Source organism: Urocitellus parryii, chromosome 4 (assembly GCF_045843805.1).
Source record: "Urocitellus parryii isolate mUroPar1 chromosome 4, mUroPar1.hap1, whole genome shotgun sequence".
In the NCBI taxonomy this organism is placed as follows: domain Eukaryota; kingdom Metazoa; phylum Chordata; class Mammalia; order Rodentia; family Sciuridae; genus Urocitellus; species Urocitellus parryii.
In genome coordinates, this window is record NC_135534.1 from 72,861,797 (window position 1) to 73,005,975 (window position 144,179).

Sequence of the window (144,179 nt, forward strand, 5' to 3'; positions counted from 1 at the left end):
GGGGCTGATAAAGAAAATGTAGCCAATCAGGTCCATGACACCTGTACTAACAGGATGTGCCTGGGCTTCTTTATCTTCCTTCCAGTATCATAGTTGGGGGCACCAACAATCATGTGACCTCTTATCCAATGAGTGGAGAACAGGAAGCCTGGGTCCACCAACCTCACCATCCTACCTCCCATCAGCTCTTGTAACTAGGGGGGGTGAACATTGACAGTATGTGATTTTTAGTTGTTTCCAGAGAAACGCTTCAGAGTAAATAGTGTTCAGTAGGTGATTTCATAGATTTCACAGAGCACATGGAAGCAGAGCTCCTCTGGTTAGAGTGAGAATATGAGGCCTGTGCTCAGCTTCTTCCTGGTCTCTCGTAATTTTTAGGGATGGGGCATGGGGGCCCTTAGGGAGAGAGAACTGGGAAGAGGATGAGGAGGTCGGGGTTTATAATCAGAAGCCACAATGCTGAGGAGCACTGGGGATTTGATGTTCTTTCAGGGTTTTATGTGCCAGAACAACAGCAGGAGAGAATAGTCAGGAAGGAATAATAACTGGCTGCCTGGATCCTTGTGAACCATGGTGATTATCTCCCAGCCAAAGCTGGGGAACCGATAAGAAACACATCAATTCTTCTTCTGTTTATAATTCATTTAAAGTGCTTTTTTTCTTTTCATTTTTGTGGAAGCCAGTTGATTCAGGTTTCCAAGCTAGGTCTCTAGTCTCCGGGGGATATTTTTCCCCTTATCCATTAACCCTCTCTTGATTTTTCAAAACCAGAGAGGAAAAGGTGCCCAAGCAGATGGTAAGAAAGGTCTGAGTTCATGCAGGACTTTCCTTCAACGGCTATGGAAGCCAGAGCCTGTGTTACTGAAAAAGCCTGTGGCCAAGCATCTTCTGGAAACCCTTCTCCCACCTCATCCCGGCCCGTGGGCAGCTGCTTCCCAGTTGCCGTGGTTGCCAACCCTCCCACTGGAAGGAAGGAAATGAGACCATGGCCATTGTCTCTTGTCAAATATTCAGACTTCAGTAGTCCTGAACATAACAGCCAGACATGGGTTCTTCTATGTAGCATGGAGCAATAAATAGCACATACCTCCTGAGTCGGGGTAGTGCGTAAGCTTATCTAAAGTTTACAGTTGCTTGGTAAGAATAAGTATGACCTTGCTTTTCCAAGCCATTGAAATAAAACGTTTAAAAATTAGTACTGTTGGAATAGGATGCAAATTTAACACATCACCGTTTCATGTTTTTGACTGCTGAAATCTTCCTCAGAAGTTGCAGGAGGAGAAGACTAAACTTATTCAAATTAATGATTTCTCTTTTCTGGTTTCACTGTATCTTTTGTGTACCTTGGAGTAAATGCTCAGATCTTTGATCCACCCAGGAAGGGTGAAGGGCAATGAGGATAGGTTTCCATGGGCTTGTGGCAAAGCTGAGGAGCCTGTATTCCACTTACAGAGGAGCCAGCGGGGAAGGAGAACCTTCACATTTCATCAGGAAGTTACTTATTATATTCTCATGTCTGACCTCTGAACTGGAATCTGCGGATCCCATCGGATCTCTTGCAGATATCATGCCAAATATAGTGCTGTTAAAATTCATGTCACTTGTAATTTGCCCACTTTGCAACACTGCTACACCTACGTGGCCCATTACCTCAATCCCAGCTCTGCTAATCCACCCACCTCCTCAGCACATCTAAGCCCCATCACCAAGTGAAGCAGGAATTTAATGATTCCCTGTATCCTTTGCAGGCTACTAGCAGTGTTGTCGTACATTATCTAGACCCCTTTTCAGCCACTCCTTCTCTGTGCCACTCTGGCCTCTGATTAGACTCAGCGCTACCTCCAAGCATACAACTTCTAGAAGCCTGCAACACCCCCGGACACAGACCACTAGCTCCAATGCTCTTGATTCCCTCATACATATGCCTGGGGGCATGCATGCAAGTTCAGCCCTCTCAGGTAGTTGCTGCTTTATTTCCAAACTCCTTGTGCCTCAAGCCCAGGTGGGGTGAAGTTTCTTCTGGCCTAACATGGTGTCAAACATTCTCACCTTTTCCCTAGATCTCTCAGCTTTTAATCACATCATACAACTACTATTCATTCATTACCTTCTCTTGGTTATTGTCATCTACTGACCTCTAACCTTTATTTCATGAAATCATATCTCACTTTTCCTCATTTAATTATGATTCAATAACTTTAATGAGACATGATTTTAATGACCAGATAGGCATCCCTCTCTCTATGGTGGCTCCTGTATTCCTTGACCTCTTCTCCACCCATGTTTCTGCCCCCACCCCAACCCGGTTACTCATTCCATGGTCATATGTTACAACTTAATGTTACCAAGAATTGACATTTCAGCCTAATATCAATCTTAAACATCCCAGTTTCTGATCACCACTACCTCTTACCGTTTTTAGTATCCCAATTTCGACAAATTTAACCCCACAGAGAACTACAATCTTAGATCCTGTTCCTATTCACTATCCTTCACTATCAGCACTGCTGTATCGTCCTACCATCCCCTCTCAGCTTAGAATCTATAATCTACCATTATAATTCCTCACTTACATGCATCTTCAACCATCTTTTCCCTTTTTCACCTCGTTCTCTTTTTTTAAAATCTCCTCTTCTTGAAATCCACCTCTTCACTTCTACACTTCTCCTGGGCTGCACCTGAGCTACTGAACCTGGCTATGGATTGGTACACAAGATGTCTGAGTTCATAACTTCTACCTTTGAGAAGGCCCTTGGAGCTGCTCAGGACTCACCTCCCTGATCCGGACTCACTTTCCCCCTTTCTTAGATGAATATTCCATTCACTTTCATCTCCTTCAATCTCTATCAACTCTTCCATGATTGCCTCCTATTTCACTGAGGAGACAGAAGGTCATATAGAATTTCTGGAAGCTGCACGGCAGTTTGCACTCAGGCCTGTGTCTGTGCCCACATCTCTACTTTCCCCCCCAGTTATTATGAATAGACTGTCTTTACTCCTACCGAAGGCTGGTTTGTCTGCTTGTCCACTGGATTCCTTCCCCTTTCCCTTAGTGGGGGAATCACTCCATAAACTCTCTTCTCCCTCCTTTGTTTTCAAAGCAGGTACAACATTGTGCATTCCCACCAGAGTATATGAAAGTTTTAATTTTCCCAGTTCTTACTATTTGTTCTTGTTGATCATAATCATCCTAGCATGTGTAAAGTGACATCTCTTTATGATTTCTGTATTTCCCTAATGACAAATGATACTGAACATCTTTTCATATGCTCTCAGCTATCCCCCCTTCTCTCTCTCTCATTTGTATTTTGTAGAAAACTGTTCAAGTAGTTTCCCCATTTTCTTTCTTTTCAGTTTTTTTTATTCTCTTCCAACATTTTGTAGCAACAAACAGATAGAAGAAAGTCACCCCATAACTTTACTATCCCAATAACATAGTAAATGGATTTTTTTGGTTTCCAAGTATCTTCTCTATACACATACTTTAAAAAAAAATACTCTTTAAAAATATATATTTATTTATTTTTATGTGGTGCTGAGGATCAAACCCAGGGCCTCACGTGTGCAACTCAAGTGCTCTACCACTGAGCTACAGCCCCAGCTCCTAAAAAATCTTATTTTAAAAAATTGTGATAAACTATATAACATAAAACTTACCCAGTACATAGTATCTACCACGTATAAACTTCTGTTGAATAAATGAGTAATGAGTGGATGAACGAACAAATGAATAAATAATGAAGTAGGAGTCCCCTCACTTCAGACTGACTACGCCCAGAGGCCACCCCCATCTCCAGACCAGCTCCCTGTACTTTTCTGAGTGAAGGCTGAAGCTGACTTCTTTCAATAGTGCCGAGTTGGCAGAGAGGAATTGCTAGCCTTGTTTCCCCGGCTCAGTTGGCTGTGCTCCGAGCTCCATGGCTGGCCTTGGGCTGGGGGAGAAAGGGAAGGGCAGCCGTAGATCACAGCTTCTGTGAAGTGAGCAACACTTGCTTCCGCAAAAAAAAAAAAAAAAAAAAAAAAAATCTTCTTTATTCACCTTCACCACATCCCAGGAGATCTCCGGACTAGCCAGCTTTGTCCTCAGACTCTTTCTGCTCAATCTCAGGAAGCTGGGAGCCCACTCTCTTTCCTCTGGTGTGTGGTCTGAGTCTCAATTCTGTCTGGCAGACAGTATGGAGGACCCAGGTCAGTGGGGTCATCAGAATGCTAAGAGGAAATCTGATTGATGAGCAAGTGTCAGCAGGAATGAATGGGAGCCTTAATTAATGACTTCTGCCCTGTTTTCAAAGAAAGGTTCCCTTACACCCAGTTCTCTCTTTTCTCTGGAAAAAAAAAAATTGGGGTGGGGTGAGGAACTAAGGAAAAAAAGGAGGAAAAAACACCCCTATAATCCAAACTTGTCTAAACGACATAAAGGAGACTTCAAAGACAGACATTCTGGTCAGTTTTTTTATGCGCGAGACTGGTTCAGTGATTCTCTCCTCTCTTTGTTTCCACGGACAGCTAGGCTCCATTCCAAAGCTAAAAAATAAAAGGCCACATTGTTCTGAGGGGAGCTAGCTTTTACAAGAAATTTCTTCCTCACCACTGGGGCAAATTAACTGCCTCAGCCCTGGGTACTCCGGGAGCACTTCTTCCAGAGCTGGTTCCACTGTCCTACTTTCCACTCCTCTTTGCTCACTCCTACCAGAAGTGCATGCATAATCCACATAGTGCGCTCAGCAGGTTTAGACCCACTGACCTGATGCAGGTCATTGTAAAAGTGTGGGAACAGAGGTCTGTTCCAGGTATGTGTAACAACGGGGAGGTGGTAAGACAGAAAAAGGCTATGGAAGGATTCCTACATTAGTAGAGTCTACAATGAGGCTCACATTTAGTAATTCTGTTGGTAACTCAGCTTTGAACATCTGCCATGTGTCTAGGTGGTATGGCAGAATAAAGAGAGAAGGTTCAAATCGCAGTTCAACAAGTCACCCCAATTCTCTGCTCTTTGAATCCTCACTGTAAAGAGGAGATCATACCTATTTCCAAGGCTTGCTGAGGAATTCATGGAATTAGTTAGCATAAGAAAAATTCTTATGCAGCACCTAGTACAAAGAAGGCAATCAGTAAATGATAATTTAGAAAAGGGCTAACACTGGCCTAGTAGCTTCAAATTGTTGCAGATCCTACTACAGCAATCCTATCAACTTTATGAGTTGCTGCTGAAACCCTCATGAGATATCCCTCTGGCAATCCTGTAAAGCAGGTGGTACATTCACCTTCAGTTTAAAGATGAGAAAGCAATGAGTACTGTTGCTCAATTGATTTAACTGAGTATGTTTGAGTTAAAATACAGGAATTCAGTTTGCCGAGTTTTGCAAAAATGCCTGAAACCAATAAGTCAAATAATTTTCCAAAACCAAATCAAGTCCATTAAAACTTGAATTTCTTTTTACAATTATTTTTTTAAATCTATTTTATTATTTTTCCACTAGAAAACACATGCTCATAGTAAGACATTTTAAGGACATAAATAGTTACAATGGAAAAGAATTATCCCTCTGCTCTCCCCTATAAAGGTAACTACAAGTTTCCCAGGTGTTTTACACAAGAATATTGTAAAATATATCTTTATCCAGATAGATAGACCCATTTATTTTACCACTTCCTTTTTCACATTTTACCATTACAAAAAATGCTTTATTAAATATTCTGGCATATAGATCACCTTATAGTTTGTGGAATAAATTTCAAAGTGTGAAATTTTAAGCAGAAAAGATATGTACATTTTCACTTATTTTAAAATTATTTCCAAATCATTCTCTAGTTAATAATCCCAACCACGCTTTATTAAAGTGTTTAATTTCCCTCATTCTCACCAATGCAATGTGTTGTCAAACATTTTCATTTTTCTAATATGATAGGTAAAAAAATCATATCTTATTATTAAGGTGAAGTTCATCAATTTTTTTATACTTAAGAACAGCATGTATTTCCTTTCCTATAAATTGTATTTCCTTATTGTTGATATTTTTCTTAGTGAATTATAGGCCTTTTTTACACTTATGTGTCAGGCACTGCTCCATATATGTTATATAACATAAGTAGTTATATAAACTACTTATTTTTAACCTTCATAATAACACCATGAGGGATGCTCTCGTATCCCCATTTTCTTAGCAAGGAATGGTGGCTTCTTTGTCCAATGTCACAGTCACAAAGTGGCAGACCTTGCATTTGAACACAGGCAGTGTGGCTTCAGAACCCAAGCATTAGCTAACCATTACATAATAACCTTCCTAGCCTTGTACCTCTCTTCTTTATCTCATATTCTCCTGTTCTATGTGGACTGGATGAAGGAAGGAACAAATTAATATTTGACCCTGTGAGGAGAATAAAAGGGAGAGAACAGGGCCACTTAGAATGAGAAAGATGTCTCCCTTTTGTGCTCAAGCAAGGAGAACAGAAGTTGGGGAAATTGATTTAGAGGGGATCAAAGTGTTATCATCTCTCCAAATCAGTGAATTCTTAGGCCCTAAGTAATTTACATGTGTCTTTGAGCTCCTTGGGGAATGCTTATCTAACCATCATTACAGTAATCACAGAAGAAAGGGAACACCAAAGAAATTCAAACAGCAAAATCTGGAGAGGGGAACACTATTTGAAAAAAAAAATCCATATTTTTTTAACAAATACTTACTTTAAAAAGAAAAAAGAGGTACTGGTATATTTATTAAATTAAACTATACTTGAAAGACTTTGCAAACAAATCAATGTAAAGAACTTGTTTGAATTCTGACTCAAACTAATTTCTAAAATTTAGAAGATGATTAGAGAAATGTGGATAAAAATGTTGTATTTGATAATGTTGAGAAGTTATGTTTGATTGTTTAAATATAATAACATTGTAGTGTGTTTTAAAAAAAATAATCCTTATCCTTAGATATTGGTTCTGAAATAATCATAGATGAAACAATATAATATCAGGAATTTTCTTACAAATAATCTAATTTGGGGTAAGGAAACTAGATAAAGATTATGTCAAATAATATTGATAATAATTAAAGCAGGGTGATGGATCCTTTGGGATTTATAATACTATTCTACTTTTTGCATATGTTTGGATTTTTTTCACAGTAAAGTATTTTTACATGGAAAAATTAACCCAAAGTTCCACCTCATACCATACAAAATAGTAATTGAATCTGTATGCAATATGTTACCAAACATATTTGTACTTTCCAAATTGACAGGTAAAATTATCTTATTATGGGTGAAGTTCATCAATTTTATATATTTTAAGAACAGCTAAAACTATGAAAGCTAAAATTATGAAAGTCCTAGAAGAAAGCATGCAAGAGTACTCTATGCCCTTGGTGCAGGCAAAAGTTATTAGTTAAGATACAAAAGGCACTACTTATAAAAGAAAAAAATGATAAATCAACTTTATGATAACTTGAACCATCTGCCTTTTATAAAACACCATTAAGAAAGTAAAAGGGAAAAGTGCATGCTGAGTAAAAATATTTGCAACATTTATACCTGATAATGGATTTCTATTCAGAATACATAAGGAAGTTCTACAAATCAATAACATAAAGATAAAAGTAAACAAAAAGAAAAGAAAATGCAGAAAAAGTCTTAAATAGGCACTTAATAAAGAAAGGTTGTCCAAAGCATATGAAAAGATGATAAATATCATTAGTCATCAGAAAAAACTACAAAATAAGACTCAAATGAAATACCAATTTTACACCTGCTAGAATGACTAAATTAAAAAGGTTGACTATGTAAAGTAAGCAAGGAGATAGAGGAATTAGAATTCTCACACATTGCTGGTGAAATTCTATAATGTTAAAACCATTTTGAAAATTAGTCTGGCAACATATTATAAAGATAAACCTGTCTACCAAGCAATTCCATTCCTTGATATGTGCCTAAAAGACACAAATAAAAATATTCATGGAATTTTTATATAGTGATATTCATAGGAGGCTTATTCATAAAAGCCCAAATTTGAAATAACCCAAGTGTCTATTTATAGAAGACTAGATGAAGACAAAATTGGTTTGTGTTTATACAATGAAATAAACCTATACAACAATATAAAGATATGAACTACTAACATATAGAAAAACATGGATGGATATAAAAACTGTTACATTGAGAAAAACAACTAGAAACAAAGGTGTATTCTGTATAATTCCATTTATGTGAAGGTCAATAATAGGCTAAATAAATTTGTTGTAGTATAAGTGAATATAGTAGATTACCATTGGAGGTGGTTTGGAATCAACTGGAAAGAGACATGAGGAAATCTTCTGCGGTTATAAAAATCTTCCAATCCTTTTATGAGTGGTAGTCAATGAGCTTATTGCAACATAATAAATTAACCAATTGATCAACTTGAGATTTATGCATTTCACTGAATGCAATTTGTGCATAAATAGAGCAATATTTTTGAAATATAAGAAATAAAAGCACAGACATCAATTACTGATGATATGATAGAGTAGGTACTTTTAAAAACATGTAGATGCTGGATAAACAGTAACTATGTTTAAATGTAATTCTGTATAGAGTAAAAGCACAGAGAGGACTGAATTGCTGTTATAAGTGGCAGGAATTTACAGTATGGAAGGTGAAAACTGGAGGATTAGAAGAGTTTGAGGAGAAACTAGATGCAGGGAAACATGGCAGAAAGGTGGAAAATATTTCTAGCAAAAAAATCCCTGAAGCAAAAAGTGGTTAGCAGTGTTTAGATCAATGATAGCTGTAAATTATTGCATGTACTAACTATTCTGAGCTATGACCCCTTTTGCAATGCCAAATCTTTATTGAAAATGTGATAGATACAACTTTTCTTAATGATGATTTGAGAAAAAAAATTATGAAAAAAAACATGCTGGGGATGACCTAGGGATCATCTGGGCAAGAAAGAATAACAGTCATCAGATCCATGTAATAACAGGGAAATAGGAAAATAATGCCTCATTCCCATCAATACATACACAAGTATTCTCTGAGTGCTAAAAATGTGTATTGCTTTCAGTAGCCATTCATATTTTATAACTCTGAGAAATTAACTGTTCAAATTTGATAAAGTAACCCACACCAAAATATGTCCCATTAAACAGAGAAATATTGATAGCATTTCCATTATAATCAAGAACCAAAAAAGTTGACTGCTATAACTCAGTATTGTTTGGAAGATTCTGGGTTGCCACAAGGAGACAAAATTTGTATAATGCTGAAAAGGGGAGATAATTTATCATATTTATAACTGATACAGTCTTAGAAAACCTAAGTGACTTTTTAAAATGTATTATTAGTAGCTGCTAAGATAGTGGAATACAAGATATTATTCGTTCATCAAATATTTAATGAGTGCCTCCCATGTTCTGGGAATTGTTTTAGATGTTAAAGATAGAGACACAGCCAAACAATATATCCCTTCCTTCATAGAGCTTTCAATCTGCTAGTGCTGGGAAACAAACGGAAAATAAAATCAATAAGTAAAATATATCTATTATTAGCTGATAAAACTTGGAAGAAAAAAATAGAGAAAGGTAAATCAGAGAAAGCTGTGAGATATATTTGAAGACAGACCTACAGAATCTTGATAGATTGGATGGTGAATGGGATTGAAGGAATTCAAGGATGATCCCCAGGCTGTAGCCTGGCCCACTGAAAATCATTTACTGATATAGAGAAGATACTTAATGGAGTAGATTTGGAGAAACAGATCCAGAAGTCCAGTCTGGAGATCCCAAGCTTGTCTATTAGATATCCAACTAGAGACAAAAGAGTTGATAGGTGTGTCCAATATTCGAGGAAGAGGTTGAGGCTGGAAATACAAATTAGGGAGTCATCAGTACATAAATGATATTAAGACCAGGAGATTAATGAGTAATACAGGAAGTAAGGACTGAAAAGAGTAGTAGGAAGATCAAGTCCTGGCACACACCAGGGTTAAGAGGCAAGATGATCTAGAAACTCCCAGTGAAGAAGAGGGAAGCATATTCACCAAAATCATTAGCTTCGCTCCTATGACAATAATCCATTCAGAAGGGAAATAGGAGAACATTCCCACTTCCATCAATTAAATACCTGAGAATAAATTTAAGAGAAAATGTATAAATTCTACATTTAAAAAAACAATAAAATCTCATGACAAAATATAAGACCAAAATATAAGACAAGTAAAGAAATTTACCAAACTTCCTAACAGGAAACTTTCATTCACAATATAATGATTTCAATTTTTTCCAATATAATTTCAACTAAAATTCTAATAAATTTTTATTCTCCAGATATTGGAGATAAACAATTAAAAATCTACCCCCCAAATTGTTCATAAGTATGAATAGCATACTTTTCTCCTTTCCTTCCCTTCCCTCACAATTTGATGGAGTTAAAGCAGTGTCTGCCATGGGAGAGGGGAATAATGGAGACACACAGTGGGTATTGGGGGCCCTGCAGGGGGAGGAGGTATCTGCAGAGCAGTCAGACCAGCATGGAAAATGCAAGCCCCTGCAGGATTAGGAGGTCATCGACATGTGCAAGCAGCCTGATGTGAGGTATCGGAGTCAGTAAGGGAGAGGAGGACATCTCTGCAGAGGAAAGGCCCCACTTGGGGTATAGATGGGTAGAATCCAAGCAGAACAATGGCTTCCCACAAGAGGCATGGGCCCAGAACTGAGTGTCAGAGCTTAAACAGGATGAGAAAGGTGTCTGGCTGCACAGGAAGTCTGCTTGCTACAGAGGACTGAAGACTGAGGAAAGTGAGGATGAATCCAGCAAGCTGGGCCAGGCTCTTGAAGCCTGATGAGAGTGATAAGGACATCCATGTGGTGTGGGGAGCAGGTTAACCCTGCAAGAACTGTCAGAGCCCAGCAGGGTGAAATGAGGCTCTGTTGGTAGAGGGTCTGAACATCTGTGCTGCCTAAAAATGGATATATTCAAATCCTAACCCCAGGTCATGGCATCAGGAGGTGGGGTCTTGGGGAGATGATTAGGTCCTGAAGATGGAGCTCTTATGACTGGGATTAGAGTCAATGCATAATTGGCAATGTGTTATAAAGTGCTTCTATTTACTGGTAAGACAAAGACAAACTTTGTAAAAAAAAAAATGGAAAAAAGTTATGAACTGAAGAGGAATACAGGTGGCCAATAGAAATGAAAATCTTTTTCAACCTCATTAGTGGTCAACAAAATACAAATTAAGGCAACAATTGTATACTAACAGTTTGGAGAAATTACAAAGAGCAATAAAATCCTGGGCTGGTAAGGAGGTAAAAGCATGGGCCTTTTACATGGAATGTGTGTGGGTGAATTGCTATGACCTTTTGAAAATAACACTATGGTATCTAAAACATGCCAAGGTAATGCACCACAAGAGATCCTAATGATCAGGGATTTTACTTTTAACAAGAAAAAAAAAATATTTTAAAGATTACAATGTCAAGTTCAGTTAAAATACAAGCCATAGAGACACAATGTTTGGCAGTCTTTCTCCACAAGTGTCCTCTGAGAAAATTAAACCCTACAGAAAACAGTTCAAATGTCTTTTTAAGTTTTCCCAGCCAATGTTCTTAGCTAGTACCATTTCTAGATTCAATGGAGAGACGTTTATCCATTACACTTAATGGATAATTTATACCATTGGTGCATAATTCCTTCACAGAGTACACAAGGGCTTGAATGGAGAGCCTGAGGAAGAAGAAAGGGTCAAGAAGAAATCATGTGTTCCTGGCTTGGGACTTGAAGAGTCAGTTCTGTTTACTGACATGACAAACATACATATTCCCCTTCTTAGTAGAAAGTTCTGTCTTCCCCCCACAACAAAGAATTATTCTGCCAAGTATTGATAATTCTAAGGTTGAGAAATCCTGCTCCAGGAGAGTTTGCACACTGAAGCAAAGTAATTCTTTCAAATACAAATCTGAACTTTCTTGCTTAAAGAAAAAAAAAAAGTCCCAATGGTTGAGTCTTCATGAATACATTCCTAATTATTCACTCAATATGTATGGACCACCTGTCCTGTGGCAGTGCTGAGTTGGGGTGTGATATTGCAGAGATACCTCTACTCACTACACAGATCTTGACAATGCAGAAGTGATTGTGAAACACCGTCCTCCTATCCTCTCTAGGGCCGATTCAGTAAGCTGAAAATAAAGTAGGAGTGTAGGGGGATGAAAAACTGGAACTTAGTTTTAGGACATGCTGCTGGGACATCTAGGTAGATTGGGCAGAAAAGATAAGAAAAAGATCTCACATGATTAAACCCTAAAACATACACCTCCATTTTCCCCAATCTTAGTTGAGGGCAGTGAAGTCTAATTTCCACACCTCATCAAAGATAAGTATTTGACATTGCTTCGTGGATATTAGTTTATTGGGGGAGACCTCAAAATCACTTTCCAGTCAGGCCCAAAGAGGAACAAGGCAGTGGTTCTTTGATACAAGCTGGTCACACTCCAGAACTTGGATCTGCTGCCTTTACCAAGGCCTTGGCCATCCTTAGGAGCCTCTCCCTAGGGCCAGGCAGTGGCTGTGCTAAGAGCTGAAAGCCAGAGCTTTGGTGAGGTCTGGCTCAGAGGGCCCATGCAGGTGCCTCCGCATTCACTCAGCAGCTTGGGGACTTGGTTGCTCCTCTCTGCTCCCACCAACGCCCGCTGGTTGCAGCCGGAATTAATAACATAAGCAGCAGGAGGCCTCACATCAGAATGGGGGCTGTCTGGATAATTATCCAGGGGTCTAGGACCAGTCAGTAAATTACTCCGTGACCTGGGAATTCAGCAGGTTACCACCATCACTCAGGCCTGCTCACTTTATTGCTCTCCCCTCCTGCTGCACTGATATTTATCTGTCTAGTTTACATTCAGAGCATTGATTTCATGCCTTTTTGTTTTCCATCTAAGAGGTGAGAAGTAGCCCCTATGGGGAAACTGGTTCTCAGGTCAGTGGGATGGCTATAGTGACACAGGGAAGGGAAATACTGGAGTTTTTGTTTCATGCAATCATTGAGTGTGCCCAGGCATGTCAGCACCTGCTCTCTGGGGGTGCTCCAAAATGTATTTCAGTCATTTTTGTAAGAGTTGTGACACTTCTGGTAAATTGCTTCACATGCTGGGGAAAGAAAAGGCAAAGAAAAAACTTTCACAATGCATCTCCTATATTTTTGCTATCCCAAATGAGAGTAGCATATCCAAGCTAATTTCCCCAAATGCAGGATGGTCTTTCCTTTGGGGTATTTGTAGGAACAGTTCCCTTTACCTAATCTTTGCCTTCCCCTTTACCACATTCTCATCTTTTAGGTCTTCCTTAGATGTCACTCTCCTCAGGAAGCTTTTCTTAACCTATCCATAATAGAATTGGACCCTCATCCTTCCCTGGGCTGCCATAATATCCTATTCCATAGGATATTACTAACATGATATACATGACTAACCCAGTTTGTTGCAGTTGCCTGTTTTCTTTTCTGCCCTATCCATATTGTGAGCCTGGTGAGAACAAGAACTAGCCCTTATCCTTACCAGGCTCCATTTCAAGTAGCCAGTGAAAAGTAATAAATAGGCATTGAAAGATATCTCCAAACTCTACCGTCCAGTCAAACCTGATTCCCAGCTTTAGCCCAGCCAAGACATCCACTTTCAACAAAGAGAGGGTCTTGTGAGCTCCCAGTCAGGAACCCATAGCTTCTTTGCCATTCCTTGGAATTGCCAACTGCATCTCTCCCTCTTTTCATCTCATTTCTCTAAATGTATCTGAACATAATCCTGTATTTCTCTTGTAACGTTCTCTTCGACTCCATAATTTGTCTGAAAAGCACAAGTATTCCTGGTTTGACAGGTTAAACTACATTATAATCTTGATTAAGACACTTACATGCATTCAGCCTGGATTTCCTCTTGGAAATAATGAGTTCATCATCTCTGAAGGGTCTTCAATCTTCCAGTGTGTCTCCAATCTATATATAAAGGCATCAACAGTTCCCACTTTGCTGCAAAATCTTTTTTGACAAACAGGATAGAAACAAAGTAATTAATTAAAAGAAATAACTTGCCTCCTTGTTTTTCCACAAAGGTGTAGTACAGGAGATCCTAATATGGCCCCTTCTTACTCTCCAATGCACCCAACTCCACACTAACTGAAAACTGCTTGTAGTTTCTCTCTGCACAAAAACTTTCTGGGCAATGTGCTTTGACCTGTGCTGTCCCCTATGCTTGGAATGCCCTTTCTCTTCTACATACTGGGCACATTTTCAATTCTGGGATGGAACCCACCTATGATCTCCTTCTCCAGGAAGTCTTTCTTAACTTGGGATGTAACAGTACAACAAGTTTAGACTATGAAACAGCTAGAACTGTTCTAGCTCACCACTTACTACCTGTGACACTGTGGGAAAGTGACTGCTTTGATCTGACTGAGTGTCAGCCTCATCCATGAAATGGGATGATACTTATTTCTACTTTTCAGGGCTGTGGGGGTTGAATAAGGTAACTCAAATAAAACATGCAGCTCAGTGCTTGGAAAACAATAAATACTACAAAGGGGTTAGCTGCCATTACTATGCTCCCATCTTATAATTAATCACTTGCAATGTACTTTTCTCAGACTGCATTTTACATATCTGCAACCCTATGAGATTGCAACTTCCCTGAAGGTCATAAGTGGTGAGCAAATGCTTTCTTGAGTTAAATTATACATCTAGAAGAGTATTCTTAAAAGAATAAGAATTTAAATTTTTAAATAAAGTAAAATTTTAAAAAGTAAGTTATGTGATAATATTGCAGTTTGGCTGTGACACTTTCATGTTCATGCTCCCATTTTACTTTGATTTTCACAATGAACTTATATGGAGGTTTTATTATCTCTGGTTCATGAAATGAGAGAACAGATACTAGAGGAAAATAATTTTGTCCCCAAATCACAGAGCAGGTTGCAGGACTCAAATTGTTTCTCTTTTCTCCCCTCTTAGGCTTCCCTTGCCACTCACTCACCCCACCCCCACGCACACATACACAAAAGAGGAGCTTAACTACTCTTATAACTCAGAGGTAAGATTTTAAATAATATTCACAAGTTCCTGTCACCCAGCATCACCAGAAACAGACCCCTTCTCCAAAATGGCATTCCCAATAGTGACCACAGTCCTTGCAGCTCAGGATGCCCTGTAGAAAGCATGCCTTGTGGTGTACATCTTGCTGTCCGTGTTCAGAGGAGATGTTGCTTTCTGTCGGTGCTTTGGACTCCTCCAGGCTTTTCCTGTGCTTTTGTGCAGCTGAGAAGGTGAAGCATAAGGCTATCAAAAGCTGTGAACAGTCCCTACCTCTAGGGACAGGCATTTACTAGAAGAAAGAAGGACCAACGGCTTCCCAGAGCATTGTTCAGCCACATTAGAGAAAGGATTAAGCAGATACATTCAGCTATTCTAACAGATTTTCTTTAAGCCTTGAATACGCCTCTCACACTCACTCAGATAATCACATTAGTTTTGTCATTAAAAGATCCCTTTTATAGAAAGTACCTAAACCGCTTAAACCACCCAGAGAGGTTGCATACATTATCAAACACCAAGACAAACAAAGGGGATTTTCAGTCCCACATCTCAGTTCTCCTTATTCATCAAAAAAAGTGGGAGGGGGGGCGTCGGAGAATCAAGGTAGAAATGATCTTGCAAATGGTGAAAGAGTGGACAGCAGCTCTTACTTCCTTCCCTTGGCAGTCCCACTTCAATCAGAACTGAAGACTGGAAAACTCCTTCAGCACTGAGGCCAGCAAAAAACAGGGGCTAAGACAGAGATGAAGACAGCAGGGCAAGGAGCAGGTAGAAATAGATGTGCTTGCCTCTCTGCCATAGGAAATCGCATTTGAAAATCAAAGAAGAGTAGAAAAGCACTGGTTTTGCCACTTAGTAGATCTATCTGGGCAACTTAGGGAGACCCTGTCTTAAGATATAATAAATAGGGCTAAGGATATACACTATGCACTGTAAACCAGTAATAAAGTCACCTGCTTTAAGGAATGCAGTTCTACTTTTTTTATTATTTTTTTTTTATTTTTTTTCGGTCTCCATTTCTGTTGCCACAAAATTCATTTGCGTTTTTAGGTCTAAGCCAGTGGTTCTCAATTGGTGACAATTGAGATCTTTGGCCATGGTTAGGGCTGGCAGGGAGTCACTTTGTTTCTCTTGCCTTCAGCTCTTCCTTTATAAGATTGGAGATAATATCTATCTTTCCTCCCATCCATGAGGGACAGGCGGTAGAGTTCTGAGGAGTCTAAAGCATGATCTAAGCATTAAAGGGGAGGTTTGCTTTGGTTCTTTAAAGTCCCCCATAGTGATAGGAGGTGTCTGTTTTGTTTTTCACAATGTGGTTGGTGCCTAACTACTGGTCCATAATGGATGTTTAATCATTTTTCTCAATGAAGAATGCATTCACTGCCTTTCTCCCCAGTCCCCAATCACCTGCAAACTCTCATCCCTCAAGTCCCAGTTTGGACATTACTTCCCCTTTAAAGCCTTCCTCTGACCTTCAGGATGAATTCTTCTGTGTTCCATGGCATCCTGAATGCAATACACATTCTGAGCACAATGTATTCAATAATCTGACATTGTGACAGTCTCTTCCCATTACCCATGAGAATACTGGGCTTTACCATTTAACTCTTCCTTCTTAGCACTCTACCTGCACAGGGTTGTTGTTAAATTAATGTTTGAATTAACAAATCAGAAGTAAACAAACAATCCAAAGTCTTGACATTCTTTGGACCAGAGAAAAGGAAGTAACTTAAGAATCAGTCTCAAAAATAAAGGTTGTTGAATTTCAGAGAAGATATTTACATCAAACATTATTATGCTGTTTGGAGGGTAAAGTATAAGGCTAAGTACTTAATAAATCAAATCAACAAGTCTATTTTCATTTTTCGTCTCCTTTGCAGGGTAAAACTTGAGGAAATTTCTTAAATTATATGGAGATTTAGATTAGACTTGATTAACAGGGTAAAACTTGAGGAAATTTCTTAAATTATATGGAGATTTAGATTAGACTTGATTAACATTAACACTGTTGCCATCTGGGACCAGATAATTCTGTTATGGAGGGCTGTCTTTTGCATTGTAGGATGATTAGCAGAATCTCTGGTCTATTTCAGGAAAGAGCAGAATATTCCCAAACAAGTTGTTTTGATAATCAAATGGGACTTCATCATTTGGGGAACAAGATTATCACCAATTGAGAACCACTGGCTTAGACCTAAAAAGCAAGTGAATTTTGTGGCAGCAAAAATGGAGACCCCCCAAAAAAATAGAACTGCATTCCTTAAAGCAGGTGACTATATTACTGGTTTACAGTGTACAGTGTACATCCCCAGCCCTATTTACTATATTTTAAGACAGGGTCTTCTTAAATTGCCCAGATTCCCTCCAACTTGTGATCCTTCTGAGTACATGGGGTAACAACGTGTGCATGACTATACCTTCCATTCTGAAGGCTGGCAGATTGGCCAAATGAATTGACATTAAAGTACCATATTGAATGTCTTTCATCAGCTTTCAGGAGGGTCTGTGAAATAGGAAAAATATGACAACCTTTGATAATCAGAGAAGAAAGTCATTTGTCAAATCATCTGGATTCTCCCATGTCAATAAGCTTATCTAGGCTTATCCTTAGAAAAGATATTAGTGCCTTTGCACTTTATATCACACCATAAACAGTTTCATTTAAAACTTAATGAGTTGGACTTAATAATTGAATGATACAAACTTTCCTTTTGCTATGAACCTCTCCATTTCAGGATTGCAAAACAAGAAAAATTATTAAACCACTCCCCCAAAGCCACAGATAAACTTTGGTGATAAATGCTGACATCTGTGTGGTCAAAGGATGTGGTTCCTTGTCTCGATTCTTTCTGCACATAACTGAGAGTCCCCTAGTTTACCTGTGAACCAAATAGAATGATGAAATATCCAGATGTCTGACCTCATTTTATTAAAACTACTTCATTTGTATTTTTTTGTTTTAATTAGTTATACATGACAGTAAAATGCACTTATATACTTTGATGTATTATACATAGTTGGGATATAATTTCTCATTTTTCTTAGTATACATATTGTAGAATCACATTGGTCATGCAGTCACATACAGTAATGCAAAAAAAAATAATAATAATATTACCTTAGATTAGGTAGAGGAAAGTGAAAGGAGGAGAAGGCAGGGGATATGGGGATAAGAAAAATAGTAGAATAAGACTACTGCATTTTTATTATAAAATGTCACTTTTCCTCCTTTCCCTTGATTATCTACTAAGGCATTTAAACTTGTCCAGAAACATTTATCCAGCAAAATTTTGTCTAAGAATATACTTTCATATACTATAAAATCTATAGTAAACCAGATCAGCAAGATATCTACCTATAGTACATTTCATTTGTTCATTATAGAATAATGTTTGTATATTAGTATTAGGGCTTTCATCTATACTGAGGGATTGTATAGGATGAGTGCAATGTAATTAGCAATATATGTAAGGAAATTGAGGACTTCATTACATCACACTTTCTTCTTTCTGAGGCTCTTCCAGGGAGTTCCTGCCTGGGCTTCTCCAGATCAGTTGATCTGTTTTTATCTTATATATAGTGTGAATCATTTGACTGACTTGGGCTTTTGTTTCCTTTTTGTTTTTATTTTCGTTTTTGTTTGGTTTGGTACTGGAAATTTAATCCAGAGGTGCTTAACTACCCCCAGTCCTTTTTATTTTGTATTTTGAGACAGGGTCTAGCTAAGTTGCTTAGGACCTCATTAAATTTGCTAAGACTGGCCTTGAACTTGTGATTCTCCAGCCTCAGCCTCCCTAGTTACTAGGATAACAGGTGTGTACTAGGATAACTGACTGACTGACTGATTGCTTTCCTTGGTTTCCTGCTAGAAAACTCAGATTTGAATTTTCTTAGCCTTCAACTTAGAAAATATGAAGAATTTCAAGGCTGTGTTTCCCAATAGGTATTTGTCAGACCACTAGTTTCTCAAATATAGCATTAAAAAAAGAAAGAAATCCAGATCAAATAAACTTGGGTTATGTCACATTTTGTTGATTCACAGTACAAAATTAAAGATTTGGAAGATTCTGTAGTAATCTGTTTAAATTTGTTTCAATATATTCAAACATTTCTACTAAGAAACTCTGTGTGTTTGTGTGTGTGTGTGTGTGTGTGTGTGTGTGAGAGAGAGAGAGAGAGAGAGAGAGAGAGAGAGAGAGAGAGAGAGACCTACTAACATCTGTCCTAATAGCATTCTGTGGAAAATATTTGATAAGTCTTGCCATGAAGATCGTATTCTAGATACCTTTTGCATCTCTATCCCTTTTAATTCTCTTCTGTTTCTTGTGTCATGTTCAAAGTATATCTTTGAGTTACCTGAAACCCTTTCAAAACCAGATATGACAAAAGTAAATAAATGAATAATAAACAAACATTGAGCTGTATGATCTTGAGTAAGTAACATTCAAATTCCAGGCCTTGTTTCTTGCTTAAGGCATCAGCCATGTTAAACACATAGAGCTAAAACATCTCAAGACTGCTTTCCAACCAGCTCTTTGAACCAGCTCTTCCTCTGTTCTGTTCCTTTAGGACAGAGCTTCATGAGCGGCTGACACTATTTCTGGTCAGTGTTCTTTTTCCACATAACATCAACCTTCTTTGACCAAGTTAACAGAGTGGGAAAGGGAGTCAGAGATGCCCACAGGTGAAGTGAGGGTTAACCAGGGAAGTCCAAGTTCCAGAGGTCATGAGGATGAGGCAATCCCCTTTCAAAATCCAGGGAGGCCAAGGACAAAGGTCATTTAAACACATCAGAACTGTGAAAGCTGCTTGGCTATAGAAAGAAATTAATAGAAAGCTTGGTCTTTCTATCCTGGAATTTGTTCATTAAACATAAATTTATGGAGGGTTTACTGAGACCTGGCTGCCAGGACCTATGCCAGATGCTGATGAGCAGAAGGAATAAGACATGGTCTTTGCCCTCTGAGAAGTTGGTTTGCCTAAAAAGAGGGCAAATGATAAAATATTATCAGTTAGAGTATATATATACTATATTAAGGTGATCAGGTACTGTTGAAGGTACTGGAATGGTGTCCACATTCTAGCTAACACTAGGTGTGAACCTGGTTCCGTGAGAGCATAAAGAATGACTTCCTTTGGAAAGCCAGGAAAGACTTCACGGGGATGTATCCAGGTGGATGTGGGTTTTACAAGGTGCACAGAACTTGTCTGTAAGAAACACACACACACACACACACACACACACACACACCACTGGAGAATGGTGCTAAGAAAGTAATTTTAGATAAAACAGCAGTATTTTAGACTGATAAGAAGTTTTGTACAGCTGAAGTACAGGGGTTTTGGAAAGTGAAGAGTGACAGAAGGTAAGCAAAAGCTGTACTAGATCTCTAATGGCCTAAAAGCCAGAATGATCCTTTTAAATGAAAATCTGTTCTTCCACTCCCCTGATGAAGACCTATTAGTGGTTTACCATTCCTTGCAAAGATTCTTTATCATGATCTACTTGAATGAGGATTTCCCCTTGCTCATGCTTCTAGACTCACCTCATATCATTTTCTCTGTGGTTGTCTGCTGTCCCATTGTAGTGGCCTTACCACTCTTTTGAATATGCCAAACTCAGAGCTTTTGCTCATGCCATTTTCTCCACTCTTCTCCCTACTATAGCTTCTGTTCATCTTTTATATCATAGCTATAATGTAGCATCTCAAAAAAAGCAGTTATTCCCTTAGACTAATTCAATCTCTGTTAAGTGTCCTAACCCAACAGACCCTAGTTTCATAGTACTATTCTTTATATGATGTATCAGTACATTATATCATGATGTATCACATTGTATTATATCATATTATAGTATAACACAGTATAATGCATTGTGTCACTGTGTATGGTGGTATGACAGTGTATACATTGTACTGGTGTTACATTGTATTGCTTTGTATCACAGTATATCCAATATTACAATATGTCTCATTGTATTGCAGTATATCACTGTCACAGTACATCATATCCTATTTCAATGTCTCACATTGTATTGTGATATATCATGTTGTACTACATTGTATTGCATTTCATGTCTTTCTCTCACTGGAATGTAAAATTCAAAATGTATTTCCTTTGTTGCCATTGCATTTTCCAGGTTCTAGAACAAAGCCTTATGCTTAGAAGAGGATCTGTTAAGTACAAGTAGGAAAAGTTGCATTCTTGATTACCATGTTGGACAGTCACAATGCATATTTACAGATTACAAACAAAACCACTATTGAAATTGGTTTAATCTCACTATTTTCCAAACATACTCACCTACTGCATAAGTCATTGGCATTTTGTTGGACACCTGTGTTCCAAGAAATATCATGACAGATACCATGTGATATGTTTTCCTCCTCCATCCTAAGAAGTACATGTCTGTAACCATGTTTCATGGCCCTGCCCTGCCCTAACCACCTGAGCACTCTGGACTTATAAAGCAATGGGGAATAAGGAATGACTTCCTTTAGGAAAGACAGGAAAGACTTGGAAGTCATCATGGTCCTTGTGTGAGTAGAGAAGAGGAAGTTGGTTTACAGAAAAAAAAAAATAGAGCAATCACATGCAATAATGCCTTGGGCAGGGCTTCCATACTCTGAAAGATCAGGAAAGACAACTTGAGTAAGAAGAACTGAAGAGGCATGCTTTGTCTAAAGAAATTCAAATTCAGAATTCTTTGAGCTAGTGGTTCTCAAACTGTGTTCTGCCAGCCTCATATAGGAACTTGTTAGAAATGCAACTCTTCAAGATCTACCCCAAGAGATAGAAACTCTGGGGTTGACTCAGCAATCAGTGTCTTTACAGCCCTTTGGATAGTTACACACTTCACACTGCTGGCCAAGCTGTAAACATCTGAGAAACAAATGTAACACACAGGCTGACAACTGGTGACCTTTGTTGAAAGCCAGAGAAACAATATAACAGTCTTAACTCACTAGTCTGGGTTGCATTCCCTCATACTGCCTAGTAATCTAAGACCTAGAACAATTCTTGCATGGTCTCAATAAATTTCCCTTTTTGGTTAAGGTAGTTTGGTGAGATTTTTGTTGCTTGAACCCAAAGATTAAGCCACACAAAACAAAACAAATTAATAAACAAAAAATCTGGAGTTAAGTCCTGGTTTTGCTAAAAAATGAGCTGTGAGTCTTTAGATAAGCCTTTTCCTTCTGAGTCACAATCCTATCACCTACAAAATAATGGGGTTGGACTGGATAGCTGAGGCACCTTCACCTCTAATACGCTGACCAAGCCATTGACACCTCGGGATAATCTCTTGGCTATGCAGATCCCTTGAGTAAGTTCCATAAATTTAATTAGTTCTACTCATTGACTCCAGGGAATTAAAGTAGTTAACATAGAAAATTTAAAAAGAACTCTAGTTCTGTATGTCTTTCTTTCCCTGTCTGTTCAAAGCACATTCTATTAATTAAAAGAGGTTTCAAATGAGATGAGATTATTCTTCCTCCTCCTCCTCTCCCCCCCACACCCCTCCTGAGACATGGTCTTGCTATATTGCCCAGGCTGGCCTTAAATTCCTAGGCTCAAGCTTATTGAGCTTATTGCCAGGTATTCACTACCATGCCTGGCAATAACCTTTTAATAAGGCTTATTTGATGTTCCAATTCTTTTGCAACTTAAAATTAAATTTTAGCACATTACAATTAGTCTAACTTCAGTTAAGGCTGTTGTTCACATAAATCAAATGTATATAGTAATAGAACCAAATTCTATTTGCTAAAAAATATTATATATAATTCAATTCATTTGAACAACTAATCTTAAATGAAATGGCAAAGCATTTTAAAGATTCTAAACAAGTAAAAGGTTTCAATAAAAGCAGCCTAAAAGTCCTTGAGTAAATAGTAAGATCATCCTCTATTAAGACCCTAAATTCTACATTATATAACTTCTTAATGGACAAAAAATTAAAAACTAGTATTGTTTTCACCTTTAGATTCCCACCCCAGTAGTCTGTTTTCTGATGCTGAAATGAAAACAGTGACCAAATTCTTTGATGAATAACTCATTACAATGAGAACTGACAGCTTCCAAAACAAGACAAAGATTTTCTGTATCTCTCAGATGCCAGAAAAAGCAAAGGAAATATTTCAGTCTAATACCCAAGAATGAACTCTACATTTGCACCTTAAATAATAACTGCTTTTGAAATGATCACACTTAAGTATGGTTTTTAAAAAGCAAAAATAAAAAATAATAATTTAAAAAATATCTTCAAGGCAGAGAAAAGGGGAAAAATACTATTGAGAGGAAGAAAAAAAAAGGAAGAAATTTTTCAACAAAGTAGAAACTGTTAGTCTCTCTGTGTCCCTGAAAGGTTTTGATCCAACCCTATTTGTTATCCTAGCAAAGCTCTTCTGAAGAAAGGTCTCAGTGTAAGAACTGCTTGAAAGAAGCCAACCCCTTGGAAGTAGGAACGGCTTGGCCATTTATTAATGTCAAATATGCTGCCTGCATGAATTAGTCAGCTTGTCATTTGGAAGCCATACAGAAAAGTCCTCATGCACCTGCCTCTCAGTGTCCCAACACTTCTGGCTTTAATGACAGCAGTAACAACCACCAGAAAAAAAAAATTTTTTTAAAGCTGAACATAACTACATTCTTCTTTCTGAATAGTTGATTTGTCTATTTTTTAAGGCTTTTCACTAAAGTATCATCAGTAACCCAATACAGAGATTGTTCAGATTTAAAGTAAAAGGCAAAACAGTCATTTTCCTAAACTGGCATGATTTAGCCAAATTACCACAAAACTGACATTAGAAACAAAGAGAAATAGAGCTGGAAAAGGCCAGATTTTCTTATTGGCAGTACCACAGTGGCAAATATCCCAGAACTTAGGAAAGCTGCCAAGTAGAAGAGAGAAAATTAAAGGACTTTCCCAAAACAGCCAAGCCCAGGGCACGCTATATTCCCAACAGCTGGAGTGAGCTTCAGAAGCAACACACAGGTATAAGGTCCAGCCTTATTCTTTATTTACAGCACATTTTAAAGTCATTAAATCAAGTACAAAAGGAATGACCCCATTTCCTGGATTAGCATCAGACATTCTTCCTACCAGCTGCACTTACGTCATTTTTATCTATCTTCTGCTTTTCCTTTTGGTGAGTAGGAATGGGGACTTGCATATGACAAAAGAGATTTCAATCTCAGAACTCAGAATTCAAATGCCTACTTGCAGGGAAACAAAGGAAGTGACTCTCTTTTGAAAGGCAGTGAGAAACTCTGCTTGAGTTATGAGGGCCACTGATGGTGTGGGAGGCATCATGATGAGATTTCTTCCTGTAGGTGATGCATGCAGGTTGACTACCCGGGCTACAACATTGTTGGGATGGCAACACCTCCATCACCCTCTCTTCTATCTCAACCTGGGCACCAACCAAATCTAATGACAAATGAGGGGAAGTTATTACACATAGAAAACCAAAGTGAATGGGAATATGGGTGTATTGAACATAAAAGAAGAAACTATAAATGATCAAAAGTTGCTCAGGACTGCCTTCTAACATTGTCATGGAAATCTTTGATCCATCGCTTCATGTGTTCAATTTCCAGAGCACGTGCTAATAGCACAGATGTAGGATCCAAGGCATTGTTGGCTCTAAGATCTAAATGATGGGCCCCCTCCTTGATGGTGACTGCAACCAGGGTGTCTGTGATGTCTTTGGTTACTCCACCTCCTGACCAGGGGTCCAGATCACCATTGCTGTGAATAAGGGAAAGAAAAAATGAGGCTGTTAGCTACACTTAAATAAAATAGGAGAAATATATTATATGCATAACACCAAAAATTATAAACCTTTAACTTGGGGGATTTGATGTGAGGATCTAATTGTCTTACAGAAAGGTGATTCCTACTGAAGTTTTCTAATATTTCTTAAAAAAAAAAAAAAGAACCAAAGAAGACTATATTTGGTGCTTCCATGAATCAACCTAGATTATACTAGGACTTGGAATTTAGAAGACTGAATTCCAATCCCAGCTCCATTATTCAAAAGTTTTGTGACTCTAGTTACCGGACTCAGTTTTCTTATCTGTAAAATCGAGAAAACAAGATCTACCTCATAATTTTATAAATATTAAACAGGATGGTGTATTTGGACGTCTTCATAAGCACAAGGATCAGGCACATATGAGTTCCTCGATTAAAGCTTTCTTTTCTCCTAGGATCAAACTACCAAAATGAAAAAACAATAAAATCTCCATAGTTAAAAATGTAAGTTATCTCAGCTCAAAGAAAAAGAAAGTTGTAAAAGAATTTTTTTGTTGTTGTTGTTGTTGTTGTTGTTCAGTACAGTACTTTGGGAAATAAGCTGGTAGAACTGAAAAAAAGTCCCAGAATCTGGAATCAGAATATCTGGTCATTATTTAAAGATCTTCATTTTGGATTAACTTTAAAGTTCAGAAAATGCTACTAGGTTATTAGTCTCACTCACAAAACACACTTCAAAATGATATGAACAGGATGTCATTGCAACAGATTGTATAGTTTAGCTGAATTTTTAAAAGAAAAGAACAACCATAGATGACATCCCTAATAATATTTTTGCATAGCTTTGTTGAGATTTAATTCATATACCATAGAATTCATCCATTCAAAAATGTAAAGTTCAAAGCTTTAGTATAGTCAGAGTTATGCAACTATCACCACTATTAATTTCAGAACACTATTAATTTCAGAACACCTCAAAAAAGAAACTCATACACATTAGCAGTCACTCCCCATTCCCCCAACCATATCTTCTCTTAGCCACTGGCAACCACTAAACTACTTTCTGTTTCTATATATTACCTTCTATTTCATCTAAATGAATTGTATAACAGGTAGTCTTTTTAACTTTTTTCTTTTGCTTGGTCTAATATATTCCAATTTCATCCATGTTGTAGCACAGATCAGTATATAATTTCTTTTTATTGCCAAATAATATTTTATTGTACAACTGATAAATGGATCATAAAATACTATATTTTATGATCCATTTACTAGTTGATACATAATTGGATTATTTCCATTTTGGGGCTATTAAGAATATCACTCCTACAGACATTCTCAAAGACAAGTTTTTGTGTGGACACAGTTTCATTTCTCTTGGGTATAGACCTAGAAATGGAATTTCTGGAACATATGGTAATTTAAGCAATTATGTATATGTGTGATCCTGGGGATCAAACCCAGGACCTTGTGCATGCATTTCCTCAATGAGCAAGTGCTCTACCACTGAGCTACAGCCCCAGCCCTCTTTTGATGAACTGCCAGACTGCTTTCCCAAAGTGGCTGTTCTATTTTACATTCCCACTAGTTACATAAGAGGCTTTTAATTTCTCTATATATTCATCAATACTTAATATTATCTATCTCTTTTTATTATAGCCATGTTATTGGGTATGACACATTATCTCATTGTGAGTTTGTTTTGATGCTTGGGATTGAATCCAGGGGCCCATGCATGCTAAGCACATGCTCTACCACTGATCTACACCCTCAGCCTTCATTGTGGTTTTAATTTGCATTTGCCAAAAAGCTGATGGCATTGAACACCTTTTCATGTGCTAATAGGCCATTTGTATGTATTATTGGGGAAAATGTCTATTTAGATCTTTGCCTGTTTTTTAACTGGGTTATCCATCTTTTTATTTTTGTGTGTTTTAGGAGTTCATTTGATATTCTGGATATAAGTCCTTTATCAAATAAATATATGATTTGCAAACATTTTCTCTCGTCGTTAACATTTACAGCAAGGTTTTTTATCTTGATGAAATCCAATTTATCTTTTTTCTTTTGTTTGTGTTTGGCTATTTGTTTAAGAACTACTGTTTAGTTCATGATCATGAAAATTTATTTCCAAGTTTTCCTCTAAGGATCTTGCAATTTTACCTCTTGTATTTTGGTTCTTGATCTATTTTGAGTGACTTTTAAAATATGATATAAAAAAGGATCCAACCTCATTCTTTTGCCTGTGGATGCCCAGTTTTCCCAGGATTATTTGTTGATAAAAGTAATAATAAGTTATTCTTTCCTCAATGAGTTATCTTGGCACTCACATTGAAAACCAATTGACAATACATGTAAGAGTTGACTTCTGAACTCTGAATTCTCTTTCATTGATCTATACATCTATCCTTATGCCAGTATCACACTATATTGATTAATGTCACTTTGTAATAAGTTTGAAATCAGTAAGTTTAAGTTCTTCAAATTATTCTTCCTTTTCAAGATTGTTTTGCATATTATGGGTGTTGCATTTCTATATGAACGTTAAAGGCAGCTTCTCAATTTCTATTAAAAATGCTAGCTGTACAAATTAGAATAAATTTAAAAAATGCTAGCTGGGATTTTGATAGTGATTGCACTGTATCTGTAGGTCAATTAATTTGAGGGGTACTGTCATCTATAGCGAATGCTTACAATTTTATTTTGCCTTGGGATCCATTTTAAATACAAGTTGGACTTTGTTGTATAAGAAGCAGGGCTGTCATCTTTGATGTCAATTTCCAGTTCTCTATACACCCCCAAATCCCAGTTCCCCAGTGTGGTTGATCCAGATATCTCTATAGAACTGCTCCCTGAAAATCACTTCCCCATGGGACAGCGAGATATAGCCTGCTTGATTGCCTGTTGGCCCTCCACACCCTGTGTGGATTGTTAAGGCATGACACAATGACTACCTCTCAGTCACCCTGTGACCTCCTAGAATTCATCCTGTTAGCTTTAAACTTGCCAATTAAAATTCCCCATGGGAAACCTGTTTGGATAATGCCCTGGATCCAATAAAGATATTAGCCCACAAGTCCCTTTTCTCTCTCCCTGCCTAAACTCTCTGACTTCCATGTGTGTGGCTTCTAGATGTTCCACACAAACCCCAGTTTTTATAAGTACAGAAGCTCTTAAACTTTCACTCTGTGGGCTGAATTACTGAAACTGTGCCCAAAATACAACCCCTTATGGAGAGGCCACCCCAATGGGACCCATGTAGGTGGCTCCCTTGTGGGTACTCCCTTGTCCAACCTCTGGTGTCTGCTAGGGTCATTAGCTACCAGGTAAGCTGATACAAAAACTATAAAAGTTTCATTCAAAACAGTATTACTTTTTTTAATGCATGAACAGGAAATGTCTTTGCATTTAAAGGAAGATATTTTTAATGTCTTTGAATTTTGTAGGTTTTAGTGCACATCTTATACTTCTTTTGTTAAATTATTCCTGCATATTTCATTCCTGATACTATTTTAAGTAAAATTGTTTCTTAGTATTACTAACTCTATACATGCATAAATTGGTTTGGATTTTACAGAGTTTTTCACATTTGATCATTATAACAAACCTACAAGTAGGTTTAATAACAACCTTTTCATAGATGAGAAAACGAATGCCCCGAGAGGTTAAAAGCCTTGTCCAAATCATTCAGCTTGTTAAATTAGAGACTCAAAATTCAGATCTTATAACCCTAGTCCATTGCTCAGTTTTATACTATGCTACATTTCATAGACATATGATTGATTCTGGAAGTAGCACCCATCCTCTTAACTTGTATGGTCAGAGCAAAAAGAACTTGAGCTTTGGGGTCACACCACCTAGGTTCCACTTACCTAATTTCATGGAAACTCAGATTCCTTAGGATAAAACTACACTAAAATACCTAGATCTAAGTACCCAGTCCATGGCAAGTTCCTTTTTCATGGCACCTCTTGGCATACCTTCACATATCACTTGAGATCACCTAAACAACATTTTGTGTATGTGTTTTGATATCTGTTTAATACATGCTCTTCTTTTCTTGTATTATTTACAAAGCCTGAAATTTTAAAAAATTTGTCATGGCCACATTATCAAATGTATTAAATTATTCCCGTAATGTACATAATCATTAAAAAAAAACTCTTAGAAAAAGAAACACTTTTATACTGTTGATGGGACTATAAATTAATATAACCACTATGGAAATCAATATGGAGGCTCCTCAAAAGACGAGGCATAGGACCACCCTAAAAACCAGCTGTACCAACTCCTCTGCATTTATCCTACAGAATTAAAGTCATCAAACTACAGTGATATATATATACCCATGTTTAGGTATAGAAGCACAATTCATAATAGCAGAACTGTGGAACCACCCTCAGTGTTCATCAACAAATGAATGGATAAAGAAAATGTGGTATATATACACAATGGAGTTTTATTCAGCCATAAACAAAAATAAAATTATGTCATTTGCAGGAAAATGGATGGAACCAGAAACCATTATGTTAAGTGAAATAAGCCAAATCAGAAGGTCAAGGTTCACACATTTTCTCTCAGATGTGGAAGCCAGAGAGCAAAAAAGAAAAGAAAGGTGGTGCAGGGAGGGACAGGGAATCTCATGAAAATCAAAGGAAGATCAGTAGAGGAAAGGGACCAAGGGCTAGGAGGTGAGGAGGGATGGGGAAATTGCTGGGGGTGATATTGGTCAAATTTTTTTTTTAATATTTATTTTTTAGTTTTCGGTGAACACAACATCTTTGTTTGTACATGGTGCTGAGGATCGAACCCGGGCCGCACGCATGCCAGGTAAGAGCGCTACTGCTTGAGCCACATCCCCAGCCCCAATATTGGCCAAATTTTATTGTTATATTGTGTGCAAGTATGAATATAATGCACCAATAAAAAATGTCGAATGCCTCCACCCCCAGGACAAAACTCTTGGCTATAAGTACAACCTATACACAAATGACAACTGCTATAGCATAGATCTTAAAAGTCCCTCAAAGGCCTATGTGTTAGGTTCCCAGCTTGACACTATTGGGAGGTGGAGGAAACCTAAAAGGTAGGGTACAGTGAGGCTTTAGGCCTCAGGGTGTGTCCTCAGAGGGGATTATGGAATCTGGCCACTTCCTCTTTCATTTCACTTCTCAGCCACCATTCAATGAGCAGCTTGCTCAGCCATATGCTCCTGTTATGATATACTGTCTTGCTACAGGCCCCAAAACAATGGGACCAACTGAACATGGACTAAGGTTTCCAAAACTATGAGTCAAAATAAATCTTCCTTTTTTTCAGTTGACTATCTCAGTTATTTTGTTATAATAATGGAAAGCTGATTGACACAATTACCAAATACTATCTCTACCCAAGACCATTCCTGTACACTTCAGAAACCAAAATTGCCAACTTGACACTTTTACTTGGAAGTCTAAGCAGAATCTCATATATACCAAGTCCAAAAGTGAGCTCCTGATGCTCCCCAACTCTCAACTATCTTCCTAATCTGTTAGTGGCAACTCTATCCTTTTAGTTGCTCAGTTCAAACCATTCATTTAATCTAATCTTTAACTACCAATCTGTCAATAAATCCTGTCAGCTACATCTTCAAATATATATACCACCTCCACTGTCACCATCCTGATCCCAGTCACTAATTATCTCTAGCCTGAATTACTTAAAGAGCCTTTTAACTGGCCTTCCTGCTTCCACTTAGGTCCCCCTACAATCTAATATCAATAATACAGCAAACTTGAAACTATAAATCAGAATCAGATTGTGTGACTCCTCTGCTCAAAAGAGTCAGTCCATGCTTTCCTATCTCATTCAGCATAAAAAACAAAGTTCATACTAGAACTTGCAAGTCTCTATGTGATCTGGGTCCTCTTGTTCCTCTGATTTCATCTACTATTCATCTACTCCCTCCCTCACTGACTTCACTTCAGCCACCCTGACCTCCTTACTCCCCCTGAAGGAGAATATGCAGGGACGCTCACCTCTCAAGGGTTCTGCTAATTCTCCTACCCCAAAAATCTCATGGCTAGCTCCTGCACTTCCTCCAGATTGTTTTTGCAAAAGCCATCCCTTGGTGAGGTCTTCCTAGTAACTCTCATATAAATTTCAACACTTTTTACCTCTTTCTGACATTTTATTGCTCTTCCCTGACTTATTTTTCTCCTTAGCACTTACATCCTTCTAGCATGTTTATAGATGCTACCTTGTTTCTTTATCTGCAAAACTACAACTCTACAAGGTCAGGGGGTTCAGTCTGTTTTGTTTATTACTATATTGTCAATTCCTAGGATTGGCCCACAGTAGGAGCCAAGCAAATATTTATTGAATGAACAAGAAAAGAATTTAAATGTCTAATTACTTGTGGCCTACATATAGTGTTATAAATACATGTGTGTAAGTTCATGAGCATATAAGTCTCTTCAGTACTTTCTAAGTTAGCAGATCAAAGGTTTATATCCTGCCTGGCTTTGGATAAGTTACCTCACTTCTGTGAACCTCAATTCCCATACGCATAGAGAAAAGAAAAATTTTTAAAGAAACATAGTGCCCCTCTCTTACAGAATCATCATGAGGCCCAAATTAAACAATATATGTGGAAATAAGGTATAAGCTATAAAATGCTATGCAAATAAAGAATAATATAATTATTATCATATTATATAGCATGAAAAGTGTTAACACCCCCAGAAATAAATGAATCATGAAAGTTATATGTATTTCTCATAAAAATTTAGTAAAAATAGTCAGAATACTAAATCAACCTTTTCTAAGTAAATATGCAAATTAAATAAGCAAATAAGCATTTTAGGTACATTAAGAATATGTGTTTGAAATACAATTTTAAAATCCTTATTCCATTATCACATACTCCTCTTTTTAAAATAACAATAATTGTAACTTAGTAGTACCAATTTTGAAAAAAAAAATACTCCCAAAATACCCTTTTTTGTTCTATTAAAAACAAAAGGGAAACCCCTATGCAAAATAGAAGTCATAGTTTTCAACTATCAGATAAATATTTAAAATAAACTAAACAGAGGTTGAATTCTCTTAAATGAGCAAATAGCCTTCATCATTATTCCAATTGACAGGCCCAACCCAGATAGGAAACACTCCATTATTTGCAAAACAAAAAAGCCATGCCAACAGCTGCATAATAGGCAAACTGCATTTGATTTAAAAGGTCATCTGAAACAGCCTAGTGGCTTAGCAACAGTGTTTGGAGTTGCTGAGAGACCTAAGATGCACATGGACTTGAATTTCTTGGTTCTAGACATGTGAAAACTAAACTAATCATTGGGAAATCTACCAAAAAGAAAAAAAAATGGCTTTGGCTTTCAAGAGAGAATCTAGATGTCCCAGGAAAATTCCCAAAAAGTGGTCTCATTTGATCACTGGCAACAATGCCTGAGAAATGAAGCTAAACTTAACCAGCTTCTCAAGGACTCCCATCTTAAATAAATAACTGAGAATGAGCATTGATAAACAACCTACCAATTTTGAAGGAAAAAATAAATCCTAACAAAACCACTGTGCAATTTCAAAAATGCTGAAATGAGACTGTTAACGGGCACTATTTATTAAGGCCTCATTCATCTAACAAATGTTTGTTAAGAGCCTAGTATGTGTTGGGCACTCACTGGGCATGAGTTCACCAGAGAACATAACAGACAAAAGCTCTGCCTTCATGGTATTTACTTCTATGACAATCCATTTATTCCTTAAATGACGCTATTAGGTAGACTTTATTATTTCTAAATTATATAAATTGGCAATTTGCCCAAGGCCATGAAGCTAATTCAGGAAAGAAACAGGAAGACACTAAGGTCTACCTGACTTTAAAGCCTCGATCGGCAAATCTCCAATCCAATAATTACAGATTGAACTTTCCAATCAAAATAGTAGTCATACTTGGATTTGTCTGAGGCAAGTTGAGAAGAGACATCTGAATACAAAGATAACTTTCCATATGGTTCCTTGGACATTTTCTTACTCAAAGTACACAGCACACAGACACCTGAGACTGATCTTTTACTTAAGAGAATGTACTTTCTTCAGAATAACAGGAAAAAAAATTAATTTTTTAATCTTATTATAATTATAATGCACCACTAAAAATATGGGGGAAATATCTTTAAATTTTTACATTGTATTTTTCATATCTAGCAACTGGTAGTAAACAATTTCTTTGAAAAAGCAGACTTGCTACTGCAGAAAGATAAGCTAGCATCTTCACCCAGCCTGACTTTAAACTTTTACACACTTCCAAAGACTTCCCACATTGTGCTATTGCATTCCTTGTTCAGTTTGTACCAACACACATTTACTGGCCATCCCATGTATGCTAGTCAGGTGGAAGGTGCCAAAAGCACAGAGATGATTAAGATGAAGTTCCTGCCTCTGAGAAGTTCACAATCTCCTGGGACAGATAGCTACACACGCAGATAATCTCCACACCAAATGGTAGGAGGTATTCACAGGTCCTAAAGGAGCTGTGGGGTGATGGAAACCTACTCTTCTTGGAGAGGCTGAAAATATTTCTTGGAGAAGGCCTGAATCTTAAGAAAAAGGTTGGGGCGGGGAATAAAAAGAACAAAGACAAATATATTGTTTTCTATGGCTAAAAGATAAAGTGCAAGAAAGAAATTGTACTTCCATTTATTCATTTGTTCAACAAATGTTTTGAGTATACATATTTGCCAGGTCTGAGCCAAGTGCTTTGCTGAGCTAACTCATTAAAGCATTCCAACAATACTATGAGTGATATTACAATTCTCATTTTACAGAAGATGAAAGTATAGCTCAAAGAACATCACTGTTTTTAAGACAGCTCATTCTACCTTTGTCCAATCCTCTTAGAAAAAAGTCCATTCTTACACTGTGCTTTAACTTCCACCTACTGATCTCTGTTCTATTCCCAAGACTTTTCTCACAAAATTAGACCTTTCCTCCAGTGAAGATTATGATAACAATCATGTTGATAATTTGACAAACTAAGAAAAAGCACTATAAAAGGCAAACGGATAAGTAAAGTACTTATCTGAAATGGTTGAATCAATATAAAAGGAGATTGAATTAGATTAAAAGACCCTACTTAACTTGAACTTTAGCTTTACTGTAGGGTCAGAGAAAGGCAGCATGAACTCAAAAGTTCAGAATGTTAGAAAAATCCAAATAAATGCTCCATGGAGACAAGTTCCTAAAGAAAAACAACAAATAGCAAAGTACTTCCTCCTCTAATAGAACAAAGATAAGTGCTGTGGTCTGTACCCTCAAGTTCATGTTGAAACTTGAATACCTTATTACTGTGAAGTAATAAGAAGTGGGGCCTTTAGACAGTGACTAACTTAAGAGGGCTCCACTTAATGAAAGGATTAGTGCCTTGTGAAAGTGCTAGAAGAAACTAGCTTAGCCCTTCTTTGCTCTTTGACCTTCTGCTAAATAAGGATGCCAACTTCAAGGTGCCATCCTTGAAGCAAGACCATGCTCTCCCAGCCACAGACCCTGCCAGCACCTGATCCCACCTACACAACTATGACAAGTACAAATTACCCAGTCTCAGGTTTTTGTGATAATAGCACTAACAGATCCAGAGCTTACATATAAACCTTTTTCATTTTCTCAGTCCTTAAAGTTTTCCTGACTTCAAACACCATTGAATTGACACAGTTTCCTTACACACCCTCAATAGATTTCTTTGCTCAACTGTCACTTCGTGCATGATCTGAAAAGTATACTTTGGAAGAATCCTATTGAGGATCTAAGGAAATTAAACAAAGAAAATCTTACTTTTCCAAAGGTGTCTCACCTTCTATTTGGAAAAAAGTATGTGCCAGGTTTGAAAATAGTATGAGTCCATAATAGTGTATGCAAAAGTATTTTCATCATATTTTCAAAAATCAATGCCATGGACTATAAAGAATGGGAGAACTGGAGCTTAGAAGACATGTTCTAGTCCCAGCTCTATCAATAACTGGGATCAATATAGAGATCTATGAATTTCAGTTAGCCTCTTCATTTTACTTTGGGCAAATTTCTTGGAATAATAATCAAATTAATATTTACAGAGATATGTCATCCTGGACCTATATTTATAAAGAAAGTCATAATCTATAATGTGATATGATTATAAATCAATAAAATGGATTTTTGCCTGTTAAAAAAAAAAAAGAAAATAGTATGAGTCCAGTAAGTCAGAGGGTTTTTGCAAAGTGGGCAATACGACCAGCCTATACTCAGACAGTCAACCTCCAGGCAAAACAATCCTCACTCCAAAAGCTATTGGACATATACAAAAGGCCAAATTTGACTTTTGTTTAAGCGAACATGTGAAAGAATGACATTGACAATTTAAACAATGTTTCTGGTTAATAGGTACCTACTTGTATCTATCCTATTTCCATATACATAATAAATATGTATATATATACATATTTATATATGTATATATATTTATATGCATATATATTTGTATATAATGTATATATGCATATATGTATATAATGTATATGTGTACATAATATATGTGTATGTATAAATATGTATATAAATATAATAATAATAAATTAGGGAAATTTTTTATTAACTGATTGCCATTAGCTGACAACATAATGTTTATGCCAAAACACGAAAAATTTAAATCTCAGACACCCACAGAATCAATACTATTAACTATAACATGAACTAATATTATGTATGTCACTTCTTAAAGGAGTCATGTGATGCGGAGCAAATATGGCTTTTTTAGTTAGACAGGTCAAGGTAGAAAGGTCAAGGTCTAGTTAGACAGGTCAAGGTCTAATTAGACAGGTCAAGGAATTTGTGTTTATCACCTCCCTGGCTGAACTTTGGTAAAGTGATTGAATGTGGGACCTTCAGTTTCCTCTTCAGTAAAATAAATGAGGGGGAACTATAACAACTACTCCATAGGGCAGCTGTGAGAATTTATCTAAAGTGCCTCATACAATACTTGAAACAGAACAGAGTTTTGAGTTAAAAGATTTGAGTAAAATACTGAATTTTTTTCCTTATCAGCAATAATAGTAACAAAAATAACATAAACTGAGAATAATAGACAATGCTTCATTTGGGCTATAGAGTTTTTCCCCCGAGTGTTTTGATTTTGCTGCTGTTGTGCACATTAATAATACAAAACTATCTCTTCTCAGCCTCCTCTGTCTTTCAAGGAGTAGAAGAACCTGATGGTTATTGCTGTTATATTCTGTATTGTTTTACTGTCCAGCATTTTCTGTTCTATTTTCTCAGCTAGCCTCTAAGTGTCTTAACCAACTAAATTTCCTCTCTGAATTATCAAAGCTCACCTGAAAATGATGTTCGAGTGTGATTTGATGTTTTTCCCTCCATACATGGTAATGATCCAGGAGGGCCTTGGTCTCACACCCCATTGTTTAAAACATTCATCAGAATATTTCTTCAAGTTCCATTGGTGAGGTTCAAACATGTCATCAATACCAGTGGTACAAAAGGGCATGACCATTTCTGTGCAAGCCTAAAGGCAAACCAGGAGAGGATCCAAAGAGAAAATGAGGGGGAAAAAAAGATAAAATTAATTTCCCAAGGTCATTCAACTAGAAAGAAGCAAAACCAGGAAATGAGCTCAAGCAATCAGCTTCAGGGCTAATGCTCTTTATTTTTATATCAAAGATATCAAAGATAGCTCCAACCCTCCGATCACAGATTCCTAGTTGCTGTTTCTGAAATATTAAGGCATTTTTCCTGGCCTGAATAATTATAATATACATTCAGTGATAACTGGGCAGTACTTATGAACAACCTCTTACTATTCTGGTAAGGCTTGGCTGAGAAGCCACAGGGGTTACAACTATGTGCTCCTTCTTTGCAAACTGCCTTTTTCATATCTATTGTTATATTTAACCTTCATGACAGCTCTGGAAAGAAAACATTATTATCACTATTGGTCTTCATATGAAGAGAAAGGGATGGAGAGTCAGAGTCAAATTAGACTCCCCCTTTTTTATGCATCCATGAAATGCTTGCTCTATAGGATGTATTGAGATCTATGACAATATTAATTTAGATTACCTGTCTTTCTCACAAGGCTATATTTGATGGTGAGATTATGTGTTATTTAATTTATCTTTATATCTTTGCAGACTAGGCAGTGCCTGACACATGGTAAGCACTCACTATGTATTTGGTAATGATTAAGTACATGAATGAATGCATAAATGAGTGAATAAGGAAACTGGTCTCACAGTGTAAAGTAACAGAGTCCAGATTTGGATTCAGGTTGGGTGAAAAAATCTTGTATAGTCTCTATTACAGTACTACTATATCAATGAAAGGTAAATCTGCTTGGGGATATCACATAAACTTACCTGATAGCTCCAACCCAGGGATCCCAAATTCTTAGTTGCTGTTTCTGAAATATTTAGGCATTTTGCCTGGCCTGAATAATTATAATATACATTCAGAGCTTGGAAAATATTCTGTATCAACATTGAATCCGGTACACTAGGATTTATCAAATACTGGCACACCACCTGTCATTATAGATAAATAATAAAGAAGAGTCAGAATATGAATATAAAAATACAGTTTGTTTTGTTTTGCTTTTGTTTTTTGATACCAGGGATTGAACCCAGGGGTGCTTAACCATTGAACCACATTCTCACCCCTTTTTATTTTTTATTTAGAGACAGGGTCTCACTAAGTTGCTTAGGGCCTCACCAAGTTGCTGAGGCTGGCTTTAAATTGTGATCCTCCTGCCTCAGCCTGCTGAGCCACTGAGATTGCAATGTACCACCATGCCCAGCTAAAACTACAGTTTGATAATACAAAGAAGAAATAAATATTGATTTGATTATAAAGTATTCTCAAATAACAAACCATATTGCTTGAAAATTTCTATCTCTTGAGTATAATCCCTTCAAAAATAATTAACCTTTTAAAATTTCCCATGGGGAGTGATACTGACCAAATTACATTGTTATAACTTATGCATGTACAAATATGTAATAATAAATCCCACTATTATGAATAATTATAGTAAACCAATAAAATATGGAAAAATAAGCTTTTCCAAGACTACAGAAATAAAACAGTTATTTGTACAGTATGCAAAGTCTTCTGCACCTGCCTCTAGTTTCAACTTTGCAGCCTTTGCTCCAGCCTAATAAAACCATTCTCCCCTCCTCTTTGTCCTTGCTCATCCTGAAACCCTCTTCCCCTCTCACTCCACTAATGCCTGGTCAGCTCATGTTTTACAATACTCAGCTCAAATACCACTGCCTTTTTGAGGCCATCCTTACCTCTGTTTCCAAGTCAAGAAGAAATCAACTATTCCCTTCTTAGTGCCTCCACTACCCCCTATACTTATTTCTATCAGAGCCTCTGTAATGCTCAACTTCCCTCGTTTAGTTCCAGAATATCTCCCTCAGCACTTAGAAAGGTCTCTGTTATCTAAATATTTGCTGAAGAAGTGAGTATATTTTTACATAAATGCAAAATTCATAATTTTTTCATGGAAAAACTATACTAAGCTCCAACATTCATGTTATGATAAGAAGCATATTCTGCAACTCCCCAACTCCCAAATGTTCCTGTCACTGGTCTGTGTCTGAAATTCTAGCTCTATAAATACAGGCAATTCTCAGGAGTGTGGAGACTAACTAGAAAAGGCCTGGGAAGCTTTCTGGGGTACAGAAACATTTTGTATATTCATAGGGGTCTGGGTTACACAACAAATGGTACACATAACTTATGCATTTCACTGTATGTAGATTTTATTTCCCCCCCAAAAAAGAAAAATTATAAACAAATATTGAATTCTAGTTAATGATATTAAAGCTTAATTATTTAGGGGGAAGATATCGTTAGCTTACTTGGAAATGCATTAAAAATAAGATGGAAAAAGAGATAGATGGATAGGTAAATATTTATATGTGATAAATAAAATATAGCAAAAAATTATTCATAGAATTTAGGTGATACATGTATGGGTGTTCACTGTTCAATTAGTTCCTTTTTTCTGGATGTTAGAAATGTTTCATAATAAACTGTTAGGGAAAAATTACAAGCAATAGAATCATGGCTAAAAAATAACGATAATAGTCACCGATTATTAAGCCCTGAGCTTACAACCATTACATCATTTAATCCTCAGAAAGACCTATCAGATGGATGATTGTCCAGTATTATAAGAAGAAACTGATTCTTAGGTTCAATCACTTTTTTTTTAAGAGAGAAAGAGAGAGAGAGAGAGAGAGAGAGAGAGAGAGAGAGAGAATTTTTTAGATATTTCTTTTTTTTAAATGTTTTTTATTGGTTGTTCACAACATTACAAAGCTCTTGACATATCATATTTCATACATTAGAATCAAGTGGGTTATGAACTCCCATTTTTACCCCAAATACAGATTGCAGAATCACATCGGTTACACATCCACATTTTTACATAATGCCATATTAGTGACTGTTGTATTCTGCTACCTTTCCTATCCTCTACTATCCTCCCTCCCCTCCCCTCCCATCTTCTCTCTCTACCCCATCTACTGTAATTCATTTCCCTCCATGTTTATTATCCCATTCCCCTCACAACCTCTTATATGTAATTTTGAATAACAATGAGGGTCTCCCTCCATTTCCATGCAATTTCCCTTTTTTCACCCTTTCCCTCTTTCAGTGGACACAACATCTTTATTTTATTTTTGGGGGGTGCTGAGGATCCAACCCAGCACCACTCGCATGCCAGGTGAGGGCGTTACCGCTTGAGCCACATCCCCAGCCCCAGGTTCAATCACTTTAATAAAGGCTACCAAAGTAGTAAATGGTAGGAAATAGATATTTCCCAGGTGTCTCTGCTTATGAAATCCATATCTTATCTTTTAGCTTAGAAAGTCAACCTTTGTAAACTGGGGGCGGTGGCACACTGCCGCAACCCGGCTGGGCACAGAATCACAAGCCACTCAAGCAGGAACAAAGCTTTATTTTTAAAAAGGCCGCCAGTGCCCCGTGTGTGCCCGGCTAGGAAGCTGGTCCACACATGTGTGTGCGTCTACAGGAACCGGCCCCCTCCCACCTCCCCCGGAATTCCCGCCTACTATCCTTCCCCAACCAATGGGAACTCTCTGGGAGTCCCGTAACATGAGTCCGTAGCAGGCCAAGGTGAACAGCAGGAGTCCAATTTCCATATGAATGTAAATCTTAACATAATCATATCATCTCAATGGCTAGCTGGCAGTCACCTTAACCAAAGGTGCCATGTATCATAATACTTTTGCTGTGGCTCCTAGCAGCACACCTCTTTAATTCCAGCACCTCAGGAGGCTGAGGCAGGAGGATGCAAGTTCAAAGCCAGCCTCAGCAATAGTGAGGTGCTAAGCAACTCAGTGAGACCCTTTCTCCAAATAAAATACAAAATAAGGCTAGGGATGTGGCTCAGTGGTTGAGTGCCCCTGAGTTCAATGCCCATTACCCCCCATCCCTCAAAAGTTGATCTTTGTAAAATTGCAAACAGCCCAATGGCAAAGAAAATACACATAAAGTTTGCATTTTGTAATCAAAACTTTAACATGAATTCAGTGATCTGGTCTTTTCCAATTTCATATGGAAAAAATATAATACATAGGCAGTTTCTGGCAAAAAGGAAACAAGTCCAGAGAAGGAAACAGAGAGAGAGGAGTCCATCTCACAGACAAATTGAGAGAGCAGCAGGAGCAAGGTCTGGGCTGGGTACATATCCCCAGTCAGAGAAGGAGGGCATAGAGAAAGGAAGTAGAAATAACAAGCCACAAGCAAACCCAGCCCCTCATCACAATTCTGTTTAGGACCAGCTCCCAGCAACACTCTCATTAAAAAAAAAAAAAAACTTAAAAAGACCGAGAAAATGAGTTGTAAGGAAAACATGATGCCTCTCCTCAAATGTATTCTACACAATCACATTCTATGAATTGTTAACTGGTACTTTGTGGGGAAAAAAACTTCTTAGTCAAATAATTTTAAGGAATATTGTATTAGCAAATGTGAACAGCTTTCCTGAATGCAGGATTCAGAGCATTTAATATGTTCAACTGCAATATGAATTTCCAAAATGAGGACAGTATGCATCAATAAGTTTTCGGAAATGCCAAGTGTGAGAAAAGCCAGGAAATAAGATGCCCAAACAAAGGATATACTTTTTAAGAGTAACCATGACGTCAAAAGCATAAGGTACACCAGTATGCAGGATGCACATGAAGAAACAGAATTGAGCTAAACTGAGAGCTTCATAAACCTAGAGTAATAAGGAAATGCCAGTTGAAGAATACTTAAAGTCAAAACAGTGTTTTCCTATGTTGACAGCTCTTAATTTTTTTTTGTGGCAAGATGATCATTATTATCCAAAGTACATGTATGAAGACAAGAATTGGTGCGAATATACTAAGTATACAACCAGAGATATGAAAAATTGTGCTCTATATATGTAATAAGATTTGTAATGCATTCCACTGTTAGATATAAATTTTAAAAAATTATCCAACATTTGTATGGCAATTGTCAGAAAATGATCATAAATATGGCAATATATCTCAGTATTCAAGACAGAAATACTCAAGACGATATAGATATTAAAGAACCAAACACAGCTATTGCCAATAGTTGATCAGTATTCCTTCCTGTATCTTGATACCAGCAGCAGACTGCTTTTTCAAAATGCAGCACAATACTACAGAGGAGCTACGTGGAATGGGGAGAAGATCATTATGTTCAAGCACATCGTGGTAGATAAGAAGGGTGATGGTGCAAGTTGGACAGAGGGGGAAAAGGTACTGGTGTACAAGAACTGGACTAAAACTCTGCAAAGACCAGGAGCAAATGAGTGTGACTCACATGCTGGCATTAGAGTCCTACTTAGAGCTAGAACACTGGGCCTCTGTTGGGCAAAGAAAAGGAGTCCCCATGAATAGCCATATTTGCAAAGAACAGTTACTGTCACTCCTTAAAAGACACAAGCGTGGCTGGAGACCAGTACCAGCTGACAATACTTGTGTTTTGTCAGCCCCAGAACATCATGGTCAGAAACTTGGCCTCTGCTGATAGAAATTCTATGCCCAGATTCAGGGCAATCCTGGGCCCACTTTCCTCTGTGAAGTCAGAGGACAACTGAGTCCAGTTCTGGGCACTACACCTTAAGGAGGACACCAACCAAACATGAGAAAATCCAGAGGGGAACGGGTGAGATGGGGAATTGAGGAATAGCTGAAGCAGCCCTAAAATTGGTCATTTGAATCATTCCCAACCTTTTATTAATACAAATAAAGCTTAAAAAATATACCTATGACTAAATTTATTTTTAGTTTTCTTGAGACAAATTCTTAAAGGAATTACTCATTCAAAAAACATTTTTAAGGCCTTAGGTATATTCCATCAAACTGCCCTATAGAGAGGAAGTACCACTTTATAATCTACTGGCATATTATTTACAAGGTCTGAAAATATCACTGAACTTTTTTTTTTTAATATTTGTGGAAACTTTATTTTAGGTGGTTCTAAAGCTCCTTTCTAATGCAAAGATCCTGTGAGTCTGATCATTCTATAGCATAAAAACACAATATCTACATATCTATTCACTTCCATAACAATTTTGGTAGTGAAGTAAATGAAGTTTCAAAGAGTACCAAAGTAATACCGATAAGCATATTCCTATGCTTATTCAAAGACTATGATAGTTAAAAAACAGAGATTCACATACTTTTTTCAGATTTGTAGGATGCATATAACATGTAAATATTAAGTTGAACCATATAAAATTGCCACATTTATAGGTGAAACATAGTCAAATACTGGCAAGTTTGGTACAATCTTGAATAAACTTCAGCTTAATCCTGACAATTTACATATATTACCCACTTAATAAGGGCAAGCCCTTATTGTTTGCTGAAGGACTACAATCTAATCAGGTTAGACAACCACCTCTGTCCACACACTTAACACCCATCTGTAGCTCCTGTATTATACTATATATTTTGTGTTTCTTGTGAATAATCTCAAAGCCATAAATGTACTAAAACAGGGCCTGGTAAAGCTGGGGTTGCTGGTATAACTACTTAAGTTCCTTAAGGCGAGGCACTTTCCGACAATGACCTAGGAAGCAACAGATAATGACCACCCGCATTTCACAGAGGAAAAAACAAGCTCACAGAGGTTTGGCTCCAAATACACAATTGAGAAACTATGAGTATACAGGTTCTGAACTCAGACTGTAGCAATGAACTACTTGCATAATAATACTCTGTTCCTGATATTATATAACTAATTATTAACTAGCATCAATTTAGTGCTTACTACACAACAGATCCTATGAAATACAACAACCCACATAAGTATGGCGATTGTAATTATCCCAATTTGCAAGTGATGAAACTAAAGCTCAGAGAGGTTATAAAAGTTGTTTAAAGCTACACAGGAAGGAAGTACCAGAGTTGAGATTCAAACACAGACTTACTCTGGAGCTTCCACTTGTAATTAACCACACATACTCACCTTTGAATGTTACACTGTAAGAGAAATCATAACACAGTGCCTAAATATATAGTATCATGTATCTATCTATCTATCTATCTATCTATATATATATATATATAGTATCATGATACTATATAGTATCATGATACTATAGTATCATGGTGACTTTTTTGTAACATTTTTTTTTAATTCTTGGATTTTCTTTATATGTTTCTATGATTATTAGTTTTTTTTTTAATTTATTTTTTTTTTATTGTTGGTCGTTCAAAACATTACATAGTTCTTAATACATCATATTTCACAGTTTGATTCAAGTGGGTTATGAACTCCCAATTTTACCCCGTATACAGATTGCTGTATCACATCAGTTACCCTTCCATTGATTGACAAATTGCCTTTCTAGTGTCTGATGTATTCTGCTGTCTGTCCTATTCTCTACTTGATTATTAGTTTTAAGTAAAACCTTAGGAGGGGTTTTGTGGCAATATAAAATTACAGAATTTTAAAAATATGCAAGAGTAAAAAGGAACTGCAAAATAGCAGAGCAATATGAAGCTCAAGAACCAACACTTGAAATAGACTTAATTCACTTTCTATTTCCTCGTGTAAAAGTGTGCATTTGTGGAAACACTTAAAAAAATTTAAAGGTCCACTTTCCTAATTCTAGCTTTAAGTACAGAAATAGTATAAGAAATAGAACATTCATGCAACATTGGAACCAAGCTGTTCAGATATGCACCCAAATATTTAGGTTCTGCCCTTTGACCCCCCTCATATACCAGAGAAAGGAAAGATAATGATTTGTTTAAAAGCTCTAAGTGTCCCTACCTATGAGAATAGCATTTGAATAAAAGAAAGAAAAGGGAGGCAAAGAATTTTTTTAAGAGGAAGGAAAGAAGATAGGTTTAAAAAAAAAAAAAAGACCAATCTCCTCTCAGAGAGCATGGTCCATCCACATTATAAAAAGGATTAAGCAGATACATTCAGCTTTTCTAACAGATTTTCTTTCTCTAAGGCTTCAATACCCCTCTCACACTCACTCGGATAATCACATTAGTTTTGTCATTAAAAGCTCCCTTTTCACAGAATGCACCTAAACCGCTTAAACCACCCAGAGAGGTCGCATACATTATCAAACACCAAGACAAACGGAAGAGGTTTTCCATCTTATGTCTTATTATTTCACTCTATCCTTTTGCATGCTCAGGAGTCTAATTAGTTACCAGGTAAAAAATGATTCCAAAATTAACAAACTATACAGTATCCTTTAAAACTGCTCTTTAAAAGACCTAATAGTCTTTATGTGGACAGAACAGTCAAATGACAGAGGGGTTTTCTATTTCCCTTTTCTCTTCTTCCTTGTGTTCCACTGGCCAAGTCTGTGATTATCTCTGCATGAATGTTGCAGCTTCTGTTAACAGTAAACAAAAGTAAATGGAGCCTGAGCCTGCAGAGCCCAAAGACAAATTAAAAAGAATGATCCTTGAATTGACACGGAAAATGGCCTTTAGTTGCTGCCCATGGATCCTTCAGAACTGTACAAGGTTTAGCCTGAATTGGAAATCACCTGCTTTTCTCCATAACCCAATTGCTGCATATTATCTCACCATCCTAAGCCTGAGTCACAGACTCAGAGAAGGACCGCTGTTTGTCAGCCCTTTAAAAAGGAGGAAGTGTATCAGAGGGAGGAGGAGTTCTGGCTAAATGGAACTATCCAAGTGAAAGAGCGGTCCCCAACTGGGTAGTGTTCAGGGATTAGTGGGTTGGGAGAACAGAGAGGGTCAAGAAAGGAGAAATAGAATGGGCAGTGAAAAAAAGAAAGTGATCTGAAGCTAAAAATTTGGGAGGAAGAAAATTTCTGAAAATCAGACGGGTAAGTAACTATAGGAGGAAAAAGAAATAGAGGCAATGCAAGTTTCTCAAGGAAAAGGCAACAGATTATTTTTGATGGGTTATAGGCAGGAAATGAAATCATAAATGTATTTATTGTAAGCAATCAAGAATTCCATAATACCAGGTTGGGGGCATAACTGGGTGGTATAGTGCTGGGTTCCACTCTCCAAAATCATGCATAAAAGAAGCTAAGGTTATTATGGGGGAAGGACATAAAGTTATCTTGCAAAAAAAAAAAAAAAAGCTCCTATAATGTATATAAACAAAAAGATAAAAGGACTGCACTAAATAGCAATAATAATAAAAGACAACAAAACCCTACTGGTTTCAAGTAATTATTAAGAATAGTGAAGGAAAAAAATATTTATCTACATCGAAGACTCAACAGGAAAATGTCTGAAGGAACATTAAAGAAGTGGAGAAAACACCATGTTAGACTGCTCACCATCCCAAATCATGATGAACAACTAATACTAAAGCTCTATTCCTCTGGCTCTTTTCAGATTAAGGGTCAGCAAATTACAACCTCCAGGCCAAATGCAGCCCAACTGCCTGTTTTTTAAAAAATATTATTGGCCATCCTTCTTCATTTATGGATTACCTATGGCTACTTTCATGCTATACCTGCAGAGTTGAGTAACTGTGACAGAAATCACGTGGCCCACAAAGCCTAAGTATAACCCTTTATGGGTAGAGTTTGCCTATCCCTGTTCTATCAATAAGGGAATTCCCTGTTGTTTTTATCATCTGACAATTCTTTTGTTCTCCAAGAAAGGGTTAAGATGCAAATGTATACTCTCTTTGTATACTGATAGAGTTAAATTTGATGTTTGAATCCAGATTTTATTAACATGTAAGAGATCTCTTTCTCATAAGTTTTTACTGAATTTAATTAAATGCACACAGGTGCAAAACACTTTGTTCATGAAAAAAGAAAAAAAAATAACTAATTGCAGATGAATTTGTTTCATTTTAGTTGCAAAGTTTTAAGCAAGGTGTATGTTTACTGCTTCAAAGGCACAGTAAATTACAAGTGTTTTTGAAACCTGGCTCTCATATTACCAATTCCATTTTTATTTCCAGCACCAATTCTAGCTGTAGAGTCAATTATATTCTCAAAACTTAACTATCAAGTTGGCCAGCCTTTATTTTTAAAACTAAAAGGAAAAGTTCCTAACAAACAATATGCTTAAAAAAGAGCATACACAATAAATAATTTGACATGAAAAAAAATTTAAAAATCTAAAAGAACCTAAAATTGGTGTAATGTGTCTTTATACTTCTCAAAGTATTTTCACATCCAATATTTTATTTGGTCCTAAGCACAACTATTGTCATCCTTTTTTATAGAGGTAGACATGGAGACTCAGGGAGGAAGAACACCTTGGCCAAGATCACGCAGCTGGAAAGCATCAGTTTCTGGCCAGACCTTCATGAACTTCAGGGACCCAAGTCAGTGTTTTTTCCATTCTGCCATCCTGCATGGGAATCACCCTTCACACATGTGTTGCACTTAGGAAACTTCAGCAGCTGACTGAATCATAATACTTTGATAACAACTGCAATTTATTAAGCATCATTAGATAGATCCAGGCATTATACATACACCACAAAAATCAAATATATTATATATTCAAAGGGCATTAGACATGGCACATAGTAAATATTCAAATGACTGCAACTATTGTTCTTATTTCTACTTCATACAGCTTTACAATTGATGTATTTTGCCCCTGTTTTTCATGGGAAAACTGAAATTATGCAACATGTCCAAAGTCACATAATCAAAAAGTGGCTGAACCCAGGATTCCCACCCAGATTTGAGTAACTCCACAGAGCCCTAGATGTCACTGGGATTTCCTCTGATGATGAAAGTCAGAAAATGTATGTGAAAATTAAAGTATATCATTAAAAAAATGAGAGGAAATTTTCCTGTTACCTTGATAGGCCAAGCAGGCAAAGGCTGCAAAAAGTTAGATGCATAAGGGTAGTTCACCATTGCCAGATTCACCCAAGTTTCCATAATCCATTCTTTCAAATTTGGGATGTCCTCGAATGTCAATGGGCTACATAAGTGAAGGGTTTGAGCAAGCCATTGTAGACCACTGCCTGAGAATAGAATCACAATGCTGGAGTCTAAAAAGTACGAGGCAACACAAGTCTTTACAGATCATTCATTCTTCGCTTAGTATTACAGAAAACTCAATTTTCTATACCAATTTTCCAGAATTTTTTCAACATTTAGTAAAATACTTGTAAAGCTACTAGATAGATATTCCCATGATAGACAAGCTGCCTATCTTTATGCAGATTACTAGAATTAGTGGTCTGAATTATTTCCCCCTTTTAAGATACTATTGAAACAAATAAATAGAAATATTATCCAGGATGGATAATGTATAAATTACAACTAATAAAACAAATCGATACATATGACAAATATACTATTGAACAAAGACAGCAGGCAAAAAAATATATAATATACAATTGCAATTATTTAAAGTTCAAGAACAAGCAAAATTAATCTATGGTTCAAGGAGTGAGGATATAATTAGCTGGGTAGGGATGGAGATAATGATTGAGAAAGGCACCAGGGAATTTCTGAGATGCTGATAATGTTCTTGATCTGGATGTAGTTATTTATACCAGGTACTCAGTTTGTGAAATTCATCAAGCTATGCATTTTGATTGTGTAGTTTTATGTACATATATTTTACTTTAATAATCGTTTGCTTAAAATTGGAAGAATCATTAAACATAGTGGTGCATGCATATAGCCCCCAGTACCTGGGAGGCTAAGGCAGGATGATCATTTAAGCCCATGAGTTTGAGACCAGCCTGGTAACATAGTGAGATCCTGTCTCAAAAAAAAAGAAAGAAAAGAAGTAGGAGGAAGAGGAAGAGAAGGAGGAAGGGGAAAAGGGGAAAGGGAAGAGGAGGAGGAAGAAGAGGAAGAAAAAGAAGAGAGAGAAAGGCAAAGGAAGGAAGAAAGAAGGGAAGTATTGATTTAACCAAAATCTCAAATCCATTCACTTGAATAAAACTTACCTGTACTTGAGAGTCTGTTAATGGCATCCCAGGACCTGAGGATAGTCACTGAACAATTTGAACCACTTTTCTTAAAATCTGTAGTTACAATCTTCATAAACATATCACAAGGAACAAAGTCCTCAAACTGCCAGATAGGGGCAGAAGCTGCAAGGGCTCTAAATGGTAAGGGAAACAAGGGAGGAGAAAAAAAAATATGAACTCACTTAACTCAAGTTTTAAAATTAAAATTGAGACTGAACAAAATCGATGAGGAAAAATAACACAGTTTTAAAGACACAGAACTAGAAATCTCAGTAATAGAATGGGGCATGTTTTACACAAAACAGATCTCTAAGTTTGCCTTGACAATTACTAAGAAGTTCTCATGCCAACATAAATGCACTTACCCAACTACTATGTGAGGATATTTCATCCTGAACCAGGCTGCAAGCATACCACCATAAGAGCCCCCTATTGCAATGACAGGCTGATCTTCAGCTCCTGGGATTGTTCTTTTCAAATGTTTGATTAACTCAACAAAATCAGCTAGAGCTTGTTCTGATGTCAGAAAATTCAAGTGTCTGCCATCCTAAAGAAAAATAATAAAGAACATGGGTATAATGTGCATGTAATGGCAGTTTAGGTATTACCCAGATCCAGAAAAAAAAAAAAAAAAAGAGGCAGAGAAGCTTTTCTCCAAATACAATTTCTAGTCAATTGAGCTAAAATGCCCAGTCAAAGCAATAGCTGTGCTGATTTAAACAACTCATGAAATATGTTTTTAAGTTTGTGGAAGAACATAACGTACTTTGCATTTAGTTATAATTTCTATTAAATGCTAGTGACTGTTGAGGTATAGAAATAACAACAACAAACTGTAAGTAACATTTAAGAGCAAATGTGATGAAATATAAAATTAAGCCTAATAGACAATTGCTATAACTTGTATTTCTAATATTGACATATTAAAAATGTCCACAATGTAGGAAATAAAAAAATAAATCCTGTGGACAAATGAGGTGAAGATCACCAATAAAAACAAAACTCATTCTTCCTCATCAGAAAGATTATATATTATGAGTAAACTAGGCTGCTTATCATAAACAACTGCAAAATTAAAAGAGAAATATATTTTCAGGCACCAGAAATATAAGACATCAATCCTAGAGAGGAGGGAATCTCATAAAGTACATCCCATGATTGTCTATATCTCTGCATAGAGACAATTTCCCTCTGCAGTATAGGAAGTTGAGGCACAAATGGAGTCTGGCTGAACTGAGGAGCCTAACAGGATGTTTTAAAACATCAATAATTCCTGACATCCCTTACTTTAAAAGCTGAAGCCTAATCTCACTCCTTTGAACATGGGCTGGACTTAGCTTCTTGGTTTTAATGAATAAAATGTGGCAGAAGTGATAATACATGACTACCAAGGATATATTAAAAAAAAAAAGCATGGTAGCTTCTACCTTGCTCCCGTGGTTGGCCAACTTTGAGGGCAGTTAGCTGCAATGTCATGAATCTACTCAAGTAGGCCCTTCGGGAAGCCTAGAAGGAGAGGAAGCAATCTCCAGAGCCAGTTTATCACTCATGTGATAACCTCTGTACTAGTGGAAAGAGTCTCCCATGTCTGGTTAAGCCTTTATCTGACTCAAGCAGTAGCTCACCTCTTGGCTTGAAATAGAACCACCCAGATAAACCACTCCCAATTCCTTACCTAAAACTGTGAGATAATAAAGGCTTATTGCTGTTTTAAGCCTTAACATAGCTAAGATAACAAACATAGCTATACAGCCTATCCAGCTATCTTGTTTGATCTTTTTGCATGTGTCTCACCACTCTGTTGACTCCTTCTATTATTCGACACACTACTTAGCTACAGAGCTCCCAACTCTCCTCTTTCTATAGATGCCACCTACTCCTTTAGCCTTCCCCCTCATCCAAGATGTATGCTTTCTGACTTCTTACCTCCTATCTGTCACTATTCTTTACTTCCAGTTTTTATGGCACTATGTATAGTATAGTTCAATGCAATTCTTTTCCAATCCTTGAATAATATGTGTAACATCCATCATTCTACTGACAAATTCTGTGAGCACAGAAAGGGAAAGAAGCATATGAAAAAAAGAGCCCTTGGCTCCATTTTGTTGACAGAGCATCAATTATAGTGACCTTGGCAAGGGAATTATGTTTCTATCTGCAACAAGCTGACTGCTTCCCAGTGATATCAGGACCTGTCAACTTTTCTAATCAATTATGTGTGAAAAACACTAAGTTAAAGAATAGATGAGGGCTCAGACAGTGGTTCAATGGTAGAGTGTTTGCCTAGCATGTGTGAGGTACTGGGTTTAATTCTCAGCACCACATATAAATAAATGAATAAAATAAAGGTCCATCAACATAAAAAATATATTAAAAAAAAAAGAATAGATGGGGCTGCAGTTGTGGCTCAGTGATAGAGTGCTTGCCTACCACGTGTAGGCACTGGGTTTGATCCTTGGCACCACATAAAAATAAATAAACAAAATAAAGGTATGTCCATCTACAACCAAAAATTTTTTTTAAAAAATAGAGCATCCCATACAGCCCAACAACTATCTTTCTATTTATAACACAAAAACATTTTACTTATTTTTATTTATTTTATTTATGATACAAAATAATAAAACCTAAGGATAAAAATTAAAAATTCCTTTCAAAACAGACAGCCTAAATACTATTGACCCCAAGTTCTTCTACCTGAAATCTCCTCAAAATCATGATATACGTATACCGATGGTATGCAAAATGATCTTAGGTAGTGCATAGTGTTTTTAATGTAAGATTGATTATCTTATTGTAACTTGGAAAAAATAACTAGTACATAAAGCCCTTGATTAAGATAATGCTAACATAAAGACTGAGTTCCTTAAAGAAAAATATTAAGAAAATGATATAATTTTTTAAATATATTAATTAATATATTAAGAAAATTAATATAAGCAGAATCACAAAGGTAGAACATAGTGACTCAATTGAGAAAAAAATCATCCAGGTTGATTAGGTGCAGAGCCTTTGGTCAAGACCAGAGTCTTTTGTACAAAGAGGAAGGGCTGAAGGGAATCCCAGGGACAGTTAGTCTCACTGAATCATACAGCTTATTTTTTCTTATTTTATTGACTATCTTGTATTTAAAACACCTTATTAGACAAATGCTTATGTGCTCATTATATGTTTCCAGAGACAGGATTGATAATTAAAGCATATAATTTATAAAGCAGAATTGTTGACCTACACTTTTGAAATAATGAAAAGTCCCCTGCACTGTCTCTGCAGCCATAGAGTAAGATTGAGCTGATTGAAGCTGGCCTGGCACACTGAATTAAACTGGTTAACATCAGAAAGATAATAATATGACTTTAAAAGCCTCAATCCCAGAGCTGGGATTGTAGCACAGTGGTAGAGAACTTGCCTAGCATGTGTGAGGCACTGGGTTCTCAGCACCACATGTAAATAAATAAACTAAAGGTCCAGCAACAACTAAAAAAATTTTTTTTTAAAAAAAGCCACAGTCCATTCAAATCGTACTGAAAAAGAAAAGATTAAGCACAAATTCTTAAGATTTCAGGTAGCTCAAGTCAAAACCACCTTATTATTATATTAACATATAATGAGCACATAAGTAGGACTTGTAAGTAAAAAATGTTCCCAACTTTAAACTTCAAAGCAAAACATATATTTACCTGGAATGAGTTGTTGCCAAAGGGCAGGGACTCTCCATAATATCGATGTTCAGCAAACACTAACATAGCTTTCAGTTCCTCAGCCACATCCCACATGAACCCCTAAGAAAAGTTTACAAATCACAAGATAAAATCAGGACTCACTGAAACTTTTACAAACCCTATGAAATAGATGTTAAACCAGACCAGAAGGAGCTCTCTAAAAAGTTTCATAATTTATGTTTCTTCTACAGATAAATGACATAATTGCTGTTTCACTATTGAATGCTGTGTTAGAGTGAAACAATTAAAACCAACCCCAGGTTGCTCACCTACTAGTCATTCCAACTTTCCTTATCCTGAACCTCTCATCCTAGAATCAATACTAGGTCTCAAATAATCTTCAAATTGCAGTAGGCACCATATATTCTGGGAAAGAACTCATGGTATCAAAGTCAGACACTAATCACAGTCATTTATACCATATAAGAGAAAATAGGACAAATAAGCATACTAATCCCCTAGGGAGTATTATATTAATTTGATTTATTGGAAAATAAATAATAGATAACAATAGCTGATATTAACTGAGTAAGTTTATATTTCAGGCCCTGTTCTAAACATTTCCTATGTATTCACTTAATTATCAAAACGAACAAGAAACAGACACTTTGATTTTACAGACAATACAGAGATACAAGACTAGAAATAAGCCTTGATATTGACACAGCTAGTAAGTGTCAGAAACCAGATTCAAATATAGGCTGCCTGGCTGCAGAACATCATAATTAGGTGCTGTTAGACATCCTGCCTCAGCGTCTATGGCTACACATTTATCCCTCACTGCCTTTTTCACTAGCCTCAGTGGTAGCCTTAGAATCCTTTTCAACAAAGCATTCCAGGCAGGCATAGATGGACTCCATTAAACATGATTAAAATGAATTGTCATCCCTAATGCACAGTGTTACTTTTTAATGAGTTGCCACTCATTAAGAACTAAGAACTTTGTCTTTGGTTGTTTTGATCAATAAGCAAACAATTAAAAGAGCTGCATGTATGTGAGGATGGAGAACTTAATGAAACACCTGGGATGGTGTCAGTAGCCCCTCCATTCTCTTTGAAGGACCCACTCATTCCATGCCTCATGTCTACAGATCCTGCCCACATACAACTTGTGCATACTCCCCCCTGCCTGTCCCAACCTGTCAATACTCTCCTTCCACACTGCTGGGCTAGGCCTAGATCTCTATTACTGTGCTGCAAGATTTGCTTATGTGAGTCTTACCCTCAAGACTGTGTCTTAAGAGTAAGAACCGGAGATGGGGTTATGGCTCAGTGGTAGCATGTGTAAGGTACTGGGTTCGATCCCCGGCACCACATAAAAAATAAAATAAAGGTATTTTAAAAAAAAAGAGTAAGAACCATCTATCAGAATACCCAGATTTCTGTGGAGTTGACCTTGGGCTTCAAGAGGAAACAATTTACTTGAACTGATTCACAATGTAATAAGCATTTCTCTGCATCTGCATCAGAGGTATATTTTTCAAATGAGGTGCATATACTTTATTAACATTATGTGCCTACAAATTTTATCTTATTTAGTCTTCATAATTCTATGCCCTAGATATTTTTATTGTACCCATTTAATAGATGAAAAAACTGAAGCACAAAATAAGAAACTTTTCCAAAATAAAATAGTAAAGTGACAAAATCAGAATTCAAATCTTGTCAATTTGGTTGAAGGTTTCACTCTCTATCACTAAACTACACTGCCTATTGAAAAAGGAACATCTAAAAGTGAGGAAGATGTCTGGGACTAGAAAATTTAGGGTATGCCCTTCCAAGAGCTGCCTCTAGTCAGTTCTCCAGAACTGTTCTTAGCACTTCTGAGGATAGGAATCCCCAAGCAAACCTCAGGTTCTGCTCCAGTTTCTAACAAGCAGTAGAGTCTGGTGGAGGAAGCAATAGCTACCTGCCTACAATACAGGAGAACAGGAGCTAGGAAAATCTGAATGAAAGTTGCCCTGTGGCCTTGGCACAAAAAGGGCAGTCACAGATAAGAAAAAGAGACAAGGCAGCAGCCACTGTTCCACAGAATCTGATGGAAAGGAAGTCCTGCTCTCATTGATCATTCGTCTGAAAAAAAAAAAAAAAGTCATTCCAGGATCTCATTTCTCAGGGAATTATTTCATTTTCGACTAACATATTTAGATTCTTATTCCTAAGGAAACAGTCATCAATGAGGAATGCAGTAACAGTATAATTGGTTCTATATCTTTACTTTAAATTCAATGCAATTTATTTCAATGAACATTTACTGGGATCTTCTGAGTACTAGGAACCATGCCAAATACTGGAATTGGAGATGATAACGATTATTACACTACTTTGTAATAAAAAAAAAAGTATTTCATTGTTTTCATTTGTAATTCTTTAAAACTAAACATGAAGCCTTCTTGGATATCTATAGTTATTCTTTTGTGAACTGCCTGTCCATGTATTTTTGCTATTTTTCCATTATGTTATTGTTTAAAAGAACTTTACAATTAGGTAGTCCTTGGTCATCTATACTGCAAAACAATTTTTTGTAGTTTATCATAATAAAAGGCAAATTGTTTGAGCAGAGGAATTTTACAAATCTGCACATACCGTGTTATTACAAAACCAAACAATGTCCCCTTCGTTACCAGTGTAGAAAAGTATCGATCCACCATCTTTATCCCAGTGTTTGTCAGCTAGCAGGTACCGCTGTTTAAAAGTTTTCATGTTATTGAATCCAAAATGATCAACCTATGATAAAAACAAAGCAGACCAAGACATATTTCAAAGGAAAGTAATTAAATGATATCGATATAACAGTAATTAATTTTCCATTTAAATAAAACTAGACTACAAAAATAATAAAACCTTAAACTTACTTGGTTTATTATTAATGGTAATATTGATGTTGCTATTTTGAGATTCTTTTCTCAAAACAAAACAATATTTATTATTGGTGGTCATGATTTTCAGTGTAAAGGAAAAGATAAAATTATAAAATCAAGTAGTTACTTTAAAAAAAAAATAACGTTGAGCTGGAGCTGGAGCTCAGTAGTAAAACACTTGCATGCACAAGGTCCTGAGTTCAGTCCCCAGCACCACAAAATAATAATATTAAAATTGAAATAGAAACATAAGCCCACTATTTTTCTTTTACTGAATTTTTAATTGACAAAACATATTTATAGTGTACAACATGATGCTTTGAAATATGTGTACATTGTAGAATGGCTAGACTGAGATAATTAACATAAGAATTATGTTACATACTTATTTTCTGTGGTGAGAATACTTAAAATCTACTCTCTGAACATTTTCAAGCATACAATATATATACCATTATTTTTCAAAATACACATATTCCTTACTATTTGAATTTTCATTATCCAAACTTTCAATATCAAAATTCAAGCACTACATAGACCATTGAAAAGGTCTATAAACACTATCACTCTAGTATTAATAGACATTCCAAGTGCCAGGACTTTGGTGTCTAATACCATTCTAAGTAAAAGGAACTAGAGCTTATTAGTACTGTGACTGATTGACATCTGCAAAAAGAATTTACAAGATAAGCCTACACATCTTGCTGGGCAAATAAACAAAGAAGTGCACAAAAATTAATAGAGTTACATTAACAGACATAGGAGTTAATTATAAGAGACTATCACTGGATAACATTTTAATAAATTGAACATAAAACAAACTGAACATTTAAAAAAGTTGATTGAAACATTCAATTCAAGAAAATCCATTAGTAGTGCATACCAATATTAAAAAAAGAATCAAGGAAAAAGTTCATTTGCCACCATTTAAAATAAAGTGTTCAGTAAATCAATCCTTTACTTTTAAGTAGGGAATTAATAAAGAAAATATTCAACATTTAATCTTCCTTTGTAAAATAATTATATTTTAGGGTACCAAAAAGTCCCAGTTGGTGGAGAAGAGCTGTTTAATCAAATTTCACTTAGTGTAGAAGGAATGACAAAATTAGAAAAAATGACACTTCTGCAAATTTACTGATTCAGGTAAGAATTATCAATTGGTGTTAAAAGCATTAGGAGAATGGGTAATAGGAAAATGAATATTCATACAGTGTCAAAGTAATACCACCTTGTTACGAGGGGAAAATGTAACTTTACAAGGACCGGGCTGTCAACCTTAATCTGGAAATGGATGTTAGCAGCACTAATGTTGGGCAGGCAAGAGTTAAGTAACTCCTCATGTACACAACAGGAAACACATATCAACCATGATATACATTCTTGCCAAAAATATTCAGTTTGTTTTTTAATCTAAACTTGGGATCTAATGACCAGGTTCCAGGAAATGTAGAGGGTTGAAGAGTTAAAATCTGAAATCTGACAAATCCCAAAGTGGAACATTTTACAGGACAATGGCAAGGCAATATGGAAAAGAAACAGTTTTAGATTAAATGAATTTTAAGGAGCATAATAACCAAATGCAATGCACTATCCTTGATTGGATACTAATTTGAACAAATAAGATATAAATTATAATATAAAGAAAATTGTGTTGATTTGTATATGTACAACGTATTAGACCATTCTAAAGACTTTTTAGGAGTGATCATATTATTTTGGTTACATAAGAAAATGTTTTTATTTTTTACAGTTGTACACTGATAGATTTAAAGGTAGAATGTCAAACTCTGTTTACTGGAAAATATTTCAACATAAAAAAGTAAAGTGAACTTAAAGGAATTAAAGTTTATTCCAAAAGAGGAAAAAAAAAACATACAGGATACTGAGACTTTATAGGACACATAATACAAAATGTGTTGAAAAGATAAAATAATTATAAACTTAAGTTGAACTTCAGATATATTTTGTGAAATTTTTCTTACCTTTTGAGATTTTTATTAACTGGCTATTTTACATCTAATTATCAAATCCTATAACATGCTAAGACTGGTGGTGCAGCTATTTGAATTTATGGAATTTCCCTGAGCCACTGAGCCTTAGCATCTTGGAGGCTGGGCCGCAGTAAGAATGCAAGCCCTTGTCTGGAGCTCCTGAAGGCTGCTGTTGCAGCACTGCTCCAGCCTCCCTGGAGCAAGGACTGGTTCTGACCTACACTAGACCCTGCAAGACATCTCTAGATCATTCTAAAACAGATGAGGCTCCCTGCACACACACACACACACACACACACACACACACACACACACACACCACATATCACAGGTCCCAAAATATAAATATCTCAAATCTACACCAAACTCTGCTTACTTACTGATCTCTATGATCTGATCACCATACATTGTCCTAAGGTACAAGTTATTCTAATCTCAAGATGCCTACTTCTTAAGATCTAAAATCAATAAATGGGATGGTATCAAACTAAAAAGCTGCTTCACAGCAAAGGAAACAATCAAGAACATGAAGACAGAGCATTTAATATGGAAGAAAATCTTTGCCACCTGCACCTTAGATAGTGCATTAATGTACATTAATCTCCAGGATATATAAAAAAAACTTAACACCAAATAAATAAATAAATAACCGAATCAATAAATAAGCAAAGGAATTCAACAGACACTTCACAGAGGAAATATGAATGATCAACAAATATATGAAAAAATGTTCAACATTTCTAGCAATTAGAGAAATGTAAATTAAAACTACATTGAGATTTCATCCTACTCCAGTCAGAATGGCAATTATCGAGAACACAAGTACAATAAATATTGTCGAGGATATGGGGGGAAGGTACACTCATATATTGCTGGTGGGATTGCAAATTGGTGCAATCGGTTTAGAAAGCAGAATGGAGATTCCTCAGAAAACTTAGAATGGAACCACCAATTAACCCAGTCATCCCATTCATGAGCATATACATGAAGGACTTAAAATCAGCATACTATAGTGACACAGCCACATAAAAATCTTCATAGCAGCTCAATTCACAATAGCTAAAATACATAACCAAGCTAGGTGCCATTCAAAAGATGAATGGAATGGATAAAGAAAATGTAGTATATATACACAATGGAAATATTACTCAGCCACAAAGAAGAATGGCATTTGCCAGTAAATGGATGGAATTGGAGACTATCATGCTAAATGAAATAAGCCAATCCCCAAAAAACAAAGGCCAAATGTTCTCTCTGATATGCAGATGCAAACACACAATAAGGAGTTGGGGAAGAATAGAAGTTCATTGGATTAGACAAAAGGGAATGAAGGGAAGAGAGAAAAAATGGGAATAGGAAGGACAGAATGAATAGGACTTTCCTATGTTCATATATGAATATACAATCAGTGTAACTCCACATCATGTATGGCCACAAGAATGGGAAGTTATACTCCATCTATGTATAATATGTCATAAGATACTCTGCTGTCATATATATCTAAAAAATAACAAATAAAAAATTTTTGAAAGATGATTACTTCTCAGGAAAATAAGCAATTCATATAGACTAGGTATATAACAATGATGCCCATGTCCTATATATCCCCCCATTACATCCTTTAATTTACTTAATCACTCATTCAACCAGCATGTATTAACCTTCTTTCTGGGACAAGGGCTGGGATAAAAAATGAGACAAACAGGTTGAACCATAATCCCTGCATTTCACTTAAACTGATTCAACTACACCCTCTCAAAAATAAAAGAGAACAAAAGAACCAGTGAAGGGAAAGGCATACAAGTGATTCCACAGGTTTCCACTAAAGTAGTGTAGTGGTTCTCACCTGAAGTCCTAGGGCAGGCAGCATCTGAATCACCTGGGAACTTGCTAGAACTGCAATGTCTATGGCTGAATCTCAGACCTACTGAATCTGAAACTGTGAGGGTAGAACCCAGTGAGCTGTGCTTTAACAAGCTCTGCAAATGTTTCTGATAATACAGGTGAAATTTTGAAAATCACCACATTAGAATAAGCACCAAAATAAGACATGAATTTGCTATCCTTTTCCTGGATCTAGATTCTAGTTATCAGAATAACTGTAATGCTGTAAGCATTTCGCTGTGCTGAATGAGTCTCTGGTGCTTAAAGATTTCAATTACCCCTCCACATACCTCCAATACAAGCTACCGCATCATATGAACCTCAACAACAACAAAACACACACACACACACACACAATCTATTTCAATAAGGAGGAAAAGATGGGCTATGTTAGATGTAAAGAAAAGAGGTATGTACAAGGCTGTCTAACAAGAGGCCTTCCCTTGGGATAGCCAAAAGTAATTTTACCATAGTGACTTTCAACCCTAGCCTCCTCATAAAATGAGATATTGTTATAACCTTTAAAACCAGCCTACAAAGAATAACATTTGAATAATCCAGTCTGAAGATTTAGAATTTGAAAATGTGGTATGTGTTTGTATATGTCATGTTTAATATAAATAGTAGAATGTTCCTGCCAGAGAAAAAGCTTCCACCTACAAGTATAGGGACCACAGGAACTTCAGAACCAGAGTAAGCCAAGTTCCTTTGTATGACCTTAACTAAGGCACTCCTGCTCCTAGGAATCAGTTTTAATCTTTAAGACTGGGAAAAAGAGGGAGGAATCTTCTTATGGTAGAAAGAAAGCAAGTTTTGGCTAACAGACCCAACCCCGAATCAGCTATATGGCCAGGCAAGCCACTTAACCCTCCAAGCCCTGATGTCCTCCTAGATAAAATAAAGATAATAACCTAATTGAAAGAATTGCTGTGATAGAGAAAATGTACCTAAAATACCAAGTATAATTCTTGACATATAATAATTTCTCAATAAATGTTAGTTCTCCTTTCCAATGCATTTGCACACTAATCCTAGACAGTAAAAGGTAGTGATATTCTCTAGGGAATTACAGATGGTATTCTTAGAATGTCAAAATCTCCTATTTTCTGAATGTTTCACCTAAATATTAAACAACTGGATATATACAGTGAAATATCCTTTACACAACATGAATTTATGGAATTTTCTTGGCTCCCTCCCACCTTCGGGGCTGCTAACTTCCAGCTATATTAACTCTAGTTTTCAATACCTAATGGTCAGGCACACAAGGGGCAGTGTGCCCTCTGCTGTTCAGAACTGAGACCCACATAACACTTCCAGTTCTTTGGCTCCTGAATAGAGACTGTATAAATCACAACAGGACAGAGTTTTAGAAACTGTTTGGTCTGTATTGCTCAACTGAGGAAACTGGGCTCAAAGCGATCATGACTTGCCAAGGTCAAAGCAGAGCAGGAATTTTAAATTACTTTTGTAATTTTATTTATTGAAATAATCAAAATATATAATAGAGCTACAAAAGCAATATAAACATGACCTCAGAAAGGAAGTACACCTCTAGTTATGCACAGCAGTTTTTTCTAGAATATGGTCTAAGAAATTTTAAATTTTAAAAGATGCTTCCCTCATTCACCATATGTAGGAGAAATGGATCTGTGAAATTGGGTAGGCAAGAAGAAAAAAAGAGAACATTTCTTAAATAAAAATGTAGCATGGCAAAAATAATTTGGATTTTTAAACTGCAAAAGAATAAAGATCACACCCAGAAAAACTATCAGCCTATCAGCCAGTCTGGGTGACAATTTGGGGGTAGTGAGGGTAAGAGAGAATAACACAGAATACCCAGTACATGCTGGCACTGCTTGATGCAGATTACTTGGCCAGCCCATCACTGAGGGGCATTTTCATAACATCAGTGTTAAAATAAGGATGCTGACACTCAGAGAGGTCAGATAATTTGTTTAAAGTAACAACTAATAATAACATGCTCTTCACATCAACCCAATTCTGCTTCTGACAAAACTCAAATCTGAAGCCAGGCACAATGATGCATGCCTGTAATCCCAGCTCTTGGAGACTGAGGCAGAAAGATCACAAGTGCAAGGCCAACCTGGGCACTTAATGAGACCCTGATTCAAAACAAAATAAGAAGGACTGAGGATGTAGCTCAGTGGTAGAGCTTCCCTGGGTTCAATCCCAGTATGGTGAAAAAGAGAAAAAAAAAAAAAAAAAAAAAACACTGCTCTTCACTACAACATGCTATTGCAGATCAAGCTGACAACCAACTTCAGCCTTCAGCAGGAGACATGAGAATCTTTCTCCTAAGTTTGCAATATGATGGTCACAACCATCAGCCACTTACTAACAGTTACACTACAAAATAACATGGCATACTGGTGTTTTCACTGACCTGGCTCAATAATCACTACTATACTACTATTTTTAACTTATTTAATTAGACCACTGATAAAAACCAAACCACACTGAGATAGTGCATGCCTGTAATCCCAGTGGCTTGATAGGCTGAGGCAGGAGGATCACAAGTTCAAGGCCAGCCTCAGCAATTTAGTGAGGCTCTAAGCAACTTAGTGAGACCCTGTCTTAAATAGAAAATAAAGGGGCTAGAGATATGAACCTCAGTGGTTAAGCACCCCTGGGGTTCAATACCTGGTACAAAAAAATACCCTCACTTTACAGTTGGTTATTTAGGCACCCAGATAAATAATAATAGAATAATAATTAGCTAAGAGAAATTTTACTATATATATGAAAAGTATACTCAAAAGATATGGAGGACAAAAACCTGCAACCATCATCCTGAGATGTTGAAATGAAAAAAGAACATCTCCACACCCATTTGATGTGTGTTTCCAAATATAGAGCAATAACGTTTCTGGACAAGTTCCATCTCCCCTGAAGGTGGGAACACGTTAGTGTTGGAAGGATACAAGTTCTCAAAGAAGGAATCAAAACCTAGAAGGATAAAGAGGTTGGACAGGCTTTAGGGTCATACATGGAGAATGGTGGGAGTGGAGAAGTGGATCTTGCTAAGTTCTCCCTTACACAAAGACAGCATCCCAGCTAAAACAAGATCAGAGAGAAAAACCATATCTTATGAGTCAAATCCTTGGCTGCATGGGTGACCCCCTGTTATTTTCACTTTATTATATCAAAAACCTGCCCAAATGTTTTACCTTTATTCATCTGTACAATGTGGATACAGGAAGTTTTGGAGACTAAACTTGAATTACAGAGGAAACTGTATCCCTTGATGATAATCTGGTGGTGGCAAGGATAGTGATTACAAGTCCCTCTAAGAGGAAGATGAGTCCAAAAAACAGGAATTGTCCTTCCCTTTTCTTCATTGCCAGCCCTACAAGTTTAATTCTTGTTTGTTTGTTTTGGTGCTAGAGATTGAACTCAAGGCCTCATGAATACTAAGCACATGCTCTACCACTGAGCTACACCCCCAGCCCTATTTTCTACTTTAAAAGTAAGGCAGAAGTTTCCTCAGAAATGCTCTTCCAATGAAACCGTTTTTCTATGTGATGAGACAATATTCTTGTATTTCTGTGGGAGACCAACCTTACACGTGACTGAGTCACACTCCCCGGCTGGGTGCTGAGGCACTCAGTCACAGAAATATGGCAGAGCTTTCCCCACCCTTCTTGGGTTCGAGGGTCGGTGTCTGTGCATGGGTGTGTCTTGCTACAGCCCCATGGGTGAAACTATGCTCACCTGTTTCTTTGTAATATAACCCCTTGCCCTGTTTAGGATAGAATCTTCCATTCAAATGAGGTCAGAGGAGCCGTCACAGTGACCCCAAAGAAAAAGGTATTTGTGTCTCTTGTGTAGTTATTTTGCACAGCCCAGTCAGCCCAGTTTTACTGGAGTGACCCCTGAGCTTTTTAGTCTTGAGAACAAAAACCCGACATATTTCCTTTCTCCTATACTATATTCTAGTAACATGCCCAAATCTTAAAAAGGAGACAAATAGAAATAAAATACTTGTTGAGAATGGAAATGCCAAAAGTGGGGGGGGGGGGTTTGAGGGAGAGTCCACCATGGAAAAATTTAGCAATCCAGCCTCCTATACTTATAAATGGATAAAAGCCAAGATGACAATAGTTACCACAATGCCCTTGTACATGACAGATATGTCATAAATGATTATTGAAAGAATAAAGTTCTAAAACAATGGTATGAGGTCCCTTTTTTAATGTTAAAATTTCATAGGCATGTTATATTTTAGAAGCTTGTGCTTGATAAAATATGAGAAGCCATTATAAATTCTACAGTGGTATAAATAGCATCTAATTACATTTGTAAAACAGTATCTACTTGGTAGGAAAATGGATTCAAACATCATCTTCAATAACTGTAGTGCTCAGTAACTTTAATCAGTTACTGTGAGACCCAGATGGGGAATTACTTCTAAATTTCCAAAATGCTATGAGATCAAAATACCCTCTGTTCTACTGCTAAAATCAGAGATTCCCTTGGAAATGCCTAAAATATTCCAGTAAGGTAAGAAATAACAAGTTTCATCAAACAACAGGTAAGAGTTTCATCAGAAGATTCTGACATCATCTGGTGGCTGAACACTCTTCAAGAACACCATGTGGTCAATAACAGCCCATAGTTCAGGAAGCTTTGCAGCACTAGAATTACCTGACCACAGCTTACCATAAGCTCTGGCCTTGAAGTTCTGCTGAGATGATAAAATACATCAATTTTAGGAAATATGATGCCATCAGAGGGCGCTCTTGTATAAATAAGTAGTGAAGTGGGTGGGCCCGTTAAGTTTTAAATTAGATCTTAAGTTTTAAATTAGATCGAAAAATTTAGGACAGCATGGAAATGTAGATGACAGAGTCAAACTCTTGAATAAAAGAAAGGAACGCAGAAATGCCAGTTATATTAAGCATTTCCTAAATATACATTCCCATCACTGAAATATGGCAGTCATTTCCCTTCTTTTTAAATTAAGGGTTCAAGATGTATGTAAAAGTTAGAAGTCAGAACAATGGTTACCAGTGCAGCAGGGAAGTGACTCTAAAGAGAAGGAGAGGATTCGGGAGTTAGGATGGAACATTTCCCTATATTACAATAAAATAGTTGATAAAGAGATTTATAGACATTCAAAATTTCAATTAAGAGACTTTTATAACATACATGTTTACATTTCTATTTAACTATACAATCACACATAAATTATATTGTACTGAAACATGCCAGTATTATTTTTTTATTTAAAAATATTTATTCAGCACTCATTAAATGGTAGGCAACTTAGTAAGAAACAGTTCCATCAAGTTCTGAACAAAAATCACACAAGGGTGCAGGAGGTATATGGTTTAGCAGGGAAAGAGATGGGAGATAAAATTATTCATCAGGCTGCCAACAGACTTAAATGAAATTTTTTCTGTAAAAAGAAACCTAACTGAAACTGAAATTGTTTCTCTAAACCAATAGTGAATGCAACAGGATGACCAGAAACAGACTTAACAAGGAAAGGACTTCTGTCCGTCTGTCCACTGCTAAGTCATCAGTGACTAGAACAATGCCAGAAATATAGAAGACTAATGAACAAGTAGAGAATGAATGCATGCATGCATTCTGGCTGTGCAACTGACAAAGAGACCCAACACAACTTCAGAACCCACCATGAGCTGAAACAATGAAAACAGAGAGCAAAGTTCCCAGGATCAAGTTTGTGCAGGTTGGTTTATTCTGTGGGTCTGTTACTGGCTTTGGAAGAGTTGCAGAACAGTAATTGGATGTGCCTTTTGCAAACTAGTAGATCACATGCCTTAAGGAAAAACCAAACCTAAAATCTAAGGCCAACCCGTAATTGTCAGTGTTCCCAGACTGCTGAAGAAGTAGGAACTGCATGCTCTGTGCTGCAGGTAGAAACAGGGAAATGAATAAATATCTACAAATAATACAGACAGAATGCCAGCTTGTGGGCAGGGAAGAGGACCAATCCAAACTTTAGTAAAGTATGTGACCCAAAAATATACTTGACCTTGTGACAGGATTAAAGTCAAAGATTTTAAGGCTGGAAATTATTTAAATTCTAGCTTTCAGTCACAGCAGAGTAATTTTACCTGAAAAACAGTGTCCTTTAACATATTCATCATATCGTAATGGTTCATTAGCAGCTTAATAGTGCTTAGTGAACCCAAATATGCTGTAAAATATTGATTTGACCTATATATTTTATATTCTCCTATTTTATTAAATATGAATGATTCTATGATCAATTGCTCTGAATGTTATTTTTTAAATTTTTTTAGGTGTAGTTGGACATAATACCTTTATTTTATTTTTTTTATGTGGTGCTGAGGATCGAACTCAATGCCTCGCACGTGCTAGGTGAGTGCTCTACTGCTGAGCCACAACCCCAACCCTTGAATGTTTCTATACATGCAAAATATTCTCCATATACCACATCTTCTGAGAGATGAAGGCTGGCACGTGTCAGAATGAAAAAAGATAAAGACACCTCCATACACACCCCAAAGCCCACACCAGATTTCTCATATACAGGAGCTCAGACCTGTGACACATGTAACTTTCAATACAAACTTGCATACATATTTTCCTTCTCCTGCAGAGAGCTGTGATAACTTCCCCAAACTTCTCCTTTCCATCTGAGCAATCCCATCTAATACTATGTTTCCTATTTAAAACTATTTCTAAGATCCTCATAACCTTGTATATGCCCTGGTTCAATCCCCTCTTACAGATGGTGTGTTCAGAATTGAGAACAATATATAACATATGGTCTAATGAAATGTCTTGTTCACTATTTACCAGGGAAAAAAAGGTAGTAAATATGTTTATAGACAAAGTTCCACAACAGCAATTCCTTTATATTGAGTCAGGGAAGGTGGAATGGGTTGAAGAACATTCTCCCCAAAATTTGTATCTTTCATGGACTGCCAAATAGAACCTTATTTAGAAATAGAGTTACTACAGACATAATTAGTTAAGATGAGGTCATGCTAGAGTAGGGCCCTTAATCCAATATAACTAGTGTTCTTATAAAAAAAAAATAAAAGAGACATAAAGACAAGCACAGAAAGGAAAATGTCATATGAAGACACAATGTGCAAAAGGAAGATGTTCGTGTAACAATGGAAGGAAAGGTTGGAGTCATGTGATACAAGTCAAGAAATGCCAAGAACTACCAGTGGCCACCAGAAGCTTCAAGAGAAACACGAAACAGATTCTCCCTCCAAGTTCCCAAGAAGGAAACAATCCTGCTGACACCTTGATTTTGGGCTTGTGGCCCCCAAACTGAAAGAATAAATTTGTGGTTTTAAATGACATAGCTTGTAGTTCTTTGTTACAGAGCCCTAAGAAACTAATAAAGAAGTTATCTCCACGGAGGTGGCATTGGAGCTAAAGCCTGAAGGAGCCAGCCAAGGAAAGAAGTCTAAAATAAAGAAACTGAAAACATAAAAGCCCATGCCAAGCATGGTGGTGCATATCTGTAATCCCAGAGACTTGGGAGGCTGAAGCAGGAGGATGGCAAGTTTGAAGCCAGCCTCAGCAACTTAGCAAGATTCTGACTCAAAATAAAAAGAGCTGAGGATACAGTTCAGTGGTAGAGTGCCCCCATGTTCAATCCCCATTACTGAAGGAATAAAGAAAGGGAAGAAGGGCAGGGCAGGGAAGGGAAGGGGAGGAGAGGGGAGGAAGGGGTTGGAAAAGGATGGACCCAGATTCTAGAAAGGGTTTGACAGAAATGAGACCAAAGTGTCTAGAACGTGATAAACAAAAAGACTGACATGGAATGAGGTTGAGAGCTAAGCAGTATATAATAGGGAATTTGAATTTAATCTTAATGGCAATGGGAATGAGTTTTAAGACTTATTCTGATCAGTTTCAAGAAGATACCTTTGGCAATTTCTGTGGAAGATGACTTGTAGGAATTTTAAAAAGAGAAAGAAAGGAAAAAAAGGAAAAGAAAGGGAGAAGAAAAATGCGATATTATAGAAAGGCCTAGGAGGAAGATGATTATAAGAATAATAAGCCAGCTGGGTGCAATGGTGCATGCCTGTAATCCCAGTAGCTCAGGAAGCTGAGGCAGGAGTCTCACAAGTTCAAAGCCAGTCTCAGCAACTTAGGCCCTAAGCAACTTAGCAAGATATTGTCACTAAATAAAAATATAAAAAAGGGATAGGGATGTGGCTTGGTGGTAAAGTATCTCTGGGTTTAATCCCAGGTACCAAAAAAGAAGCAACAGCAGCCAGATTTCAAACAAAGGCTTCTTCAATTTCTATATAGAAAGCAATGTTTATTATCCAAAATCAAAATACACCCAATAAATAACACAATGAAAAAGGACCCAGTGTATGACATCACCAGTATTCATTTAACAGCAATCAACAGAAGGATGTCTTTTGAGCAGTGGCAGCCAACACTATGGCCCATTCATAAGTGATCATACAAGGCCCTGACTGCGGGCATTCTAAACAGACAAGGCCAAGGCCTTCAGGTGTTGAGAGCCACAGCCAAAGGGGCCCTAGCAAACTTCCAGCTGCCAGCAACCAGCTGCCGGCTGATGATTGGCTCACAGCGGCCCCAGCAACATCTAGCTGATTGGCTCCTCTGCGGTGATGTTCATTGGGCTGTTTCCCTGCCCTTCAGACTTCCAGCTGCCATTCAGGCCTGCAGTTCCAAGGCCTTCAGGCTCCCCCTAACATTTCACATAAGTTTTGTTTTTGTTTGGTTTTGGCAGTACTGGTGATTGAAACCAGGGGTGCTCTATCACTGAGCTACATCCCCCAACCCTTTTTACTTTCTGTTTTGAGACAGGTTCTTGCTAAATTTCCTAGGCTGGCTTCAAATTTGCAATTCCCTTCTCTCAGCCTCTAGAGTAGCTGGGATTACAGGCATGCTTCCTGGTATCCAGCTTGATAGAAGTTAATAAAGTATATTCTTCTTTCATCCTTCTCCAAAACTGTTTAAAGAAATTGATAGAAAGAGATAACCTAATTGTTCTCAAACTTTTTGGTCCCTGTTCTATTCTGGTGAGACAAAAGACAGGGGTCACAATCTTCACCTGATTACTCTGATGAATTAATAAACTACTTTAAAAAAGAGAGAGTAGCATATCTGTTTTAGTCAGCTCTTTCACCACTGTGACCAAGAGACATGACAAGAACAATTTTAGAGGAGAGGAAGTTCATTTGGGGCTCACAGTTTTAGAGGTCTCAGTCCATAGATAATCAACTCCATTGTTCTATGCCTGAGGTACAGAACATCATGGCAGATGGGTGTGGTGGAGGAAAACTATTCAGGACATGGCACCAGGAAGCAGAAAGAGACTTCTGCACTCAGCAAAGATAAAATATAAGTTTCCAAGACATACCCACAATGACCCACTTCCTCCAGCCACAACCAACCTGCCTACAGTTACCACCCAGTTAATCTCTATCACAGGATTAATATACTGATCAGGTTAAGACTTTCATAAACCAATCATTTCATCTCTAAACTTTCTTGCATTGTCTCACATGTGAGCTTCTGGGGGATACTTCACATCTAAACCATATCAACATCCAAGCATAATACTAAATCATAATGCTAAACACAAATCAGCCTCCTCCAGAGAGGACCTTCTGTAAGTCACACCACAAAAACCACTGAAACAGAAAACCTACAATGTTCTCTTTTTAGAGACTACTTTAAAATGAATGGTTTTTATTATGTTGAAAAATACATGATTTTAAAAAATGAAAAAGTAAACTTTACAAAATCCACACATGAATAGCATCCACAAAAGGAAGCAACTGAAGAAAGTAATGCCTAAGCTTTTTCCTCCTGGGAAACTCCAGCATGAAATTTTCAATTCTGATTTCACTATATAAAATGGCCTCTAGGGATTTTTTATCATCATCTTAAAAACACAAACTACTCATTGTTTTGAGCACTGTAAAAAAGATAAAGGAAGGGAAAAGGATATCCTCAGCTGAAACCAAAAAGCTCAGAACAATAACAGCAAGTTCAAACGAGACCAAGTTGCTTCCTTTGATTACTTTCAGGTACTGTTGCCTCTGCATTGCTGTAACTCACCAGAGCTAATGGGATGTGCAAAGAAATGAGTCAGTGGTTACATGCACTCAATGAAGAGTATTCTTGAGTACCCACCATGGCTGCAATGCTAGAGATATGGCAGTGAGCAAGCCCTCACAGTGCATACAGTCCAGTGACGGAACACAAGGAATGGACAACAAAGAAACAAACACACAAATACTTAGGAACTACAATTGGGTACATTTTATCTTGATAAAAAAAATAATAGAGGCAGACCTAATTTTAACAGGGTGGTAAGAGAAGGGACTTTAGAAAAAGCAATAGTTATTTACGTTTTTAATCCTTCCAGCTCTCTCTCAGTGTAAAAAGCCCCCAGGAAGATTCTATTCAATGTCACTTCCTACTGAAGCATCCCTTCCTTTTTTGTGCCCCCAAGGTAATCTGAGCTTTTCAAAAGTAGCCTTGCACTGTAGTTATTTACATATGCATGTCTTGTATCTGCTACACTGTCACAAGATTCAAGACAGAAAGAGCCCTGTAAAAAATAAATTAGATTCTACAGATGACACCATGTGCATTATTCCTGCCTGCCCCTGGGATTAGTGTAGGGACTACACTAGGGCCTATGCATATTACCTCATTTATTCTTCACAAGAACTCTCTGAAGGGGAGAGGCTGTGTTTTTGCTCACCATGCCATACGGCCTCCCCCTTTCTTGTTCATCTCTGTACCCCACAACACAAAACACCATGTACCCAGACCTTGCTCCAAAACCAGTGACTATTGATCTTCACTGAGGAAAAATGATATATCTGTGTGATACCAGAAGACCAAGCAACCTCGGCTGGATGTGAGCTACACAGGCTAAGTCTGCTCCAGGATCCCGAGGCCACCAGAGAGACACTGTCACTTCAGGATGTATAAACAGATCCTGAAATTATCAAGTTAAAATTCAACTCAACTTTGAAAGGGCAGAAGAGCAGTACACACTCTGACTAAAACTGGTCTTCCTCAGCAAGGACAGGGCCCTTTCCTCCTCCCAGCATGTCCCAAGTGCCTATTCTGTGTGCCCGGCTATGTTGGAAAAAAAGGATTAAAGGCACATTCTTTTTTTTTTTCCCCAAGACACTTTGTTATTCTTAGATATACATGTAGAATATATTTTGACATATTTATACAAACATGGAGTGTATCTTATTCTAATTGGTATCCCTGTCTTGTGGTTGTACATGATGTGGAGGCTCACTGTGACATATTCACATATGTACATAGGAAAGTTGTGTCAAATTCATCCCACTGTCTTTCCTAATTCTATCCTCCCTCCCTTCCCTTCATTCCGCTTTGTCTAAAGCACGTTTTTAGTCTCAAGGAAACCATGGTCTTGTGGAGGAGACAAGTAAGCAAAGAAATTCCTCTGTACAAGGAATACACATTATGAATGAAAGAACAAGGTATTTGTTAGGGCAGCATTTATTAGGAGATATGACCCAAGCATCTGGTGGTACCGGAGGCTGTAATGCCTATCCTAGGATCCAACCCATGTCCTCCCAATTTTATCTTCTATAACTCGCCCCTCTCCCACTTTGTATTCCAGAAATCCTCTGCAATAATGTGCTTTCTCAAGTCTCCAGCCTTCCTTTCATGAATTTCCTCCAACCTGGAATGCCTCTTCACTCATCCTCCTGCATCATCCTCCAGAAGTTTGCTCAAGTGTTGACCCCTCTAGAAAAACTTCCTAAACACCCCAAGCCCACAGTAGATTGCTCCTTCTCTCATCCCATCACAGCTCCCGTCACATAGTCATCACACTGTGTTACCATTGGTTTTAAAATTGGCTCAGTATACTGGAAAAAGCCCAGCTTTGTAGCCTGAAAGTCCTATGTCAAAATGCTAATTGTGCCATTTTTCCTACTAGATCACTTCCAGAAGCTTTCTCACATCCCTCAACTGCACACCCTTAATTCAGAAACCAGTGAGGAGCAGTGGGAGGTTAGAAAAGACAAACTGACACATAAAGAAAGCCAAGACCACCTTTATTATATAAGTTTTAACATAAGAAGGATTTTTTGTAAGAAAGTTTCTTCAAAGCATGCAGGCTGAAGAACAAAGATCTGGGCAGCCCAATTATAATCATCAATTTGCACTCATGATTCTTTACCCCCAGCAGCTGTTGTCTGAACTCAGGGTTCAGACTGATAGTCCAGTGGCATGCACAGAACCTCCTTTGAGCAGGGCGTCACCATAGCAACTGGGCAGTCTCAATTCAGGCCTTTGCCCAAAGGAGTTCCCAGTGCAGGCGCCTCCTGTCACCTGACAGTCAGAGACCATGATTCAAATCACCACTCCTGACACTCAACCTCAATCTCCTCATCTACAAAAGGGGTTATGAATGCCTTCCTTACCAGGTTGCAAAGATTCAAGTTAGTATATGTACAAGTCCCCATCTTAGAAAAGGTTTAAAATTTGTTGAATTATAAACAATAACCTAATGATTGATAGCAACCAAAAATTTTATATTTTGGTATTAATAAAACACACACACAAAAGTATATTACAATCATGTTTATTTTCACATTTGGCATGTGATCCTGGAGAATCTAAAAAGCACTTTGATGATACATTTTCCCCAGGTACAATTTTGGCCTCATTAAGACAATAAAAATAATGTAACATAATCTTTAACGACAGGAGAAAAGCATTGCCACAAAGAATATAACCAAGCCAAACATGGTGGTACACTCCTGTAATCCCAGCCAAATCCTAGCAATTTGGGGGACTGAGGCAAGAGGATTGAAAGTCTAATGTAACTTGGCATCCTGAGTACTTAGAAAGATCCTGAACAACTTAGTGGGACTCTGTCTCAAAATTAAAAATTAAGGGTCAGGGATGTAGCTCAATGGTAAAACACCCCTGGGTTCAAACCCCAGTACCAAAAAAATAAAAATACAACCAAGAAAATATTCACCACAAAGGCTTATTTCACTAAAATAAATAAATAAATAAATAAACGGACAACAAAACAGCACATTCTGAGGCATAATGACTCAGGGACAATACTTAAAGTTTGCTGCCATTACTTCCTACAGGACATTCCCTTTCTTTAAAGCTAATTCTACCAGCCAACAATGAGACAATAATTATAATCACTTGCAACTGGTGGTGTTTTCATTCCATAAGGCTCAGACATCAGTTTCCATATTTTTTTTTAAAGAGAGAGTGAGAGAGGAGAGAGAGAGAGAGAGAGAGAGAGAGAGAGAGAGAGAGAGAGAATTTTTTTAACATTTATTTTTTTAGTTTTCAGCGGACACAACATCTTTGTTTGTATGTGGTGCTGAGGATCGAACCCGGGCCGCACGCATGCCAGGCGAGAGTGCTACCGCTTGAGCCACATCCCCAGCCATCAGTTTCCATATTTAAAGTGGTTCTTCTAGTCATCCATAAAATAGATGAGTATTAAACAAGAGGTAAACCTTCCTGTGGCATCCTGCTTTGCTCTTAGAAACACAGCTGGGCACAGTGGTGCACACCTGTAATCTCAGTGACAGGGGGCTGAAACAGGAGGATTGCAAATTCAAGGCCAGCCTCAGAAACTTAGCATTTTCGCTGTACCTTCTCAAAATAAACAATAAAAAGGGCTGGAGAGGTGGCTCAGTTGTAGACCATGCCTGGGTTCAATTCCTAGTACTTGGGAAGGAGGAGACAAATCAGAAAACTTTAACAAGCCCTGCAATTGTATAAGCACATAAAAACTAGAAGGGAAAACAAAATGGTGAAGAGATAAAAAAAAAAGCCTAAAGGAAACTACAGAGGAAGAAATCAATATGTATTACACCCATCTGCCCTTTCGAGTAGGGGGACCTTTCATGGAATGATTTAATAATCAAAGGAAAATCTGTGAACTACTAGGATACACTCAGGTTCTTTCTCCCCATACAAAATCATCTTCTACAATAGGAAGTCATCTTCACCATGCCATTTTCTCTCCTCTGAACTCTTGCTATGAACTTCTTTGCAATACTATATACTCATCCTATAGTAAATACTTACTTCCAGGCCTGACCTTTCCATTACGAGAAAAACACTCATTTTGTAAGGCCTATATAATCTAGATTGGTGTTTCATAAAATGAAGATTGTGATCCAAAGTGAGTCATAATATTTTTTACAAAATTGCACACTACTAAGCAATCAAGTTATAGAATGTGAAATTATTCCTACCCCCCCCCAAATCTAAGTAGCCTGAACCCCCTGTGATTGTAAATAATTCTACTTGAAGAACTACTACCTGTGAAATCACATTTCAAGATGTCATGTCATTACAGTTGAAGCACTCTTACAGAGTAAAGCATCATTGACAACTAAATGAATGCTACAGACAGTAAATACTGGGAAAGCTAGCAGAAGGACAGTTCATAACAGGCTGGAGCGGTTGGAGGTTTCCCTGAAGACTGGGTTTTAAGAACAGTCCAGTAAAGCTGGATTGGAAAAGAGAAGAGAAAAAAACTACAATTCCAGCTGGCCTAGACAGAAGCTAAAAGAACAGAGAGTGAAGAGGCTATGGTAACAACGTAGCCCCTAGCAGAAGGCTTTTGCATTATTGTGAATTAGTTCCAGAGGTCTGGAGCTCTGAAGAGAACTGAGCAGTAGGCCAGGTATGTGTGCATGCAAATGTTGGGGGGGGGGGTTGGGGGGTGCTGGAGGGGTTGTGCATAAGACTCAAGGTACTCAGGTAGTTACTTGCCAACTGATAGGAAAGTATTTCAGTGTTTTTTTTTATTTATGTTTTTTATTTACAAATGGTACATTTTTGTGATCAACTTTTTTAGGTTACAAAGTATTTTGTTTTTGTAATAATATTTGAGTATTTAAGAACTGGTTGGGCATTAACTTTGGTTCTCCCAGGTAGTGAGTGCCTTAAGAATGGAATGCTACTTATACTGCTTTAACATCCTTCCTATAAGTAACTCAAATAAAATAAAGGTTCATTAACAACTAAAAAATATTTTTTTCAAAAAGTCTTTTGCTATATGACCAACTTCTAACTAGGCAGTGTCAGTGCCATGTTGGTAGAACTAGGCAAAATATGATAAAACCAAGTGTCAGTGCTTTCAGAAGAGGGAGTATTCACTTCAGCTTGAGCTACTTATTCATTCAAACAGCTGTGAGGGTCTATGTTCACAATGTTGGATATGGTCCCGGCACTCACTGTGCTCAGTCTCATGGTAACTTCAACCCACATACAAAACATTTCAATTCAAGGTAGGATCCCAGAAGAATCTTTAAAGTACAGTGAGAGGCACAATGCAGAGAGCAGTCAATACCCAACCACCTGGGGAGGCAGGGAGCAAAGCAGTTCCACAGTTTCAAAGAGGTGATACCAGACCTGAGCAGCAGCTGGGCACTGTAATGCAAACCTATATCCCAGCTACTTCACACCTGCAATCCCAGCACCTCGGAAGGCTAAGAGAGAAAGATCACTAGTTTGAGGCCAGCTTGGGCAACAGACTTGAGACCCTGTGTCAAAAATAAAACAGGGCTGGAGGTGTAGTTCAGTAGTAGAGTGCTTTTCTAGCATGCATGGAGGTTGTGGGTTTTATCCCCAGAATAAAAGAGAGGGGGGAAAAAAAGACCTGAGCCGTGAAGAATGAACACGAATTTTCTAGGCAGAGAAACAAGGACAAACCATTTCAAGCAGAGAAATACCACCATTATATAAGCCACACCCCCAGAATAGTGTATACCTAACAATGAGCTAACCAATGAGTAATGCCTGGCACACAGTATTAATAATGAATATAAACTTTAGAGTTTTTTCGTCTCTGATTATGATTTTAAAGGTTGATCTTAGGGTTAGGTCATAGGAAAGTTGTGCCAAATGTCTTACCATGTGCCTAAGTTCCATTGCAGGGTTACAAAAAGCAGGACCAGACTAGAAACTAGAAACTGAAAACACGGCCTGCTTGATTTGAGTTATTTGACCCACAAGCATATATATATGACTAAACCCTGACTCATGATTCTCCATAGCCTGTCACAATCAACAAAACAGTGTAGTGTTTCAGGCCATTTTCAAATTAGAAACTATGGCTCTTTAATATTCATTTAAAACTACCTATTTTCTTGCCCCTACCCCTATCCCTGGGAGAAAAAAAAAAGAAAAATATTTTACAGAAGAGGTTTAAACTTAGTTTTCCTTAAGGTTCAGCCCTGGCATGACTTTCAATCAAAAATGGGTTAAACTGGAAGGTGTTCATTTCTTAAATAGATCATCCCAATAGATTGTTTTCATATCACCAAAAATAAAAAATAAAGGTTGATCTTAAAATCCATTTGCATTACCTATACCTATACTAGCTAAGCAAGAAATGGGCAGTCAAGACTTCTTCGGAGGCAGGGGTCAGTCTATGTGGAACTTAAAAATGAAGCACGTGGAATCTTTGACATCAGCTAGAGTTGCCTGCATTTGTGAGACATGTGGAAGCAAATGATGATGCTTGGTGCTGCGGCAGGCCTTCCAGATCCGTAGACCAGCACAATCCAAGTTTGTTGCCCCTGCAATCATGGAGAGGAGCCAGTAGGCATGAATGCCCTTCCCTTTTAAAGGGTGCTTGTTTTTTAGAAATTAGACCACACAAAAAGGCAAACAAAAGCGCATTTTAGTCTCTACTGGCTGCACTGGTCATTGTCATTTAAAGCCAATTGTTCAAGAGAAAGGAAGTGTTCAGCGCCAAGGAAAAGAGAGTCATCACCACTGCTCTTCAATATTGTTGCATGAGCTGCTCCCTCAAAGGAAGAGGCCATCAGTGCTAAGGAAGTGGCAGAGGTTTCCGACAGTTTTAAAGGACAGTGTCTGCAGCATGACCCATGGTTCAAATTGCATAAAAATAAAAATTCACTAACAAAAAAGAATGAGTACTTCCTTACTTTCCTATCAGATGAATCAGAGCCATTGTTTGGTTTGTAGTTCCTTGTTTAAATTAGGTTATTAAATCACAATGATGCTAGCCAAACATAACTACCATAGTCATATGCTACCAGGAAAAGTTTCCAAACATGCCAGTTGTTTGAGCATTAAACATACACACACACACACACACACACACACACACACACACAGCACCAATGGTAGTTTTTAAAACTTAATAGTGCCTTTAATTTTTTTTTTAATTTTTGAAAAAAAAAAAAAACCTTTTCTCCATTATAAGACCACAAATGTTCTGTGACCTAATGGGAACAGAAACAAAATGGAACACAGAACTGAGTCTGAGTGCCAACTCTGCCATTTATTAACCATTTGAACTTCATGTCTCTTCATTACTCATGTCTCTGGGCTTGTTTTCTCATGTGTTACATGAAAATATTCTACCTATCTGTAATGATCATTAAATTGAATAATATTCATGTCCAAATGCCCAGCAAGGGTCTTCAAGAAGTAGAAGTTAGATGGATTACTCATATATTTTGTAAAAGTATCATTACCATACACTTCCAAAGTCTAAAACCACAACAAACACATGCACAAACATACACAACAATATACATTATCTGTGTCTAATATTGCCTCTTAATAGTGAGACATTTTGATATAAAACTTTAGCAATTTGATCACATCTAAAATGTGACTTGCAAAGTAAATTGTTTAAAAGCAATTGTAGCTATCTTGAAACTGACTGTCATCACCAAGGCAGTGTCTTTGTGGCAGTGAAATCTTCTTACATATCAAATATGATATGGCCTGGCATGGGATATGTTTTTTCTTCTGATTTTCTATTACCAGTCATCAATGCCGTGACAGCTCTAGTATACTTTAGTACACATTCATCACTGTATATAATTAATGGATCTCTCAGTAATGACACAAACTGCAGAAATAAAATATGAGTGCTTTTCCAAATAATTTGTGATACACCTTTAACACTTCATATGCTGGAGATTCAAATCCACATCTCAAGGAACTATTTCCTCTTAGGTGGCAGAAAAACATAATTATAACCATGGTCCAAATAATCAGACATCTCATAAAGGTAGTTAAGGAGACAAGTTAAATTTTCAGTATAACATCCTTTTAATTCTAATATTTCATTAAAGAGAAAAATAGTACAATTATTCTAAAAATCATGTTTAATGATGAGATCCAATATCCAGACTACTAAAAAACACAAAATATCTATCTACAGTTAATTGAACTTGACTCCCTAAGCTTTTGGCTAGTAGACTTCCAAAAGCAGAATGCAAGAGGGGACATGTAAGGATCTCTCTAAGCAGAGTGAAAAATGAAAACATGGCAAAGAATACTTCACACAGCACAGATTAAGTACACCTACATGAACTTATATTAACTTATTTGAAACTTTTTTTTTACAGAAACTATTAAGAAAGAAAACTTAAAATGGAAGATTCATTAATGGAATTAAGGTAAGCTACCTTGAGCACCAAACTTAAGAAGATAAAATCCTATAAGAGTGACTTTACTTCTACCTTACCAATTTGGTCTCTTTATTATTCTCTTGCATAGTATCTTTTTGTGATCATCATTGGAAATCTCCTAACACTTTTTACTCTGCAAGTGTACAGAGCTACTCAAAATACTTCAGTCAGGTTTATCTTAGAAGGTTTCATAGTCACCTGCTGCTACTCACATAGTTTCCATTAATTTAATTTTTTTCTTTCTGTAACACAAAGTCAAACCAGAAAAAAAAATTTATATTATCGAAACCTCCATTATGATTTCCTTTCTTTCTATCTTCCTTCCTTCTATCCAAAATTATCCAATGTGTTAGTCAGTTATTTGTCATTGTGACCAAAAGAGAAGGTAAAGTTTATTTCTGCTCATGGTTTCAGAGCTCTTAGCCTATGGTCAGCCAACTCCATTACTCTGGACCCAAGGTGATGGCAGAACATCATGGTGGAAGGGCATGGCTGAGGAAAGCTGCTGTATGGTAGTCAGGAAATAGAGAGAACAAGTTACCAGGGACAAAATATAAACCCCCAAAGCACACCCCCAGTGGCCTACTTTCTCCAGTCACACTCTACCTGCCTACAGTTATCACTCAGTGTGGTAGTTCTTTCAAATTATTAATCTATCAAATCACTGATTAGGTTATGGCTCTCATAATTGAATCATGAACTTTTCAGGGACAGCTCATATCCACACCATAACATTCTGTCCCTGGTCCCCATCTCATAATGCAGAATACATTTAATCCATTTCCAAGAGTCCCCAGAGTTTTGGTTCCAGCATTGCCCAAAAATCCAAGTCCAAAGACTCCTCTGAGATTCAAAGCAAATTCCTGCCCTGTAAAAATAAAAAAATGACATATGTACAATATATAGCATCCCAGAGTAAATATTCCAAATCTAAAGGGGAGGAATAAGGACATAGAAAGAAGGGATGGAACTAAGATGAAACTGAAATCCAACTGGGCAAACAAGTCCTATAGTTTCATATCCAGCATCTGGGGCACATGGTGGGGAGGCTGACTGCCTCTCTGGCCTTTCTGGTTGCTGCCCACATGGCCTCTCTCTTAAGCTGGCTCTGTTCACAGCCTGCAGCTTTCTTCAGCAGACTGTCCACCTTGCTGGCATCTCTTAATCCTGGGGTGTCCATTCCAATTTTGGCTTCATCTTCATAGCTTCATGCATCATCCTCTCATGGGCTTCCCCTGTAACACTTTGCCTGGCCTTCTAGGCATTCCTTTGAAATCTTGGTGGAAGCCTCAATTATCCCTTAACTTCAGCATCCTGCATTCTTGGAGAACCAGCACCATGTGGATATTACAAAGTTGGCTACCAGCTTGAGCAGCAGCTAGGTCCCAGTGGGCCATTGCTGCAGTGACCTCTGAGTTTCTGAGCAGCTGGGCAATAGTGAAATGAATCCTAGAGAAACAACTTCCTAGGCTCCCCTGTACAAGCACTGTGACTCCATGGTCTCTTCTCAAAGGAGTTTTCACTTTTTCACACCCCTGAGCCTGCAATGGGTGTGGTCTTGCTAATTCCTGAGATGCCCTCAAGGAATCTGCCTTATTGTTCTTGTGCAAAGTACTTAGCTTCTCTTTGGTAGCAGTAATCTCTTCAAAGCAATCACACTTTCCTTGGCCCAAATTTTACATGTACTTTTCTGGCCAAACTTCAAGCTTTTAAACTTCCACTATGCTTTCTGCTCCTGGTTATCAGAGCAAATTTGGCTAAAAGCCACCAGGAACATCCATCTGAATAGTGTGCTGACTTGAATTTTCCTCCATCTGAACAATCTGCCCATCACCTTTAAATTCAGCCTCATAGAAAGTCTCAGGATATGGGGGGCATGTAGACAAATTCTTTACCAAAATGAAATAAGAATGACCTCACATCCAATCCCACTCCCCCTGAAACCTCATGAGCACAGTCTTTTACTGTTCACAACCTTGTCAGCATTCTAGTCTTCTGAGCACCCACAAGAATTGCCCATAAAGCTCTGCTATAACATTCTGATTTCTTCAGCCTGCATCTCCAAACTTTAGTTCTAAACTCCTCTTGCAAACCAGCTCCAAAGGATACAGAACCACATGATCAGGTTAGTCACAGAAATGACCCCACTACCAATTTCTGTACTAGTTACAATTTCTGTGTGTCACAGTGACCAAAATAACTGACAAAAACAACTTAAAGGAGGGAAAGTTTATTTTGGCTCATCATTTTGGAGGTCTCAGCCCATAGTCGACTGACTATCGCTCTAGGGCCAAGGCAATAGCAGAACATCATGATGGAGGGATGTGGCATATGAAAGCTGATCACTGCATGATAGTCAGGAAGCCGAGATATAGAGACATCAGGGATAAAGTATAAACTCTGCAAACATATCCCCATACTTCCTCCAGCCATACCTTCTTGCCTACATATATCACTCAATATGGTAGTTCTTGCAAATTATTGCTCTATCATCACATGGAATAACACATTGATTAGGTTATAGCTCTCATAAGCTAATCATGAGCTTTTGGAGGACACCTCATATCCAAACCATAATGCCCAATGGTGTTAAAGGAAAATTAAAATTCGTCTTATTTTTCGACTTTATTACTGTATAATTAAGATTATTGATTTAAGTCAGCCATGTACTATATGAATCACATGTAAGGTATAAGTTACAAAACGTCTGTCCATTTGAGAAATACAGTCAGCCCAGTCTGGAGCAGTGGCACACACCTATAATCCCAGCAACTCATGAGGCTGAAGCAGGAGCACCTCAAATTCAAAGCCTGCTTCAACAACATAGCAAAACTCTCAGCCACTTTGTGAGACCCTCTTTTTAAATAAAAAGTAAAAAGAACTGGACACTCACTGGAAAAGTGCCCCAAGTTCAATGCACAGTACAAAAGAAAAAAAGGAAAAAAAAAAGAAAAGAAAGAAATACAACCAGTCTAGAGACAACATAATACAGTGGTTCTAATGCCAACAGAGCTGGGTTAAATCCCAACTCTACCATTTATCAGCTATATGATTATGCAAAAATTACCTCACCTTTGAAACCTTTATTCCTCCATAAAATATAAGTACTACCTCCCTGCAGGATGAGAGATAAATATATTAAGAACAATTATGAAATGTCTGCATTAAGATAAATGCAAAACCACCACACCCTGATTAATACTGTTCTGCTCCATGCCATTTCAACATCAAGTTATATGGAAGCTACAGAAGAGGTGTACCCACACAATATGTGTGTAAATGGAAACATTTCAATACTGTCATCCACTGGCCTCATCCTCTCTGACCCTTGACCCAGTTTCACTCTTCTCTTTTCCGTTCCTCCAATATGAATTTCTCTTTCCTAGCATAGGATCTTGTATATGATAGAGATTGCTATCACCTCACTTCTCCTAGCTCTAGTTCATCCTTCAGTGTCTGCTTTAACATCATTACTGGGACAGTTCGGAATCACCACAGAGTCAAAGGGCTGAGCCCTGGAGTAATGGCCATTAGTCTACAGTCATTATCCTAAACCTCAGTCAGCCTGGATTCTAGGAACAGTAGTTTCACAGACAGATCAACCCATGATGAGAGCACCCCATCCTCTTAAGTGTGAGCAATTGTCCCATGAGGACATCTCCCACAAGCAGGAGCAATCATTTCATGGGAACCAGATTGCACCTCAAGTATAAGGAATTCACCAGAGCTACCAAAACATGACAATGGTCAAGGAGACTCTATCCCACCCCAGAAACCTGATAAAAGGCTTGTCCCTCCTTTGTTTAGGGAACAACCAGATATAGCCCCGCTTGCACCACAAAAGCTCTCTTTCACTTTTTCTCCTTTCTTCTCTCTCTCTCTCTCTCTCTCTCTCTCTCTCTCTCCCTCTCTCCTCTCTCCTAAGTGCCATCTGCCTCTCCTTGAGGTAACCTCCACCAAGCAAACCTTTTTCTGAATTGGAACTCTGGCATGGTTTTATTTTTATGGTCACTATATCAGAAGTCCTGTTTCTAGAACCATTACCACCTAGAGGATTCTCTAATATTCCAGCCTGAAGACCCCATGTGGGTCCTTTAACATCCTGTACTTCATTAAAGCACATGTTATACTTCTAATTATTTGTCATTGTCTTCTTTCCCACTAATCTATAAAGTTGAGGAGATCCTGCTTTGCTTTCAACTTATCCTCAACTATTAACAATATATGGCACATCAGAAGAACTCAATGTTTGTGAAATGGATGTATGATTGTGCTGTTTTACAATATAATGATTAGATTCTATAGATACTATAATTCACTGCATCTGAAGGAGCCCAAGGAATTTGCCTCAAAATATGGCACCTTGGTACGCTGATTATTTGAAACTAGAGGCCCTTAAAGAGGCTTTACTCTGACATTTCCTTAACTGTTAAGACCAGATTCTCCAAAGAAAATACAATTGCCTTCCATCCCCACCTTGAATTCTCATTATCTATCACAGAAGACACGTGAGGAATGTAAACAGTTCTGGACAGACTTTTTTTTTTTATTGTTGGTCGTTCAAAACATTACATAGTTCTTAATATATCATATGTCACAGTTTGATTCAAGTGGGTTATGAACTCCCAATTTTACCCCGTATACAGATTATAGGGAAAGGGAGTGAGTAGGGAAATCGCATGGAAATGGAAGGTGATCCTCAGGGTTATACAAAATTACATATAAGAGGAAAGGAGGGGTAAGAGAAGAATAATACAAGTGGACAGACTTTGTCACAAGATACTGTCTGCCCCTTGGGCTCACTCCAATTCCAAAGATAATCATTTTACAAGCAAATTTCTCTCTCCTGGTCAATTGATTCCCCTAATAACCATTTAGGACCCCTCCAAATTTCCTACATTACTTCTTCCCTTTTCCCAAAGGAGGAAGGATATGTTAGATTCTGAAAGTTATTGAATTATTAGGAAATCACACTCATGATTCTACCCTGTGCATATTGATAAATTTGTGTCTCTTTTCTGGGTTCATTCCAGGGGACTTTCGGAGGGCAAAGGGAAAGTTTTCTTTTTGCCCCCACAGGTTTTGTAACCCAACTGCAAGTCACAGAAAGTTCCTAAAGAAAACCTGTTTTTTCTTAACCCATGTGTGCCATCCACACAATATGAGCTGCAATAAAGATAACACCCTGGGCTTGACAGAGTTGCACAGTTGCTTATTTTCAGCTGCAGCACTGCAAGGCAACTTGAACTGACATATATTCAAGGAGAAGTAAATATTTACAAATTTTTTTCTGGTGCTGGGGATTGAATCCAGTGCCTCCTGCATGCTAAGCGTGAACTCTACCACTGTGCTACACTCCCTGCCTGACGCAGGCTTTAAGGAGACACTTTTTCTCCATTTCTTCATTCTTCACTCTTTCCCCAACCCTCACCTATAGACAAAACAAAGGAAAAGCAGGGACTGCATCATTCCCTTCCATAACACTTATCTGTAAATATGATGGGAGAAGGGTCAGCACCAACTTCCATGCACAGCTTCCAGACCTCCAAAACAAGAGTATGAAAACCAATAGGTCTTTTTGTCTCACATTCTACCTTGCTGTCTAAAAGGGTGTGAAATAGTTGGGTTATAAGTTTCCATACTATCCCACCACCACCCCACATACATACACCTTCTTTAGAAAAGTGAACAAGAGGGAGGAAAAAAATATAGATTCATCAAATTTGTAAAGTAATATTTATCTAAAACAATGTACAGTCTGCTGTGGAAAAGTATGGATGTTTACAAGGCAAGCTTCTGAAAAACCAGCCTCTATCTCAGAGCAAAGCCTGACCAAGAAAGGGACATGACCTTTGTCCTTGGAAAAACCCACAGAGCACTCCTAAGCACATTCCCACCCTGCTAAGTTGTTTATCTACAAATAACAGGAGAGATCTGCTGCTCCAGGTGTCCCTGACTCAGTCAGGCTAGGTGGAGATCCATATCAACCCCCTAGCAGCCACCAATCAGCATGAGACAAGGAAATACCTGGGATGCCAGATGACCCTCCCAGTAGTTTATGGTGGTTGATAACATTGGGAAACCATGTAGTTCAGCATGTATACCCCTCTTGGCTCAAACCAATCAGTTCAAACCAATACCCCTTTTGTTCTGACCAATCACCCCTACCCAGTTTGTTCCTGCCAGTGAATGTGCTAATCATGTTTTAGAGTTATTTGATTTTCCCGTGGTCTGTGATGATTTGCTACCATGTATGTGAAGTCCCTGCCCTCTCCAAAAAATGTATAAAAATGCTGCAAACCCTCGGCTCAGGGCCTCTCAGCGTCACCAGTTGCTGTGTGTGCACGCGGAGGACAGAGCTAGCTCGCAATAAACACCTCTTTGCTGCTTACATCGATCTTGGGTCTCTGGTGGTCTTTGGGGGTCCTGAATTCGAGCATAACACTTCCTTCTTTAAAAGGGGATTTATAGAAGGGTACAAAAAATGATAACACAGACTACAATAAGACACAGCCATAAGAAGTATAAAGAGAGATGTGACCACTCACACACTCTCCAGGAGATTAGGAAACTGGTCTTTGGAGGTGGCAGAGAGCAGGATGAGGCTTAAGAGATGGTTGAGACTGATAAAAAAGGAAGGGCCAATAGAGAAACATTCCAGACAATGAGAACAATGTGGGATAAGGATAAAGACAGGAAAGAAATAAGCATATGTGGAGAATAGATTAGCAAAAGGGGATGGTAGGTTGTGGGCATGAAGTGAAAAGCCTTAAATGCTATAGTATTTTGTTTTTAATAAAGCAAACAATAAGAAATTGTTACAGAGTCTAAGCAGGAGAGTATCAGAATGAAGGAGAGGTGATTAATGTGACAGCTGTGGTGCCAACAGCAGAGGGGAGAACTGGAGGAAGCTGGGAGGACAGGATGAATTGGTATACTCTTCCCCTAGTGGGGGTGTAGAGAGCAACAGAGGTGAAGGGCCCAGGAGTAAAAATAGGATAGAATCAGTCTAACTTAGGAGAGGTAAAAGAGCCAAAAATAACTGCCATCTCAAGCTTTGGGGACTTTGTCTTCCTGCTTCCTCTCAGGTTCAAAATCCCTTCCTCAGAGAAACCTTTACATATAGACATTTCCATCCTCTGTCCCCACATTCATACAGATTATCCTGCTTATTTCTTTCAAGGCAACCATTATAATTTGTAATCTTACTTATTTAATGTTCATTTGCTTACTAACTTTTTATTTCCCAGCCCTGTGGGAAACCATGGAAGTAAATGTATGAGCTTCTTTCCACTACAAGAAAGCAGAAGGGACTAAACGAAACAGATAGGAGGGGCTAGAGAGTTAGAGAAATACATGCTCTGGTCCTACTTGGGGAACTTTGGTTTTTCATCCCTCTCTTTCACATAGACATAAAATCCTCTTGGAAACCTTTCCTTTCTTCTCTATCCTTCTCTTCTCTTATATTCAGTAAAACCTTAGGTTGAAATGAGGTAGAAAAGAACATTGCTCTTTCTCTCCCCCTCCACTCAAATGAGTTCTTCATCCCGTCCAAGCTGTGTATACAAGACAAAGTGTAAGATGCTGTGAAGAAAAGAGATCAAAGCAGTTGCAGCTGAGCAGTGAAGGAGAACTGGAAGAGCCCTTCAACCCAGAGACATGATGCTAGTGGGGCCGAGTCCCAAGGCCTGAGCTCGAATGCCATCCCATATGGCCTATGTCAGCCAGAAGAGATCAACTGCTTTTTTTCTCTTCAATAACACTTTTGGTTTAATGGATCATGAAATGACACAGGTTCATGATAAATAATTTGAAAAAAAAAAAAAAGAAAAATAAAGAGTAGAAAATAAAACATCACCCTTTCACCGCTGTTAATATTTTACTTTACATTCTTCCTCTTTTTCTCTGGGCAGCTATAAACATACTTGTAAACGTACCTGACTCTCTCCAGGAGGGGTTGATCTTTCCCAAATACTTCCTAATACTGGGCATGGAGGTGGGGTAGGTATTCTTGGTTTGGAATTCTCCCTCCCTTCTCCCTAATTCCTTCCTTGCCTTAAAATATCACTATCAGGGCTTGGGGTGTAGCTCAGTGATAAGAGTGTGTGCTAACATGTGCAAGGCCCTGGATTAAATGCCCAATGACAAAACAAAACAAAACAAAACAAAACAAAAAACTGCCATCAAAGTAGACCACCTAACACCTCTCTTGCTATAATCATTAAGTGATGTACTAACCCCGGTTTACTTAAAATTTTTTTCTTAACAATTTTTGCTTCTTACTCAATTATCACTTCAATATAAATCTTTTCAAAATCCTTGGTGATTTCATTATTCTGGTCCTTTGGTTCCTGTTTTTCCTTTCCTTCAATAAGCTCATCCTCCATCTACCTTACCTAGTCATTAACCCATAGTCAAACTCTAGATTTTGGCATTCCACTTACTTACTCCCACCATACTCCCAATGTCAAGAACTCCACGTCCTCTATCTTTCTAGTTCAGTCCCTCTATTATGATTCCCCAAATCCTTCAACATTTTCTGTGACTCATAATCCACCCTTTCACTATTCCTTCTCTCCTCACATCCTCACTTTCTTCTCATTTCACTTACATCCCTTGGCCAATGAGTACAATCAATCACTCCCTTACAATGTCCCTTACTCACTAGGTCTCTCTTTCACTTTGTTGTACTCATTTGGTTAAAGGGAAGTCAACCTTTTCAAAGTTGAAAAGAACTCTCCACCAATTCTACAGTCATATCCAAGAAACCAAATGCAGTCAGAGAACATACAGCCATGCTAATTGGACTTCAAAACTGTTCTGTACCCAAATTCTTTTTTCCCTAGTCCATTTACTTTCCCTCTTTATTAGAGGAGCATTTATGTTCTTTCTCCTGCTCACTCTTGCCTAATGATTTTCCATTTTATTTCACTGAAAAAACAGACACATTCTGAAAAACAGTGCCCAAACTCCAACCACACTCCTTCTTACCTTCATCTGTGCCTGTATAAAGTACTTTTTCCCAGCATTACTATAGTCAAATTACTCATTCTTGTTTTTTCACTAGATCCTCTTGCCTATGCAAGGATATTTCACTAGCAATTCTATTTCTTTTTTGCACCATTACTTTATCATTCTCTGGGGACCGTTTCCTTTTTAGCATACATTCTTTCTCCCATCTTTACAATGAGACCCCACTTCTCATATCTCTATATCACTTTTACAGCAAAATTCCTCAAAAGATTACCTACCCTCACAGCCTCAACTCAGCTCAACCCATTCTCCCTTGCATCTACTTCAATTAGGTTTATCATCACCCTCAACTCTATATGGCTAAATCTAGTCTCCACCTTGAAATGCCCTCTTGCAGGGCATCACAGACTCCTGGTTTTCCTCCTCCGACTATTCCTTCTCAATCCCTTTAATTGGTCATTTCCCTGACTTCTAAATACCACAATGTTGAGAAGGCCATCTTTAAAAGAAAAGAACATTTTACCAACGTTTTTGACCTCTTCCAGACTTGTGGTTTTACAGACCATCTGCAAACCGACAGCTTCAAATGTTTATTTCCTGCTCCACCTTTCTTCTGAACTCCTGACTCAGATATATCTGGAGGCAAGTTCCTCATCTCCTACCTTTCCCAAACTAACTCTCTTTTAGCCTTCCGAATCTTAGTAAATGACAACTCCATCCTTCCAGCTACTCAGGACAAAAACATTGAAGTCATCTTCACCTCCTCATCTCACAGCACAGATCCAACTCATCAACTATATCTCTCAGCATTATCTTCAATAGTATCCAGAACTCACACTTCCATTGCTACTACATAATCTAAGCTACCATCGCATCATGGTCTCTAATCTGAATTTTTGCAATAGACTAGTCTTCCCATATCTATCCTACTATGTCTATTCTCAACACAAAAATCAGAGAATGTCTATTAAAACATTGGTCAGATGCCACTCTTCTGCCCCAGAAGCTCCAAAGGCTTTTCATCTCATTCTAAATAAAGGCTAAATTCCTAACAATAGCCCATATGTCTCACCACAATCTGGCCCCTTTATCTCTTCTCTGCCCTCTTCCCTTTCTATTCCCTCCTTGGACATTGCCTACCAGCTGCACTGGCCTAATAGTTGCTCCTGCTAGGCACATACTTCTTACCTCAGGGTTTTTTGTACTTGATTTTCTCTGTGCCTCATGCCTAGAATAGTGTCTAGCACACTAGGCCCTCAATTAAAATACATTTTTTCTTTTTTTTAAGTGAACCTGGCTTGTTAATGCACACCTGTAATCCCAGCTATCAAAGAGGCTAGGATTAGAGGATTCCAAATTCAAGGCTAGGATAGTAGAAGATAGGAAAGGCAGCAGAATACAACATACACTAGTATGACAGTATGTAAAAAAGTGGATGTGTAACCGATGTGAATCTGCAATATGTATTCGGGGTAAAAATGGGAGTTCATAATTCGTTTGAATCAAATGTATGAAATATGATATGTCAAGAGCTTTATAATGTTTTGAACAACTAATAAAAATAAATAAATAATTAAAAAAAAAATTCAAGGCCAGCCTGAGACCTGTCTCAAAATAAAATGAAAAGGGCAGGGCCTACAACTCATTGATAGAGTACTTGCCTAGCATGCACAAGACCCTGGTTTCAATTCCCTGTTCCACAATACAGGAAAACCAACTAAGTGAATTTGGAGAGATTTGCTATGGTTTGGATGCAGTTTGTCCCCCAAAGGGAAGCTTGGTTCTCCTCAGAGGTAGAAACTTTAAGAAGTAGAGCCTAGTGGGAAGCAATTCGGTTATCTGGGGATATTGCCCTCAGAAGGGATTAAGTCATGGAGTGAGCTTTCATGACAGTGGCTGTTATAGAAGAAAAAGACTGGCCCCTCCATGCTCTCTGCTTCCTGTTTTACCAAGTGATCTCTCCCTCTCACACATGCTCCTGCAGTGATGTGATTTAGCCAGAGGTGACCTTGCCAGAGCCAGCATCATGCTGCTTGGACTTTCATCCTTCACTGCTGTGAGATAAATAAACCTTTTCTCTTTATCAAATACTTAACCTCAGGTATTCTGTTTTAGCAACCAAAAATGGAATAATAATACAACATTATACATTCAGATTTCTATTTTTTTTCATTTATCATTAATGAATGAAAAATTTCCTCCATTGTCAAACATACCTAAAGACAATAATTTTTAATTATCAATAATATCTCATTTAATAGATAAACCATTAATTATTTAAATTTTGGATTGAAAAAACAGGAGATTTTACAAATAGTATTTTTGGACATTTCCTCCTTTTGACCTTTCTGAAGTTCAGTTGTTTCACTTCTAAAAATTAGGATATCTACCTTACAAGGTTGTTGTAAAGACAATGTGGAAAGAGAAACAGAGAAATGAGTTTTGTTACTACTTCTTAAAACAGGAGGCATTGTGATGTCAATGAAAAATCATGGATCTCACAAGCAACAGATTAAAATGTGACTCACAATACTGTCCTTTAAAAGCCTCATGAACCTCAATTAAATGATCTATTAATCATTTATTTCAAAATATTATAATAATTACAAACAGATATTTAAAAGAGTTTAGTAAAATACTTGGCCAAGAGTAAATAATCAATAAATGTTCATTCATTCATTGTTAGTAAAACAAAAATATCTGAGAATTTTTTTAACACTCTACCATTGAGTTACACCCCCAGCCCTTATTATTTTTATTATTTTGAGATAGGGTCTCACTAAGTTGCCCAAACTGGCCTTGAATTTAAAACTGTCCCGCCTTAGCCTCCCATGTAACTGGAATTACAGGCATGTGATACCATGCCTGGCTTAACTAGGATTTTTTCTACTACAACTTTTTTTTTTTTTTAAAGACATGTCTTGCAATGTAGACCAAGATGATCTCAAATACATGGGCTCAAGTTATTCTCCCATCTCAGCCTCCTGAGTGCTGGGATTACAGGCTCATGCCACCATGCCCAGTTTAGTAACTAGGATTTTTAAACTTGTGAATAAAAATGAAAAAAGATTTTCATATTCTCCAATCACATACATATTTTTAAATACATAATAAAAAATACCAATGAAGAAAGTTCTTTTCAAACAATTTCCCATCATTTAACAAAGCACACTTAAAATTTTTATATAAATCTCTAAATCAATTTTTTCATTATAAAAAGGCAAATCAATTATTTTTAATTATTGAATGAATAATATATATAATATACATACATATATATGACAATGACAAGTTTAATAAGAAAAATAGATTTGCCTCACTTCAGGAATATTTTTTGAAGTAATCTGAGTTGTAGCCATATGAATACTAAGAAATAACAAAAGTTTCAGTGTTTTTCCATGTTTTTCAGAGATAAATTTGAGTATTGAAATGGTCAACAAGTATAATTTAAGGTCCTTCTGAACGTAATCATCTCTATGTTCCCAGGATTGAGCCCAGTGCCTGAATTATAAAGGTATTAGATAAGTACAGAGGTAGAAGGTGAGTAGGTGGTTAAGTGACTTGAGTATAGCAGTTATCATAGTCAGGAGTGCTGTCTTTCCTTCTAGGCACTCAAAGTCAATACTTTTTGTCTCCCACCTTGTACTTAAGTGCATTTAACAGTGCTGACCAAGGAATTTTGAAAGTAAATGATATATGTCATTTACAGGTTGGAGCATTTACCTTAGACCTACCCTGTTCTTTATCTACTGCTTCGGTTATCATGAAAGCATACATTGAGATGAGGCTTCCATCAACTACTCAATCTCTGAGTGAATGAATAAAGTCCCTTGATCACTCCACTGAAAATATAGGAAAACTCATATTTTTCTTGGATTAAGTCACTAAAATTTTGGAGTTTTGTATAGCAGCATAACTATCCTATCCTGACCAGTAAAACAAACAAGGTCATGACATTCATTTTACAAGTAGAAACTCTTCCACTTATATTCAGAAAAAACAAAATGGATAAGCAATATAGCTTGAGGATTTAATTTCTCTGTTACATCCTTCCCTAGTCTATAAAGTGTGATAATAATAGCATCTACTTCATAGGACAGTTATAGAGATTAGATAAGCAAATGTCAATCAAGTTTGTAGCATGGGACCTAGGGCATATAAAGTTCCCATATGGTACCATAAGTAGTAGCAAGCAGATCATCATTACTAGTGTATTACACACCTATGTAATGCATGTTTCATTACTATTACTCTATTTTAATCTATGGTCACTTTTTAAAATTAAGAATTTCCTTGTAATGATCTACCCCTGGATACACTGAGCACACCTGTAATCCCAGCAATTTGGGAGGCTAAGGTAAGAGGATTGTTAAGTTCAAAGCCAGCAACAGCAATTTATCGAGGCCTTACCTCAAAATAAAAACTAAAAAGGGCTGAGAATGTGGTTCAGTAGTTATGCACCCCTGGTTCAATCCCTGATACAAAAAAAAAAAAAAAAGAACTACTATACTTACTATTATGTATAATTATAATGCACATTTAAAAATTATAAAACAAAGAACTACCATGTAAGGCACTAGAATGAAGACAAATCGGAAATACCATTAAGGTTTTAGAATCATAGGATTCTCCTTCGTTTCTCCATACACCCATAACCAAATAAACTTTAAAATCACAGAAAATACTCTTGTCATAAATATTATACCAGTAATAGAGGTGACTAATTTTTAATTTACAAACACTTTATATGACATGGGTCTGTATCTTTACTGAGATGAAAAAACTGTTTAGGTTCAATTCACCAAGGGTAATTAGTGTTAGGGCAAAATCCAGAATTGTGCCATATCCCCACTACTCCTGTGCAGTACCTATAGGAGGCACTCGGTGAACAGAAATATAGGTGAATCAGAAATCATCAGATCCAATCCTCCTATCTTACAAATCAGTACAATAAAATCTAAAGAGATAAATAACTTGCCCAAGATCATGACATGAATTAGTGGCAAAATACTAGAACCAAAACTGAAAATGTTTTAAGCATCTAAATCTTCAAAAGTACAAAGTCCCAGCAAAATGCTAACAGGAAAATATAACAAGATTGTGAAAAACCTAATCTTTACTGAAATTATACTTTAGCACTAGCTGCAACATTAAAAACTCAGCTATCAGGAAGATGGTATCAGATATACTATTGTTGTCAAGAAGAGAAGAATATGGGCTGGGGATGTGGCTCAAGCGGTAGTGCGCTCGCCTGGCAGGCTTTCGGCCCGGGTTCGATCCTCAGCACCACATACAAACAAAGATGTTGTGTCCGCCAAGAACTAAAAAAAAAATAAATATTAAAAAGTTCTCTCTCTTTCTCTCTCTCTCTCTCTCTCTCTCTCTCTCTCTCACTGTCACTCTCTCTTAAAAAAAAAAAAAGAATGTTCCAAAATCCTAAAAGGATATTCATTACCATATTTTCCCTCCACACTTTACCAGAACTCAAAATAGCATAAAAATAAGAGAGATAGTTTATTTTTTTATATATTTAGTTTATATTTATACATAAGATCTTTCCTCTCTCACTATTCATATATACTTAACTTTTTCTTTTTCTTTTTTTTTTATTGATTGTTCCAAGCATTACAGAGCTCTTGATAAATCATCTTTCATACATTTGACTCCATTGAGTTTTGAACTCCCATTTCTACCCCAAATACAGATAGCAGAATCACATCTGTTACATACTCACATTTTTACATAATGGCATATTAGTGACTGTTGTAATCTGCTACCTTTCCTATCCCCTACTATCCCCTCTCCCCTCCCCTCCCACCTTCCCTCTCTGCCTCCTCTGCTGTTGTTCAATTCTCTCCCTTTTTTCCCCCTCCCCCTTGCCCATCATAACCTCTTATACTTTTGTGTATCATTGAAGGTCTCCTACCATTTGCATATCCTTTCCCTTCTCTCTCCCTTTCTCTCCCCCTATTTGTCTTTGTTTACTGTTAGTCTTTTCCTCATGCTCTTCCTTCCTGTTCTGTTCTTAGTTGCTTATGCTAAGTGAAGCTAGCCAAGCCCTAAAAAAAAAATGCCAAATGTCCTCTTTTATATAAAAGAGAGATAGTTTAATATGTTTCTTTTGATGTCAAAGTTGATATGATGGAAAACTATTTCAAACAAGGAAAAATGCTAATTCCTGTGCCATGAGTCTATTAAATTATCTCCCATTGATAAAGTCACATATGTAGTATTTATGTTAAAAGAATAGTTCTCACAGATTCTCATTTTCCACAATATTATATTTATATTAATATATCATTTCTATTTAGCTATAAGAAATGATTTAAATATTTTGAGTGAAGAGGGATTAAAGCATTAAGAAACTGCAAGATAAAAAAACATTTTACTGTTTACTAAGTGATATGCACTGTGCTAAATAAGTACTTTAAACATACTACCTCATTTTACAACATATCCATGAGATAGTAGTGTAATTATGCACCTTTTGCTGATTATGAAAATATGGGCTGCCTCAGAGAAACATGTCAAGTTCACTGAGAAAATGGCAAAACAGGATTCATTCTCAAACCTATTTGTCTCTAAAGGCAGTAGTCTTAACTACTGTCATATTCAATCTCTATCAGTTCCCCACCTTCCATAATTTAGATCAAGATCAATCCATCATATTTAAGAAGTGCTTTACATGATCTCTAAGGCCCCTTCCAAAAATGATTTTGTATCACCAAACACAGAAATCAGTTCAGAATTCACCCAATATTTGGGATAACTCCAGGCTTCAGAGAAAGGTTGTCAGTAGAAGCCAAAATTAGAGGATGATACAGTTTGGATCTACAATGTCCCCTAAAGGCCTGTGTGCTAAAGAATTGGTCTCTAGCTGATGGTACTATTGGAAAGTGATGGGAACTTTAGAAGAGGGGACTAGCTGGAGGAAAAAGGTTACTGGGTGGATAACCTTGAAGGGTATATTGGTACCTGGGTCCTACCCATCCTTCTCTGTTTCTTGGCTACCATGAGGTGAGCACTTTGCTCCACCATATACTCCCCACCATTTTTGCCTTGCCACAGGCCCCAAATCAATGGAGCCTGCCAACCATGAACTAAAACCTCTGAAACCACGAGCCAAAATTAATCTTTCCTCCTCTAAGTTATTCAACTCAGATATTCTGTCACAGTGACAGAGAGTTGACTAACACAAAAAGAGAAAAAAGAGAGATAATGAGGATAAGGAAAAAGATCAGTATTGATATATCTTTCCAAGGGACCCAATACATTTTACTAGGCATTGGGGCCACTGTGGTAAAGTTGAAAAGCAGAACCTAGACCAGGAACTGAAAGCAAAACCACGAGGGATGTACATAAATCAAGAGTTTAGCCCAGTGATATGATCTTCTCACCAACAATTAAGAAATGAGTTTAGAAGACTGTACAAGAGTTAGCGGCCATGAGTCTAATGCTGGGCCAAAACAGAATTCTAACAGGGACCATGATCACTAATTAAATAGGAATGGTCGGGAACCACTGGTTGACCTCCAGTTTCAAGAAGAGGCATTTCACCATGGTCCTGCTTTTGGATTAGTCTAAAATGTATAAAACTATGAAGAGTTCCTTAAATTCTTATGTTCCCAGAATTATACATGTGCTTTTCATGTTTTACCACATTTAACTCTGACAACAACTTTGGTAGATATGATGGTTAAGTTTTATATGTCAACTTGGCCATGCCACAGTGCCCAGATATTGGATCAAAGGTTTATTCTGGATGTTTCTGTGAAGGTATTTTTATGGGTGAGACTAACATTCAAATTAGTCAAGCTGATTACCCTCCCCAACTAGAATAGTTTTCATTTAATCAGTTAAAGGCCTAATGGTAAAAGAAAGACATTTCCTCAGCAAGAAGGAATTTTGGCTTTTGCCAACAGGCTACCTACCATCTATGGGTTCAAACTAAAACTCTTCCCTGGGTCACCAGCCTGCCAACTTACCAGACTGCCTAGCAGATTTTGGATTTACTATGCCTCCACAATTGCTTTAGCCAATTCCTTAGTATAAATCTCTCAAGATCAGCATCTCTTTCTCTGACTCTCTCTCTCTCTCTATCTCTCTCTCTCTCTCACTCTCTCTCTCTCTCTCTCACACACACACACACACACACATAATTATAAGAAACCAAAATTAATACAGTAAATTTTGTTCCCTATTTTGCTACTGAGGAAAAAGACTGACAGGATCCATTCCACATTACATAGTGAAATGACCTCAGAACTCATATTATAGCCTGAGAGGTTTGGATGGGAGAGGAAATCAATAGTGGTAAAAACTGTAATGACAAGTCAAGAATCCCAGAGTCCTTCATGACAATGGCATTACACACATACCCAGAGCCATCATGTACCTAAGTGATACGGGCATGTCATTCCTCTGATCTCCTGATTCAGTTATTTCAGGTAAAAGAAATTAAATATTCCTACTCAATCAACATTTGAAGACTTTGGAAAAGAAGGAAAAATAATTAGCAAAAAAATGGAAGAGTAAGATGTAAAAATAAAAATTGTTCGTGGTTATACATTTGTTTATGCTCTCTTTAGTCAGTCATTCACTCCCTTAATTATTACTGTTAACTTTTTTTATTTGTTTTAATTAGTTACACATGACAGTATACTATGTTAACTTAAAAATTATTTTGTGCTTTATAAATACCTGTACTTTTTTTTTAAACAAAAGTTTATTCTCCCCCCTCCCCAGTACTAGGGATTAAACTCAAGGGTGCTCTACCACTGACCTACATCCCCAGCTCTTTTTTATTTTTTATTTTTAGACAGGGTCTAAGTTGCCCAGGTTGCCCTCAAATTTGTGCCTCCTGCCTCAGCCTCCTGAGTCCCTGGGATTACAGGCATGTACCACCACTTCCAGCATAAAAGCTTACTCTTAAATGTACACAAAACTCCAAGAAAACAACTCATTTTAGCCATAGGTGGCAAAAGATATTATAGCAAAGAATCCATATATCTAGGAATGGATTCAAGTGTCATCATTATCTTGCTAGATTTATTAAGTCCACCTGTGGCCAGATCCCCCACCCCCACCCCAACTTTCAATGGTTTTATCTCCTCGAATTTCTTCATTTCCTCTTTTTATTTCTGCTTGAAAGCCTCCTCATCCATCTCCTTGGTCTGCAGCTTGGGCTGTTTAAGGGACTCTTCTTGGCACCTTTGTTACTAAACATGGCATCTCTGCCCCTTCCCCAAACACTCCTCCTAAACCAGAAACAGAAAAAGCTTACACTTTTGATAGGCTCTTGTAGGTCCTGAAGAGTGCTATCTAGCAGGAAGGACATGTATAAAATAATAAGTGTGCAGGATTAAAATAAGATGATCTAAACTGGCCTAAAGAAGTCATGGTTTGACAGAAAAGATAACATTTCCTCTGGGATAGAAGGATAAGTTTAACTAATGGAAAAGAAGTGTGGAATTCCAGACAGAATTTCTAAATAGTAAAATTCATTGGAGCCTGTGTTCTATGTTACTGAAAGAGTAAATGTGTTTGCAAGTAGAAGCAGGAGACTATGGCAGGACAGAAAGCTGGAAAGGCCAGAAAGGTTATGTGGTGAGAAACAATGGAATCCATGCCAAGGAATTTGGCCTTTATCCTGCAAGCATTCAAAGATATGAAGGATTTCTAAGGAGGAGAGAAACAAAGTTATTGGCTAAGCCTTTTTACAGAGACCATTCCATAAAACCACATCCTTTATGTGTATATAAGGACTTCTGGGACTAGCATGGTCACCTAGATGAGATAATTATAGATAAAGGAAACATTATAAAGTTTGAAAAAGTTAAACCCTAAATGAAAATTGAGGCTTATATGTTTATTATTAAAAGATATAAAAGTATATGTGCTCTACTAAAAAAAATTGAAGTTGAATTTACACAGTCCCATATAAAAATCTATGATCCTGAAATTGACAACTATTATACGTGCAATTATGCAATAAATATGTATGGAATTTTTTTCTCAAAAATAAAAAGCTCAATTGGAGTTGATATAAGGATACTTATTATTATGGTAATAAATACATGTGTGGGATCTTTGTCCTAATGTATAAACTAAATATAAACTAGTGAGCAAAGGTTGGCTGGGTAAAGAGCCCTGTGCTGGGATCTAACTAGTGAGTGACATGGCCAGGTGCTTGAAATGTGGGGGGATTAGCCAATTGAAGATGAATGAAGATTATCATGAGTGATAATGTTAATGAAACACATAAAACAGAGAGCTCCAGATAAAAAGAGGTCAGGGGAGGCCACCCTGGAGAACCTAACATGGCTTCCACTTCATGTCCTGAAATGACAAGCTTTACCCAACTAGTTTCCCTCTAAGCTAGTTCCCCCAAGGAGCCCTTAACTTTCCTCAGTAAAGTATTAGACACAGTGGTCCTTGTCAATTTGCAAATGAGGAAGCTACGTCAGAGAGAGTTAAAGGCGTTTCCAAAGAAAAACACTCTTGTTTCCTGGTATCTCTGCTAAAAGTAAAACACTTTCTCTTCCTAAATCCAAATTCAATTTTCTGTGTTAAAAAATTTTTGCTTATAAATTATTCTACAAATTCATGCCATTCCTTTATTTTAAATTCCTATGCAATTCAGATGGGTCAGTAACCATACATTTATTAAGTGCCTGCTTCAGACTAGCTACTCTGCTAGGGATATGTCATCTGCTCCCATTTAACCATTACCATAACCCCAGAAAATCAAGAAAATAAGTTCAGCAACAAACTGTAACCCGCCCAAGATCACAGAGCTACCAGGGTAGAATCCTGGTCTGACTCCTAATGCCAAGATCAGACCCTTGCACTCCTTCTAATCCCTATCTTTAGGCTCCTAGAAATGTAGAATCATTAGAATTCCCTGTTATTTCACATAGGATGTACTTTTCCATTTAGACTTGTGGGGTAATACCAAATGCCATAAGCCAACCATAAAAGCACTCATAAATCCTGTCTTAGAACTGTAAACTCAAGTCACAGATCAGATTCAGTGACCCCAACACCCACCTCAAATCCTGCCATATGCCTATAACTTCTTTTACAGGCACAAGCCATGTGTTCAGTCTGATAGGGAACAGGGACAGCCAAAAACTCTTAATGAAAGGCCCACAAAATCATCTTTGAGATGATCCTGAAATGACAAGCTATCATTTTAGATTGCATTAATATTCTATATTATCTAATAGGTACAGACATTAGAACTTGTATTTAGGGACTGCCTTGGGGCAAAAGATGACAGTCACCAAAGACTAAGGACCAGGGTTGGCATTCAATAATTTGAATTTAGAAGTCAAAGGAGTTTAGATTGAGGAACTCTCTAAGAGCTAGGGGAATTTAAGTGACTGCTGTGGCCAATTATAGAGAGACTGAATGAAAAGGATGGTGCACTTGGACTTCAGACTGTGAGAGAATAAGTTTCCGTTGTTTCAAAGACAGAAAAATAAGGATGCCAGGAATGGTATTAAATTATTGGTAGTGGGAGGAGAATTTTTAAATTGGGGGACTTGAGGCCATCCTCTGGAATGTGTAAACCAAAGACTGGACAGTCCTAGGTATCAGGGAGTCTGAAGTTCAGAGTGAGCTCCAATGCCCGGACTCCACAGGACCGAGGTCCCAGCGGTTGGGACTCGGGAACTCGAAGCTTCCCCGCCCCCTCCCACCCCCTTACCTTCTGTTGGAAATAAAAAACTGAGTAATTCTTGGCTACAGAGGACCGGGATGCGGGGTTGGTTGGCAAGTGCAGGCTGCTGAGGGTCCTTAGTACCCGCCGGGGGTCTATACAGGTCCCGGGTGCCAAGAAAACCAGGAGCGAGAGCAGGAGGGCTGGGTAACCCATGGCTCAGGTTGGCGGCAGCAGCGCGGGTGTGAAGGCGAGAGGGACACGGGCAGCCGCGCTTAGCCTAAGCCCGGCCCCAGCCCTCAGCTCCGCCCGCTGCAGACCGGCTCCTCCCCCGGGAAACCTAAAGCCTGCCAGCTTCTCAGCCTCGCCACCACTTGTCCCCGAGGGCGCCGCCTCCACCCCACTTCCCTCTCGTGCCATCCTCTCCTTGGAGCCTACCTTCACTGAGGTCACACCACCAGTCGGCCCTTATCAGGCCAGGGTCTGTACCCCATCCCAATCTGCAGTGCCCCCCAAGCCCACCTCTTCTCCAGGTCACGCTGTAACCTCTGCCTTTATTGTCACCGCCAAACCCTGCCCCGGCCACCTTAGTCCCAATGCAACACTCCCTGTCCTCCTCCGCAAATCCCACTAATGTTAAAGATAGCTACCATAACAACTTAGGGACGGCTCACTGCATGCCAGTATATCACTAGACATGATGGCACGCATCTAACTCAACCACCACAGCAATTCCTTGTCTAGTGTACGACTCTTATTCCCACTCATAGATGAAGAAACTGGGTCACTCAGGTAGTAGGAAGTAAAGCACTGCTTCGGACCGCTCAGTCCTCCAAAGACTGCGCTCTTAGCATCTCACCTTCATTATGCCCGCCTAACGGGACCCTCTGTTCTAGGGTCTCCCCAAACCTCCGTATTGTCCGCAACCCCATGCCTTAGCGAGCCAGGTTTCGGTCCCTCCTTGTTGGTTACGCCCCCTTTCTTCTCTCAGCTCCAAGAAACCCACTCCAGGCTGCGCCTCCCGCCGCTGTCGCCTCCCTTCCTCCGTCTGAGGTCCTGCTACGCTTCCGAACAGCGCCCCCTCCTGTCTTCCCGGCAGCGCCAACCCCATCCAGTCCGCTTCAATTCCCTCTTCCTCACCGGGCCAGACCCCAGTCCTAGGGCTCTCCCACCCACTCCCTCCCCTTTCCGGAGTCCCTACGACAAGCTAGTTCAGTCTCCCCGGAAGCTAATTTTGCAGGCTGTACTACTACTTCACCAGTCGGGGTAGAGCATTCTTCAAACCTTGTCTCTACCCCAGTTTGACAAAAAATGGTCGCTTCCAAATGCCCCCAGGATTTCGCGGTTAATCGTGACCCTCGGCGGAGCCTTTTCTGATTGGCTCTGAGGAACCACTGCTCAAACGTCACTTCCGGCGGAAGGGAACGCGGGAGATTCGAGTAGAAGGTGTTTGGCGAGTTGCTGGGTCTATCTGGACTGCGGCCTTTCGGCGTCGCCCTGGCTGTCTCCCAGTCTTGACTTAGGTGAGGAGCTAGAAAAGAGGTTCTTGGGGAAGCACTCCGAGGTCTCCCGAGACTCTTAGAGTCATCGTCGATGAGACCCGGAGGCATTCTTTGTTGTTTGTTTTTCTGGAGTCCTGTCTGTAAAGCGAAGCTTTGACAGTACAAGAGTAAAAGGGTCAGTGACTTTAGACCGTGCCGTTGGGATCACTATGTGAACGTTTGTTGAGAACACTGGGCTGTCGAACTAGACACAGGGTGAGCTCAAACTGGAGATAACCGAGACAAAGTCTAGGCTTTTTAGGAGTTTTCTAGATTTCTTCCTTATCTCTCACATCCAGCCAATAATAACAGCTTCACGAATATCTCAAATCTCTGTACTTTTCTCCACATTCACTGGTATTTGGGTTGACCCCTATGCTATGTAGTTGTAACAGTAATCTCCCAAGTATTTCTTTTGCGTTCAGTCTTGGTACCTTTTAATCCAGTCTCCACATTGCCAGACCTTAATACCCGCCAGAGGGCTACAGAGATCCCGCGTGCCAGGAAAGCCAGGAGCAGGAGAGCTGCAAGTTTGACCATTTAAAACCTTTCTGCCGCTCCTATTTGCCTGCAGTTTTAAATCCAAACTCCTTAAGTATCAAACTCTTTGATGTTTTTGTGTTCCTTAACATAGATTACAAGCCCCTTCTTGTCTTATCCTTGTCTCCCTCTCCAGCCCCAGAGATTTTCCAACTCTGGCTCTAGGCACCAGCCATACAAAATGCTTTTATTTATTTATTTTCACTGTTGTTGGATATCAAGCCCAAGGCTTCATCCAGCCTAGGCAAGTGCTATCACTGAGCTACTCCCTAATCCTGGAGTGTCATATGTTCATCAGAGGCACAGGCCTCCCTCTTATTTCCAAACCTAAACCCATCCCCAACTGGCATGTTCTTACTCATTCCTTATTTCTCAGTTTGCAAGGCCTTTTTTTTTTTTTTTTTTTAAGGCAGGCAGGCTTTCCTAACTCTGCAAAACTGGATCACAGAGTGCCCAGTCATTATTTTCTCATGCTGAAGATAGTTTTATCTATCTCCCTCTGTGCCAAGAACTGCTAGATATTGGGTTACAATGGTGAACAGGATGGATTCCTTCCCAATTAAATATATCTTTTATCCATGGATTTAAGAAAGGAAATAACAGGGGAACTATGGGTTTTAAAATGGTCTGGGAAGTCCTTTCTAAGGAGTTGATATTTCGGTGGAGACCTTAAAGATGAGAATTATCTAGCCTTGAAAGAGAGGAAGATTACAAATGAAATGAATAAGATACACAACATACCTGTGGCAAAAAAAAAAAAAAAACCTTGATATTTTTGTGTTCAGGAACCTAAGAAAAGATCTGTGTTGCTGGAACTTATTCAGGAAGGACTCTTGAATAAGATGAGTCTGGAAGATTGGGTAGAAAGCAGATAATGCAGTTAGATGACTAATGCAGCATCATAAGCAGGAGATGATGGTGGTTTGGATTAAGGTGGTGGCAGAATACATGGTGGAAGTGAATGATGATTTCTAATATGGAAATAGACTCTAAGACTACTGATGGTTTGATTTGGCACATGAGGAAAAGAATGAAAGATTACTCCTAGCTATCTGGCCTTACTGGCTTGTTAGAAAGTACTACCATTTACTGAGATTGAGAAAATTTCATGGAAAGAGGTTTGAGAAGAAAATTAAAAATTCAGTTGTTACCTATTAAACTTTGAGATGTCTGTGAGATATCCAAACACAGTTGGCTCTCAGGTAAGCAGTTGCAGTATGGAAGTCCGAAATTTGCATATATTGTTTTTACCTTTGTATCATTTCATTGATAGTTATCCATTGAGCAAATAGATTTTAAATTCCTTGAACAAAAGAGCTTGTGTTTTCTGTCTCCAACTCTGTCCCCTCTCCATCCCTGTTATAAAAGTTATAAATGGTGGAATGAATGGACACACTATGTTGTACTTCTTAAGATTTTCCTGGTTAGTGTTTTTAAAAATATTTTACCTTTCACTGGAGGTTTTGTTTCTTTTTGTGTATTTTATTGTTGATCTCCTGTCTTCCCTTTCTAGAATCTTCATGTTAATGTCCATAAAATATTTCTTAGAGAATTGTTATGACTTCTTTTAAAAATTAAAACATAGTATATGCCCTTGAAAAAGATCATTAGATAGTGTCAAGAAAAATATTCTAAGTAGCCACCCTTCCCATAATGAGGCATCTTGACTTGTAAAAGGGGAAATCTGAGAGGAAGAAGGTGACAAAGGTTTTCTTGCAAAGCATGAACAGTTTCTGATTTATTATGTTTTTTGGTTTGTTTTGTTTTTTAGTACTATGGATCAAACCTAGGGCATCAGGCACTCTAGGCAAATGATCTACACTAAGCCACACCCCTTTCCAGCTATTTGGGGAGAAATGAAGGGAAGAAAAATTAGTCTTTGTGTCATTAGAACTGGGAACTAGTTTTCTAAAGGGATAACTTTATCTTTGGGGCAGCCTTAAAACAAATAGTTAAGTGTGATGCTTGAGCACACAGTACAGTGAACTAGAAAGACTGCTGCTGCATTAATTGTCAGAGTTGTGAATTCCAGACCTGATTCCACCTGCATCCCGATCTTTAATCAGCTACTTAAATTCTCTGATTAGATCAAATAATGAGATAAAAGCACTGTGCACACTGTAAAGCTGTTTGTCTCTTGTCCTAGACTATAACTAACTAGCAACTAGGAAAGCTGTCTGTTTGTCCCTCACTAATGCTATTAACAGTTGGCATTTACCAGCTGCACAACAAATAACTGATAAGTAAATATATTGAGCTTACTAAATTGGACAATGGTTTGCTGACTGTGATGGAGCTGAGAGAAATGTACTACTATATCATTCTTCCCAATAAAATTGAGAAAAAAAGATAAATTATAGGATATACCACATATGAAATTGTTCCCAAGTCTATCATAATGTTTTCTTAACTTTAATACTTTCATTCTGTCACTTTGTTCAGTTATCTATCAAATATGCATTCACCATACTGCAAGTCAGACAGTAAAGATAGAAACTAAGTGACAAATAACATGATGGAAATAAGAAAATAACTAACAGTTAACTCCCTAAACAGTATTGTATTACTGTCCACCATACAATGAATGGGAAGTCTTTGCCATTGCTGTGGTTTGCCAGATGAAACACAAATAGTAAAAATAATGAATTGACCTTTTTCACTTTAGTCAAATTTTGCCAATAATTTATGGGTTTTTATGGACATACTTATTTCATCCACTAGAGGACAATAAATGCTTAAATAAAGACAATTTAACCAACTTTTCTTTAAAAAAATGTAACAGTTGGTGCTTATATAATGAATTTAGAAGTTAATCCCAAAATTTCATGTTTATTTAAGTTTTGCATATATTGGCAAATCGTCTGCCTAATTATATAGTAAACTTTTTAGGACAGAGATTGTTATTTCTAATTGTTTAACTCCACAGCCCTTAACACTGTGTCTTAATAAGTTTAATCCATTTCCTGAAGTTTGGATTTGATAGCAATTGTATAAGAATATTGTCTGGTAAATATCCACATAGGGGTGGCACAATATAAAACTCTGTTGTAAAGCTCTAAAGAAAATATTCTATTGTCACAATATGGCCACAATTTTTTAAAAAAATTAGAAGTGACAGTAAATTTAAATAATAATTGAAAGAAATACTAAGGTACAATAATGTAAAACTATTGTGTATATATCACATACAAATAGGGTATCTAATATATATGATTTTTAATAATTTCTTATAATTTAATATGTATATAGGATTTTTTATAATAATTTTATAATTTGGAAAAATTTTATTTTATATTTAAATGGTATATGTCACTGAGGAATAGGAAAGCTGAGAATTAAAAGAATGTTAATAGCTAAAATTCATTGACAATTTTTGAACTTGGTATTGGATATCTAAAAAGATGATCCTTATGGTTCTGGAAAAGAACATATGGAACAGATCAATTTACTGTGATGTAGTGAGTGATATATATATATATATATATAATCTGTTAATCTAGGAAAGCTTCCTGAAGAAGAAAACCACTGAGAAGAATCTCAAAAAGTAGCATGAAACAGGAAAATGAAAGACCATTTTAGGTTTAAGGCAGAGGGAAGAGTAAAAAACACAAAGGCACAGAAATAGGAAACATCCCATTGGGGCAAGAGGCAAGGAACGCAACTCAGACTATTTTTTTGTATAATCTACTAGCACATAAATATCAAGGAAGAAAATCAAGAAAAAAGGCATTAGGGAGATTAGATACCTGACTTTAACTTTCAGATTAGTGGGAGGTAGAACAAAAGTAAGTAAATGCATATGTACAATAATTATAGAACATGATTGGTACTTTGAAGGATAATATATCAGGCTGGGATTGTAGCTCAGTGGTAGAGTGCTTGCCTCACACAAGTGAGGCCCTGGGTTCTATCCTCAGCACCACATAAAATAAATAAATAAAAATAAAGATATTGTATCCATCTACAACTTTAAAAAAAATTGTTTTTTTAAAGGGAGGATGGAAACTAAGGGAGGCAGTGGGCAGTGCCTACTTGATATAAGGTAGGGCTCCAGAGGCAATCACATTAAAGTTGAAGCAAAGGAGCTAGCTATGCTAAGTCCTATGGAAGAACATTCTAGACAGAGAACAATAAGCACAAAAGCTCGAGAAGTCAAATTGTTTTGTATATATGAGGAACAGAAAGCAGGTCAGCATGGCTTGAAATGCAGTGATCAAGGAGGAGAGTGATACAAAGTGAGCTCAGGGAGTTGGGCAAGGGCTAGACAATCTGACTGTTGTAAGGATTTGAAGCTTCATTCTAAATAGCAAGATTTTAAGCAGCATTTTCAGGATAAACATTTGCCCTATTTTATTTCCCTTAGCCCACTGGTGGATGCCATCTGGACCATCTGGACCTGGATTTTGGAGGACATAAGAAAGGAAGATGCCATTTCCATCATTTGTTGCACTGTCAAGGAGTCAGGTTTTAAAAATAATGCATTTTTTGTGTGACCTTTTTTCTTCCATTCCCTTATATCGATACCACACACACTACTTTATTCTTAAAGAGATTGTCATGTGCCTAAGAAAATAATGAAACCAAGGAATACCTATCTTCGTCCCTGTGACTATTTTGTTTTGTAGGCCACAGTGTGAACGCATGAATAAAAGAAGAAAATTTCTTCTTGGCTCAGTACTTGCTCTTCAGAATTCGAGTTTTATATATCCATCATGTCAAATGTGCTTCTCTCGGATAATCTTTGTGTCCAAAAGGTAAAAATAAAGCCTCTAAGCATGAGAGAGGAAATATATCAGTACACAATATAAACCTTCTTCTATGGTACAAGGACAAATAAAAACTAAATTCATTATATGAGGACATTAGATTCTCTCAGTGATTCTCAGAGTTTGGTTCTGCTGTAAATCCCAGAATAGAACTGGCCAGTAATCCACTTTCTAGAGAGAAATTTCAAGTCACTGTGAAGTCTCTACTAAGTACCTACCTCAGGGGGAAAAAAAAAATAACTTCTCGGGAAGCAAGTCACAATCCTGGTATAAAATCTTAGCCTACTTCTTAGAATATCCCTGGGTATTAAGTAAAAGGTTTTTTGTTTGTTTTTGTATGACTCTCAAATTATTTAATACATATATATAAAAACCTTGAAAATAGACACTATGTTATTCATGTTAAGTGTCCTTTATCTGAAATGCTTGGAACCTAAAGTATTTCAGATTTGGGGTGTTTTAGATTTGAGGATATTTACATAGACTTTACTAGTTGAGTATCCTAATCCAAAAATCTGAAATCCAAAATGCTCCAAAATCCAGAACTTTGTGAATGCCATGTCAGTACTCAAAAATTTCAGCTTTTGGAGAATTTTGGATTTCAGATTTTCAGATTAGGAATGCTCAATCTGTAGTGATTTTTATTATTTAGCACTAGAATGGTGTTGGGAAAAAAAAGTCTTTATCATATTCAACTGCAGACCAAGTATAGCTGAGAATCCAAGATCCTCCTCTGATCTTTATAAAGTAGAATTGACAAGTTAGGTTTGGAGGGGCTGGGATTATAGCTTAGCAGTAGAGCACTTGCCTAGCACATGTGAGGCACTGGGTTTGATCCTCAGTGCCACATATATAAATAAAGATATTGTGTCCATCTTTAAAAAAGAAAAGTTAGGTTTGGAGTTCTTCAAAAATACTCTCTCTGACTGGAGAAAAGATTAACATATCTAGTAAATAGTTAGTAGTATATAAGTACAAATAGTGTGTCAACAACATTCTTTTTTTAATTAATTTTTCTTGGTTCATATTAGCTATATGCAACATTAGATTCATTTTGATATGATTATAAATATGTGGATGCTGATTTGCTTCACTTCATTCCTCAGTACTTGCCCTTACCTCCCTGCCTCATTTTAGTCAGATTTTTTTGCTGCTATGATCAAAAGACCTGACTAGAAAAATTAGAGGAGGAAAAGTTTATTTGGAGGCTCATCGTTATAGAGGTCTTAGTCCAAAGATGGCTGACTCCATTCTTTGGGGTCTTTAGTGAGGCATACCACCATGACAGAGAAAAGCAACTCGAGGCATGATTCCAGGAAGCACAAAGAAAGAGTTCTCTTCACCACAACAAAATATAAACCCAAAGGCATGCCCCCAGTGACATACCTCCTCAAGCCACACCCTGCCTTCTTTCAGTTACCACTAAATTAATCACTATTGGAGAATCAATTCACTGATTGGATTATGGCTCTCATGGCCTGATGATTTTACTTCTAGACCTTCTTACATTGTCTCATACATGAGCTTTTGGGAGACACCTGCTGGGACCTGCACGGCCAAACCCTAGAAACTGGCAAGGGGCAATGGAGGATTAAGAAAGGCACAAATATTTATAGAGAGAAAGGTGGGACAATAACCTCTGATGGAAGAACTGTGACCCAGAGCTAGCTCAGCACATTATTATATAGGGTCTCACAATAAGAAAGTTAATATTCTTTGTGCACTAAAAAGTTACAGAACTAGAAACATTTTTGTAGCTATTCTACTATTGCAATGCTAGGAACATCCTGTTATTTCCTGCTATACCCATGAAGCCAATTGTCCAGAGTTTCTGCAAAGCAGACAGGCTTGAAAGTTGTAGCACTTGCAAGATATTGTGGTTATCTTGTTATGCTCAGAATTCTCTATTCCCAGCAGCTGGTGTCTGAGCTCAAAGTCGGACACTATTATTGTTTCATACCTTTGCACATAACTTGCTCAGGCAGGGCTTTACCCTCATTCCTGAGCAATCTGGTCCTGTATCTTTGCACAGAAAGTTCCCAGAGCAAAGCACAGCCACAATTCTGAGGCAGTCAGAGCTCATGATTCAAGTCACTGCTCTCCATAGATACTTAATATCTAAACCATAATGCCCTCCAACCTCCCCTGTTCCCCTGCCTCTGCTTTACTGATCTTCTGCCAGCAATATTCTTAACTAGTATTTTTCTCTAGTTAACATCAAACAGGGAAGGGGAGAAGGATTAGCAGTTCTAACTCACATTTAGGATTAAGGTTGTCCTTGCATAGTTACCACTATTCCTTTATTTAACCATGCAAGTTCTCATATGTAAGCTCTGAGAGAAAGACCCTGTTTGTGTGATTCTTCATTAAATCCGTGGCATCCAGCCTGGGGCTTAGTTCATAGAAAATGCTCAACAAATGTTTGTTAAATAAATGAATAAATGGCAGCATAATAGTGCCTACATTATCTTAGGTTCACTCATTTTCAGGTTCCTAACTATCATTTGAAACAACTAAAAGCCATGGGCTATTTGTCTTATCAAGATGGATTCTTAGAAACAGCATGGTATAATGGAACAATTTCAAGCTTCAGAAAACACAAGTGAGCAGATAGGCTCTGACACTTACTAATTGTATGACTTTGGGCAAAATATTTAACTTCTATGGATCTAATTATTTATAGAGATAATGCACAGCAATCTCCTATTATATTTCATGACATATTAGGATCTCCAAAATATTAGTCATTATTGTAAAAAGTTCCACTGTAAGTATACATTACCTATTGCAGTATATCATGGTGATTAAAAGCATGATTCTGTGGAGCCAGACTGCCTGGATTCAAATCCCAGCCTGGCCACTTGAACTGTGTGGCCTTGGGCAAGTCATTTAAATTATCTGAGCCCAAAAATGGGGAAAGTTACAGCTGTCTTATAGGGTTCTTACAAGGATCAAGTAAGATATATACATAACATGCTTAGAACATTTGATACATAATTAGTAATATATGTATAATATGTAATTATAAAATATGATAATCTTCAAAAATGTAGGTTAAATAATAATGCCATTGTTACCTCTTTAGACTGGTGATAATATATAACATACATGAATGTTTATTATGTGCCAGGCACTGTGCTAGGAGCTTTGGAGACTTTTTAATACAAAAGACTATGAAGTAGATGCTATTGTTAATGCCAGTTTAAAAGGAAACAACTAAAACTTAGAAAAGTTAAGCAATCTGCCCACACATCCAGCTAGTCAGAAACATTTAAGTCTAAACTATCTGACTGCTGTCTTCACTCATAATCAACATATTACCTCCAGATTAGCAGTGGAATTTTTCTCCAGAATGATACCTCCCCTTCTTTTTCCCAGAGCTGGAAAAAGAGCTCTGACTGAACCATTGAGTTACAACAAACACCACAGCATTTGGTCCTTGCCTGTGGAAATGTAGATGATTATGGAACAATTACTTGTTCTCTATATATATTACATTGGCAATATTACAGAACCAAAGAATCTACTCCCATAATATCTGCTACTTTTTTTTCTTCTCTAATTTTGTTTCTGCTCTTTCTTTTTTTTTTTTCCCTAACTTGAAGTCAGTCAACATAGAAAACAGAAGAGACTGCTTCCCAAAGATTTTATTTGACCTCAAATTCTTAGTGCTGATAGCCATAATAGGTGTTTTGTGTTTTATGGTGTTAACTTTCTTCTTTTTTCTTTTTTAAACTTCCAATATTAAATGGGTTTTAAAACTATTCTTCAGAGACCTGAAGTTCTATGGAGGTGCTTCTTGAAGGAGACGGATTAAACTAGCAATGGTGGATAGTATTGAGTACTAGTAGGTTGGGCTCTGGAACCCTTACCTTAGTTTCAATAAGACATTCATTTTCATTCTCATTAGGGTTCCAAATTATTGTTGGAAAAGGATTTCCTGATATAAAAACATAGACATACAAATATAAAAACTATTGGGGCTGGGGAAGGCATAGCTCAGTCATAAATGTGTGTGTGGGGGGGGGTTGTATATGTTGGGGAATTGATAGAGTTTGTGTACTATCCCAAAATTATGAGCAAGGGAGGGGATTTATCAATATAAGCTATCCATCCAGCCCAAATATGCAAATTGCCTGTTGGCTTAAGGGGATGCATAATCCCTTTAGTCTATATCTACCTATTCTCCTCATCACCATCCCCAACCACCCAAAAAAGTTAGTATTATTTACTTAATTAAGCAAGTCAAATTGAGTTCCACACATAGATCATAGTTTTCTTTGGGGAGATATAGTGTGTAGAAGCCTTAGGGATACTTTTTTTTTTAACGTGGTACTGAGGATGGAACTCAGTGCTTTACACTTTAGGTATACTTTTTTAAACAATTTTTTATTACTTTGTAGTATTTAGTGTAGTCTGGATCTATAAGGGACATTGTGTGATAATCGCATAGTCTGGATGTTCTTAACCTGGAATGTAAATAAATTGTAGGTGTGGATGCTTCCTTCAATGTCCAAGATATGTAAAATATTGTGTAATTGACTGTAAATTTTTTTCTAAGAGAAAAAGTCAGTTGCTTTAATCAGATTTTCAGAGGATTTCAAAGCTAAGAAAACAGATTTACTGATCTCATAAATTCTACTTCTGGGCTAAATATAGGTACACTAGGAAAATAATGAAACTTGGTATTTTAGTTTGGACCAAACAAAAAGGTTTAAAACTACAGTAGTCATTTCAGATAGATCTGCGCAGAGGCTTCTTCAAGTTCAGAACTATTTTCATAGTAATTCTAAGGCATTATTTGCCTTTTTCACTCTCATATGTGTACAGTGGAATTTACCAAAGGCCAGGTGACCTGTGATATCACAGTAGATAGAGCAGAGAAGTGGAACATGTGAATCCAGCTACCTTTTTATTAAGCCAGATTTTAAAGAGATTTGCAAAATGTAAAACACTGCCTGTCTCTTCTCACTTTTTTAAATTTGGGAATAGACAGTTATGTATTATGAATGAAAATATGTTCTAACCAACCATGTAGTGGGTTTATTATTTTTAATAGATTAATGAAAAGATATAAGATGAACAAGTTCTGGGGTTTAATGTACAGTATGGATTAGGATGGATGTGTTCATTTGATTGTGGTAATCACATGTATTTCAAATCATCATATTGTATACCTTGAATATATTCAATCTTTGTCAGTTAAGTATTTTAATTAAAAAATATAGGTATTATGCATTGTAGTGCAAAACATTATGTTAATTATTCAAAGATTTACTAGGAATTTTACATTAGACCTTAATGCATTATTAATGCATAACCTTTAAAAAATTTTAATGCATATTTGAAACGGTTCATTTCACTAGAGGTTGGTATTAATGAGAAATGGTTTTATCCCCCAAAGTGAGTCTGTTTATTCTATGACCAGCATACAGCACAAGAGTCCAGAATATTTCAGTATGATTACATGAATTGATTAGTACAGATCTATCCTCGGTATGACAAAAAAAATAATTAACACCAATCTATGATAGTATATCCAAAACTGACCTTATGTGAAGGCTTTTTGGAAGTTACTTTGAGAAATAAGGATTTTATACTCCCTCTAGTGGCTGACGGCAGTCAAGTTTATACAGCTATCTTTAACATTACTTTCTTTTTGCACTTTGCCAGTCTATTTTAAAACAGATCACTAGCAACATGAAGAAAAAACAAAGTTGTAGTATTATCCATTACCATAATATGTTTTAAAGGATCAGTTTTCCTAAATTAAGAGCATGAAAAATGGAAATCAGAATTATATTATTTTAAACTAGAAAAGAGGGAAATGCTAAGTAGAAGTGACAATAATCACCACAGTGGGAAAGCAGACAAATTCATTAGTTTGGCAAGATTTATACTATTTTTTTAAATTTATCTCATTTCATCTTTCCTCAGGCCTGGATTTTACAAATAAGGTACTCCAGATTTCAGGAATATAATATCCCAAGAACAGACAGCAATACACTTTATGTATACTTTTTGACTAAAAAGTATTTGGCCACAGTTGCACATTGTCTTGAAAACAAGTTAAATCACATGGTTTTTTTATATATAATTTTTGTAATCTGATCAATTCTCAATATATTCCAATGGATTAAAGATAGTAATTTTTTATAATGGTAAGAAGAATGCAATTAGCTAAGTACTTTGGGTATAAATATTTAAAGAGTACATGTTAGTCTCATCCTCTCTCATGCATGCATACACAGTTATTCATTACTTTGCTATGTTTGGCATGCATTTCTGTCAGTTTGGAGATACTTAATTTGAATTAGCAAAGCTAGCTATTAGGAACAGAGAAATTCAAAACAAGTTGATCATAAATAGTTTAAGAAGAATGTAAATTACTAGGAGTATTTCTATGAGAACTATAATTTAAATTTTTACTTTTCTTGGTTTTTGTAATATAAAAAAATATTTAATGAAAATTTCTATACTTTTTTCCCCACTCTTTAGATCTAGTTGTCCAAAATGTGGCTCCACTGGTGAAGCTGAAAATGCCAGCTACAGATATAAACTCTCTTTGAAAGTTGCAGAATCAAATAAATTATTTGCTATTACTGTATTTGGAAGCTGCTTAGACACATTTTTTGGTCTGACTGCCACTGGTTTACACAGGTAAGAATATTTAAAGCATTCTTTTTTCTGACTGCTCCTTTAGTATGCCAATTTGAAGATAAGTGTTTTAAGGTGAGATACATTTAGTAAAAAGATAGCCTGGCGCGGTGGCGCACACCTGTAATCCCAGCAGCTTGGGAGGCTGAGGCAGGAGGATCACGAATTCAAAGCCAGCCTCAACAAAAGCAAGGCACTGAGCAACTCAATGAGACCTGTCTATAAATAAAATACAAAACAGGGCTTGGAATGTGGCTCACTGGTTGAGTATCCCTGAGTTCAATTCCTGGTACCCTTAAAAAAGATAGTCTTTTAACCTCAGATCATCAGTTTCCTTAAGTAATAATCACGTGAGAAAAGGGGGGAAATACTTATCTCATGAGTATGTATCATGTTGATGTTATACCAAGCTTCTTTCATTCAGGGTAACTAAGCTATAATTATTAAAATATTAAGTTAGAAAACTAATCCAAGATACAGAAACTTAGATAAGAAAGTAAAATCATTTCAAACTGAAAGATGATCCAGACTGAGGTTAACATTCAGGTGTTTGAGGATCCCTGAGGCAAGAGAAACTGTTTAAGGGAATAGTCCTGTATCAGAAGTTGAAATTTTGTCATTTCTTTCATTTGCTTTATAATTTCATCTGTATAAATCTAAAAAAACATGAAAATGGCAGATTTGTGTAAGCAATTGAACATTTGACCTTCTGCTTCCCCTCCCCCCAGTCACTTGACAGAAGAAAGCTATTCCATGTTTTGTAGTTGAGGGCAAACTGATTTAGAAAAAGGGACACTACAGGGACTATAGCCAGAATTGTTAGGGAAGAGGAAAGGCTGCTACCCCCCACTGTTGCCTCTATTTTTTCCTAGTATAATTGCTGGGCCTGGTGATTAGACAAGTATGTGTTTTATTCACACTGGATACATTGGAGTTTTGTAGGGTTTTTATTTTTTCTATGTTATGAGAAAACTAGAGGGAATAAAATGCTTAGTTTATAAAGCTACTTTCTTTTTCTGTATGTAACTGAAGTTTCCTGCCACATTTTCAAACTAATTGTGTCTACTAATGTTATTGCAAATTAGAATTTTCAAGTTCTTCACAATTTTTATTTTCTTTCTAGGTATATTCAGGATCCTAATAAAATCCCGGAAACACTGGGCAGTGATGTAACTCAGAACCTATTAACTAAAGCTGTTGAAACTTGTTTTGTCGGACAAAGCTTTATTTTTGGAGTGACGGTAATGGATACTAGTTTTCTTTTAGAGTTTTGTTAGCATTCCGATTGTAATGAAATGATTTGAATTTTCTAAATAGTTTTTAGAAGTTATATATAAATTTGAAGGCCTGTAGAAGCACTTTATACTGTGTAAATATAGCCTATAGAAGGTCTGTTTAAACATCATATGTCACAACTTCCTCTTTCAAATGTCAGAAAAGCCCAGTTCAAATGCTTTCTGAACTTTAAAACTAGGAATTTATTATGAATTTTAAAAACTCAGATATTTTATATTTATTTCACTCTCCAAAATGTGCTCAAGTTATATGGTACAACTGTAATTATAAAAGAACCTGTAGAAGGAGTAAAAGAATGTACTGACTCTAAAGGAGTAGTTTACTGTCTTATGTATACTGAAGGGAATAAAGAATTTTGTCCACACGAGAATCAGGGTTTTAAAAGAAGGAATAGAGCAGTCCATAGCTGAACAGTGAGGAAAAAAAAAAAAAAACAGAAAAAAGTGAAGCCAAGTGATACAGAGCTTTACTTTGTTAAAATCTTGGGTTTGGTTCTTCTCTTTTCTTCCTCTTTCTTTCTCTCCCAAATATAATGGGAGCTAACCTTTATTAAGCAACTCATGCTAAATAACAATTCTCCATTTTTATTCTTGTTTAAAAAATGAGAAAACTAAGGCTCGGGGAGGTTAAATAAATTGCTCAAAGCTTTAACACTACTTAGTAAATACTGGAACCAAGATTTGAAGAAAAGTCTCTCTATTCCAAAGTGTATTTCCTTTTGTATATGCCATTCTGCCTGGAACACTAAAGGAAGTGAAATTAGAGGGGGTAAGGGTTATAGTTGTATCTGCTTTAACCTTTTAAATTCCTGTTTACTTTTTGGATCAAAGGAGGAACATTTTCTTTTCATTTTAATTTATTTACTTCTTTCACAGAATTTTGAAAAACAATATGGAAATGGTTCAGGTTCTAATAACTTCTTACCACATTGCCATGGCCACAAAAGAGAAGTCAGAGCACTAGTCGCTTGTCAGATTCTTCTACCAAACCCCCATGTTGCGGGCTTTACTGTCATTGACTACTTTCAGCAGCTTTTGCAGACTTCCAGTTTCAGGAAACTTCACTGTGCCTTCCAGGAACCTAATAGTCACTTACTTGCTTTAGATCATTCAAATAGTGATCTCAGCAGCATAAATGGCTCTGAAAGCACTTCCTATTTTTCGGAGCTCCACAGCCAAGATGATTTTTCAAGATTCTGGCAGCCATCACTTGAACTCACTTCCATTGTTTCACCACTAACAGATAATGATGATTTGTCAGCTTCAGAACAAACAATGGCCATTAGTTCTCTTCATCAAAACAGAAAGTGCATCTCCTTTGCAAATGTTACTAGTTCTAGCAGTTGCTGTGATCCCGTTCAGGGTTCGTGGAGACTCATTTCATATATGGATAAAAAGAGTACAACAGAAAAGATGGATGAGGAACTTGGCTTACAAGCTAATCAACCAAGTACAATTCATAGCAATCATCATGAAATTAGAGTTACTGACTTTAATTTATTTCCTTTGAAAATACAAGAGCCACTTGAGTCAAATAATGCAGAATCCTTCCATAGTCCAGTGAAAATTAACAATAGTTATTCTCAAAGTGAGATTAAATGTTATCCACATCATGATGTAAATACCACCACTAGCCTTCAAGAAATATCTGCATATTGTCCATCTTCATCATTTAGAACTGGGGAGAGAACTATCAATTCCCATGATAATGACTCTATGATTTGGGATGATCTGCCATTCTCTGAAAGCCTGAACAAATTTCTAGCGGTTCTTGAAACTGAGATTGCTATATCCCAAACAGATGCCAGGAAAAAGAAACATGACGTAGATAATGACATCAGTAAATTCCTTGCAGACCACAGCAGGTTATGTGTGACTCCCCAGAGAACTGCTGAAGCTCTGTATTCATCACCTATAGTTTTAAGATCATCACAAGCTAAAGTCAAAACACGCTGTAGCAAAGATAACTTCTTTTCCAGCTGTGAAGCAAATCTAAGTCCTGTTATTCAAAAGGAGTCAAAATCAGATAACACAGCAGAGGTTGTCTCTATAGGCAATAATGGAAGGGATATTTCAGAATATTTTCTCCCAGACCCTTATCTTTCAACTCTATTTCCATCTTCAAAAGATTTAGAAACAACAGTTAAAAAGACTATCAGGATTCTACCACATAAGGATGAAATTTCACTTAGGCCCAGTACTTCAGAGAATGACCAGTTTTGTCTCAGTGTCAAATATTTTAGTGGAGAAAAGTCATTTTCAGAAATGAATGAAGAGTTGACAGCTCCATGTTCTAGAAAGTGCAATGATGTTTCTGATGTTTGCATATTAGGAAACAAACAATTTTATAGGTCGCCAAAGAATCAAGGTGACAGTTTTACAATTTGTAAGAAACTAACATATTCTTTAGAAACTCTTTGTAATAGTACAAGTACAAATACATTGAAAGAAATGCCTTTTGGACATATCGATAATAACTTAACACAAAGCTATTCTGATCATGAAGATAGCTACAATGCTTCTGCTGATCTCTTTGATGATATTGCTAAAGATGTGGCCATTGCAACAGAAATTATCAAAAAACCACAGGATATTTTGTTACAGTGGGAAACATCCTTGACAGAAAATCATCTTGCAGAGCCTGATTTTTCAGTAAGATCACTTTCTGACAATTCCAGCAAAACTTCACAAAAATCATCCTTGCAAAGCCTATCTACCTCTAAGTATCTAAGAACATACTCTCCTCCACCTCATTTTCAGTCAGATTCAGAATGTGACCTTGAAGAGAGCCAAGACTTTGTTCCATGTTCACAGTCAACTCCAATTGCAAGATTCCACCAAAAAATTAATGGGATAAATGAAGCTTTCAAAAAATTGCCTGCCTTTTATTCAGATCTTGATGCTAAACATAAAAAAATAAGGATTTCTCCTGAAAATGACAAACAGCCAGCCACCCCAAGCTGCTCAAAACACATGAAAACACATAGCCAGAAATTCAGAAGCCCGGAGATGTTCAGCAATTGTAGTATTTCTGAGTGTCTTGAAACTGATATTGAGGAATGGGTCCCTCCTACCACAAAAAAAGATACGCTTGGATTCCAAGTCATAGGTCTAAGGAAGTGCTTTACTGCCCATAATTCTCCTGATCAAAGAGAATTACCAAGAAAGAAACTAAAGCAAGTCAAGCAAAGAACTGATGTATTTTTAGTCAAGAAAAAGTTTAAGAATATGTCAACAGAAATAGTTGCAAAACAGAAAACTCCTAAATATAGCTGTAAACAGTCAGGCTGGATTTCCAAAGAGTCAATTCTTGGACTTGATTGTTTTTCAGAAGTCAAATATTGCCTTCCATCTTCAGTTTCTGATACTAAAAGTACTTGGTCACCTGAATTGTTTTCATAAAAAGTCACCTGAACTCAGTTCTTCAACTTTTAAGTAAAAAAGGTAAATCTGTTTGGAAACTTCCCTCCAGTGGCATGGAGAGCATTCTTTACATTTTGAATACTCTGACAGAAGTAAATAAGAAAGGGACTGTACTGGGTCTTTTAAAGTGTAAAACCATATCCCCCCCCCCCCCGGTTTTATCCAGAATACTGTTTATTTAGATTATTGAGCACTTTATCTTATGTTGATTACAGATAGTAATATTGTTAATTTTGCTTTTTAAAAGTATTTGTTAAAATCAGAAAATAAAGCCTTTGGAAATCAAACATAAAATCTTAACTGTTCAGCTGAGATCTGGTATTTTCTGATCCAAGGTTTGTAATGGGTGTTACACACATAGATATTGCTATGGGAGCATGAAAGAGAAGTGGTTAACCCAGCAGGTAAGAAGAAATCAATAAAAACTTACATTTTTAAAAGTTATATGCACAGTCATTTTTTAATAAATATCCATTGAATGCTTACTACATACCAGGTACTGTGCTTGTTATAGAAACTCAAAAATGAAAGTTAGGCCCCCTTAATTCAAACTCATTGTCTAGTAGAAGTAGAGTGATAAAACAACTGGACTATGTTCTTTTTTTGAGGGCGGGGGGGGGCATATTATGTTCTATGACAGAAGATAAACTTGGAATGCTCATAGAAGCCAAAAAAAAGGAGTAGTTTCCACACTCCAAGCAGCACTTCAGCTGTGTCCTGTGAAATATTTTACAGTATCCCTGGTCAGCTTCTATTATGTTTTGGATATGTGGTATCTTCCAAAATCTCATGTATGAGACATCTCAAAAAAGTTTAGAGGTAAAACAAATAGGTTTGAAAGCCTTAACCTAATCAATGTATTAGTCTATTTGAATGGATTAACTAAGTGGTAACAATAGGCAGGTAGTGTGTGGCTAGAGGAGGTAAGTCCCTGGGAGCAAGCCTTTGGAATATAGATTTTGCCTATGATGAGCGGTGCTCTCTACTTTCTGGTGCCATGTCCTGAGCCACTTTTTTCCACCTCACTCTTCCATCATAACGATCTGCCTCACCTTGGGCCCAGAGCAATGGAGCCTGCTGCATATGGACTGAGACCTCTGAAACTGTGAGCCCTAAATAAACTTTTCCTCCTCTAAAATTGTTCTTATCAGGTCTTTTGATCCCAGCAGAAGAAAAGCTGACTAAAACAGCTTCCTTTGTCATATCTCACAGAAAATGATTCCAAATCTTCACAATCTTTATGCCACCAAGCTATTGCTATTCTTTTCTTACTTCATGAAGAGTATTAAGATCACCTGGTATTCCCTGAACTTCCCACACCCATACTTACTTACTTGTCTGTAGTCCCCCATAACTTCTTTCCTACAGTCTAAGAAAATGATGAGCGCCATATTGGTGCTAGTCTATTTGTACTGTTATACCATTACATTCATCTTTGTTGGGATCTTATTCCAGAAAAACAAAATATATACCTACACCTCCTGTATTTTACCTTCTTGCTCATCTCCCCCCCAGCTTTTTATTTTGATAATTTGCAAGTACAATGGCTAAAAGAATACTACAGTGTTACAGCATCTAATCATACCATCCAGATTCAATTATCTTTAAATTCTGCCTTTTCTATATGCTTATTTCCCCCTCCCTCTCCCTCTCCCTCTCTTGGTATGTCTGTCCATGTACACACATATACATATATGTGTATATGTTTTTGCTGGACTGTTTAAAGATAAGCTACAGCTCTCCTGGATCACAAGTTTGATCTGATGTATGCCAAATGTGCTTTTGTTCACTGGTATGTGGGTGAGGGGATTGAGGAGGGAGAGTTTTCTGAGGCCCATGAGGACATGGCTGCCCTAAAGATAGATTATGAGGAACCTGGCATAGATTCTGTTGAAGGAGAGGATGAAGAAGAAGGAGAATACTAATTACCTGTTCCTTTCAGCTCTGTAGCATGTCATATTTCCAGAACTTCAGCTTCAGGATTAGCTAACAGGCATTAAAGTTTACTGATTAAATTGTCTTCTCTCAATCATGATCATCTCTATCTTTTTTCATATGTACCAGTAAGATCTTTCTATAGTGCCTCAAAGTCTTTAAAGAAAAAGTTAAAAAAATTAAATAAATAAGCTGCAGATACATTTTATCCCCAAATAGTTCTGCATTAATTTCCTTAGAAAAGCTTCTTTCTTTCTTTAGCCCAATATCATTACATTCCTTATTTTAATTTGATCTCTTTGAACCTCCTCTGTTTCTAAGATATATTCTCATGGTTTCTGATTTCTCCTAATTTCTGCTCTTCTTTAATCAGGTTCCACCATAAGGCTTTTTTTTCCCCCAAAGCCTTGTCTAATTTAATTTAAAATATTTACAAAAGCTATGAGCCCATGTAGAGTGGTTTATCAGTGAAGATTTAGAAAAATGAGTAGAAAAGAGATACATGTTTATTGTCTAATCTGTATATGCAATAATTCTTAATAAACAGACATAATCTCTAAACTAGGAAATATCCTATGTTCTTTTTGTCACATGTAAATTTCGTATCTTCCACTGCAATAAGAGTAGTAATGTTGTTAGGATTCACAGTGCAATGACTCTTCGGAACCTATTTGTATTTAAATATATAGATCTTGCTTCTGCAGTTCCCTAATACCATTATTTAATGCTGATTACATTATTTATGATGCTGCATTCATTGTGCCACTGTTAATACTGTCTTCCAGTGAGTCTCTCAAGGTGAATTAACTACATCAATAATGATTACAGAAAATGCAAGTTCTACCCAGGAAAAGAATAATTCATTTTCTGGTCATATATTTTTATTTGGGCTTTTGTAACATAAGCATTGGACACATATTCCAACCATAACTTCTCAAGCGTTTTAAGCTATAATTACTGCATTCCCAGACTGATCTCTTTCAGAGTTTGCCAACACCCAGGAAGGACAGGCAAGAGGTCCATGGGTGGAACAGAAGAATGGTTTCTTTTGTGCAAGGAATATCCATTCCTCCATCAGCAAGATTAAGCCCAGACCTGGAGAGCACAATGTCACTATCAGTTGAAAACAAGGACATTGGAAGAACCCACTAGCATTTCGGAACCACAGTCTCAAAGGGCCAGCCTGTTATACAGGGTGCTCAGACCCAAGAAACAGATCCAGGAGCTCTGTGGTTCAATTCATATTTCATTCTGCCCAGTCCCTGTCCCTACAGGACAATCAGATCTTCTCTATGCTCACAGGGAACCCATTCACTGTATCCCAACTCTACACAGAAGTTCATGCTAATAGGACCTTGTCAACCAAGTGTACATGCTGCTCTGTGGCCACAAATCCCTCTTATCTGACAGGGTTGATCCCTCTTACCTTGCAGAACATCCTGACAACAACACCAATTGTCATGTAAGGCACTCAGATTCAGGGTCCTGGCAGGTGGAAGAAGATGCAAGACACAGTAGGATAGTGGACATGTTTTATTCAGAAGTGGCAATAGCCTGCAGCTTCGCATCTAGCCCCCAACCAGTTCCATTTTTGTCCCCTTTTTAACCCCAAGTATTTTCCATAGGTCCTTTTTATATGTGGGCCAAAGAAGCCACACTGCCAACACATTACATAAGGGGGCGTGTGATCAGAAGTTTACAACCTTGAGTATACTTGCTGAATCAGAGTGTTTCTGTTTTTGACTAACCATAATATAGCTGGTTCCTACTCCTGACTACACACTAAAAAACAACAGCCTGCTGGAAGCCTAAGCAAGAGACCTAAAAACTATAGCCATTTTGGGCCTAACCCAACACAGGTACAGTGACTAACTACCTCCTGAAATCCCAACCCTAGAGGCTGAGGCAGAGGATTGCAAATATATGGTCAGCCTTGACAACTTAGCAAGATCATCTCAAAATAAAAATCAAAAGGACTAGAGATATAGTTCAGTGATTGAGTGCTTGCCTAGTATGCCAAGGCCCTAGTTTCAATCCTCAGTACCAACAACAACAAAATACCTCAAAGGAAACAGGCATGGTCTGACAAAAGATATAAAACCTGCAGGAAACAGATAGGATAAGGAACAGCCATACCCTCGCACATCAGAAAGAATCCATGCACAGATCCCCCAACAACTCAATCCCAACAGTCAAAAAATTCCTGGAATACAATGTGCAAGAAAGTCACCTAAATGTGTCAGCGCCATTCTGGTAGCCCAATTGTATGCCATATTGTAAAAGAAATAGTGCTTCAGCCAATGGGAGATATCTACTCTTCAGTACTAGGTAATTTCATAGGCACAAGTCCCACAGCTTCTAAGGGTTTTTGGTATATAACCAGGATGGCACAGAGTGTTGGCAATTATCTCAAATGGGAGAAATTATACTGTCCCAAGTACAACAGTGAGACTTAGAAAATTTCAAGGGGAAGTACTTGTGGTAACCAGATTCCATACGGGACCAGGTCTGGCCTTGGTTAAAGAGGAGGATTTAGAAAACATTGAGAAAAGCACTCCAAAACATAAGCCTCCTTGAAACATGGAGGCCTTGGCAAGACTTGCTTGCCCAAGTCTCCAAGCTATTTTCTGATCATCCCTTCTTATTGCCCTGGACTACCTCTTTATTTGCCTATGTTATAAAATATGGTACTTCTTAGTGTTCTATTGTTGCTTCTTTTCTACATGTACTCCCTGGTTGAATTCATCCACTTATCTACAGTTACCACTCATTGACTATTTAAATCAAAGTCTGTCTTCTATCTAGACTTTCTCTGGAGACCAAACTTGTATGTTAGGTTTTTGTCTTCATTTAGTTGAAAAACTTTATAATTTGCATGTGGTTTCTTTGACTCACAAATTATTTATAAACATCTCCCCCCTGCCCCCACACACACACCTCCCCCGCTCCCCTCAGATTGGTTTACTAGAGTTTGAACCTCACTCAGGCTAGCCAAGCACTCTACCACTGAGCTACATCCCCATCCATTTTTATTTTTATTTGGAGATAAGGTCTTGCTAAGTTACCCAGACTGGCCTTGAACTTACAGACTTACTTCCTCGCCTCCAGAGTAGCTGGGATTATAGGTGTGTACCACTGTGCCCAGCTTGGCCTGAAATTTTCACTCCTCCTGGCTCAGCCTCCCAAGTAGCTGAAATTACAGGCATCTACCACACCTTACTACAAATGTGCTTCTTAATTTCCATACACAAAAGATTTATTCTGGTTATTTCTTTATGGATGATTTCTCCCTACTTCTCTACCAATTACTGAAAAGGATGTTAAAATCTCCCTTTGTGACTATAAATGTGGTTCTCCTTTTGGGTTCTTTCAGTTTTTATCTTACTTTGAAGCTATGTTATTAGTCACAAATTAAATCATGTATTTCCCAGATGTATCATCCTGATTTCATCATGAAAGTCCCTTTTCATCATAATGTTTTTTTGCTCTAACATCTAATTGTCATTACCGGACTACATTAGCTTGGTTTAGGTTAGTATCTGCAATAGGTTATTTTCTGCCTCTCTGTATCTTTTTGTCTTAGATGTGATGCAAACTCATAGTTGGGTTTGGATTTCTTGTCTAGTTTGACCATCTTTGTCCTCTAACTGGATCATTTAGTCCATTAAAAATGTAATCATCTTTTTTTATTTCATTTACCCTTCTCTCAAATTATATACTTTTAACTCTACAAGATATTAGTTTCTATGGTCACTTTTTTGGAGGTTTTTGTTGGTTTGTTTTTTAGATTTGCTCTCATTTTTTTATCATATTCTGTATTCTTCATTTGATTTATCTCACATCCCAGACCCTCTGTCACTTTACTTTGGCCTAAAATATATCCTTCAGAATTTCTTTTGTTGTGATTCCCTTAATGCCAAACTCAGTTCTTCATTATTTACTTGATTGTTCTGCTTATTCATATAAAACTGTTTTTATTTTGCCCTGGTTTAGTCAGCTTTTTTGTAGCTGTGACTATAAGACCTGAGCAGAACAATTGTAGAGGGAGAAAAGTTTATTTGGGGGAATCACAGTTTCAGAGATCTCAATTCATAGATAGCAGGATCCATTCCTTAGGCCTCAAGGTAAAGCTGAATATCATGGCAGAAGAGTGTGGCAGAGGGAAGCAGCTCACTTGATGATCAGAAAATAGAGACGCCACTCACAGGATACAAAATATATACTCCAAAGGCATGCCCCCAGTGACCCACCTCCTCCTACCACACTCTACTCACCTTCAGTTACCATTCAGTTAGTCCCTATCCGGATTAATTCACTGATTGGATTAAGACTTTCACAACCCAATCATTTCTCCTCTAAACCTTCTTGGCATTGTCCCACATGTAAGCTTTTGGAGGATACTTCACATCCAAACCATAACATGCCTCAATCTTAAAACTGTTTTCTCTGGGTGTAGAAGTCTAGATTGGGAGTCATTTTCTTTCAATTCACAATGCCATTTCCATTGTCTTCTGGCTGTCATTGCTGTTGGGACATCAGCCTTCTGTCTAATTGCATTTTCTTTGAAAGTAATCTGACATTTTTCTTTTTGGATGTTTTTATTCTCCTTGTCTTTAGTGTTCCTTAGTTCTACTAGTGATGTGTTGAAATATGGATATCTTTTTTTTTTAAAGAGAGAGTGAGAGAGGAAAGAGAGAGAAAGAGAGAGAGAGAGAGAGAGAGAATTTTTTAATATTTATTTTTTAGTTCTCGGCGGACACACATCTTTTGTTTTGTATGTGGTGCTGAGGATCGAACCCGGGTCGCACACATGCCAGGCGAGTGTGCTACCGCTTGAGCCACATCCCCAGCCCTGGATATCTTTTTATTAATTGTTCTTGAAATGTATTAAGCTTACTGAATCTGTAGATTATCAGTTCTGCTCAACCATAATCTTTTCAAATATTGCCTCTATCCCATTATGTTCCTCTTCTTATTCTAGAATTCCAATTAAACAATAAATTATAGATTCTCATTATCTTCTGTCTCAATATTTTTCTATTTCATCTTTATTTTTTCTTATATTTCTTTATATTTCATCTTTGTTTTCTTTTGAGTTATTCAACTGTGTCTAAACTATTTTTTTACCTATCCATTATTTCAAAAATTATATATCTTATTTCTAAAGCTAAATTTATTCTTTTTCAAATCTGCATCACATTTTAAGGTTTACTACTACTTGTAAATATTTTCAAGTTGTCTGTTAGTGCTTTCAACACAGTAAATATTTCTGGTCTACATTCATTATTTTTTTTCTTACATACATGACAATAGTGGAATACATTACATTCATAATTATCCATTCACAGCACAATTTTTCGTAACTCTGTATATAAAGCATGTTCATGCCAAATTATGCTATTATACGTGAGTTCTCTTATTTTTTGCATTACAATTATTAATACACCTTTATACCACAATTTATCATATCTCTGTTTGTATATAAGGTATATTGACACCAAATTCACATCTTCATACATCTATTTTGTATAATGATGACTGTCTCCTTCCACCATCCTTGCTATTTCCCTTATCCCTCCTTTTCTCTCCCACCCCTATTCCCTATCTAGAGATAATCTTCCTCCCATGCTCTCCCTCCCTACCCCACTTTGAGTCACCCCCCGTTATATCAGAGAAAACATTCAGCATTTGTTTTTTGGGGATTGGCTAACTTCACTTAGCATAATCTTCTCTAATGCCATCCATTTCCCTGCAAATGCCATGATCTTATTCTTTTTTTATTGCTGAGTAATATTCCATTGTGTATAAATGCCACTTTTTTTTTCATCCATTCATCCACTGAAGGACATCTAGGTTGGCTCCATAGTTTAGCTATTGTGAATTGTGCTGCTATAAACATTGATGTGGCTGTGTCCCTATAGTATGCTGTTTTTAGGTCCTTTGGGTATAGTCTGAGAAGAGGAATTAAACCAGAGACTCTGCATCTAATAGAAGTAGGCCCTAATCTTCATCATGTGGGGCTAGACCCTAACTTCCTTAATAAGACGCCTATAGCATAAAAATTAAAAACCAAGAATCAACAAATGGGATGGATTCAAACTAAAAAGTTTTTTCTCAGCAAAAGAAATAATCTGTGAGGTGAACAGGGAGCCCACATCCTGGGAACAAATTTTTACCCCTCACACATCGGATAGAGCTCTAATCTCTAGAGTATATAAAGAGCTAAACAAGATAAGCACCAAAAAAACCCCAAATAATCCAATTAATAAATGGGCCAAGGACCTGAACAGACACTTCTCAGAATAGGATATTCAATCAATCAACAAATATATGAAAAAAATGCTCATCATCTCTAGCAATCAGAGAAATGCAAATCCAAACTACTCTTAAGATACCATCTCACTCCAGTAAGAATGGCCGCTGTGGGGCTGGGGATGTGGCTCAAGCAATATCTTGCTCACCTGGCATGTGCGGGGCACTGGGTTTGATCCTCAGCACCACATAAAACTAAAATAAAGATGTTGTGTCCACCGAAAACTAAAAAATAAATATTAAAAAAATTCTCTCTAAAAAAGAAAAACTAATGGCAGCTATTATGAAGACAACAATAAGTGTTGGCAAGGATACAGAGAAAAATGTACACTCATTCACTGCTGGTGGGACTGCAAATTACTGCAGCCAATTTGGAAAGCAGTATGGAGATTCCTTGGAAAGCTGGGAATGGAACCACCATTTGACCCAGCTATTCCTCTTCTCGGACTATACATTCTTAATAGGCCTACATTGTCATATTGTTTTCTCCTCATTCTCATTCATGGTCTCACATTTTCTCCTAGACTGAGTTTGGCTGGACTATGGGAGACCATCCTTGCATGTGACTAAGTTTCCTCCCCAGCTAGGTGTGAGGCACTAAGACACTTTTAATGTGGCAGAGCTTTCCCCACCCCTCTTGGGTTTGAGAGCTTGTCTGTGTGGAGGCGGGTCTCACCACTGCCCCAAAGATCCATCATCTCACCTGACCTTGCAACACTGCCCCCTTGACCTTCATTGGATGGGATTTTCCCCAGAATTCTTTGTTCTCCAATAAAAGCCCTCTCCCTAGCGTGCTAGCTTTCTCACTGGCCTCTTCAGTAAAAGTTCCCTGCCCCCCTGGGGAGCTTGAGGCCAAGGATTGGAGGGGCCGTCCTGGAGCTGGTTTAAAGGTAAAATGTTGTCTGTGTCTTTAATTTAAACTCCCTGAGGATTTTACTGCATGACTGAACTCTTCACACTGTCTGCACTGGCTGCGGACTAAACTGGACTATTTTCCTTTGGGAAATAGTTTCAAGAATTCTTTGAGGACTCGAAAAGTGTTTTCTGCGGAGGGTTTCCATTTGTTTCTGCCTAGTGCCTGGAAACACTATCAATTTGTAATTACCTTAAACTAGGTTCCCAACTTGAGGGGTTTTCAAATCCACCAAACAGGTGAATTTGAAATAGTTTGTATTGCTAAACTATACAGGAGTCTTCTCCATTGCTTTGGGTTTACATCTGATTCGCCCTAAACTGAGGACCCACTGAGGTCCCACCTTAAAGAGAATTTCCTAAACATATTAAGTTCCTTACAGAGAGCAAGTTATGCGCTTTATCGTCTGTCCCCAATACCTTACAAGATGATTGGGTTAAGATTATTACCTGAACATTTTGTTCATATTTTATGGCTAAACCATTTGTAAGTAAACCACAGTGTATGGCCTGCCATGAATTATCATTAAGTAATAAATATCCCAGGATTTATACTCTTTGGGAATGATTTTAAAAATCCACCCCCAAATTTCCAGCTTCTTTTATTAACCTCTTGAAATAATTACTGAATTTGTAAATATTGTACCTCATCAATTCTTAGCATTTTAGAACTGGAGAGACCTTGGAAATCATTTAAAGCAGTGGATCTTACTTATCATGAGCTATTCATTTAAATCACCAGGGGAACTTTTGTTTTATTTTTTGGGTTTTGTTTGTTTTGTTTTATTTTTGGTACTGGGGATTGATCCCAAGAGTGCTTTACCACTGAACTAAATCCCAGCCCTTTTTATGGTAGGACAGGTTTTTGTTAAGTTGCTGAAAGGCCTCAAATTTGCAGTCCTCCTGCCTTAGCTTCCCAAGGATTACCAGAGTGTACCACTGCACCTGGCTACCTAGGGAACTTTAAGAGTATAAAGGGGATGAGGACATGGCTCAGTAATAGAGCACATGCTTAGGATCTTCTATCCTCAGCACCAAAATAACAAGACAAAAAACAATGGTGCCTGGGTGTTATGGTTTAAATATTAGGTATCAGGAGCCATCCATGGGTTGCATGTGGGTCACTGTGCATGGAGCCTCCTGGAGGTCTGGGAATGACCAGTGGATGTTTCCTCTGGTCAACTGCCCAGGGACAGTTTGAGTCTCTATTCAACTCTGCCGGGGTCCACGCAGCACCTGAGATGAGTGTGACTTCCCAAGATGACTGCAAGACATCACAAGCAAGACTCTGCCTTTGAAACCTTATTCCTACCTTTGATGAACCACTGGAGCCATTTTGCCTTTGTCAAGTTCCAGAACCCATGTGGACTAGATCTATCAGGGGCTTTGCTTTATGTAAATGTATTTCTGAGTATTTGTGTATTGTTATTCACTAATTATTTGAGATTTTAAGTTTTAGGGAGGCTTACACCCTCTGGACAGGAAGAAGAACCCCTAATGAGACACTGGCCCTTGACCCCCAATAATTAGGTGCTCTCCAAAAGCTGATGTGTGAGACAATGCAAGAAGGTTTAGAATTGAAATTATTGGGTTATGAGAGCCTTAACCTGGTCAGTGAATTAATTCCCTGATATGGATTAACTGAGTAGTAACTAAAGTCAGGTAGGATGTGGCTTGAGGAGGTCATTGGAAGTATGCATTAAGGATATATTTTTTGTCCCTAGAGAGTGGAGTCTCTCTTTACTTGATCACTATGTCCTGAGCGACTTTCCTCCACCATTCTTCTGCTGTCATGCTTTGCCTCACATTAATTCCCAAGGAATGGAGCCGGCTGTCTGTATTGAGACTTCTGAAACTGTGAGCCCCAAAATAAACTTTCCCTCCTCTAATTGTTCTTGTGAGGTCTTTTGATCATGGCAGCAAAAAAGCTGACTAACATACTGGATCTCATCCCAAACCTCACTTGTCAGAATTTGTGGGACTAGATGCCATGTATCAATAGTTATTCACCAGATGACTTTAATTTTCAGCCAGGGTTAAAAGCACCTGATAAATGCAGAAACAGACCCTGACTGCTGTAAGTGTTGTTAAAGGTCACATTTATATAGCACAAAATTGAAGTTAGTAATTGGATCATTTAAACTCTTAATCCAGCGGTCTATTACCCCATTTATCATTAAGGGGCTCAGACCCAGGAAGCAAGGTTCAAGCTCAATAGGTAGAAGATATAAGAGGAAGTTAGGATATAGACATGTTTATTCAGAGTGGTAACAGCCTCTAGCCTCCAGCTTCAGCTTTAGCCCCAAGCCAGTTCCATTTAGCCCCCTTATTATATACAGTCAAAACAAAGAAAGGACACTGCCATCAGGTTACATTAGTGGGTGCATGCTCACAAGCAAATATTTATGATCTCAAGTACAAACACTGAATCAGAGTGTTTCTGACCTTGACTCCACACCACCAATTAATGGCCTTGGTCACATACTAAAAACATACTTCACTGGAAGCCTCGGGGAGGAAGCATATTTCTAGCCATTTGGGGCCTGCCCCAACACCCATTCTGCCTCCTTTTTTATTACATGTTAAGCAAAGATTGTCAATGTTTCTTTGAATTCAAGGATCCATACAACAAACATCAAATGTTTTCTGTGTACTTGGGTACTGATAGTAGAATGAGTAGAAAGATATATACTGTGGACACCTGAGATTGGAAGGATAGTTGACAGAAAAATATAATTATTATTAACATTTTTTTCTTTAGAGTTGATGTTAAAGCCACTTCCCAGTTTGAAACTTCTACAAAAGGTCCCATAAAATGCTTTATTTAGACTTCAATATAAGGGGGGAATCAATAACTGTCTTTTGTTAAAACTGATAGTTTTAACAGGAACTACATTATTGACTCTCCTTTTTTTTTTTTTTGCAAGCCAAATATGATACTAAGATAGAGCCATTGAATTAGGCCTTATGATTTGTTTCCTCCTTTACATTGATGTGAATTTTATTTTTAATATAACATAGGAGAATGTTTATTATTAAAAATAGAATTTTTAAAGTAGTAAATAGATATATATGCATATACATGTGTGTGTGTTTAAAAATCTATTCTTTAGCCTTAGTTCATTAAGAGATTGTTGCCAAGTGTGTTGCCAATTAATTTCAGTTATTCTGGAGACTAAGGCAAGAAGATGGCAAGCTTGAGCCAGCTTGGGCAATTTAGTGAGATACTGTTAAAATAAAATGGACCAGAGATGTAGCTCAGTAGTCCTTAAAGCACTTTTGTATTCAATCCCTAGAACTATAATAAAAAAAGAGAGAGATTATTATCATTTGAGTAAAAGATATGTAAATTGGGGAATTTTTAAATATCCCTAGTGTTTACCTAGGAAAATATAAAAATATAGACACCTGAATTTAAGTAGAGAAGAAATGTGACGTATATAGTTTTCTACATCACCATCATTCATTTTATTTTTAGCTGCTGGTCTTTAGAGTCAATAATCATTTATTGAGCATGTAGTTGTGCAATAGGACTTGTGTTTGGTTCTATTTTTCATTAAAAGTATTCAGAATATTGTGCATTGAATTCCAAATTGTACCTGGCATTATGCAAGTTTTAAAATGACGATGCCCTCAAGAAGTTTAATACACATACCTAACATTATTTAATCTTCATAAAATTTGGTGAAATTGATAATGTTATCCCTATGTCCTCTACTTGCTAATTTGTAAAAATAAATAACTCTTCAGGCTGTTCTAAAATTAAATTAAATTAAATTAGATAATGACTGGCCCCTGCTTCCAAATTCACTGTTCTTTCCACACAACCACACCTGTCACTACCAGGACTTTTTATTTGCTTTGATATGCCTCTTTGTTCTTCAGATGCCATTTTAAATTAGCACTGCTTAAGAGTTGTAGTACCTTTATTTGTTTCCAGTTTCTCGGCCCCATGGCCTTTCCCCTGTCTTTCTCCTCCTATTAAAATCCAAGTCTTCTTTTCTGTCCTCTCATGCCCCCAACCCCCACCCAACCCAAGGTATGTTTGGAAAGTGTACCTTATCACTGATCACATTGTTGACTTGTGTTGGCTCATTCAAAATTCAGGTGTTGCCAATGTGATAATATTAAGAGGTGGGGCCTTTAAGAAGTCATTAGACCTCTTTCCTCTTGAATGGGATTAGACCTTATAAAACATATCCACCACAACTTGGAATGGAACCATCATTTGACCCAACTATCACACTCCTCGGTTTATGATACAGTTGACACAGCCACATCTATGTATATAGCAGCACAATTCACAATAGCTAAATTGTGGAAACAACCTATATGCCCTTCAATAGATGAATGGATAAAGAAACTGTGGTATATATACACAATGGAATAGTACTCAGCATTAAAAGAGAATAAAATCATGGAATTTGCAGGTAAAAGGACAGAGTTGGAGAATATCATGCTAAGTGAAGAAAGCCAATCCCAAAAAAACAAAGGCTGAATGTTTTTTCTGATAAGTGGATGTTGATCCATAATGGGGGTGGGAGAGGGAAGCATGGGAGGAATAGAGGAACTTTAGTTAGGTCAAAGGGGAGGGAGAGGTAAGGAGGAAAAATGGGGGTAGGAAAGATAGTGGGATGGACATCATTACCCTAGGTACATGTATGAAGACCTGAATGATGTGACGATACTTTCTGGGAGTTTCATAGTCTCTGTTCTAATTCCTAAGTCTTTGAGAACTTTTGCAAGATTTATTTTTTCTTTTCTATCAAAGTTAAACCTGTAATGCAACACAGGCATGTTTACTGTAACTTAAGTTTCTATATATATAATAGCATCATCTTACCTTAGGAAACCATGTGGTCAGAATGGAGCTATTTTTAAAAATTCCCTAATAGGAATCCAATCATATCTGTAGCTCTTTTCCATGCCTGTTCCAATTTTTAAAAATTGTTTTTAGTTGTCAATGGACCTTTAATTCTTATTTATTTATATGTGGTGCTGAGAATCAAACCCAGTGCCTCACACATGCTAGGCAAGTGCTCTGCCACTGAGCCACAACCCCAGCCCCGCCTGCCCCAATTTTAAATTAGCTAATCATGCATAGATTTTTACCCCCAAACTCTTCCTATCAGAGCTAGGGGAAGTACTTCCTTAAGAATAAATATTGGAGGACTGCCCACCCAGGTGTGCTTGCTTGCTGGATTCCCTTTAGGAGCTCACCCTTCTGCAGAGGTACAGTTTTGCCTTGCTGACCCACTTCTGAGCATGTGTTTGATATATCGAATCACCTCGGTATTTCTAACACACTTTTGTTCAGGATGAGATAGGGATCTAGTTTCATTCTTCTATATATGTATACCCAATTTTTCCAGCACCATTTGTTTAAAGGGCTATCTTTTCTCTGATGTGTTTTGAACACCTTCATCAAGGATCAGATGATTGTATCTGTGTGGGTTTGTCTCTGTGTCTTCTATTCTATTGGTCTGTCTTTTTTATGCCTGTACCATCCTGTTTTTGTTACTATGGCTCCAGAGTATAATTTAAAATCTGATATTGTGATGCCTCCAGCAGTGCTCTTTTTGTTCAGAATTGCTTTGGTTCTTCTGGGTCTTTTTTTTTTCATAAAAATTTTAGTACTATTCTGTGAAGAATGTCATTAGTATTTTGATAGTGATTGCATTAAATCTCTAGCTTGCTTTTCTTAATGTGGCCATTTTAACAATAATAATTTTGCCTATCCAAGAACATGAGACGTCTTCCCATATTTTAGTATCTTCTTCAATTTCTTTCTTCAGTGTTTTAGAATTTTTATTGTAGAGGTATTTCACCTCCTTGGTTACATTTATTTCTTGTCATTTTATTTTCCTTCTTAAATGGAATTGCTTTCATGGTTCCCCCTTCCCCCACACACAGTGGATTCATTATTGATGTATAGAAAAGCTGTTGATTTTTGTATTCTGTACTTTGCTAAATTTTTTTAATCTGTTCTGAAAGTCTTCTGGAGAAGTTTTTTTTAACCTTCTGAGGATAGAATCATATTATCTACAAATAGTAGAAATGATAGTTTGACTTCTTCCTTTCCTATTCATATCCCTTTTATTTCCTTAGCTTGTCTAATTTCTCTGGTTAACACCAAGTACTATATTGAATAGGACAGGTAAGAGTAGATATCCTTGTCTTGTTCCTGATTCATGGAGGAACTGCTTTTAGTTTTTCCCTAATATGATGTTGAAATACTTTTTTTTCACTAGGTTTTCAGAGCATCACTCTTGACTTCCATCCCATTTCATTAGCCAGTTCTTTTGTCCTTGCTGACTGAATGTTTGGAGTGCCCTCAGATTCACTTCTCAGACCTCTTCTCCACTTTTACTCTTTTGATGATGTCAGTGTCAACTTTCAATACCTCTATATGCTGTAAACTCCCAAATTTCTATATCTAGCCTAATTTCTTCTGAAATTTCAGACATCTATCAACATAAAGATTTTTATTTGGATAGCCAATAAACATCTTAAACTCAATTGGTTCTACACCAAATTCCTAATTCACTCCATTAAGCAAATCTCCTCCCACAGTGTTCTCTCTATGTGAAGTGTTAATATAATACTACCAGTTGCTTTAGTCAAAAATTTCAGTCAGTTTTGACTCCTCTATCTTTAAAATACGTAATCTGGGAATATTAATTATTTTAAGCATTTTAGATATGCTTACAATACTATTGTTGTTTTAAAACTTCTCTTTTAATGATATATACTGAAATAATGTGGATTAAGTTATATGATGTATAGACGTTGCTTCAAAATATTACAAAATAGAGAAAATTTGTGGAAATATTGATTAAATGAAACTATTTATTGACAGTTGTTGAAACTGTGTCATGTGTACATAGATGTTCATTATCTATTCTTTTATCTATGTTTAGCATTTTTCAATAAGAAAGGTAAAATATAACCAGAATATGAGCACTTCTCACAATCTCCAAACCTACTCATATGGCACAGCTCCCCTTCTCTAACCTGGATTATAGCACTAGTCCTCATAGATTATCTCCTTTCTGTCTTTGCCCCTTTCCATCTATCCTCAACAGAGCAGCAGGTTAATTGCTTTAAAATATGTCAGATCACCTCTCTACACAAGATACTCCAAGGGCTTCTATGTTACTTTGAGTAAATCAAAGTCCTTGCTTTGTCAACCAAGGCATTACAATCTCTGCCATCACTTCCCCTCAACCCTCACCTACCCTTTGCCTCATTCATTTTGTTTTATCCATACTGGAATCCTTAATGCTCCTGAAGCAACAGAATTCTTTGGCCTTGGAGCCTTTACACATTCTATCCTTTCTGCCTAGAGTCTTTTCACCAAATTCTACACATTGTTCCTTTCCTCATTTCCTTCAAGTCTGTTTTCAAATGGCACATTATCAATGAGAGCTTCCCTTGACCATCTAATTAAAAAATAGCAACACTCTACCATCATTACATCTTCTTCTTGACATGGTTTGTTTTCTCCATAGTAATTATTACCACTTGTCTTAGAGGTATACATTTCTTTATTTTCTACCCCTCCCATACTATGTTGTAAATTAAATTCCATGAAAGTGATTTTTTTAAATTATCTTTGTTGTTGTAGTTTCAGTAACTAAAACACTACTTGGCACATAAACAAAGACAAACATTGAGATCCTCATTTTGATCATGAGGAAAATGAAGTAAGCAGAAGTTATGTTACACCAATTGTGCTTTCCATGCTCAAAGCCAGTTCTTAATTATTATCTTCGTCAAACCTGTATGTTTCCTATTCCAGCTGCTGGGACTACTTCATGGGGTTACAATAAAGATTAAATATAATGAGCATCAATAAGCTTTGAAGACTGTTAATTTCAACAGTTCTTGGGGTTTCCTCTCTTAGAAGTCGGAAAGACACTTGTTTCTCCAAGGTTACTTTTATCTGAATGTGAAAATACAGCTATTCTCTGGAAACTTGAATAAATTCCAGGTGTGAAGATTTAGATAGGATGTCTTACATTATTAACATGTAGTTTCTGACAAGTAATGGGAATAAAATATTTTAGTTCATGAAATGTACTACAGTTCCTGAAATATTCAGATGTGAGTGCCTGGCCCTGGCCTTAAGTACACCCATGAGATCATTGTTTAAATGTAACTCCATTTAAACAATGAAATGTTTCATCTCTCTGCTGCAGATATGTTTGAGGATATGTAAATATGTCAGGTGTTATGTTTGAATGTGTCCCCCCAAAGTTTCTGTGTTAATGCAGGAATATTCAGAGATGGAATGATTAGATGATAGCTATAACCTAATCAGTTCATCCAAGTTTGAATGGATAATTAGGTTGTAACTGTAGGCAAGTGGGGACAAGACTAGAGAAGGTGGGTCATTGGGTGCCTGCCCTGAAAGGGTTCGTCTGCCCTGAGGCCCAACCCCATCTGTTTCCTGGCCAAGGTGAGCTGAGCAATGATCCTCCACCAAGATGTTCTGCCTCACCTCAGGCCCAATGTGGTGGAGTGAGCATACCATAGACTAAATCTCTGAAACCAGGAGCTAAAGTAAACTTTCCCTTCTCTAAGTTGTTCTTTTCCGTTATTTAGGTCACAAAAAAGCTGACTAACACATCAGGTATAGTCTGCAAGTTAGCAAACATTGAATAATTTAATCAACTAATGATAGAATCTTCAAGGTTTTTCATGATACTGTTTTCCAATTTGCCAAAAAAATAGTGGTTTTGGAGCATTATATTACCAAATGAGAAGGACAATGATGTGAACATTTAGATATTTGGGGGATAATCCATGTTTATATCTTCCTTCCAGTGATCTGTAATGATTTATATATGAATGAGCATGTTAAAATTTGACAAAAGTCTGCAATTTGCTCCAGTTAGTAATGGGAAAACCAGTATGCTAGGTGAACTAACCCGTCTAAATTCCCTTAGGGGCAATAATGAAACTGAATGATAAAAACTTTTGAATCAAAGTTTCTCCTCCAATTAGTAGTATTTGCCTTCCAGTGTCTGCTACATATAACTTAGTAGATCATATTAGAATAATATGAGATTGCCAATATCTGACTGGTTTTAACCTATAGAAATAGCAATTTCTTATGATTTAAATATTAACAAGAGAACACTTAAAAACCACAATGTACAAAATCAGAACAGAAATTTCTGCAAACTATCTTTTTTATTTTTTTAGCAATGGGGATTGAGCCCAGATACATTTACATTCTAAGCACACAGTCTACCAGAGTTACACCCTTGACATTTTTTTAATGAAGGCAGTGAAATAGCAAAGAGCCTCATGTCAACTATAGAGAAGGTGTCATTGGATAATAACACGAAATTATAGCAAATGAATTTACAAAGCCTAGTACTTTATAAATGCTATATGATGACAGATATGATTACAAATTGCCCATATGCAATTATATAAAAACAAAATGCTAATCCACCATCATAGTTTGATCCCTTCATCACCCTGTTACTGTGCTCCATAACCTACCATACTTTTAAAATTAAGAATTAGTTGTAGATATTAATGGGATTCTTTGAAATGTTTTCATATATGTAGACAGTATCCATTGATCATACATAATCATCCTTCTTCCACCCTCACCCTCACTCCAAGCATCCTTCCCAGTCCCAGGTAATCACAATTCTACTTTTAGGTTGACTTATTTTTTAAATTTCCACATGAGAGACAACATGTGGTACTTGTCTTTCTGTCTGACTTATTTCATTTAAGATGATATCCTCCAGTTTAATCTATTTTGCTGCAAATTACAGGATTCTACTTTTCTTTATTCTCTCTCCATACACACAAACACACACACCATATTGTATATAATGTTCTACATGTGTATACACACACACACACACACACACACACACACATATAACCACACCACATATATTTTTTCATTGTTTGTTGATAGGCACCTAGTCTGTAACTATTGGGAATAGTGCTATGATAAACATAGGCAAGCAGGTATCTCTTTTGTATACTGACTTCATTTATTTGAATATACACCCAAGAGTGGTAGAGCTGGATCATATGGTAGTTTATTTTTTAGTTTTTTGAGGAACATCCATACTATTTGTCATATGGCTATACTAATTTACATTCCTAGCAACAGTATATGAGTTCCTTTTTCTCCGCATCCTCACCTGAATTTGTTTTGTTGTTGTTGTTGTTGTTGTTGTTGTAGGTTTGTTTTGTTGTTGTTGTTGTTGTTGTTGTTAATAGCCATTCTAAGTGGAGTGAGATCATATCTTATAATTTTGATTTGAATTACCCTCATGGCTAATGATATACAGCATTTTTTCATATATTGCCATTTTAATTCTTTTGAGAAGTACCCATTTTAATTTGATTTTTTTAATTAAGTTTGAGTTCTTTACATTTTCTGGATATTAACTCTCAGATAAATATCTGACAAACATTTTTCTCACATTCTGTAGATTGTTAACTCTGATGATTATTTCTTTTGCTGTGCAGAGGCTTTTTGGTTTAATGTTATCTTGTTTGTCAATTTTTGCTTCTGTTGCCTGTGCTTTTGGAGTCTTATTCAGAAACTCATTGCCTGTACCAGTATCTTGAAGTGATTCTCCTTTGTAGATTCTCCTAGTAGATTCAGAATTTCAGTTTTTATGTTAAGGTCTTTGGTTCATTTTGAGTTGATTTCTTTTACCAGGTAAGAGATAGTTGTTAAGTTTCAATATTTTGCATGTGGATATCAAGTTTTTCCAACACCTTTTGTTAAAGAGGCTTTCCTCTCTCCAATGTATATTTTTGGCACCTTTGTCAAGAATCAGTTGGCTATAGATGTATGGGTGCCTTTATGGGTTCTCTATTTGTTCCATTGGTCTATATCTATTTTTATATGCTATTTTGGTTATGATAGTTCAGCTTCATTTTTTTTTTTTTTTGCTCAAGATTGTTTTGGGCATTTGGGGTCTTCTGTGCTTACAGATGAATTGTAGAAATGTTTTCCCTAGTTTTTCAAGGAATATCCTTAGTATTTTGATGGGGATTGCATTGAATCTGCAGACCACTTGGATAGTATGGACATTTTAAAAATGTTTTACCAATCCATGAACATGGGAGGTCTTTCCATCTTTTAGTATCTTCTTTAGTTTCATTTATCTGTTTTATAATTTTCATTGTAAAGGTCATTTACTTCCTTAGTTAAGTTTACTCAGGGTTGGGGCAGTGTTTGTTTTGTGGTTATTGTAAATTATTAAATTATTTATTTCTCAACAAATGGGTTATTGGTGTATAGAACAGCTGATTTTTATATTTTGATTTTTGCATCCTGCTCCTTTTCCAAATTAATTTATCAGTTCTAATAGCCTCTGGTAGATTCTTTACACTCTTCTATGTAAGAATCACATCATCTGAAAACAGAATTTAACTTCCTTCTTTCCTACTTGTATGCCTGTTTTTTTTTTCTCTTACATAATTGCTCTAAAACTTCTAGTTCTGTACTGAATAAGAATGGTGAAAGTAGACAATATTATCTTGTTCCTGATCTTAGAGGAAATATTTTCTGTTTTTCCTCATTCAGTACAGTTTTGGCTGTGAGTTTGTCAGATATTTTATGTTGAGGTATAATTCATTGATACTAATTTGTTCAGAACTTGTATCGTGAAAAGATGTTGAATTTAATCAAATGCTTTCTCTATTAATCAAATTGTTTCATCTCTTGAAACAATCATGTGATTTTTTTCTTCATTCTGTTCCCATAATGTATTACATTTATTGATCTGAGTATGTTGAACCATCCTTGCATCCTTGGAATGAAACAACTCAATAATGATAGTTTTTTGTTTGTTTGTTTGTTTTTGTTTTTGTACTGGAGATCAAACCCACATGTGCTTAACCACTGAACCACATCCCCAGATCTATCTATTTATTTTATTTTATTTATTTATTTATTTTTAGATAGGGTCTCCCTAAGTTGCTTAGGGCCTCACTAAGTTGCTGAGGCTGATTTAGAACTTGCAGTCCTCCTGCCTCAGTCTCCTGAGCCTCTGGGATTACAGGCAAACACCACTGCACCTGGATGATATATGATCTTTTTTATGTGCTCTTGAACTTGATTCACTGGTACTTTGTTGAGGATTTTTGCATCTATGTTCATCAAGGATATGGTCTGTGTATGTGTGTGTCTTGTTGTGTTTTTGTGGGTAATATTGGACTCACAGAATGAGTTTGGAAGGGTTCCCTCCATTTCACTCCATGGAGGATTGAGAAGAAAGGACTTCGGTTCTTCTTTAATAGTTTGGTAAGAATCAACAATGAAGTCATATGTGGAAATTTCTTTTTTATAGACTTAATGATGATTCAGTATCACTACTTGTTATTGGTCTATTAAGATTTTTTTATAACCTCTTGGTTCAATTTTACTAGGTCATGTATGTTCAAAAATTGTCCATTCCTTTAGATTTTCCAATTTATTATCATATAGTTTTAAAAATAATTTCTAATGATCTTTTATATTCCTGTGTTACCAGGAATATAATGACCTGCATGATGTTAACTCAGTTTCCTCAAACTAGGGCAAGTGAGTCAGATTAGAAATATTAAAGGTATGAGAAATTTAAGAAATAAAGACAAGTCACAGAAATAAATGAAAAGTGGGGGGCATAGTGGGATGATCCAGCTCTGATGGGGACTGGATGTAACCACAAAATAGAGCCTGTGCTTTATTTATATGGGTAGGAACAACAGCGGGGTTCAGTGTGAAGAACTTCCTGAGGAAAACAGGATGAAAATGACAAAAACAACTTGGTTGGGCTTGGCAGGTTATAGCCTTCCAGGATGCTGTGTTTGAACCTAGGGCTGTCTGAGACAATGGGCAGGGTGTCAGCATAAACTGAGCAAGCTCCAGTCAGTGGGATTTCACTGAGAGTTCTCAGAAGAGCAACACCCCTGCCTTGAGATGGCTCAAACAAACCCATAATTCATTCACAGCTTCCGACATCAATGTCTCCTCTTTCATCTCTAATTTATTTATTTGGGTCTTCTCTTTTTGTCTTGGTTAGTCTAGCTAAAGATTTATCAATTGTGTTTATCTTTCCAAAGAACCAACTCTTTTGTTTCCTTGAACTTTTGTATAGGTTTTTTACCCCCATTTATTTCTGCCCTGGTTCTTGTTATTTCTTTCCACCCCAAGTTTTGGTATGTCTTGTTTATATTTTTATTTGCTTCAATTTTTAATTTCCCTTTGGAATTCCTCAATGACCCACTATTTATTCAAAATTGTGTTGTTCAGTTTCCATGTATTTGTGATCAGAAAAGATATAGGATATGACTTCAGCTTTGTTAAGACTTGTTAAGACATTTTGTGGACCAGTCTATGGGCTATACTAGAGAAAGTTGCATGCACTGATAGAAAGCATGCATAATCTGTTTAGAATGTTCTTTAAAATTTTATTAAATCCACTTGGTGTATAGTTTAAATCTGATATTTCTTATTTGTCAGGGAGAGGAGTTTGGACGATCTGTCCATTGATGAGAGTGAACTGTTAAAATCCCAAACTATTATTATATTGGAGCCTATCTCTCCCTTTAAGTTTAATAGCATTTGTTTTATAAAATTGATATTTCAACATTAGGTGCATATTGATTTACAACAATCATACCTTCTTTTTTTTAATTGATTGTTCAAAACATTACAGAGCTCATGATATATCATCTTTCATACATTTGACTCAATTGGGTTTTGAACTCCCATTTTTACCCCAAATACAAATTTCAGAATCACATTGGTTACCACTCACATTTTTACATAATGGCTTATTAGTGACTGTTGTATTCTGCTACCATTCCTATCCCCTACTATCCCCTCTCCCCTCCCCTCCCCTCCCATCTTCCCTCTCTACCTCCTCTGCTGTTGTTCAATTCTCTCCCCTTTTATTTCCCTCCCCCTTGCCCCTCACAACCTCTTATAATTTTGTGTATCATTGAAGGTCTCCTCCCATTTCCATATGCTTTCCCTTCTCTCTCCCTTTCTCTCCCCCCATTCGTCTTTGTTTACTGTTAGTCTTTTCCTCATGCTCTTCCTTCCGCTTCTGTTCTTAATTGCTCTCTTTATATCAAAGAAGACATTTGACATTTGTTTTTTAGGGATTGGCTAGCTTCACTTACCATAATCTGCTCTAATGCCATCCATTTCCCTGCAAATTCTATGATTTTGTCATTTCTTAGTGCTGCATAATACTCCATTGTGTATAGATGCCACATTTTTTTTTATCCATTCATCTATTGAAGGGCATCTAGGTTGGTTCCACAGTCTAGCTATTGTGAATTGTGCCGTTATAATCATTGATGTGGCAGTATCCCTATAGTATGCTCTTTTAAGGTCCTCAGGGAATAGTCCGAGAAGGGCAATAGCTGGGTCAAATGGTGGATCCATTCCCAGCTTTCCCAGGAATCTCCATACTGCTTTCCAAATTGGCCTCACCAATTTGCAGTCCCACCAGCAGTGTACAAGTGTACCCTTTTCCCCACATCCTCGCCAACACTTATTGTTGTTTGACTTCATAATGGCTGCCAATCTTACTGGAGTGAGATCGTATCTTAGGGTGGTTTTGATTTGCATTTCTCTGATTGCTAGAGATGGTGAGTATTTTTTCATGTACTTGTTGATTGATTGTATGTCCTCCTCTGAGAAGTGTCTGTTCAGGTCCTTGGCCCATTTGTTGATTGGGTTATTTGTTTTCTTATTGTTTAATTTTTTGAGTTCTTTGTATATTCTGGATATTAGGGCTCTATCTGAGGTGTGAGGGGTAAAAATTTGTTCCCAGAATGTAGGCTCTCTATTTGCCTCTTTTATTGTTTCTCTTGCTGAGAAAAAACTTTTTAGTTTAAGTAAGTCCCATTTGTTTATTCTTGTTATTAACTCTTGGGCTGTGGACGTCCTATTAAGGAATTTGGAGCCCGACCCCACAATATGTAGATCGTAGCCAACATTTTCTTCTATCAGACGCAGAGTCTCTGATTTGATATCTAGCTCCTTGATCCATTTTGAGTTAAATTTTGTGCATGGCGAGAGAAAGGGATTCAGTTTCATTTTGTTGCATATGGATTTCCAATTTTCCCAGCACCATTTGTTGAAGATGCTATCCTTCCTCCATTGCATGTTTTTAGCCCCTTTATCGAATATAAGATAGTTGTAACTTTGTGGATTAGTCTCTGTGTCCTCTATTCTGTACCATTGGTCCACCTGCCTGTTTTGGTACTAGTACCATGCTGTTTTTGTTACTATTGCTTTGTAGTACAGTTTGAACTCTGGTATTGCTATACCTCCAGATTCACACTTCCTGCTTAGAATTGCTTTTGCTATTCTGGGTCTTTTGTTTTTCCATATGAATTTCATGATTCCTTTATCTATTTCTACAAGAAACGCCGTTGGGATTTTGATTGGCATCACATTAAACCTGTAGAGAACTTTGGGTAATATTGCCATTTTGATGATGTTAGTTCTGCCTATCCATGAACAGGGTACATTTTTCCATCTTCTGAGATCTTCTTCTATCTCTCTCTTTAGGGTTCTGTAGTTTTTATTGTATAAATCTTTCACCTCTTTTGTTAGGTTGATTCCCAAGTATCTTATTTTCTTTGAGGATAATGTGAATGGAGTGGTTTTCCTTATTTCCATTTCAGAGGTTTTGTTGCTGATATACAGGAATGCCTTTGATTTATCCGTGTTGATTTTATAACCTGCCACTTTGCTGAATTCATTTATTAACTCTAGCAGCTTCTTTGTAGACCCTTTTGGGTCTGTTAAATATATTATCATGTCATCCGCAAATAGCGATAATTTAATTTCTTCTTTTCCTATTTTGATGCCTTTAATTTCTTTTGTCTGTCTAATTTCTCTGGCTAGTACTTCAAGAACTAAATTGAATAGAAGTGGTGATAGAGGGCATCCCTGTCTTCTTCCAGTTTTTAGAGGGAATGCCTTCAGTTTTTCTCCCTTTAGGATGATGCTAGCCTGAGGTTTAGCATATATAGCTTTTACAATGTTGAGGTAAGTTCCTGTTATCCCTAGTTTTTCTAGAGTTTTGAACATAAAGGGACGCTGTACTTTGTCAAATGCTGTTTCTGCATCTATCGAGATGATCATATGGTTCTTGTCTTTAAGTCTATTGATGTGGTGAATAGCATTTATTGATTTCCATATATTGAACCAGCCTTGCATCCCAGGGATGAATCCTACTAGATCATGGTGCACAAGTTTTTTGATATGCTTTTGTATTCGATTCGCCAGAATTTTATTGAGAATTTTTGCATCCAAGTTCATTAGAGATATTGGTCTGTAGTTTTCTTTCTTTGAAGTGTTTTTGTCTGGTTTCGGGATCAGAGTGATGTTGGCCTCATAGAATGAATTTGGAAGAGCTCCTTCTTTTTCTATTTCTTGAAATAGCTTGAAAAGTATTGGTATTAATTCTTCTTTGAAGGTTTTGTAGAATTCCGCTGTATACCCATCCGGTCCAGGGCTTTTCTTGGTTGGTAGTCTTTTGATGGCTTCTTCTATTTCTTCCTTTGTTATTGGTCTGTTTAAATTGTGTGTGTCTTCCTGTCTCAATCTGGGCAGATCATAAGCCTTAAGAAATTTATCAATATCTTCACTATCTTCTATTTTATTGAAATATAGGGTTTCAAAATACTTTCTAATTATCTTCTGTATTTCTGTAGTGTCTGTTGTGATATTGCCTTTTTCATCCCGTATGTTAGTAATTTGAGTTCTCTCTCTTCTTCTCTTCATTAGCATGGCTAAGGGCCTGTCTATCTTATTTATTTTTTCAAAGAACCAACTTTTAGTTTTATCAATGTTTTCAATGGGTTTTTTTGTTTCAATTTCGTTGATTTCTGCTCTATTTTTAATTATTTCTTGTCTTCTACTACATTTGCTGTTGTTTTGCTCTTCCTTTTCTAGGTTTTTGAGGTGTAGTGTGAGTTCATTTATTTGTTGGTTTTTTCTTTTTTTGAGGAAAGAACTCCAAGAAATGAATTTCCCTCTTAAAACTGCTTTCATTGTGTCCCATTGATTCCGGTATGTTGTGTCTGTATTATCATTTGTCTCTAAGAATTTTTTCATCTCCTCCTTTATGTCTTCTGTAACCCATTGATCATTCAGTAACATGTTGTTCATTTTCCATGTGATGTAGGATTTTTCCTTCCTTCTTTTATCATTGATTTCCAATTTCATTCCATTATGATCAGATATGGTGCATGGTATTATCTCCACGCCTTTATATTTACTAAGAGTTGCCTTATGGCATAATATATGGTCTATCTTTGAGTAGGATCCATGTGCTGCTGAGAAGAACGTGTATCCAGTTGATGATGGTTGATATATTCTATATATGTCAGTTAAGCCTAGGTTATTGATTGTGCTGTTGAGTTCTATAGTTTCTTTATTCAGTTTTTGTCTAGAGGATCTGTCTAATGGCGAGAGCGGTGTGTTGAAATCACCCATAATTATTGTGTTGTGGTCTATTTGACTCTTGAATTTGAGGAGAGTTTGTTTTATGAACGTTGCAGCTCCATTGTTTGGTGCATACAAATTGATAATTGTTATGTCTTGTTGGTGGATGGTTCCTTTTAACAGTATATAGTGTCCTTCTTTATCCTTTTTGATTAACTTAGGTTTGAAGTTGATTTTATTCGATATGAGTATGGCCACTCCTGCTTGCTTCCGAGGGCCATGTGAGTGGTATGATTTTTCCCAACCTTTTACCTTCAGCCTGTGTATGTCTTTTCCTATCATATGAGTCTCCTGAAGGCAGCATATTGTTGGATTTGTTTTTTTGATCCAGGTTACTAGCCTGTGTCTCTTGATGGGTGAGTTTAGGCCATTAACATTTAAGGTTACAATTGAGATATGATTTGTACTTCCAGTCATGCTTATTTATTTATTTATTTTAGTTTGGCTAGTTTTACTTTTTGGTTATTTTCCTCCCCCTTTACTGAGATACCTCCTGCTGTTAGTTTTGGGCACAATTTTTCAATTCCTCTTCTTGTAGTATTTTGCTCAAAATGCTTTGCAGTGCTGGTTTTCTTGCTGCGAATTCTTTTAGCTTTTGTTTATCATGAAAGATTTTAATTTCATTGTCAAATCTGAAGCTTAATTTTGTGGATACAGTATTCTTGGTAGGAATCCATTATTTTTCAGAGTATGAAATACATTGTTCCAGGATCTTCTCGCTTTCAAAGTCTGTGATGAGAAATCATTCGTTAACCTAAGTGGTTTACCCCTGAATGTAATCTGCCTCCTTTCTCTCGTAGCTTTTAATATTCTCTCCTTGTTCTGTATGTTGGCTATCTTCATAATTATATGTCTTGGAGTTGGTCTATTATGGTTTTGAATGTTTGGGGTCCTGTAGGCTTCCAGGATTTGGCAGTCTATTCCATCTTTCATCTCTGGGAAGTTTTCTAGAGTTATTTCATTTAATATGCTGTCCATTCCTTTGGTTTGAATCTCTATGTCTTCTTCTATCCCAATGTTTTTTTATGACATCCCATATCTCTTGAATAGATTGCTTGTGGGATTTAAGCATCTTTTCTGTGTTGACTATATTCTTTTCAAGTTGATAGACCTTGTTTTCATTATCTGATGTTCTGAGTTCTACTTGATCAAGTCTATTTGTAATATTCTCGTTTGAGTTTTTAATTTGGTTTATAGTTTCCTGCAATTCTAGGATTATTGTTTGATTTTTTTTAAGATCTCTATCTCCTGGTAGAGCTCGTTCTTTGCCATTTGAATTTGTTTGTTTAATTCATTTTCAAAATATACTTTTATTGCTTGGACTTGCTGTCTCATGTCTTCTCTAATATTCCTTTCCATTTGAGTTAGGTATGCCTTGAGTTCTTTCCCTATCCCTGTTTCTGATGTTTCTATGTCCTCCTGTAGAA

General features: G+C 37.1%; 2 protein-coding genes across 3 annotated transcripts; one reads left to right on the forward strand and one right to left on the reverse strand.

Annotated features, from left to right (window-relative positions):
- Positions 1-24,309: 24,309 nt before the first annotated feature.
- Positions 24,310-98,822, reverse strand: Prcp (prolylcarboxypeptidase). 2 transcript variants are annotated; one of them, XM_077797646.1, is made up of 9 exons: positions 98,719-98,822; positions 54,602-54,742; positions 51,974-52,075; positions 48,659-48,840; positions 48,270-48,427; positions 47,161-47,330; positions 37,202-37,366; positions 36,164-36,351; positions 24,310-24,800 (listed from the first exon to the last, which is right to left on the reverse strand). In XM_077797646.1, the coding sequence occupies exons 1-9, from the start codon at positions 98,722-98,724 to the stop codon at positions 24,584-24,586; spliced, it is 1,329 nt and encodes a 442-aa protein (XP_077653772.1). In that variant the 5' UTR covers positions 98,725-98,822; the 3' UTR covers positions 24,310-24,583. The 2 variants fall into 2 exon arrangements, with proteins under 2 accessions (XP_077653772.1, XP_077653771.1); XM_077797645.1 differs by lacking the exon at positions 98,719-98,822 and adding an exon at positions 97,908-98,087.
- A 5,533-nt stretch (positions 98,823-104,355) lies between these two features.
- On the forward strand, positions 104,356-118,006 carry Ddias (DNA damage induced apoptosis suppressor). The gene is made up of 6 exons (XM_077797295.1): positions 104,356-104,404; positions 104,566-104,694; positions 111,205-111,366; positions 112,487-112,604; positions 113,535-116,031; positions 117,813-118,006. Exons 2-6 carry the CDS (start codon positions 104,582-104,584, stop codon positions 118,004-118,006), a joined length of 3,084 nt encoding a protein of 1,027 aa, XP_077653421.1. The 5' UTR covers positions 104,356-104,404; positions 104,566-104,581.
- Positions 118,007-144,179: the final 26,173 nt, after the last annotated feature.

Excerpts from the sequence above, each read along its gene's own strand:
- Prcp (XM_077797645.1), bottom strand. The coding sequence starts at position 98,075 with ATGGGTTACCCAGCCCTCCTGCTCTCGCTCCTGGTTTTCTTGGCACCC. Across the intron at positions 52,076-54,601 it reads TTTGGTTTTGTAATAACACG|GGGTTCATGTGGGATGTGGC; the intron begins GTATGTGCAGAT and ends AACTTTTCTTAG. Across the intron at positions 24,801-36,163 it reads CACTCGAACATCATTTTCAG|CAATGGTGATCTGGACCCCT; the intron begins GTGAGCTTTGAT and ends CCTTATTCACAG.
- Ddias (XM_077797295.1), top strand. The coding sequence starts at position 104,582 with ATGAATAAAAGAAGAAAATTTCTTCTTGGCTCAGTACTTGCTCTTCAG. Across the intron at positions 104,695-111,204 it reads ATAATCTTTGTGTCCAAAAG|ATCTAGTTGTCCAAAATGTG; the intron begins GTAAAAATAAAG and ends CCCACTCTTTAG. Across the intron at positions 112,605-113,534 it reads GCTTTATTTTTGGAGTGACG|AATTTTGAAAAACAATATGG; the intron begins GTAATGGATACT and ends CTTCTTTCACAG.